This window comes from Ranitomeya variabilis, chromosome 4 (genome assembly GCF_051348905.1).
Source record: "Ranitomeya variabilis isolate aRanVar5 chromosome 4, aRanVar5.hap1, whole genome shotgun sequence".
Taxonomy (NCBI): Eukaryota; Metazoa; Chordata; class Amphibia; order Anura; family Dendrobatidae; genus Ranitomeya; species Ranitomeya variabilis.
In genome coordinates this window covers 689,444,390-689,588,568 of record NC_135235.1, presented here as the reverse complement: position 1 = coordinate 689,588,568, position 144,179 = coordinate 689,444,390, and the positions used below count along the sequence as shown (strand labels likewise).

Genomic DNA, 144,179 nt, shown 5'->3' with positions numbered 1-144,179 from the left:
GGCTTTACTACAGGGAGAGAAAGCCACTTACCGTAATTTATGGTGTGTATGTGTCTCCAGAAGCACAATCTGGGCACTTGGTGTTGGATAATAAAATGGCAAATGTGCTATTTTCACTCTCCAACGTCCACTGCATGCTAGTTTCTGGAAAGTGGCTGTGGAGTCAATATTGTCACTACTCCCTATAGATTAATTCACAGAGGGCTATAATTTCCAAAATGGAGTCACTTTATGAGGATTTCTACTGCCTGGTTTTCTGCCATTTTGTTATATTAGGGATTTTGCAAATGGTGTGTGCCATCTTCTCTGGGATCTGCTACTGTGACATCTGCTTCTGTCACCAGGAGCCACCTTATTAATTCTGCAGACGGTGTTGTTGATGTAGGAAATGTTGGAACCAGAAGCTCTGGGTGGAACAGGCCCTGTTCAGCCACTAAGATTAGGGTGACTGGAACCTCTAGTACCATCCAGTCGGGAAGCTGCCAGATACAGCCTTGTTCTCTTCTGGTTCAGGCCTCTGTGCTCAACTCACAGCTTGTTTATTTGTTTCTTGTTGTAATCCCTGATCGTTTACGGCCTACTCTTGTGTCTTCTCATTTTGTATTATCTCTGCCCTTCTGGTTATGACCCAGCTACCTGATTATTCTTCTTCCCTCTCACATCACAGAACAGCACGTAACACCATGGCTCAAGCCTAGAGGTCTCTGTGTAAGTCCAGATTATGTATAAGAGTTAAAAGGCGATGAGCAAGGCAATCTTCAGGATCTGGAAAACGAGTTGATAGTGCCAAGCCTGTTCACGGTAGACATTTTTTGGGGCTGCCAGGTGACCACGAACAGTGCCCCAATTCATTGGGACTGCAAACTATTTCAGAAAGATCTGCAGTCAAATAGCTAAATGGCGCTCCTTCTCTTCTTAACTTGCCATGTGCCCAGACAGTAGTGTACAACAGTTTATAGGGCATTGCCGGATTCAAGAGAAATTTGAAAATAATTTGTTAGTTCCATTTGTTTCCTTTTATGCTCTGTGAAGAATTCCAAAGTTATCACCATATAAAGTGACGCAGCTCAGATTTGAAAAATGGGCCCTGATTAAAAACAGAAATAAATCAGACTATTTTTGGCAATAACTACTGTAGTCAAAAACTGAATATAGACAACACATCTACTGAAATGATCAAACGCAATAGTCTTCTTTAAAAAAAAATGAGTAACTAGTGGTGAAACCTCTCTGGGGTAATTAGAGTACGAGGATTGGTGGCTCTTGGTAATCTAAACTATCGTAAGGGCCAATATTTTCTGTCAGAGTTTCAATAAGAAATATTAGACATTTAAAGAGAACTTTTTATAATAGTGCAGAGCTGAGGTGTCTTAAATTTAGATCTCGAGCATTTGGCAGAGGAAATAGAGACCTTTTTTTAAAAAAGATACCAGGGAATTGAAGACTCACATAAATGAGGCAGACCTATCCCACCACAAATTAAACTATTATACAGAATGAACGTATAAAAAAATACATTTTTTTATTCTATGTTGCATCTTTAACAACAAAATATGTTTAAGGGGAGAGCTCCAAACTAAAGCTGGAGTTACACTAATTTATAATGGACCATTGGAGCTACTGAGAGTCCTGACCAGAAGAGTAGAGAAAGTATTAGTGCTCCCCATTTCAGGAGAGATTGTGCAGTAATCTGAATTCCTTAGGATGGAAAACATAATGGAATTCATGACGTGGAATGAATCCATGAAACCAGGGCTCGAGCCAACACATCTACTGCAATATGTATATTACAGCCATCAGTCACAGACAGCTTAGAGATGTAAAACATTACACCTGTGCCATGATATATGTAGTTTATCACAATCCTCCATGAAGTTAGTCGGTTTAAAAAGAAATTGAAAATTCAGTATAAAGGGAAACTCTGCTGTTATAGTACAGAAATTCACATCTGCCCTCACTGCACATTTAATGTTGTCAATCATAAAAGCAAAGTTTGGCCAGAAAGAGAAGATAGATTCATCCAATAAGATATCAGGGTTCTAGGAAACCAACAGCATCATTACCCTCTGCTTTCTCTTAAGCTTCTTTCACATTTCCGTCGGCACTCTCCCGTCCTGCTGCGTCGCCGAGACGTAGTAACGGACGTTAACAAAATAGTGTCAAAACGTATGTGACGGGTGCACTGGGCCGTCTTTCTGACAGACCCGTTGAGATTATGTGCACCTGTTGTGTATGCATCTTCGCAGCGGTTTTCCGCTGCGAAAACGCATACACAACACAAACCAGGTTAAAAAATAATTTAAAAAAATATATATATATCAATATTCTCACCTACCGGCGTCCCACGCAGCGTTACCGAGACCGCGACTTCTCGCGAGATTTCGCAATGTATTACTAGGAATGCTAGCTGCCGGAAGCATCGGTAACGCTGCTCGGGACGCTGGTAGGTGAGAATATTGCAATTTTTTATTTTTTTTAATTATTTTTAACACTTTATCTTGTTACTATTGATGCTGCATAGGCAGAGAAAGAGAGCGAGCGAGAGAGAATTTCCATGACGGAAAATTCTTCCACGCATGCTCAGTTTGAAAAGACGGGACCCCTGACGAAGCCACCGTAGTGTTGCGACACGCGTTGGGTCACCGCTTCACCTGATTATACTAGGTTGCTTACCACTTGTAGCTGACTGATGGTATCGTATGCATTCGGCTCTATGTGAGGTCCTCTGTTATTTTCCTTAGTCAGCTATAGCTGCTAATGGTAGTTAGGATCATCATGATTCGTGTGTATTTCTAATGCTACGTTCACATTAGCGTTGTGCGGCGCAGCGTCGGGTGCAGCCGCAGCGACGCATGCGTCATGCGCCCCTATATTTAACATGGGGGCGCATGGACATGCGTTGTTTTGCGTTTTGTGACGCATGCGTCTTTTTTGGCGCAAGCGTCAGGGCGCAGAGGACGCTGCCTGTAGCATTTTTTTGCGCTAAAAAAAAGAACGCATGCGTCACAAAATGCTATGTTATGCATGCGTTGTGCATGCGTTGTTTGTGCGTTGTGCGTTGCGTCCCCGACGCAATGCCCAACAACGCAAATGTGAACGTAGCATAATAGAGGGATCCTCTACTAGTGGGAGCGGCATTGGTTATATTGCTAATAGCACTGTGTTTCCTTGTGTGATATAGTGCCACCTTGTACAGATATGATACTGTCACACAGCAACTATTCTCCCTTACTATTGCCCATACTGCACTTTAGTAGGGAGGTGCTACACTAAGAGGTTATTCCATCTGTCAAGTTCAGTTTGCACATACTAACCCTTTCCCCTATTATTGCTTAATTTGCACCTTGGGGAGGAGCGTTTTTCAGTGGTTATTTCACATTTTTGGATTCATGTAATGGTTTTGTCCTAATATAGGACAGTGAACCACAATGCTGTCCATATAGGCACCCTATTCAGGGTCAGGGGTCCTAGTAAACCTGCGCAGGTGTTAGCCATATTGTGAGCTTTGTGTATAGGAAAATATGTTTCCTTTTTTAACTGTTTTTAAAAAACAGTTTATATGTTTTGACTTGTTATTGTACTTGAATAAAGAGCTGTGTTCACTTTAGCCAAATCCATATGTGTGGTGATCCCCGTTTTCATGACCTACGCTTTTCTGACTTTACTTTACTCTTGTCTAATGTGGTAGGCCAGGGTGCAGATCCCACTCTTTTTGACTGTGGTGCCCCCTCAATGCTTATTTCTTGAAAAGACGGGACCCGTCGCTGGATTCCTGCTTTGCACGCAGTTTGAGATCCTGCATTTTCTCATAGACTTGTATTAGCGATGGATTGTGACGGATGGCCATCCGTTTCATCCGTCATGCACTGGATCCTGCGTAAAAAAAACGGTCCGTCGGGCAGAGCAAACGTTCAGAGGAACGTTTTTTCTGCAGGTCGGAAAATCGGTCAGCGACACATCCAGCGCTGCCCCTCACTGGCTACAATGGAAGCCTATGGGAGCAGGATGCGTCGCTGACCGATTTTCCAATGTTTTTTTTACGCAGGATCCAGTGCATGATGGATGAAACGGATGGCCATCCATCGCTAATACAAGTCTATGAGAAAATGCAATATCCTGTATTCTCAAAAATTGACGTATCTCAACAGGAGCTGAAAGACAGATGTGTGAAAGAGGCCTTAGGCTATGTGCACACGTAGGTCGGGTCCTCTGCGGGTTCTCCCGCAGCGGATTTGATAAATCTGCAGGGCAAAACCGCTGCGGTTATCCCTGTAGATTTATCGCGGTTTGTTTTGCGGTTTCCGCTGCGGGTTTACTCCTATACTATTGATGCTGCATATGCAGCAATATGCAGCATCAATAGTAATGGTAAAAATAATAAAAAAATGGTTTATACTCACCCTCTGACGTCCCGATCTCCTCGGTGCTGCACGCGGCGGTCTGGTTCCAAAGATGCTGTGTGAGAAGGACCTTCGTGACGTCACGGTCATGTGACCGCGACGTCATCGCAGGTCCTGCTCGCACAGCAACCCTGACCCTGCCGCGTGCAGCGCTGAGAGGCGGGAGGACTTCAGGAGCCATCAGAATGTGAGTATATCATTATTTTTTATTTTAATTCTTTTTTTTTTTTCACAAATATGGTTCCCAGAGCCTGGAGGAGAGTCTCCTCTCCTCCACCCCAGGTACCATCTGCACATGATCCGCTTACTTCCCGCATCGTGGGCACAGCCCCATGCAGGAAGTAAGCGGATCAATGCATTCCTATGTGTGCAGAATCACCGCGATTCTGCACAAAAGAAGTGACATGCTGCAGAATGTAAACCGCTGTGTTTCTGCGCGGTTTTTCCCGCAGCATGTGCACAGCGGATTGCGGTTTCCATAGGGTTTACATGTAACTGTAAACGCAATGGAAACTGCTGCGGACCCGCAGCTGCAGAAACGCTGCGGATCCGTGGTAAAACCCACAAAGTGTGAACATGGCCTAACAGACCCATCATAATATTTTTCTTAAAGTGATTTTTTTTTTTTACTTGTGAGCACATTCCACGTACGCTGTCATTTGGCTATGTAGTTTACAGATCTGGGCAGGTAAGGGTCAGCATCTTCTAAACCCAGGGGATAGGTAGATCCTCCAGGTTGTAAGTTCTATAGAAGAAGGCTTTCAATACCCAAAGTAATTTGAACAGTTTTGGGTGACTGAATATGCCATGTTCCATAGCAAAATGGTGATTTTGGTACCGATGTACTACACCACCGATAAAGCAGCCACAGTCGGTAACCGAGAAGAATCTGTGACTTATCTACATTTAGTTGTTACTACTCACCTGGGTAGCCATATGTAGGAATCTCCTCTTTACACCACTCATCACCCCTCACATATGTCTCTGTAGTATTAATATGGGTCAGATCTTCACCCTGAAACAAATATTGTAAAAGTCACCGACAGATGGAGAAGTCTCATCTATGATCAGCTCTAATCCTGCCATCTCCACTGTTCTCATTACACAAGTAAAAAACATATAATACTGGCGGATAAAATAAGACTGAACACAAGACCTTCACAGCCATCTATACATCATAGGGGAGATCTCATGACACCTTCTCTCCATCTACCTGATGATCCTGAGGAACATTGGGATCTTGTTTACAGTTCTGTGGAATAAGAGGACGGGGACATCTCTCTGGTGTTGTCCTCTCACTGGATAGATCTGGAGGAAACACATACAGGGACTGAATTCATTCTTTACATACAGATAATAGGCCGTGTGTATTTAGTCCTATCTATTACCTGGTGATGTGAGGGGCTGGGGAACCTCCATCATGACGTCCTTGTACGGATCTTTGTATCCTTCTAAATACTCCCACTCCTCCATGGCGAAATAGACAGCGACATCCTGACACCTTATAGGAACCTGACACATACAATGATACTGTCATCCCCTGATCCCTTCATCGTGTTACTCAGGGGCTGACTGGCCCAGGTGGCAAAGAGGCAAATGCCCCCCGGGCCACTCCCCCAGCAGCTGTTCAGGGCCGGCTGCCTGGTGGTGGATACAGCCACACAGCAAATTGTGCGCAGCCATGTCCGCTGTATTGTGATGCGGTCGGCAGCAGACACAGCCGCATCACAGTTAGCGCACACGTCTGCGCTGGGGCCGGAAGCTATGCTTGGCTGTCACCTTGATGGCTGCACAGCTTCTGCTCCCTTCATGTTCTCTATACTTCCAGGTTAGGTGTCAAACATGTGCGATGGCGTCATCACGTACGCACCGACATGTCCCGAAAGCTAGAAGCAGAGAGGTGCTGCAGGGGAGCGACTGGTGAGGTAAGTATGAAAAACATTTTTGCTTTCTTTATAAAATAAATTTAATAGTGGGTAACGGCAAGTGATTAAGTGGGGGGGGGTGTAAGGAGACTGCACATGATGGAATTTGGGGGTTAAAGGAGACTGCACATAATGGAGTGAGGGGTAAGTGGGGCTGTACATGATGAAGGGGGAGTGGGGCTGTACATGATGAAGGGGGAGTGGGGCTGCACATGATGAGGGGGAGTGAGACTGGACATGATGGAGTTTAGTGGATAAAGGAGACTGCACATGATGAAGTGGGGAGAGTGGGGCTGTACATGGTGGAATGGGGCCGCACGTGATGATGTGGGGGTAAGGGGGATTGCGCATGATGAAGGGAGAGTGGGGCTGCACATGATGAAGTGGGAGGGAGTAAGGGGGACTGCATATGATGAATTGGGGGTTAAGGGGGACTGCACATAATGAAGTGGGGGGTAAGGTGAACTACACATGAAGTGGGGGGTAATGGGGACTGCACATGATAAAGTGAGGGGTAAGATGGACTGCACATGAAGTGGGGGTAAGGGTGACTGCACATGATGAAGTGGGTGGGTAATGGGGACTGCACATGATAAAGTGGGGGGAAGGGGACTGCAAGACTGCACATGATGAAGTGTGCCTGAGGTGGGACTGCTCATGATTAAATGGAAGGGGGATAGGGGGCTGCAAATGATGAAGGGGCACTGCAGGTGAAGCGAGGGGGTGATAGGGGACTGCAATGAATGAAGTAAGGGGACTTCAAATTAAAGTGGGGGGACTGCAAATGATGAATTCAGTGTGAGGGACAGGGGACAGCAATTTAATTGAAGGTGGGGGTGGGGAGAGCAAATGATCATTGAAGAGGGGGTGGGGAGAGCAAATGATCATTGAAAAGGGGGTGGGGAGAGCAAATGATGATCTAGGGGGAGAACAAATAATGAATTTTAAGGGTGGGGGAGTAAATGATGTATTGAATGTGGGGTAGAGCAGTTGATAATGAATAGAGGGTGGGAGAGAAAGACATGACAATGAATTGGGGCGGGAGGGGCATGTAACTATAATGAATCGGAGTTAAGGTACCTTCACACGAAGCGACGCTGCAGCGATAGCGACAACGATGCCGATCGCTGCAGCGTCGCTGTTTGGTCGCTGGAGAGCTGTCACACAGACCGCTCTCCAGCGACCAACGATGCCGAGGTCCCCGGGTAACCAGGGTAAACATCGGGTTGCTAAGCGCAGGGCCACGCTTAGTAACCCGATGTTTACCCTGGTTACCAGCGTAAAAGTAAAAAAACAAACACTACATACTCACCTGCGCGTCCCCCAGCGTCTGCTTCCTGACACTGACTGAGCTCCGGCCCTAACAGCACAGCGGTGACGTCACCGCTGTGCTTTCACTTTCACTTTAGGGCCGGCGCTCAGTCAGTGTCAGGAAGCAGACGCTGGGGGACGCGCAGGTGAGTATGTACTGTTTGGTTTTTTTACTTTTACGCTGGTAACCAGGGTAAACATCGGGTTACTAAGCGCGGCCCTGCGCTTGGTAACCCGATGTTTACCCTGGTTACCAGTGTAAAACATCGCTGGTATCGTTGCTTTTGCTGTCAAACACAACGATACACGGCGATCGGACGACCAAATAAAGTTCTGAACTTTATTAAGCGACCAGCGACATCACAGCAGGATCCTGATCGCTGCTGCATGTCAAACTAAACGATATCGCTAGCCAGGACGCTGCAACGTCATGGATCGCTAGCGATATCGTTACAAAGTCATTTCGTGTGAAGGTACCTGTAGGGTTAGAGTGGTAGGTACATAGTGGGGGGCGTTGAGGATTAAGTGACTGGTAATGAATTGGGAGAAAGAGTACAGGTGCTAATTAATTTATATATTAAATGGGGAAAGTGGCTATTTATAGTTAGTGGGTGCACAGTGGTGGATTATAATTTATATTTGGAATGGTGGGTTAATAATAATAAATAATAATTATAATTTATTTCTATAGTGCCAACATATTCCGCAACACTTTACATTTTAGAGGGGACTTGTACAGACAATGGACATTAAGCATAACAATAAACACATAGATCAACAGATACCAAAAGGAATGAGGGCCCTTCTCGCAAGCTTACAATCTATGAGATTGCATAATAACCAATTATATATTGATTGTGGGTGCACCTCTGTATTCAGATGTGTAGTGTAGAAGAAAGGGAAAAAGTGGGGAATGTGCTCTGGAAGCCGTGCTCTAGGTAACTGTGTTATTTTGTGCAGAGACGAGTCCTGGCTGGAAAAGTGACGGCGGTCTGTGCTGGATGAAAATTTAAAGCAAAGATGAAGGAGTTCAGCTAGAGACGTCACTAGTGAGTCAGTGTATTACCTATACACTGTATGTTATATACAAAGCTCCTGTGTATAATGTCACTGGCAGTGGTGATCACTGTATTACCTGTACACCGACACCTTATACAGATCTCCTGTGTATAATGTCGTGAGTGATCACTGTATTATCTTTACACTGACAGTAAATACAGAGTTTCTGTATACAATGGCACTTAGCATTGTGATTTTTTTTAAATTAATGATCAGTATTGTAGTATACAAGTTGCAAAAGGTGTACACTCCCTGACAGGAGTTATGTCGCTTATCCATGTTATGTAAATAAAAGCTTATAACCTGACGTTAAATTCATCCATTGGTTGTATAAATTATTCTTTTGAAAGTTGAAACCCTCCAAAATGTGGTTTAGGTTTCGAAAAAAAATTGGCATCAATGCAGAAATATTTGTCAGTTAATGGACACAGAATGGTCAGATTTTAGCAAGACAAAAGTTTTGTCGCCTGGTCATATAATGCACCCAATCCTAGTTTACATCCTCACGTGTGCTCAGTAAATGATCGGTTAATTAGTGTGTGTGTATAAAAAGGTCTGGGGTGCTGGGTTTCTTCACTTGAACTGCAACTTAGGTTCTGACAACATGCCAAAAATCCACCCTGCGACCAAGGCCTGGATTATCAAGAGACCAGATGCACTGCAGAGGTGGCAGGCTGTTCTGACCCCAATGGCAGAGGGTCTCAGAAGTTATTACCAAGTCTGCAAACACAAAAAACCAGCTCATAGGGCAGTGGTAACTAGGCTGACCGTATACCTGATCCTAGCACCACAAATAGCAGCAGCCGGGGAACGTACCTACGTTGGTTCTAGACATCTCGCGCCAGCCGGAGAACTAACTAACCCTAAAAGGGAAAAGATAGACCTTTCTTGCCTCCAGAGAAAAGACCCCAAAAGTTGGATACAAGCCCCCAACAAATAATAACGGTGAGGTAAGAAGAAAAGACAAACGTAAGAATGAACTAGGTTTTTAGCAAAGAGAGGCCCACTGACTAATAGCAGAATATAGTAAGATGACTTATACGGTCAGCAAAAACCCTATCAATATTTCCACGCTGAATATTCAAGAACCCCCGAACCGTCTAACGGCCCGGGGGGAGAATATCAGCACCCTAGAGCTTCCAGCAAAATCAGGAATCACATTTAGTGCAAGCTGGACAAAAAAATAAGAGCAATGCAAATAACCAAAAAACAAGGAAGCAGGACTTAGCTTATTTTGCAAGAACCAGGACCAGCAGACAGGAGCAAACAGAACGGAACTGATTACAACGATGCCAGGCACCAGACTGAAAATCCAGGAAGCTTAAATAGCAACACCCCTGGACTAACGAGCCAGGTGGGTACCAAGCTGGGGAAAGAAACTCAAAGTGTCATGTCGCTAGTCTGGTCTGTCTTTAACACCAGACTAAAAATACTGCAAACTTTAAAACTCAAAATATCCCCCTTCACAAGATTTGGCCTTCAGAAATAAGACTCTATAGAAATAAAGGATAAAATGGGTGTCTGTGTGTTCAATGCAAAATGACAGTTGTTGCCCAAAAGGTCTGAGGCTATGTGCACACTTTGCGGATACGCAGCAGTTTCCCATGAGTTTACAGTTCAATGTAAACCTATGGGAAACGAAAAACGCTGTGCACATGCTGCGGAAAAAAACGCGCGGAAACACTGCGGAATACATTCCGCAGCATGTCACTTCTTTTCTGCGGATTTTCACCTGCTCCAATAGGAAACTGCAGATGAAAATCCGCAGAAGAAACCGCAGCAAAAACCGCGGTAAATCCGCAGTAAAAACCGCAGCGGGTTTTCACTGCGGATTTTGGAATTCCGCTGCGAAAAAATCCGCAGTGGAATCCGCAAAGTGTGCACATAGCCTCAAAGATCTAGAAGGAGATTGCCCAAAGAGTCGCTCTTAAAGAGGCAGCAACCATATATTCGCTAAGGTGGGCAACCTGATAAGTGACTCTAAGGCTATGTGCACACGTTGCAGATTTCGTGCAGAACTGCATTTTTTTTTTCTGCGCAGAAACGCTGCAGATCTGCAAGTGATTTACAGTACAATGTAAATCAATGGCAAAAAAAAATGCTGTGTTAATGGTGCGGAAAAATCTGCACGGAAAATGCTGCAGATTCAAAAAAGGACCATGTCAATTCTTTGTGCAGATCTGCTATGTTTCTGCACCTGTTCTGCCTTCCTCCACGTAGGATGCTGTGTGGATTCCAACATACGGCTAAACCTTCATCCACATCCCAGTAAACAGACTGTGTTGATGCTTAAGTCTTATTTAATAGTGTGATGATCGAATAGTGAATGATGTTGCTGTACAAAGTGGATGTTCAGTGAATAATCATAGTGGATGACTGGTGAAAAACTGTAAAGAATAACAGCATATCAGTATATGCACATACAGGGTGCAATCACATAAATAACTGGGACATTACAGCAAGAATTATACAGAGTGCATTACACAGTAATTCTAACAGCACTGCCCTATTCTATACAAAGATGCATCTATCTACATGCAGAGTAAACATACATTAACCTAACTGCAAGCTGCAGAGCATAATCTGCCTAACTATATCAGACTATAGGAGCTGCATAAGGCTCAGATACTAACACAAACATAAGATGCATTTAACCCTTTATAAATGTACCAAGATCCGTTAGGACAGGGGTAGGAAAGTAAGTGAGACAGGAGCACGTGTGCCTCCCTTCAGACCTGAGGAGAAATGGCTACTGAAGCTTGTCTTCCACAAGAAGAATGAGGGCGGGACTTACCCAGAAAACATTGCTCTTCTGAGGGAAAAGTTGGTAAACAACATGAAAAGTAGGCAACTGATGACCTCCAGTGGCCACAACTTGAATAACATGATAATTAACTTTCTGCACATTAAGATGGGCAGAACACTCCCCGCTTGGCGTCAACAGATGCCACAATTAGGTTCTTTTGGGGAAAATAATAATACAAGCTCGGTAACGGGCCTGAGGAACAGTTTGTTCTCCCCAAGCTTGCACACTCTGACCTCTACTTTCCGCACTTTCCCATCTTTGCTGGGAAGGGTCTTGACGACTAGGCCGAGTGGCCACTCGTTCCGATGCAACTGACTGTCTTTGACGAGTACAAAATCGCCAGATTGAATATTTGGGCGGTCTTTCTGCCACTTTGTCCTGGTTTGCAGAGTGGAGAGATACTGTTTCCTCCATCTATCCCAGAAGACGTTGGACACGCTTTGTACTTGCCTCCATTGTCGCCTGTAGAGGTCTTTGTCATTGAATTCTCCGAGTGGAGCTTTCGGGACACAGGTTTTCTGTGTGAGTAACATTGCAGGAGTAAGGATGGATGGATCTCCAGAATCACTGGAAAGTGCTGTCAGTGGCCTGGCATTCATGATGGCTGAGACCTCTGCCAAGAACGTGGATAAACTCTCTTGTGTAAGTCTGGTGTTAGCTTGCAAGAAGATAGAGTCTAGTATTTTGCGTGCTATCCCTATCATCCTTTCCCACGCACCTCCTATGTGCGAAGAGTGTGGTAGATTGAAAGTCCAGGTACATCCTTGCTCGCCTAGATACCTTTCCACATTAGCGATGTCCAGATTGGAAGGGATTTGGAGTTCTCTTGCCGCTCCGACGAAATTCGTACCTCGGTCAGAACGAATATGCTTCACAGGGCCTCTGATTGCGATGAAGCGTCGAAGTGCGTTTATAAAACTTGATGTGTCCATCGATTCGATTACCTCGATATGAATGGTTCTGATGGACAGACACATGAATAGAACTGCCCAACACTTTGCTTCTGTAAGTATTTTCCTAGTCCGTCGTGTAGCCACAGACCAAGGACCGAATACATCTAGTTCACCTTTGGTGAAGGGGGGTTCAGTATTGAGTCTGTCGGGTGGAAGATTGGCCATCTTCGGATTTTGGAATGTGCCCCGGAGTTTGCGACACGTACCACAGTCGAAGATGAGTTTGCTCACTCTTCTCTTGGTTCCAACTATCCATAGTCCAGCCGCCCGTAGGTTTCCTTCAGTGAACAAACGGCCTTGGTGTCTCACTAAGACATGATGATGTTGAATCAGCAGGGTTGTTACGTGATGACGTCCAGGAATTATCACCAGGTGCTTCTCTGAAACTTCTACCTCAGCTTCTTGAAGACGGCCACCGACTCTCAGCAGCCCATCCTGATTGACAATCGGATCGAGCTTCCTCAGCCCACTGACTTCAGGAATGGGTTGTCCCTTGTTGAGGTTGTCTATTTCTCTGCCATAGGTTTCTCTTTGTACGACACGAAGTATTATAACCTTGACTCTTTCCAGGTCGGGAGCAGAAAACGCAAGCCTGCAGTGATGCCAACCTTTACAAGGTCTCGGGCTATCAGGAAGTGTTGACTTGTAGGACTGGGTTACTGTTGTGAACTCTGTTAGTGGGCTCCCTCTTGTGGTCACAACTGGTACTGTGTGAGTGTTGTCTTTGGGCTCCCTCTGGTGGTTTTGTTTATCTTCCTGCGGGTTTGAGGCAGGATCAGCTGTCTCGTTATCCACCAGTGAGGTTTTCTATTTAGCTCAGCTGCAACTTCACTTGTTGCCTGCTGTCAATGTGTTCAGACCTATTCTGATTTCATCTGACTACGTTTGGTCTGTCTTTCCAAGACAAGCTAAGTTTTGCTTTTCAGTTTTGTTTTCTCATCAGTTATCAATATGTGCTCTGTGTATGATGAGTTTAATCCAGCTTGCTAACATGTGATTTCTTGCTTGCTGGTAGCTCTGGGGTTCAGACTTGCTCCCCTCACACCGCTAGCTGGTGTGAGGGGCTCGCGCATTCTCTGAGTGGATTTTTAGAGGGTTTTTTACTGACCGCATAGATCCCTTTTCTATTTTCTGCTATCTAGTATTAGTGGGCCTCCTTTGCCTTTGTTATCTGATTTGTTTGCCCGGATTAGGGGTTCTAGTTGGTTCACCAAGATAGATCTTCGTGGTGCGTATAACCTTGTGCGTATCAAGCAGGGCGATGAATGGAAAACAGCATTTAATACGCCCGAAGGCCATTTTGAGTACTTGGTGATGCCTTTTGGACTCTCTAATGCTCCTTCTGTGTTTCAATCATTCATGCATGACATCTTCCGTGAATATCTGGATAAGTTCATGATTGTGTATCTGGATGATATTTTGGTCTTTTCTGATGATTGGGAGTCCCATGTGAAGTATGTTAGGATGGTATTTCAGGTCCTGCGGGCTAATGCCTTATTTGTGAAGGGCTCAAAATGTCTTTTTGGAGTCCAGAAGGTTTCTTTTTTGGGTTTCATTTTTTCTCCTTCTGCTATTGAGATGGACCCAGATAAGGTCAAGGCTATTCATGACTGGACTCAGCCTACATCTGTTAAGAGTCTTCAGAAGTTCTTGGGTTTTGCTAATTTTTACCGTCGCTTCATCGCCAATTTTTCTGGTGTTGTTAAGCCTTTGACGGATTTGACCAAGAAGGGTTCTGATGTGACTAATTGGTCTCCTGCGGCTGTGGAGGCTTTTCAGGAGCTGAAGCGCCGGTTTTCTTCTGCTCCAGTCTTGTGTCAGCCAGATGTCTCTCTTCCTTTCCAGGTCGAGGTGGATGCTTCGGAGATTGGAGCAGGAACTGTTTTGTCGCAGAGAAGCTCTGATGGCTCTGTGATGAGGCCATGTGCTTTCTTTTCAAGAAAGTTTTCGCCTGCCGAGCGGAATTATGATGTTGGTAATCGGGAGTTGTTGGCAATGAAGTGGGCATTTGAGGAATGGAGACATTGGCTCGAGGGAGCTAAGCATCGTGTGGTGGTCTTGACTGATCACAAGAATCTGATTTATCTTGAGTCTGCCAAGCGCCTGAATCCTAGACAGGCTCGCTGGTCGTTGTTTTTCTCTCGCTTCAATTTTGTGGTCTCGTACCTGCCTGGTTCGAAGAATGTGAAGGCTGATGCTCTTTCTAGGAGTTTTGTGCCTGACTCCTCTGGAGATTCTGAGCCGGCTGGTATTCTCAGAGAGGGGGTGATTGTGTCTGCTATTTCCCCAGATTTACGACGCGTGCTGCAGAAATTTCAGGCAGACAGACCTGACCGGTGCCCACCAGGGAGACTGTTTGTCCCAGATAGATGGACCAGCAGAGTTATCTCTGAGGTTCATTCCTCAGTCTTGGCAGGTCATCCTGGAATTTTTGGTACCAGAGAGTTGGTGGCCAGGTCCTTTTGGTGGCCTTCTTTGTCGCGGGATGTGCGTTCCTTTGTGCAGTCCTGTGGGGTTTGTGTTGTGAATTGGACTTTTTGGCTCCCTCTTGTGGTCACTTGCGACATGACACTTTGAGCTTCTTTCTCCAGCTTGGTACCCACCTGGCTCGTTAGTCCAGGGGTGTTGCTATTTAAGCTTCCTGGATTTTCAGTCTGGTGCCTGGCATCGTTGTAATCAGTTCCGTTCTGTTTGCTCCTGTCTGCTGGTCCTGGTTCTTGCAAAATAAGCTAAGTCCTGCTTCCTTTTTTTTTGGTTATTTGCATTTGCTCTTATTTCTGTCCAGCTTGTACTAAATGTGATTCCTGATATAGCTGGAAGCTCTAGGGGGCTGATATTCTCCCCCCGTGCCGTTAGACGGTTCGGGGGTTCTTGAATATTCTGCGTGGAAATTTTGATAGGGTTTTTGCTGACCGTATAAGTCATCTTCCTATATTCTGCTATTAGTCAGTGGACCTCTCTTTGCTAAAAACCTAGTTCATCCTTACGTTTGTCTTTTCTTCTTACCTCACCGTTATTATTTGTTGGGGGCTTGTATCCAACTTTTGGGGTCTTTTCTCTGGAGGCAAGAAAGGTCTATCTTTTCCCTTCTAGGGTTAGTTAGTTCTCCGGCTGGCGCGAGACGTCTAGAACCAACGTAGGTACGTTCCCTGGCTGCTGCTAATTGTGGTGCTAGGATCAGGTATACGGTCAGCCTAGTTACCACTGCCCTATGAGCTGTTTTTTTGTGTTTGCAGACTTGGTATTAAGTTCTGAGACCCTCTGCCATTGGGGTCATAACAGGTTTGTGCTCGGGCTAAGCCTTGCTGTTCTCGTGCCAGTGGGTTGCTTTTGCCCTTGCCTGTTCCGAAGAGGCCTTGGACGCACATTTCCATGGATTTTATTTCGGACCTTCCTGTCTCTCAGAGAATGACTGTCATCTGGGTTGTTTGTGATCGTTTCTCTAAAATGGTCCATTTGGAGCCCTTACATAAGTTGCCTTCATCTTCTGATTTGGTTCCGCTGTTTTTTCAGAATGTGGTTCGTTTGCACGGGATTCCTGAAAACATTGTGTCTGACAGAGGATCCCAGTTTGTGTCCAGGTTTTGGCGGACCTTTTGTGCTAAGATGGGCATTGAGTTGTCTTTTTCGTCAGCCTTCCATCCTCAGACGAATGGCCAAACTGAGCGAACTAATCAGACCTTGGAGACCTATTTGAGATGTTTTGTTTCTGCTGATCAGGATGATTGGGTGACCTTTTTGCCATTGGCCGAGTTTGCCCTTAAAGAAGTTGTCCACTACTATAAAGTTTTTTTTTTTTTTTCATAAATCTTGCTATTATGTGCCACTGAAAACATCTACTGTGTTTATTTTAACAATATTACCTGTTATCATGCTGTAGCAGCACATCTTCAGTGCTGGATTCAGCTCTCATGGGGTTAATCGACTACTTCCTTATTGTGCCCTAATACTACAAGTTCCATGATGCTTTGCACTGTCCTCTAAGCCCGAACTTAGCACACCCACTCCAAAACACACCCAAACCCCTCCCTCCTCTCCCTCCTCTCTCTTCAGGCTGATGAGGAGAGGTCACATCTTGGTCACAAGCTGTAAAGCAGCACCAAGAACTGCACAACCATGGTGATCAAGCTTTTAGCTTTTTTTCTTTCTCATCTATTTCATAGTATATATAGTTTAGTATACATATGATATACTGTAAAGAGATCCTACTGCGTATATGTCTTAGATATGTAAATTACACAGTACATGTGTGGTTATATGTGTCCATCTACATACGCTTGTGTGCATGTATATATTATGTGTGTTCTTATTTTACACTATTTGTGCTCATATACAGGAGAGGCCCCAGTTTCAGAAACAATATATGGGCCATTTGCAGAAATAACAGCTCATCCTAAGTCACAATTCCACCTGCTTTCGAGGTAGAAATGGCCCCCATTGCATTTTAGCTGCACAGATTGCACCAATATGCGATCACACCTTTTATATACACACCAATATAAACTTCTATGTGTATGTATGGAATAAATTATTTATTCATATACATACACTTTAATATTTTGTTGCAGTGATATATACATACATATAGAACTTTGAAGGGTTTGTCCACTATTCTAACAACCCCCTCTCAGTCTGTATGTTTACTAGATTCCAGTGCCTGCACGTTCCAATAGTGTCGGCGCGGTGTCTCGCAGCGATTGTACCTGTGGTCAATCAGTGGCCGCATCACTCTCACCACCTTCTAAGCAAACTCTTATATCTGTAGGAAGTGAGTGTTGCTGCATTTTTTTTAAGAATCACCAAATGTAAGCCACTTCTTCCTAAGGCGAAGACAGTGAAGCAGCCACTGATTGTCCACAGGGTTCACATAATGACACTGACACAAATTCTCCGTGAGAGAAACCGTGGTGACAACATTGGGAGTATTCAAATCACATCCTTGTATTCACTCTCTGAGTGTAATATGAGTAACCAAAAATCTGCATTCACACTGAGAAATTACAGATTTGTAGACTGTAGTCTACACTGTGCATTTTATAGATTCAAAACAGTTTTAGTATCATATATTAAAGGGATTGTTCAGTACTTGTCCATTACTTTATATTTATGGTCTTTACTTTGGTTATGTCATCACTGGGATTGCGATAACCATATCTTCCACCCTCACCGATGATGCGTTTTTATAGAAAAAAAACTGAAAAAACACCCACCACCATCAGGGTGATAAAGGGATCCAAACCCTAACCCTACCCCTAACCTCACCCCTAACCGTTTAATGAACATTTTCTGACAGTCATAGTGCCACGATATTTCAGTGCCACGTATTTCAGTGCCACGTATTTCAGTGCCACGTATGTAAGTGCCACGTGCCACGTATGTAAGTGCCACGTACATAAGTGCTACGTGCCACGTGCCACGTATGTAAGTGCCACGTATGTAAGTGCCACGTATGTAAGTGCCACGTATGTAAGTGCCACGGATTTAAGTGCCACGGATTTAAGTGCCACGTGCCACGTATGTAAGTGCCACGTATGTAAGTGCCACGTATGTAAGTGCCACGTATGTGCCACGTGACACGTATTTCAGTGCCACGGATTTCAGTGCCACCTATTTCAGTGCCACGTATATAAGTGCCACGTATGTAAGTGCCACGTGCCACGTACGTAAGTGCCACGTACGTAAGTGCCACGTACGTAAGTGCCACGGATTTAAGTGCCACGGATTTAAGTGCCACGGATTTAAGTGCCACGGATTTAAGTGCCACGTGCCACGTATGTAAGTGCCACGTATGTAAGTGCCACGTATGTAAGTGCCACGTATGTAAGTGCCACGTATGTAAGTGCCACGTATGTGCCACGTGACACGTATTTCAGTGCCACGGATTTCAGTGCCACCTATTTCAGTGCCACGTATGTAAGTGCCACGTATGTAAGTGCCACGTGCCACGTATGTAAGTGCCACGGATTTAAGTGCCACGGATTTAAGTGCCACGTGCCACGTATGTAAGTGCCACGTATGTAAGTGCCACGTATGTAAGTGCCACGTATGTAAGTGCCACGTGCCACATATTTCAGTGCCACGTACGTAAGTGCCACGTGCCACGTATTTCAGTGCCACGTATTAAAGTGCCATGTATTTCAGTCCCACTCCCGTGTAGCGGTGGGATATGGGATAATAAGGGGTTAATGTCACCTTGCTATTGTAAGGTGACATTAAGCCGGGTTAATAACGGAGAGGCGTCAATAAGACGCCTATCCATTATTAATCCAATACTAAAAAAGGGTTAATGAAACACACACACATTAGGAAAAAGTAGTTTAATATTCTTCATTTAACCATACTTACCATACTCCAGCACCTGCAAAAAAGTAAAATAATAAACCGTATACTACCTGTCCGCTGTAGTCCAATTAATAACGAGTGTCCCACGACGATCTCCCCTATAGAACAGTGACATTGGGTGGTGTCACTGCTCTATAGGACCCTCAGTGACACACTGACAGAAGACAATGGCTCCTGTAGTGCATCACTGAGGTTACTAAAGTTCACTGGTCTCACTTTATGGCAAAAAGCTGCGTGGGAACTTTCTCATACAGCATGCCATAAAGTGAGACTAGGGACTATTTTCTCACAGGGGTGTAGGAATACATTGTGGGGAATACATTGTGGAAGGATACCTTCCTCCCCTCATTGTGTTCCTGGAGCCCCTGGAGAGTGGTTGCATCAGCAGAGGCTCCTGCTCTCCACGGGAGATCGTCGTGGGACACTTGTTTTAATTGGATTTCTGCGGATCAGGGAGTATATTGGTTGTTTATTATTTTAATATTTTTTACAGATGACAATGGCTTCGGGGATCAAAGTGACAAGTGATGGTGAGTATGTAATCTATGTTATATGTACTGTATGTCTGTTGTATGTACGTACTGTATGTGGCATGTTTCATGTCGCATGTCACATGTTGCATGTCGTTGCATGGTGCATGTCGACGCATGGTGCATGTCGACGCATGGTGCATGTCGACGCATGGTGCATGTCGACGCATGGTGCATGTCGCATGTCGTCGCATGGTGCATGTCTCATGTTGACGCATGGTGCATGTTGACGCATGGCGCATGTCGACGCATGGTGCATGTCGCATGTTGACGCATGTGCATGTCGTCGCATGGTGCATGTCATCGCATGGTGCATGTCGTCGCATGGTGCATGTTGTTGCATGTCGTCGCATGGTGCATGTTGTTGCATGGCGCATGTCGCCGCATGGTGCATGTCGCCGCATGGTGCATGTCGCCGCATGGTGCATGTCGTCGCATGTCGTCGCATGGCGCATGTCGTCGCATGGCGCATGTCGTCGCATGGCGCATGTCGTCGCATGGTGCATGTCGTCGCATGGTCATGTCGCATGTCGTCGCATGGTGCATGTCACATGGTGCATGTCGCCGCATGGTGCATGTCGTCGCATGGTGCATGTGTCGCATGGTGCATGTCGTATGGTGCATGTGGTCGCATGGTGCATGTGGTCGCATGGTGCATGTTGCCGCATGGTGCATGTCGTAGAATGGTGCATGTCGCATGTCGTCGCATGGTGCATGTCGTCGCATGGTGCATGTGTCGCATGGTGCATGTCGTATGGTGCATGTGGTCGCATGGTGCATGTGGTCGCATGGTGCATGTTGCCGCATGGTGCATGTCGTAGAATGGTGCATGTCGCATGTCGTCGCATGGTGCATGTCGTCGCATGGTGCATGTGTCGCATGGTGCATGTCGTATGGTGCATGTGGTCGCATGGTGCATGTGGTCGCATGGTGCATGTTGCCGCATGGTGCATGTCGTAGAATGGTGCATGTCGCATGTCGTCGCATGGTGCATGTCGTTGCATGGTGTTGTATGTATGTATGTATGTATGTACTGTGTTTTTTTTTTTTACATTCAACACATTAGCCGGATGATGGGACTACTACTGTCCCATCATTGGCTAATGTGTCACTCACTGTCAGTGTAGCAGGCAGAGCCCGATGGGACTTGTAGTCCCATCGGACGATGCCTGCACACACACGCACAGCGCCGGCACACACACACACAGCGCCGGCACACACCCACACACACACACACACACAGCGCCGGCGGGCAGAAGCACCGGCGGTCACAAGCACCTGCGCCAGCGGTCACAAGCGCCGGCGGGCACAAGCACCGGCGCCGGCGGGCACAAGCACCGGCGCCGGCGGGCACAAGCACCGGCGCCGGCGGGCACATGCACCGGCGGGCAGAAACACCGGCGCCGGCGGGCACAAGCACCGGCAGACCCCCGGCGACCGAAGCACAGCCCAGCCACACACCATGATCCCAGCACTGAGCAGTGAGCACACACAGCCCCGCCCGCCCCCAGCACAGCCCTGCAGGCAGCCCCCAGCACCGCCCACAGCCCAGTCACTCTTGCTGAGTGACTGCTGACTGTGGGGGCTGGTCACGCCTGCTGCTGACGTCACGTCAATTTTCAGAGCCTGGAAATTGACGTGACGTCGGCGGAAATGAGCGGCGGCTGCAGTCTGGGGGTCATGTGACCCGGACTCAGCAGGAGGAATAGCGCCGCTCACAGGCGAAAACGTCAACAGAAGGTAATGGCACAATTCATTAGGGGCCCCGGGGGGGTACATTGGGGGGTTAATTGAAAGTAGTGGACAACCCCTTTAACAATCGGGCTAGTTCTGCTACTTTGGTTTCGCCTTTTTTTTGTAATTCTGGTTTTCATCCTCGTTTTTCCTCGGGTCAGGTGGAGTCTTCTGACTGCCCTGGGGTGGATTCTGTGGTGGATAGGTTGCAGCGGATTTGGAACCATGTGGTTGACAACTTGAAGTTGTCACAAGAGAAGGCTCAGCGCTTTGCCAACCGCCGTCGCTGTGTGGGTCCCCGACTTTGTGTTGGGGATTTGTTGTGGTTGTCTTCTCGTTTTGTCCCGATGAAGGTTTCTTCTCCTAAGTTCAAGCCTCGGTTCATCGGTCCTTATAAGATTTTGGAAGTTATTAACCCTGTGTCATTTCGTTTGGACCTCCCAGTATCGTTTGCCATTCATAATGTGTTCCATAGGTCATTGTTGCGGAGGTATGTGGTGCCTGTGGTTCCTTCGGTTGAGCCTCCTGCCCTGGTGCTGGTTGAGGGAGAATTGGAATACGTGGTGGAGAAGATCTTGGATTCTCGTATTTCGAGATGGAGGCTTCAGTATTTGGTTAAGTGGAAGGGCTATGGTCAGGAAGATAATTCCTGGGTTGTCGCCTCTGATGTTCATGCGGCCGATCTGGTTCGTGCCTTCCATGTAGCTCATCCTGATCGCCCTGGGGGTTTTGATGAGGGTTCGGTGACCCCTTCTCAAGGGGGGGTACTGTTGTGAACTCTGTTAGTGGGCTCCCTCTTGTGGTCACAACTGGTACTGTGTGTGTTGTCTTTGGGCTCCCGCTGGTGGTTTTGTTTATCTTCCTGCGGGTTTGAGGCAGGATCAGCTGTCTCGTTATCCACCAGTGAGGTTTTCTATTTAGCTCAGCTGCAACTTCACTTGTTGCCTGCTGTCAATGTGTTCAGACCTATTCTGATTTCATCTGACTACATTTGGTCTCAGTCTTTCCAAGACAAGCTAAGTTTTGCTTTTCAGTTTTGTTTTCTCATCAGTTATCAATATGTGCTCTGTGTATGATGAGTTTAATCCAGCTTGCTAACATGTGATTTCTTGCTTGCTGGTAGCTCTGGGGTTCAGACTTGCTCCCCTCACACCGTTAGCTGGTGTGAGGGGCTCGCGCATTCTCTGAGTGGATTTTTAGAGGGATTTTTACTGACCGCATAGATCCCTTTTCTATTTTCTGCTATCTAGTATTAGTGGGCCTCCTTTGCTAAATCTGATTCATCTCTGTGTTTGTACTTTCCCCTTAACTCACCGTTATTATCTGTGGGGGCTTTTCTATATCTTGGGGATCATTTCTCTGAGGCAAGGGAGGTCTTGCTTTCTCTCTAGGAGTAGTCAGTTCCTCAGGCTGTGACGAGACGTCTAGGATTTTAGGCACGTTCCACGGCTACCTATAGTTGTGTGTGGTTAGGATCAGGTATGCGGTCAGTCCAGTTACCAGCACCCCAGAGCTGGTCTATTGTTTAGTACTTAGCAGGTCAGGTTTTCGGATCCTCCGCCACTGGGATCATAACAGGTTACATGAGGGGCAGCACGGTGGCGCAGTGGTTAGCACAGCAGCATTGCAGCGCTGGAGTCCTGGGTTGTAATCCCACCTTGGACAACATCTGAAAAGAGTTTGTATGTTCTCTCCGTGTTTGCGTGGGTTTCCTCCGGGCACTCCGGTTTCCTCCCACATTCCAAAGACATACTGATAGGGAATTTAGATTGTGAGCCCCATTGGGGACCGAAATGATAATGTGTACAAACTGTAAAGCGCTGCATAATATGTTAGCGCTATATAAAAATAAAGATTATTAAGATTAAATAGACAAGCTATAGCTCGAACAAGTGACTTCCAGGTGGAGAACCTGCTAAACCGGTGAGATTCGAGGTGACAGCTTGAAGTCTCTGTATGTAGAGCAGACACTTGAGGTCGGATCTCTTCATCTGTGTCTGGACCCACTAGTTCGAAAGTATCAGGCCTGCTGATGTGGGGCATCGAACGGTACAAAGAGGGAGGACCTGTGAACCATGTAGTGTCCTTCAGATAACTGGGTGCAACGGATCTAGTCGCGTGGTCCTTGTGGTGAGTAGGTACGTAGTGCCACTGATTAGGGCCAGTGGATCTTCTTATCCGAAGTACCCGGTTGCTGACGTAGACGTAGAATCGTCGTGTCTCGTTACAGATGTGTTATGACCCCAATGGCAGAGGGTCTCAGGAATAATGCTAAGTCTGTAAATACAGAAAACCAGCTCATAGGGCAGTGGTAACTGGGCTGACCATATAACTAATCCTAGCACCACAAATACCAGCAGCCGGGGAACGTTCCTACGTTGATCCTGGACGTCTCGCGCCAGCCGGAGAGCTAACTACCCCTAGAAGGGAAAAGAAAGACCTTTCTTGCCTCCAGAGGAAATACCCCAAAAGTTGGATAGAAGCCCCCCACAAATAATAACGGTGAGGTAAGAGGAAAAGACAAACATAAGAATGAGCTAGGTATTTAGCAAAGAGAGGCCCACTAGCTAATAGCAGAATATAGAAAGATAACTTATATGGTCAGCAAAAAATCCTATCAAAAATATCCACACTGGAAATTCAAGAACCCCCGAACCGTCTAACGGCCCGGGGGGAGAACACCAGCCCCCTAGAGCTTCCAGCAAGGTCAGGAATCACATTTAGTACAAGCTGGACAAAAATGATAGCAAACAAATAACCCAAAAAACAAAGAAGCAAGACTTAGCTTAATTTTGCACGAACCAGGACCAGCAAACAGGAGCAAACAGAATGTGTCTGATAACACCGATGCCAGGCACTGGACTAAGGTTCCAGGAGGTTTAAATAGCAACACCCCTGAAGTAACGACCCAGCTGGGTGCAAACAGAGGGAAGGAAATCCCAGAGTCATATCACTAGTAACCACAAGAGGGAGCCAAAAAAGTCTAATTCACAACAGTACCCCCCCCTTAAGGAGGGGTCACCGAACCCTCACCAAGACCACCAGGGCGATCAGGATGAGCAGCGTGAAAGGCACAAACTAAATCGGCCGCATGCACATCAGAGGCAACCACCCAGGAATTATCCTCCTGACCATAACCCTTCCACTTCACCAAATACTGAAGCCTCCGCCTGGAGAGACGAGAATCCAAGATCTTCTCCACCACGTACTCCAACTCGCCCTCAACCAACACCGGAGCAGGAGGCTCAGGAGAAGGAACCACAGGCACAACGTAGCGTCGTAACAAAGACCTATGGAACACGTTGTGAATGGCAAACGAAACCGGAAGATCCAAGCGAAAGGACACTGGATTAAGGATTTCCAATATCTTGTAAGGACCGATGAAGTGAGGCTTAAATTTAGGAGAGGAGACCTTCATAGGAACAAATCGAGAAGACAGCCACACCAAATCCCCAACACGAAGTCGGGGACCCACACCGCGGCGGCGGTTGGCAAAACGCTGAGCCTTCTCCTGTGACAATTTTAAGTTGTCCACCACATGATTCCAGATCTGCTGCAACCTATCCACCACAGAATCTACCCCAGGACAGTCAGAAGGCTCCACATGTCCCGAGGAAAAACGAGGATGGAAACCAGAGTTGCAGAAAAATGGCGAAACCAAAGTAGCGGAACTAGCCCGATTATTTAGGGCAAACTCAGCCAACGGCAAGAAGGTCACCCAATCATCCTGATCTGCCGAAACAAAACACCTCAAGTAAGCCTCCAGAGTCTGATTAGTTCGCTCAGTTTGTCCATTAGTCTGAGGATGAAAGGCAGACGAGAACGACAAATCAATGCCCATCCTAGCACAAAAGGATCGCCAGAACCTGGAAACAAACTGGGATCCTCTGTCAGACACAATATTCTCAGGAATGCCGTGTAAACGAACCACATTCTGAAGGAACACAGGAACCAGATCGGAAGAGGAAGGCAGCTTAGGCAAAGGCACCAAATGGACCATTTTTGAAAAGCGATCACATACCACCCAGATGACGGACATACCCCGAGACACCGGCAGATCAGAAATGAAATCCATGGAAATATGTGTCCAAGGCCTCTTCGGGACAGGCAAGGGCAAGAGCAACCCGCTGGCACGGGAACAGCAAGGCTTAGCTCGAGCACAAGTCCCACAGGACTGCACAAATGACCGTACATCCCGTGACAAGGAAGGCCACCAAAATGACCTAGCCACCAGATCTCTGGTGCCAAAAATTCCCGGATGACCTGCCAACACCGAGGAATGAACCTCGGAAATGACTCTGCTGGTCCACTTATCAGGAACAAACAGTCTGTCAGGTGGACAAGAGTCAGGTCTACCAGCTTGAAATCTCTGCAACACACGTCGCAAATCAGGAGAAATGGCTGACAAAATAACTCCCTCTTTAAGAATACCAACAGGTTCTGTGACTCCAGGAGAGTCAGGCACAAAGCTCCTTGAAAGAGCATCAGCTTTCACATTCTTTGAACCTGGTAAATACGAGACCACAAAGTCAAAACGGGAGAAAAACAATGAACAGCCTGTCTAGGATTCAAGCGTTTAGCAGACTCGAGATACATCAAATTTTTGTGATCAGTCAAGACCACCACACGATGCTTAGCACCCTCGAGCCAATGACGCCACTCCTCAAATGCCCACTTCATGGCCAGTAATTCCCGATTGCCAACATCATAATTCCGCTCAGCAGGCGAAAACTTCCTAGAGAAGAAAGCACATGGTCTCATTACCGAGCAACCAGGGCCTCTCTGTGACAAAACGGCCCCTGCCCCAATCTCAGAAGCATCCACCTCGACCTGAAAGGGAAGTGAGACATCAGGCTGACACAAAACAGGCGCCGAGGTAAACCGGCGCTTCAACTCCTGGAACGCCTCCACGGCTGCAGGAGCCCAGTTAGCAACATCAGAACCTTTCTTGGTCATATCCGTCAAAGGTTTAACAACGCTAGAAAAATTAGCGATAAAACGACGGTAGAAGTTAGCAAAACCCAAGAACTTCTGAAGACTCTTAACTGACGTGGGTTGAGTCCACTCATGAATAGCTCGGACCTTGACTGGGTCCATCTCCACAGCAGAAGGGGAAAAAATAAACCCCAAAAAGGGAACTTTCTGTACTCCAAAGAGACACTTTGAGCCTTTAACAAACAAGGCATTCTCACGCAAAACCTGAAACACCATCCTGACCTGCTCCACATGTGAGTCCCAATCTTCAGAGAAAACCAGAATATCGTCCAGATAAACAATCATAAATTTATCCAGATACTTCCGGAAAATATCATGCATAAAGGACTGAAATACTGAGGGAGCATTAGAAAGCCCAAAAGGCATCACCAAGTACTCAAAATGACCTTCGGGCGTATTAAATGCAGTCTTCCATTCATCACCTTGCTTAATGCGCACAAGGTTGTACGCACCACGAAGATCTATCTTGGTGAACCACTTGGCACCCTTAATCCGGGCAAACAAGTCCGACAAGAGAGGCAAAGGATACTGAAATTTTACAGTGATTTTATTCAGAAGCCGATAGTCAATACAAGGTCTCAAAGATCCGTCCTTCTTGGCCACAAAAAAGAATCCCGCACCAAGAGGGGAAGAGGATGGACGGATATGCCCCTTCTCCAGAGACTCCTTGATATATGAACGCATTGCGGCATGCTCAGGTACAGACAGATTAAATAATCTTCCCTTAGGAAATTTACTACCTGGAATCAAATCTATGGCGCAGTCACAGTCCCTATGAGGAGGCAGAGCACTGGATCTGGACTCACTGAATACATCCTGATAATCAGACAAATACTCAGGAACTTCCGAAGGAGTAGAGGAAGCAATAGACACCGGCGGGGAATCAGCATGAATTCCCTGACAGCCCCAACTTGACACAGACATTGCCTTCCAATCCAAGACTGGATTGTGGGTCTGTAACCATGGCAGACCCAAAACGACCAAATCATGCATTTTATGCAGAACAAGAAAACGAATCACCTCCCGATGTTCAGGAGTCATGCACATGGTCACCTGCGTCCAAAACTGCGGTTTATTTTCCGCCAATGGCGTAGCATCAATACCTCTAAGAGGAATAAGATTTACTAACGGTTCAAGAACAAAACCACAGCGCTTGGCAAATGACAGATCCATAAGACTCAGGGCAGCACCTGAATCCACAAACGCCATAACAGGGTAAGAAGACAAAGAGCAAATTAAAGTCACAGACAAAATAAATTTAGGTTGCAAATTACCAATGGCGACAGGACTAACAACCCTTGTTAGGCGTTTAGAGCATGCTGATATAACATGTGTAGAATCACCACAGTAAAAACACAACCCATTCTGACGTCTATGATTTTTCCGTTCATTTCTAGTCTGAATTCTATCACATTGCATTAAATCAGGTGTTTGTTCAGACAACACCACCAGAGGATTAGCAGTTTTGCGCTCCCGCAAACGCCGGTCAATTTGAATAGCAAGCGCCATAGAATCATTCAGACTTGTAGGAATGGGGAAACCCACCATCACATTCTTAATGGCTTCAGAAAGGCCATTTCTGAAATTTGCGGCCAGAGCACACTCATTCCACTGAGTAAGCACGGACCATTTCCGAAATTTTTGGCAATACACTTCAGCTTCATCCTGACCCTGAGAAATAGCCAGCAAGGCTTTTTCTGCCTGAATTTCAAGATTGGGTTCCTCGTAAAGCAATCCGAGCGCCAGAAAAAACGCATCAATATTCGCCAATGCCGGATCTCCTGGCGCTAGCGAGAAAGCCCAATCCTGAGGGTCGCCCCGCAAAAAAGAAATAACAATTTTAACTTGCTGAGCTGAATCTCCAGATGAACGGGGTCTCAGAGAAAGAAACAATTTACAATTATTCTTGAAATTCCTAAACCTAAAACGGTCTCCAGAAAACAATTCCGGAATAGGTATTTTAGGTTCAGACATAGGACTACTGGTAACAAAATCTTGTATACCCTGCACACGAGCTGCCAGCTGGTCTACACTTGTAATCAAGGTCTGGACATTCATGTCTGCAGCAAGCACAAGCCACTCAAAGGTAAAGGGGAGGAAGAGAAGGAAAGAAAAAAAAACCTCAGAATTTCCTTTCTTATTATCCCACTTCTGCAATGCTTTAAACATTCAATGTTGGCCTGGCATACTGTTATGACCCCAATGGCAGAGGGTCTCAGGAATAATGCTAAGTCTGTAAATACAGAAAACCAGCTCATAGGGCAGTGGTAACTGGGCTGACCATATAACTAATCCTAGCACCACAAATACCAGCAGCCGGGGAACGTTCCTACGTTGATCCTAGACGTCTCGCGCCAGCCGGAGAGCTAACTACCCCTAGAAGGGAAAAGAAAGACCTTTCTTGCCTCCAGAGGAAATACCCCAAAAGTTGGATAGAAGCCCCCCACAAATAATAACGGTGAGGTAAGAGGAAAAGACAAACATAAGAATGAGCTAGGTATTTAGCAAAGAGAGGCCCACTAGCTAATAGCGGAATATAGAAAGATAACTTATATGGTCAGCAAAAAATCCTATCAAAAATATCCACACTGGAAATTCAAGAACCCCCTAACCGTCTAACGGCCCGAGGGGAGAACACCAGCCCCCTAGAGCTTCCAGCAAGGTCAGGAATCACATTTAGTACAAGCTGGACAAAAATGATAGCAAACAAATAACCCAAAAAACAAAGAAGCAAGACTTAGCTTAATTTTGCACGAACCAGGACCAGCAAACAGGAGCAAACAGAATGTGTCTGATAACACCGATGCCAGGCACTGGACTAAGGTTCCAGGAGGTTTAAATAGCAACACCCCTGAAGTAACGACCCAGCTGGGTGCAAACAGAGGGAAGGAAATCCCAGAGTCATATCACTAGTAACCACAAGAGGGAGCCAATAAAGTCTAATTCACAACACAGATGTACCCCAGTACCACCTTGCTATCAGTGTAGAACTCTGCATCCTTGATCTTCAGACTCATCGCATCCGAGATCAGTTCGGCCAACTCAACTGCAAGGACAGCAGCACAGAGTTCCAGTCTGGGTATCGTGTGTTCACGAAGTGGCGCCAATTTTGTCCGGCTCATAACGAACCCGATATGGCACTGTCCGCTTACGTCTATGGTTTTGAGGTACGCTACTGCTGCAATTGCTTTGACTGATGCATCACAGAAAATACAAAGTCTTTGCGTTTTGATCTCTGTGGATGGCACAGGAGCATACGGTCGTTTCATATGAAGGTTGGTCAGGGCTTCAAGAGACTTCCTCCACTCTGCCCACAGGTCAGCCTTTTCTGCTGGAAGTGGATCATCCCAATCAGTAGTGTCTTGGGTGAAGTCCCTGAGCATCAGCTTTCCTTGGATGGTGAAGGTAAAGAAATATTCCCTCGTCTCTGGTGACTTCTGAAGCTTGTGTCTTAGGGAGATGAATCTGCTGTAGACCAATTCCCTGTTGTTGGGTAGGCATCTCCTCTGAGGTCGAAATGGTAGAGGTGCGACCCAACTATTCGACGTATCTTTGACTATTTGTTCATCCATGATGTCCAAGAACATCTTGTCTTCTATAGATATCGCTACCTTGTTGTCTTCCTTTGTCCTGTGGAAGACTGTACATCCTATGTGGTCTTGTTCACTTTCACAGGCGTGGTCTTCGTTGATAGGAACTGAGAAAGGGCAAGGTAGGGGAATGCTGCTCGGTAGTTCCTTTACCAGGAGACTATTGTGACACGGCTGGAAGAGAGATGGACGTCCATTTTCTAGTGTGCTGGTAAGCATACTGTTGACTGAGACCGGCTTGTGTGCTCCTCCTAGGCAGACATCTCCTACAAAGACCCATCCAAGGTCTTGCCTCTGGGTGTATGGAGCATTCCGGGAGCCGTTGATGTATTCTCTAGTCTTGTGGACTCGTAGTATATCTCTTCCCAGAAGTAAAGCTATTGGGGCTTCTGGTTCCAACTCAGGTATCAGGTGGGCTATACGCTTCAGGTGGGGGTGATATGTTGCCACCTCTGGTGAAGGTATCTCAGACCTGTTGTCGGGAATCTGGTTGCACTCCAGGATGGTCGGTAGTGACAGGCAGGTCTGGCCATCTATGGACTCCACTTTGTATCCGGTTGCTTTCCTCCCCGCCATCTCGACGGTACCTGAACATGTCCTAAGGGAGTAGGGAGAACCGGGGCCTACAATGTTGAAGTTGTCAAAGAAGATGGACCTGGCTAAAGACCTATTACTTTGGTCATCCAGGATTGCATATATCTTGAGCGCTTTGTCTCTGTGGCCTGCTGGATAGACTCGGACAAGGCAGATTTTTGAACAGGATCTTCCTCCTGTGAGTCCCTTACAGATCTCCGTACATTGAGCGATAACGGCAGGGGTGTCTTCGTCGGTGTTCTTCTGCTTCTCATCGTGCTCCTCTGCCTGTGACAACACTCGTGGAGGTGGTCCAGGGTGCAAGGCTGTATTGTGATCCGTGCTGCTGCATTCTGCACATTTCACGCTAGCTTCACAGTTCCTGGCGAAGTGGGAGGTTGTAGCACAACATTTGAAGCAGATGTTGTTTTCCTTGAGGAAACCTTTGCGATCCTCTAAAGTCTTCTCCCTGAAGGCTCTGCACTTTAGTAGAGGATGTGGTTTCCTGTGTAGAGGACACTGCTTACTGACATCCTGAGGTTTGCTCTCCTCCGTAGGGGGCTTAGTTGTCTTGTGAGGAGTACCTGTGGAATCAATATTAGTTTTATGGACTGCCACGGGTGTCTTACTGGGTTTGACACCAGGGGTAGTGGAACATGACAGAGCGAAATCAAAACTAGGGTCATTTCTGATCCTGGCTTGCTGGGCGACAAACTCAACAAAAACAGTAAAAGGAGGGAATGGTACATTATGAATTTGTTTATACCGTGAACCATGTATAATCCACCTTTCTTGAAGATTGTAAGGAAGTTTTTGTACTATTGGATTGACACCCCTAGCAGTGTCTAAGAAAGCCAATCCGGGCAAGTGACCTTCCTTCTGGGCGACCCGTAACTCTATCAATAAATCACTCAATTCTCTAAGCCTTTGGTAACCTTTGGGCCCTATCTTAGGGATATCATCAATTCTTTTGAATAAAACATTCTCTATTACTTCTATGGACCCATAGCATTCATCAAGTCTTTCCCACACTTTAAGTAGACCTATGTGTGGGTGTTCTATGTTAATGTCTCTTAGTCTTTTAGCATGCTCGACCGATTCAGTTCCAAGCCACTTCACCAAGAAATCTAACTCCTCACTACTAGAAAGGTCCAGTCCCTGAATGGCGTTCTGGAACGAAGCTCGCCATGACCTATAGTTTTCGGCTTTGTCAGTGAACTTTACAAGTCCTTTTGTTACCAGTTCTCGGCGGGCAAAGAACTTTGCCAAGTCTATGGTGGCTTGATCAGTGTTGTTACGAGACGGTATGTTATAGTCATGTCTAGTGTGTGGTGCATCACCATACCCGTGAGACGCTCTTGGCTTCGGACAGTCTGCATAGTACCTTTCTGGTGAAGAAGATGTCTCTTTAAGGTGAGGTGGGAGCTGTACCTTCTTCTCAGTGGAACGGTAGCTGTGGTCGACATCTCTGTGCTAGACGTCTTCTTGTTTGTAGTAGTGAAGTTCGGGGTTGGACCGATGATAATCGGCGTAGGCTGATCGATGTAGTCTGTCGAGGGTGTCGTCCATGCTGGAGTGTCGATGGACGTACTCTGCAACGCGCTGAGCTGGATCTTGCTGCTCTAGATATGTTCCAAGAACGTTGCTGCGTCTCTCATAATCAGGATCCTTCATGACTTCCAAGTACTCTGCCTTAGCTATTGCAGCTGCTGTCTCTTTGTCTGCCATAAGTCTTTCTAGAGACACTTGCAGGCGCGCACTTTCTGCCTCTTGTTCTGCCTGCAAACGTGCATTTCCTGCTTTATGCTCTGCTTGTCTCAGCTTTAGATGCATTTCTTTCTCGGCGAAGGAGGACCTCGCTTTGGCTGCTTCAGCTTCAGCACGAGCGACAGCAGCCAGCTCTGCTAATGATGACCTGCTAGAGCTTGCTCGTGACCTCGTCTTGAGTGAGGATGTGCTGTTTTGAGACATTGTGCGCTTAGCTGCGTACTGCTGAGTGTTTTGGCGGGAAACTGAGTCTATGTGCGGTAGGCTTCCACATGGCGGGACTGATGTAGCTCTTCTTGGTGGGCTGCAGTAGGTTCTGCGGCTGTATGGCTGCTGCTGTGATACCCGAATGCGGAGCAGTGTGGGTGTTAGCGGTTCCGTACAGTCTGATCAACTACAGCCTGCGACCGGCTATCAGTTTCACTAAAGGCAGCTAGTCTGTTCTTACTTTACAATCACCGCCTAAGACTGGCGGTTTTCACTGTTCTGCCTTCCTCCACGTAGGATGCTGTGTGGATTCCAACATACGGCTAAACCTTCATCCACATCCCAGTAAACAGACTGTGTTGATGCTTAAGTCTTATTTAATAGGGTGATGATCGAATAGTGAATGATGTTGATGTACAAAGTGGATGTTCAGTGAATAATCATAGTGGATGACTGGTGAAAAACTGTAAAGAATAACAGCATATCAGTATATGCACATACAGGGTGCAATCACATAAATAACTGGGACATTACAGCAAGAATTATACAGAGTGCATTACACAGTAATTCTAACAGCACTGCCCTATTCTATACAAAGATGCATCTATCTACATGCAGAGTAAACATACATTAACCTAACTGCAAGCTGCAGAGCATAATCTGCCTAACTATATCAGACTATAGGAGCTGCATAAGGCTCAGATACTAACACAAACATAAGATGCATTTAACCCTTTATAAACGTACCGAGATCCGTTAGGACAGGGGTAGGAAAGTAAGTGAGACAGGAGCACGTGTGCCTCCCTTCAGACCTGAGAAGAAATGGCTACTGAAGTTTGTCTTCCACAAGAAGAAAGAGGGTGGGACTTACCCAGAAAACATTGCTCTTCTGAGGGAAAAGTTGGTAAACAACATGAAAAGTAGGCAACTGATGACCTCCAGTGGCCACAACTTGAATAACATGATAATTAACTTTCTGCACATTAAGATGGGCAGAACAGCACCCATTCCATTATAGAAATCTGCAGGGGTAAAAAAAAGGAGAAATCTGCACAAAAATCTCCAACGTGTGCACATACGAAAAAAAGGTGCAGATTCTAATCTGCGTTTTCTGCCAAGAAATGCAGAATCTGCACAGAAAATTCCCCAGTCAAAGCTGCAACCTGTGCACATAGCCTTAAGCCTGTAAATATAGCAACGTCTGTTGAAGAAGTAACTGGGGCCTCATTTAGGAAAATTGCCTCACAGTAAAATCATTACCTATAGCAACCAGACTGCAGCTTTCAGCATTAAAGCTACTGATATAAAGTGAAATTTGAGCTCTGATTGGTAGCTGTGGACAACTACAACAGTCTGACTGTGAGGTAGTCTCACATTTCCTGCTTTATATATATCGATTCACCTATTACATCTCTGATCAGTGTGAGGTGATTACTAAGGGTCATAATACTAAGAGCTGTTTTTTAAAATGCTGACCAAAAACAACCATCTATTGGGCAAGTTAATCCAAAAGCTAAGAAACCAAAGCTGTCAAACAACTGAGGCAATTGAACAATGTTAGTCCTGGCTTGTAAGGAAATGAATGAGACAGGCTGAATCAAAGGCAGCGGAAACATCTGAACAAAAGGACGAATGTTGTCAAAATGATGTCGGCAGGCTGACCTGAGTTTGGAAGTGTTTCACTACGACCCAATTCAGAACTATAGGTCACATCTGACAGTCATAATAAGCAAAATGGACGTAATATGAGAACAATGTCAAACAAAGAAGTTTATCTTTAAACCGCCTGGTATGTGGTGGTCAATGCTATTGTCAGTTTGCCACTTTGAAGTCTGTCTCTCGAACCACATCTTTCATACATGTCAGGAACAACTTATGAGTCTAAGCATTTACTGTTAAGTATTAGTAGATACAATTCATCTTTCCAGATGACATCCTTCGGTAGGACAGCTGGACTCAAGGAAGAAGATTTATGCTGACTTTTAAAGTCCCGAGATAAATATATCACAAAATAGGTTCAAAGCTTCCTGTAGAAAATCAAGAACTAACATTTTTACAAATTTACTGTTTGGGAGATGAACAGATACAAGCTGATCGACGTTGTGAAGTTATACCTGAGACTAATAGACATTGCTTTGAATTTGCACAGATTTTTCCACCAACACAATCAGTTAGTAAATCTTTATAATACAGCCTTATAAAGAATGCCAAGTGCGGAATATCAGGGTGTAATAAGAGCAGACAAGACACCGGTTGGTGGCACAAAAGGAGATTTACTTCCCCCAGTGTTAGTGAAGTAGCTATTGTAATGGTTGGACGGGACTTTCTAAGCCGAGATATAATTATTCAGCGACGGAGAGAACATGTTCAGCGTATTACAGAAACACATAGATCATATGATGCTCTGCAATATCCTATAATACTGTGGAATGGCCAAGATGGCGATCACTATAATCTAACAGACTGATCCCAACACTGCGAGGCCGACCAATAAACCAACCAATAACATATCAGCTATGGACTTCTACACCTGCCAAATAATGATCAGACAACAATGGAGGCAACTTTCTCATCAATGTGTAGTAGATCTGTATGCCAAGGTGGAGAGTGAGCATCTTCTGTACATACAACTGAGCCAACAAACACTTACAGGGAGGCCATGCCAAAAGCGTGGTCTGATGGAGGATGGTCCACACTGGGACCTGACATTGCAGGAGACGTCCCTCACTCGCTTTCCTCCTCATCTTCTAACCTGCTCCCTATAATACCTACAACCTGTGCACCTTCCAATCCCCGGGCTCTGTGGGACAAATACACAGAATATCCTAGAGGAGATATTCATAGAGAGCACAGGAGAGGTCATCCGGACTTAGCCATAAATGTCACTGCCGACAGATCCACCACAGTCCTCCTGACTCTAGAAGAAAGGAGCCAATGTGTCAGTAGTGACCCTCTAATAGCATCAGGTCACCGGCACCAGCTCCACCAGCCTTTGTGTTATGGGAGAGATATTCTGGGAGAGAAAAGCCAGGATTTGGGGAAGATGAGGGGATTTGTCCCAGTAAATAAGTCTCTTCTGGTTGATGACCACAGATCGGGGGATTTGGCAATTATGGCTCAGATTCCAGGTGGGAATGGGAGACGGATTTCCTTGATGCCCCAGGAGGTTCCGGTAAAACATTCTTATTAATTTGCTGCTCTCAGAAATTCCCTCCATCAATAACATTGCTCCGGCCGCTGCATCGTCTGGGGTTGTGGCCGCTCTCTTAGATGGAGGCGCACGGCTCAGTCAGCACTAGGATTACCCCTGAATCTAGCGCTCTTGGAATCTCCCGTCTGTAATATCACTAAGGTCTATGAAAGATCTGGGGGGATCCAATCACTTAATGGGGGGAATTGTTATACTTTTATCAACGTTACATGTTCTTAAAGGAGCAGCACCTGCAGAGGAGCTGAATACTTGTCAGCACAGCAGAGTCCTGCATACACTGAGGCCCCTGATCATGTGACCGCTGACTCCTCCCCTCCTGTGACCTCATCACAGGTCCTGTGCTCACAGAACAGTCATACATGTGGTGTGCCCCTGCAGGTGGAGGTAAGTGCTGGAGATTCTCCATTACTGGGCGGGAGGGACACATTTACCCCTTCAGCGCTGAGACTTTTGGGGTCCCTGTGTGGTGTGAGCAGTGAGGTAACATCTGTGGACAGAATGCGGCTTCGCCGGTTCCACATTAGACCCAGTCAGACACCTGCAGGATGAGAGGACAGAAGCCCAGAGAAGTTCTCCCACAATGCGATGATTCCTCTCCTGGCTCCAGCACAATAATGTAGATACTACTGATGAGTGAGACGCTCTCCACTACTCGATCCGGCATCGGGGGCTCGGACAAGCTTGTTACTGGAGTATCGCAGGTGATGGAGCGCCGTGCTCGAGTTCCCGGACAATAAACATGCGGGGATTGCCCGCCATACATGGTAGTGTTGCAGCCATGTTGGCTACTGGTATTACTGTGACTGTCCGGCCGCATCACGTTATCGGGTTTATAGAAGACCCAGTGACGCGATGCTTGGCACACCGTCCTCAGGAAGCAGGTCAGGGAGAGTTGTTATAGGAGGGAGCGCTTAGATTATTGTCAGCCCCCTAAGGATTATAAAGTTGTATCCTTTAGTGTCTTTCATTTCTTTGATATGACATTTATTTGTGAAAAAATCAGAAATTAGGTGAAAATTTTGCAATTTTCAAAACTTTATTTTTATGCCCTTAAATCAGAGTCATGTCACACAAAGTAGTTAATACATAACATTTCCCACATGTCTACTTCACATCAGCACAATTTTTGAAACATATTTTTTTGTTAGGAAGTTGTAAGGGTTAAAAGTTGTCCAGCTGTTTATCATTTTTAAAGCAAAATTTGCAAAACCATTTTTTTAGGAATCACATCACATTTGAAGTGACTTTGACAGGCTCATATGACATAAAGTACCCAAAAGTGACACCATTCTGAAAACTGCACCCCTCAAGGTGTTCAAAACCACATTCAAGAAGTTTATTAACCCTTCAAGTGCCGTACATGAACTGAAGCAATGTGGAAGTAAAACATGAATGGTAACAGGGGAAATGGACCATAAAAGTTGTTGTGCAATTTCTCTTGAGTACCCTGATACCCCATATGTGGGGGAAAACTACTGTTTGGTCGCACGGCAGGTCTCGGAAAGGAAGGAGCACTGTTTGACTTTTTGAACTAAAAATTGCCTGGAATTGAGAGTGGACGCCATGTCGCATTAGAAGAGCCCTTGACGTGCTTATACTGTAGAAACCCCCACAAGTGACCCCATTTAGGAAACTATACCCCCAAAGGAACTTTTCTAGATGTGTAGTGAGCACTTTGAACCCTCAGGTACTTCACAGGCATTTACAAAGTAGAGCCATGAAAATATATCCTTTTCACCGAGCCAATCTTTGGGGGACACAGGACCATGGGTGTTATGCTGCTGCCACTAGAATGACACTAAGTTAACACATAAAGAATAGCTCCTCCCCTGCAGTATACACCCTCCTGATGGCTCTAAGTGAACCAGTTCAGTAACAAAGCAGTAGGAGCTTAACATATAACAAGAATGAACTATGTAAAAATCAAGTCAACACAGAAAAAACTAAAGCCAATAGGCTAACAGGGTGGGTGCTGTGTCCCCCAATGATGGCTCAGAGAAAAGGATTTTACAATGAGTACACAAAAATCCCTATTTCTCCTATGCCTCATTGGGGGACATCAGGACCATGGGACATCCTAAAGTAGTCCCTGGGTGGGAAACAATCCACTGCACTTGACCCTTGTACCCACAAGTTACAGATGCGGCACTGCCGCCTGCAAAATTTGTCTGCCAGCGGACGCATCTGCCGAGGCCTGAGAATGGACATGGTAATGTTTCGTAAACGTATGCAGGCTGACCCAAATCACAGCTCTGCAGACTTGTGCTGCCGACACCTGGTGCCGGATGGCCCAAGACGCACCCACTGACCGAGTAGAATGAGCATTAATCCCTGCTGGGACGGAGTGACCCCTCACTCGGTAGGATTCCTGGATAGCTGAACGAATCCACTTGGCTATCGTAGCTTTGGTAGCGGCTAGACCTTTCCTTGGCCCTTCCGGGAGCACAAACAGGGCATCTGACCTGCGGAAAAACGCCGTCCTTGAGACGTATCTCCTAAGAGCTCTCACCAAGTCCAATGTGTGAAGAGCCTTCTCGATGCGATGTACTGGTGCCGGGCAAAGTGAAGGCAAGACAATTTCCTCTTTGAGGTGGAAAGATGAGATAACTTTCAGTAGAAAAGACAGGGATGTTCTCAAAACCACCTTATCCTGATGAAAAATGAGGAAAGGAACTTGACAAGACAAAAGCCGCCAGTTCTGAGACTCGTTGGACGGACGTGACCGCAACCAGGAAGGCAACTTTACATGACAGAAAAGACAGGGAAACGTCCTGCAGAGGTTCAAAAGGGGCCTCCTGCAAGACTCCGAGGACCAAATTAAGGTCCCATGGTTCTAATGGCATCTTATAGGGCGGCACCACATGGGAGACTCCCTGAATGAATGTCTTCCCCTGTAATCTGTTGGCAATTCTACTTTGGAACAGGACTAACAAGACTGAAATCTGCCCTTTGGCAGAACTAAGAGCGAGACCTAAGTCCAAACCCGACTGAAGGAATTTAAGGATGGAAGAAATGGAAAATTCAAGAGGAGAACGTCCTCGGTCCTTGCACCATGCGAAGAAGGTCTTCCAAATGCGATGATATATATATGCATAGACGTAGGCTTTCTAGCACTGATCATGGTAGAAATGACTTTCTGAGAGAAGCCTGCCTGTGTTAGCACCCAGGACTCAACGGCCATGCCGTCAAACACAGGGCCTCGGAGTTCTGGTGGTAAATGGGACAACAGGTCTTTGCGATTCGGTAATCGTCAGGGGACATCGGTAACTAGTTCGGCGTACCAGGCCCTGCACGGCCAATCTGGCGCAATCAAGATTACTGGTATCCTCTCCGCTCTGATTTTCTTGATGACTCTTGGCAGTAAATGAAGCGGGGTAAATATGTACGGAAGCTGGAACCGATGCCACGAGTGAACGAGTGCATCTGCCCCGATGGCTGCCAATTGTGGGACCGAGTTATGAAGTTGGGAACCATGGAATTTAGCCGTGAGGCCATCAGATCCATGTCCGGGGTAACGACAGCAGATCTGGTGCAAGATCTCCGGATGGAGAGACCACTCTTCGGAGTCGAGACCTTGATGGCTGAGGAAGTCTGCTTCCCAATTTTCCACTCCCGGAATGTGAACTGCTGAGATCATTGAGCGGTTTTCCTCGGCCCAGCGGAGGATGTGGCCTACCTCGGTCATGGCTGCCTTGCTGCGTGTTCCCCCCTGCCAGTTGATGTATGCCACTGCCATAGCATTGTCTGAATCCTGATGAGACGACCTGCCAGGAAGGGATGGAATTGGAGAAGAGCCAACCTGATTGCCCTTATTTCCAGGATGTTGATGGGCAGGCGTGCTTCCTGAAGAGACCAGCGGCACTGAGCAGTGTGATGGTGGAACACCTCTCCCCAGCCCAGAAGACTGGCATCTGTTGTCACAACTAGCCAGTGTACTGGGAGAAAAGACTTCCCTTGATTTAGGGAGGACTTCAAAGTCCACCACCTGAGAGACTGTCTAACTCGCTGGGGAAGGAGGAAATGACGATCGAGAGAGGACGGTTTCCTGTCCCACACAGCCAGGAGAGCATGTTGTAAGGGGCGGAGGTGTAGTTGAGCGAATGGGACCGCCTCTATAGCTGCTACCATCCTGCCGAGGACTCTCATACTGAAACGTAGAGAGTGAGTATGAGGTTGGGAGAGCTTCTGAGCTTCCCGGTGTAAGACTGAGATCTTTTCCGAGGGAAGAAGTACCAACCCCTGGGACAAGTCCAGTATCATTCCTAGAAAGGAAATTCGCTGAGCCGGTACTGGGGAAGATTTTTGGAAGTTTATCTTCCAACCCAGGTGAGAAAGAGTATCTATTGTGATGGTCTCGGCCTCCTTGCAGGTGCGGAAAGAGGGGCCTTTGATGAGGATATCGTCTAGATACGGTAACACCACCACACCTCGGGTATGGAAGATGGCCATGGCGGCCGCCATGACCTTGGTGAATACCCTGGGACCAGTGGCGAGGCCGAAGGGCAGAGCAGCAAATTGAAAGTGATCTTCCTGGACTGCAAAGCGAAGAAACCTTTGGTGAAACGGTAAGATAGGAATGTGGAGGTACGCGTCCTGGATGTCTATGGACGCCAGCAACTCGCCTTTCTTCATGGAGGCGATGACAGAACTAAGCGATTCCATCCGGAACCGTCGCACCCTGACAAACTTGTTCAGCAGTGTTAGGTCCAGTATGGGCCGTACTGTACCGTCCTTCTTTGGAACAATGAACAGGTTTGAATAAAAACCTTGAAACCTTTCGCTTTGAGGAACCGGGATAATAACCCCATCTTCTTTTAGAGAGCTTATGGCCTAGAAGAACTGTGATGCCTTTGCCCTGGGAGGAGAAGACAGGAAAAAGCGATTTGGTGGAAGAGAGGAAAACTCTCTTTTATCTGGAGGACACTAGGTCGTGGACCCATTCGTCATGAATGACCGAGAGCCACGCGTCGCTGAAGGAAAGCAGGTGGCCGCCTACTTTGAGGGGGTCCTCCGGATACCACAGGGAGTCATTGTGTGGGAGACCTGCCCGGTCTGGACCCTCTGGACCCTGACTGCCTAGACCTGCCTCTCCAAGAGGGGGAAGGTTTGTAAGAGGTCTGAGGACCTCTATCCCTACGTTGTGCCCGGCCAGGTCCGGAAGATGTGGAAGTAGAGAACCAATTTGAGTTGAAGTGAAAAAATCGGGACCGAGCCTGCTGCTGCTGGTTCCAAAAGGGATAAAAGGGTCTCTGTTGTGGAAGAAATGTACTCTTCCCTCCAGTGGCGTCAGAAATTAATTGGTCGAGCTTTTCGCACAAAAAGGCGACTGCTCTGATATGGAAGAGAAGTCAATGACTTTTTGGAAGCCGAATCCGCATGCCAGTCCCTGAGCCATAAGGACCTCCAGGTGGTGATGGCGTTTGCTGCTGCTTGCGAAGCACTGTTAGCAGTGTCAAGGGACACGGTAACTACAAAATCTCCAGCTCTGGCTATCTGAGTAGCGAGGTCTTCTATCTCGGGAGGGAGGTTGGCATTGAGCACTGCTGCAGACAAGACCTCAGCCCAGTGGGTCATAGCCTTAGCCACCCACATAGTAGCAAAGGATGGGAAGAGTGCGGCTGCTGAGGCTTCAAAGGCTGAACGCGCCATATTGTCAATCTGACGATCGGTTGGGTTTTTGATAGAGGCACCCTCCGAAGAGGATAAAATATATTTAGTAGCCAGGCATGATACCATAGGATCTACCTGGGGAGATTGCGACCAATCTTTTCTTTGATCCTGTGCAAAGGGATATTTTGATTCCATGGGCTTCTGCCCTGTGAATCGTTTATCGAGACGGATCCTATGAGATTCAACGATTTCCTTAAATTCGGGATGAGTGGCGAACACTTTGTAAGCTCGCTTGGTCCTCTTAAAGGACACGGTGTGATCCGTTTTAGATAAAGGTTCCTCCTCAAGTTTCATAGCCTTATTCACTGACTCAATCAGTCGAGAATCTCCTGATCATGATGAAATTCCTGATCTAGGGACGTGTCAGAATCATCCTCTGAAACAGGTTCTCTACTAGCCCAAATGGAAGGGGGTCGAGAAATGGAGCTCTCAGAACCCGAAACCCGGTGATGGTCTGGGGATATGGCATGAGTCCTTTTCCTGGACGAGCGAGAGCTCCTTGGCAAGGTACGACACCTAGAGTATGAGGGGTTTTGAGGATCGGAAGCGTCGTCCGTAAGATTGCCCTGGTTAGAGAAGGGGTCTCGGAACGATTCTAACACTTTTGCCAGGGATGCCACAGACCGGGTAAGGGAGGTAGCCCACTCAGGGGGACTAGGCTCACTGGGTTCGGTATCAGTAACAGGTGGTTCCTGAACGGTCACCGGTTCACAAGCTGTGCACAATGCAGTATTGTGACCCCGGGGTAATGAGGCTTTACAAGAGGTACCAAACAATTAGAGAAGAAAAGATATGCATAACAATGGGATCAACCATCAAACAATCACAGCTTTATTCATACAAAAAGGCACGACAGAGCATGACAAACAATTAAAAAAACAAGGAAAAACAGCGTATGGCTGATAAGCCACATGCACCCCCCCAGACAGATGAAAACAAATACATCAAGCACCTAACAATTCAAAAAGCATTAAATAGCCAAATAATGCATGTACACACATATAGACATAAGCACTAATATGTATCCATCTGCTGCCAACTATACCCTATAGCAGTGTTCCCCAACTCCAGTCCTCAAGGCCCACCAACAGATCATGTTTTCAGGATTTCCTTTGTATTGCACAGGTGATGCAATTATCACCTGGGCAAGACTAAGGAAATCCTGAAAACATGACCTGTTGGTGGGCCTTGAGGACTGGAGTTGGGGACCCCTGCCCTATAGGCATGAAGTGTTGTGAATTCTGCTCTTGGGCTCCCTCCGGTGGTTGTTAGTGGTAGTGCAGTTGTCTCTGGGTTGTAATCCAGGGCAGGTGTTTCTGCTGATTGCTGCTATATTAGGTATTTAGGTGTGTAGGATCCAGGAGTCCCTGCCAGTTGTAAATTGTTCTTGGAGGGATTGCATCTCTGTCTGGCTCCTCATGCCCTGCTGTCAATTCAGCTAAGATAAGTGTCTGATTTGTTGTCCCTGCAGCATACTTGCAGTATGCTTTACTGTTCAGTGCAATTTATTGTGTTTTTGTCCAGCTTAGACTTTGTTTGGATTTTCCTGTCACGCTGGATTCTCTGGAGATGCAGATTTACATTCTATGTCTTTAGTTAGATGTAGAATATAGTATTTTCTGCTGTGGATATTTTTTAGGGTTTTAATACTGACCGCTTAGAATTCTGTCCTATCCTTTTCTATTTAGCTAGAAGTGCCTCTTTTGCTAAATCCTGTTTTTCTGCCTGCGTACATTCTTCCTCTTAAACTCACAGTCAATATTTGTGGGGGGCTGTCTATCCTTTGGGGTACTGCTCTGAGGCAAGATAGAATTCCCATTTCCAACTTTAGGGGTTTTTAGTCCTCCGGCTGTGTCGAGGTGTCTAGGCCGTGTTAGGTACACCCCACGGCTACTTCTAGTTGCGGTGTCAGTTTAGGGTTGCGGTCAGTACAGGTACCACCTACTCCAGAGATAGTCTCATGCGGCTCCATGGTCACCGGATCATAACAGTACAACTGGCCAACAATGAGTTAAACGCATCTCAGAAGAAGGGAAGGAAAGTGTTGAGCCATTTTTTTTCTGTAGTCTGTTTTGTCTTTCCTTCCCTCTTTTCCTCTGGGTGACTGAAGAGTTTTGTGCTAGCATGGATGTTCAGGGATTAGCTTCTCTAGCTATTTCCAATTATATTGTTCAGACTCCGATTTTAGAGCCTAGGATTCCGACTCCTGATTTGTTTTTTGGGGACAGGTCCAAATTTTTGAGTTTTAAAAATAACTGTAAACTGTTTTTTGCTCTGAAATCTCGTTCCTCTGGTGATCCCATTCAGCAGGTTAAAATTGTCATTTCCCTGCTGCGTGGCGATCCTCAGGATTGGGCATTTTCCCTGGAATCTGGGAATCCGGCATTGCTTAATGTAGACACCTTTTTTCAGGCTCTAGGGTTATTATATGATGAACCTAATGCTGTGGATCATGCGGAGAAGACCTTGTTGGCCCTGTCTCAGGGTCAAGAAGCCGCAGAATTGTATTGTCAGAAATTTAGAAAGTGGTCTGTGCTGACTAAATGGAATGAGGATGCTTTGGCGGCAATTTTCAGAAAAGGTCTTTCTGAATCTATTAAAGATGTTATGCTGGGGTTTCCCACGCCTATTGGTCTGAGTGATTCTATGTCTCTGGCCATTCAGATCGATCGGCGCTTGCGGGAGCGCAGAACTGTGCGCACTGTGGCGTTGTCCTCAGAGCAGATACTTGAGCCTATGCAGTGTGATAGGATTCTGTCTAGAGCAGAACAACGGGGATTCAGACGTCAGAATAGGTTGTGTTTCTACTGTGGCGATGCTTCTCATGTCATTTCGGTCTGCGCTAAGCGTACAAAGAGAATCGCTAGTTCAGTTACCATCAGTACTGTACAACCTAAATTTCTGCTATCTGTGACCTTGATCTGCTCATTGTCGTCATTTTCTGTCATGGCATTTGTGGATTCAGGCGCCGCTTTGAACTTAATGGACTTTGAATTTGCCAGGCGTTGTGGTTTCCCCTTGCAGTTTTTGCAGAACCCTATTCCTTTAAGGGGCATTGATGCTACACCTTTGGCTAAAAATAAACCCCAGTTTTGGACACAGGTAACCATGTGCATGGCGCCAGCCCATCAGGAAGATTGTCGTTTTCTGGTGTTGCATAATTTGCATGATGCTATTGTGCTGGGTTTTCCATGGTTATAGGTACATAATCCGGTGTTAGATTGGAAATCTATGTCTGTGACTAGTTGGGGTTGTCAGGGGGTTCATAATGACGTTCCTTTGATGTCAATCTCCTCTTCCCCCTCTTCTGAAATTCCAGAGTTTTTGTCTGATTTTCAGGGTGTATTCGATGAGCCCAAGTCCAGTTCCCTTCCTCCGCATAGGGACTGTGATTGTGCTATTGACTTGATTCCAGGCTGTAAGTTACCTAAGGGCCGACTTTTCAACCTGTCTGTGCCAGAACATACTGCCATGCGGAGTTATGTTAAGGAGTCTTTGGAGAAAGGGCATATTCGGCCATCTTCTTCACCATTGGGAGCGGGATTTTTTTTGTTGCCAAGAAGGATGGCTCCTTGAGACCCTGTATTGATTATCGCCTCTTGAATAAGATCACGGTCAAATTTCAATACCCTTTGCCTTCGCTTTCTGATTTGTTTGCTAGGATTAAGGGGGCTAGTTGGTTTACTAAGATTTACCTTCGAGGGGCATATAATCTTGTTCGTATTAAGCAGGGTGACGAATGGAAAACTGCGTTTAATACGCCCGAAGGCCATTTTGAATACCTTGTGATGCCATTCGGGCTCTCTAATGCTCCATCTGTTTTTCAGTCCTTCATGCATGATATCTTCCGGAATTATCTTGATAAATTTATGATTGTATATTTGGATGACATTTTGATTTTTTCCGATGATTGGGAGTCTCATGTGAAAGAGGTCAGGATGGTATTTCAGATCCTTCGTGATAATGCTTTATTTGTGAAGGGGTCTAAGTGTCTCTTTGGAGTGCAGAAGGTTTCTTTTTTGGGCTTCATTTTTTCTCCCTCATCTATAGAGATGGATCCAGTTAAGGTTCAGGCCATTCATGATTGGATTCAGCCCACATCCGTGAAGAGCCTACAGAAATTTTTGGGCTTTGCTAATTTTTATCGCCGTTTCATTGCTAACTTCTCCAGTTTGGTTAAACCCCTGACCGATTTGACGAAGAAAGGCGCTGATGTGACGAATTGATCCTCTGCGGCGGTCTCTGCCTTTCAGGAGCTTAAACGCCGATTTACTTCTGCCCCGGTGTTGCGTCAGCCGGATGTTTCTCTTCCATTTCAGGTTGAGGTTGACGCTTCTGAGATTGGGGCAGGGGCCGTTTTGTCTCAGAGGAATTCTGATGGTTCCTTGATGAAACTATGTGCCTTCTTTTCCGGAAAGTTTTCGCCTGCTGAGCGCAATTATGATGTCGGCAATCGGGAGTTGTTGGCTATGAAGTGGGCGTTCGAGGAATGGCGACATTGGCTTGAGGGAGCCAAGCACCGTATTGTGGTCTTGACCGATCATAAAAATCTGATTTACCTCGAGTCTGCCAAGCGGCTAAATCCTAGACAGGCTCGATGGTCCCTGTTTTTCTCCCGTTTTGATTTCGTGGTCTCGTATCTTCTGGGTTCTAAGAATATTAAGGCTGATACCCTCTCTAGGAGCTTTTTGCCTGATTCTCCTGAGGTCCTTGAATCGGTCGGCATTCTGAAGGAAGGGGTGGTCCTTTCTGCCATCTCCCCTGATTTACGACAGGTTCTTCAGGAATTTCAGGCTGACAAACCTGACCGCTGTCCAGTGGGGAAACTGTTTGTTCCTGATAGATGGACTAGTAAAGTGATTTCTGAGGTTCATTGTTCTGTGTTGGCTGGAAATCCTGGTATATTTGGTACCAGAGATTTGGTTGGTAGGTCCTTTTGGTGGCCTTCTTTGTCGCGGGATGTGCATTCTTTTGTGCATTCCTGTGGGACTTGTGCGCGGGCCAAGCCTTGTTGTTCCCGCGCTAGTGGGTTGCTTTTGCCTTTGCCGGTCCCTGAGAGGCCCTGGACGCATATTTCTATGGATTTTATTTCAGATCTTCCGGTTTCCCAGAGGATGTCAGTTATCTGGGTGGTTTGTGACCGGTTTCCTGTGCAACACAAGAGAAAAAGCAAAGGCCATAAAAACGGGGATCACCAGACAGCAGGATATTTATGCAGAAAAAATCACACAACTTTATTAAGGTATAGCATAGATAACATTAAAAACATTTAAAAACAGTCAGAAAAAACTATTGCCCAAAATAAGGCACATGCCTGGAAACAAATTTATAGGGGACAATGAAAAATACGTAAGTGTATGCACATGCACCTGATCCCAGGAATCCTATATGGACAGCATATTTAACAATGTGCAAAGTATAAAAAATTCCACCATAGAGCCTAGATTGATTTCAGTGTAAGCACATAAGCACTACTACAGAGACTGAGGATAAATCCATAATAAGATTTTTGCATAGGCAGTCACAGATCATATATCAACGCAGTTGAGAGCACTCAGCAATGTAGATATACTCAACACATTAAAAAAAAAAAAGGAACAGATATAATTACCCCAAATGTCCTGCAAAAGTGATAGACTCATATGGAACCAAAATATAGCATTCTGAGTAAGCTAATCACCCATAGGTAAGCTAAGACCAGAGCAAGCACATCCAAAATATCCCCATGAGGCAAACGGGATTAATACCCCTCAGATCACACCAGGCATGAAAGAGAACGAAAACCCGACGCGTGTCGCCACTAGAGTGGCTTCATCAGGGGTATGATTTTCGCTTCCATCATCTATGTTTATATACCTTATATAATGACGTATAATTGAATGCAGCCGTGGGTAGTCACACGAGGTCAGCGGCATGTAGTACAGTCCATTGCGCATGCTCCGGTCTCCACGGCCGGAAACCATCATTGCTAGGCAACTGAAAACAAAAGGCAAAGGCATATACTAGCTCACCTATAGACACTAATAGCCGCATACTTTCGGCGTGGATAGAGAGTACAAATATCAAGGGAACCGGCAGTTTGTTTAATATAAATGTTAACAACAAAGTATCGGCACACGATAGTCAGCCAGAGACGCCGGTCACAAGTAGGAAGTATCTACTGCACAGGCGCCTGGTATGTTGAAAAAAGACTTGGTTTCCTAGTTACCATATAAATAAATAAACCTGGCGTAGATCAACACAGCGTGCATGCCAAGTCCGGCTGTACCATATGACAACCTCATTTGCGCATGCGTAAATACACATAGATTCAATGGTATCACCAAACACTGCTACGGAATACCTGTCGCGCAGATGCCTAGCTTATTCCAAGCCAGACACACAGTAACCCTGTAGCCATAGACGCTAATAAGTATGTGTAAGTACCGACCTATGAATACCGGCACAGGGAGGTTAACCAGAGACTGCAGTCGCTGGTCGGGGACACCTGCTGCGCAGGCGCCTGGCTTATTCAAAGCCAAGGAACTAATTTCCTCATAACCATCAACATAATCACAGGCGCAGAGGAACTCCGCACACATATAGGGTCAGGCTGCACCAAGTGACAACCACATAGCTACCTAGGCATAAATTCAGATATAATGGAGGATATCCGTAGATGCCAAGTATTGCTATGAAATATAGTCTACGCAGGCGCCGATTCTCTTCAGAACCAAAGACATAGTCGCCTAATGGCCATAAACGCAGAGCAAAGGCGCAGTAACGTATTGCTTGTGTATCAATTCCAGAGAAACCACAGAACTGTGCTTGTGTAGATGCAGGAACGTACAATAGTTACCATTATAATTGGCTGCATGAGAAAGAGAACTCTAGTGCTCAGTAGTCACATAACTTAATATAGGCATCACTCACACCTGTACCGGAATAGAAGCGGCGTATGGTGACATGTTACCCACCGCTACTCACTAAAAATATATAGGCATCCCCAAAGGGGTGACCCGAGATGGATAAAACACTCCAAAACACCATTATCCAGTGCAGGATGCCCATTATATAGGCAACTGTCTGCAGCCACAAGAGAAGACCCCTACCTATCAATGATATCTATCTTAGGTGACATCAAAAAGTGAACAAGAGGAGACCGATTGTGGGAGTCCCTATTAAAAATCAACAAAGAAAGATTCGCATAGTATGCATAATATGAGGCACTTAATGAGTCACATAATCACAATGCTTATAACATTATCCCGTCCCATTTAGGGAGATGCCCCAGTAATTACTCAGTAATAGCAACCTACACCTGTTGATAAACACTTTGAAACAGATAATGTTCCCGCTGACATTGGCCATGTGTAAAATACAGAACTTTCCAAAAAAGAAACGGAATACTAAATTCACTGGGGAATACCGAACTAATGAGGAAGAAAGCTCAATGTTGCTAAGGGACATATACTCCAGAGAAACCCATGTTGCAACACCGATGACTGGTAGAAAGTCCCCTCAAAAAAAGGGGGGGGGGAGCCCCCAACACTGGCCACTGTGTGTGATCACCCAGATTTGTATCATCCTAAAAAGAGAAGACAAGTACCCGCTGTTCCAAAGGAGGGAGGACGCAAACCACCAAAGGGTGGTACAGTCCTACCAAAAGGAGTAATATGCTGTCCATATAGGTAAAAAAGTGAAAAAGGGGAAATTAGTTACAGATACACATATCCAATGTCTAATAGCACAATATACTGTCCATCAGAAAAAGTCTATAATAGACGAGCTTTGGAATAACATATACAAATTACTGGGTATCAACCACCCCTCTCCCTCTCCTTTCATCCCCTCAAGAAAACAAGTCAAATACATTTATAGAAGCCGGTAAACAGCAGGTCCTCGTTAAGTCCATTTGGGGCTACAGAGTTCAGATCGAAGATCCATTTAGACTCCCGTCTAAGTAGTTCCGACGTAATGTTGCCCCCTCTGATGTTTACGGGGACTTTGTCCAAACCCAAAATCCTGGTTCCTTTCCACAGGGAATTGTGGTCCGTGAGGTAATGTGTAGCCACTGAAGTGAGGGACTTTCCTTTTATCCTGTCCTTATTTGCCATGGTGATATTCGAAAAATGTTGCTGGATTCTCTTCCTGAGTTCTTGGGTTGTTTGACCAACATAAACCTTTGGACACGGGCACACCAGAGCATAGACTAGGTTTCTAGTCCTGCAGTTGAAATAAGTTTTGTGACCGGTTTCCTAAGATGGTTCATTTGGTGCCTTTGCCTAAATTGCCTTCCTCTTCTGATTTGTTTCCGTTGTTTTTTCAGCATGTGGTTCGTTTGCATGGTATTCCGGAGAATATTGTGTCCGACAGAGGTTCCCAGTTTGTTTCTAGGTTTTGGCGGGCCTTTTGTGCTAGGCTGGGCATTGATTTGTCTTTTTCTTCCGCATTTCATCCTCAGACAAATGGCCAGACCGAGCGAACTAATCAGACTTTGGAAACTTATTTGAGATGCTTTGTGTCTGCTGATCAGGATGATTGGGTGGCTTTCTTGCCATTGGCCGAGTTTGCCCTTAATAATCGGGCTAGTTCGGCTACCTTGGTTTCGCCCTTCTTTTGTAATTTTGGTTTTCATCCTCATTTTTCTTCAGGGCAGGTTGAGCCTTCTGATTGTCCTGGTGTGGATTCTGTGGTTGACAGGTTGCAGCAAATTTGGGCTCATGTGGTGGACAATTTGGTGTTGTCTCAGGAGGAGGCTCAGCGTTTTGCTAACCGTCGTCGGTGTGTTGGTTCCCGGCTGCGGGTTGGGGATTTGGTCTGGTTGTCTTCCCGTCATGTTCCTATGAAGGTTTCTTCCCCTAAGTTTAAGCCTCGGTTTATTGGTCCTTATATTATTTCTGAGATTATCAATCCAGTGTCTTTTCGTTTGGCCCTTCCGGCCTCTTTTGCCATCCATAATGTTTTCCATAGATCTTTATTGCGGAAATATGTGGTGCCCGTTGTTCCCTCTGTTGATCCTCCTGCCCCTGTGTTGGTTGATGGGGAGTTGGAGTATGTGGTTGAGAAAATTTTGGATTCTCGTTTTTCAAGGCGGAAGCTTCAGTACCTTGTCAAGTGGAAGGGTTATGGCCAGGAGGATAATTCTTGGGTTTTTGCCTCTGATGTCCATGCTGCTGATTTGGTCCGTGCCTTTCATCGGGCTCGTCCTGATCGGCCTGGGGGCTCTGGTGAGGGTTCGGTGACCCCTCTTCAAGGGGGGGTACTGTTGTGAATTCTGCTCTTGGGCTCCCTCCGGTGGTTGTTAGTGGTAGTGCAGTTGTCTCTGGGTTGTAATCCAGGGCAGGTGTTTCTGAGAATTGCTGCTATATTAGGTATTTAGGTGTGTAGGATCCAGGAGTCCCTGCCAGTTGTCAATTGTTCTTGGAGGGATTGCATCTCTGTCTGGCTCCTCATGCCCTGCTGTCAATTCAGCTAAGATAAGTGTCTGTTTTTTTGTCCCTGCAGCATACTTGCAGTGTGCTTTACTGTTCAGTGCAATTTATTGTGTTTTTGTCCAGCTTAGACTTTGTTTGGATTTTCCTGTCATGCTGGATTCTCTGGAGATGCAGATATACATTCTATGTCTTTAGTTAGATGTAGAATATAGTATTTTCTGCTGTGGATATTTTTTAGGGTTTTAATATTGACCGCTTAGAATTCTGTCCTATCCTTTTCTATTTAGCTAGAAGTGCCTTTTTTGCTAAATCCTGTTTTTCTGCCTGCGTACGTCCTTCCTCTTAAACTCACAGTCAATATTTGTGGGGGGCTGTCTATCCTTTGGGGTACTGCTCTGAGGCAAGATAGAATTCCCATTTCCAACTTTAGGGGTATTTAGTCCTCTGGCTGTGTCAAGGTGTCTAGGCCGTGTTAGGTACACCCCACGGCTACTTCTAGTTGCGGTGTCAGTTTAGGGTTGCGGTTAGTACAGGTACCACCTACTCCAGAGATAGTCTCATGCGGCTCCAGGGTCACCGGACCATAACAATGAAGCACATAAAATGCATAGTTTAAAGTAAATTCCGCCTTCCAGACCTATATATTCTATATGGAACAAGATATCACAGTTCAATAAAAGACTGTGAACAGAACAACCATATATAAGTCACCAGGCAATATATCACCTACGGCATTGGGAATAGGGTGGACAACCAGCTCCAAGAAAGCTGCACAAAGTGCAAAATACGGCAGCAGTAGTGCAAATGAAGGTGCTAGTGCTGGGGGGGAACCTGAGCCCCACGCGTATCGACGCTACAAGAACATCTTCATCAGGGGTAATGTGAAGTAGAAAGTCAATACTCACTTTTATATAGCCAAACAATATAATATAATAAGAATCACCTGTGAGGGAACATCGGCGTGCGGTTCCCGGGCAGCATGTACAGGCAAGCATATACTTCCGGGTCGGCAGATGTGACCCTACCGCGCTTGCGCAGTGTGTCACTATAGTACTCCCAAGGCTGTAGTAAGCATAATCTCGGCTGCAGGGTTGCCATGGGAGCATCAAACATGGCACCCCTACATGGGCATGCTCCTAGTGACCGAACGCTTACATAACGTACTGTTGCTGCTAAACTCCCGAGGCTGTAACAAGTACAGCCTCTGCTTCAGAATTGTCATGGGCACAGTAGCGTTGACATAATACGGACTTACTGCCAAAGATCAAAAAGTTAAGAAAGTATACGCCTTCGCAGTATGATAAAATTAACGCATAAACATTAGAATAACTGCAGTCTCAACCAAAAAGCTTCCAAGGCCTGGTGGAATGTGAAAAGTTTGGAGGAATATAGAAAACTGAAACTTATACCGCGTGGCTTGCGGGTGCAGATTTTCCCGGCGTGGGAGGTGGTTACAGCTCTCCGAAGTACTTGGGAGACGGGATTGTTTAAATGTTCCTCCATATTAATTGAGATGTTGCTGGAGCATAATCAGGCTCTAATTGCCCAATTGAAGGAGGAAATCAAGCTCAAGGAGCAAAAGTTGGATACTTTTGATAATCAGGGACAGGTTGTCCCCTTTAAAGAGCGGTTAAAAACTACTATTGATTTGTTTGAGAAGGAGGTGATAAAAGGGAAGACATGTAAATTTCAACGTGACAAATCCGATTTTGACAATCAGAGGGCGTATAAGTGGACACACCGTGGTAACGCTAGGAGGATGCCTGCGCCCACATTGGGGGAACAGGCACGATTTGTACATGTGGACCCTGTTTCAAGTGATGGTTTTTTATCATCCGACATGAGCGACCAGGAAGGCGCCGTAGGAGGGGCAGGCGTAAGCCACGCAAAAGGAAGGTGAAAGACATGGAGCCATCAGGACTGGTCTCCGAACCACAGGAGATACCCCAAGAGGAACAACCGGAGATAGATTCTAGAGCCTGAGACGGAGCATAATGGGGTTGTAGATTGTCAATTTGTCCTCCTATTCCCTGTCACCTGGGGAGGTGTCGGTACTCTCCAAGGGGCTTTCCTTCTCACCCACTAATCCCTTGAATAAGTTTGAACTTACTAAAGATCTATACCTTTTTTGCAGGCAGTTGACTTTTAAACTTCTTTATCACAAGCCATCAGTAATTGACACACTCCCGGATGAAGATAGGCAGATGTTCCATGATCTTTTGGAGCTTCTGGAGGAGAACGAGAGGGGACCTGGTGAGTATAAAAGATTCACAGGGCGCCTACCTACCCTCATAAGCCACACCGTCTTTCTCTCTTTTTCCAGTGGTTCAGATATTTTTTGACACTGTTAGTAAAGACATACGAAATCTCAGAATTAGCAGTAGGGGTTCGGACAACCTCTCTAGGGTAGAAAGGCGTTGCTGCCGACCCGGAAGTATATGCTTGCCTGTACACGCTGACAGGGAACTGCACGCCGATGTTCCCTCACAGGTGATCCTTATATTATATTATTTGGCTATATATAAAAGTGAGTATTGACTTTCTACTTCACATTACCCCTGATGAAGACGCTCTTGTAGCGTCGATACGCGTGGGGCTCAGGTCCCCCCCAGCATTAGCACCTTCTATTGCACTACTGCTGCCGTATTTTGCACTTTGTGCAGCTTTCTTGGAGCTGGTTGTCCGCCCTATTCCCAACGCCGTAGGTGATATATTGCCTGGTGACTTATATATGGTTGTTCTGTTCCCAGTCTTTTATTGAACTGTGATATCTTGTTCCATATAGAATATATAGGTCTGGGAGGTGGAATTTACTTTAAACTATGCATTTTATGTGCTTCATGCCTATAGGGTATAGCTGGCAGCAGATGGATACATACTGTATTAGTGCTTATGTCTATATGTGTGTACATGCACTATTTGGCTATTTAATGCTTTTTGAATTGTTAGGTGCTTGATGTATTTGTTTTCATCTGTCTGGGGGGTGCATGTGGCTTATCAGCCATACGCTGTTTTTCCTTGGTTTTTTAAATTGTTTTTAAATGTTTGTCATGCTCTGTCGTGCCTTTTTTATGAATAAAGCTGTAATTTTTTGATGGTTGATCCCATTGTTATGCATATCTTTTCTTCTCTAATTGTTTGATTGCTTTTTTATCTGCATTTGGTTGATCCCTGATTTACTTGTATTTGTGGTGCCCGCTATTTTTATTGTGTGAGTTTTCCCAGACTTTTTGTGAGGCCTTGATTGAGACATAGTAGCCTTGAGGAGAGCGCTTACTAGCAGGGGAAGGGTTAAGCTATGTGTCTGCAGCTTACCCAGGTCCTGTGTCTTGAGTCTCCACTGGAGGTCCGCAATGAATCGTCCTGAAGGCCATAGATCGGTATCCAGAGATTAGGAGAGCTGGAGCAGCGCTACAGGATCAGCGCTGTGGTGTACCAAGATGGCTGCCGAGATCTGTGAGAGTGCTTCTCAGGGAACGAGAAGCGCTAGAAAAGATGGATGGCGGTAATTGCCGGTGGGCGTGGCCAAGAACTCCATCCTGTATGAAGGGGAAAAGCTGGGGACTAAATTTGAAAACCTTGCGATTGTGGCCTGCGGCGTCGCGACCGCTATTAGTGCCATAATAATAATAAAAATAATAATAATAACCTTTTTATATAGTGCTAACATATTCCGCAGCGCTTTACAGTTTTGAACACATTATCATCACTGTCCGCAATGGGGCTCACAATCTAAATTCCCTATCAGTATGTCTTTGGAATATGGGAGGAAACCGAAGTACCCGGAGGAAACCCACGCAAACACGGGGTGAACATACAAACTCCTTGCAGATGTTGTCCAAGGTGGGATTAGAACCCAGGACAACAGCGCTGCAAGGCTGCAGTGCTATCCACTGAGCCACCGTGCTGCCCCAGTGCCATCCTGAGCCGCGCTCCTCATAAAAAAATGCTCTGCGGAATACCCACGGACCCGGGCTTCATGCCCTGCTAGTGCGGACCTTCCATACCCCGGGGACCAGGACCCCCCAGGACCTTGGTCCCCGCAGTGTACTCACGGTAGATGTGGTGGGCCGGTGCTCAATCCACCGTCGCCATAGTCAGGGAGGGGGTGGAGAGCTTCTGCCATCAGTGGTCATCTGCTATATCAGTGGTGATACAAAGGGGGGCTGCACGGACGCCATATGTAATATGTCCGGCTATGCACCTGGCTCCAGGAGAGGTAGATGGAGGGCTACTCCATGTGGTCGCCTGCTATGGAGGGGGAGATCGGAACGCGAAGGAACCGTCGCCTGTAAGGTGAGCTCAGGGCTGGCATCCAACGTTGCAGGAAAGGATACGGGAGGAACGCTCCACATACTTGCCTGTTGATGGTCCGGGGGAGATAGGAACATAGAAAGGGTCTGTCGCCCCCATTCGCTCCATTAAGGGAAAAAATAGAATAAAAATAGAAACGGTGGGGTCTGAAACAGACCCAAGTGCCTCCTACAGACACTAAGCAAGAACTGGTTCACTTAGAGCCAGCAGGAGGAGTAGCTATTCTTTATGTGTTAACTTAGTGTCCTCCTAGTGGCAGCAGCATAACACCCATGGACCTATGTCCCCCAATGAGGTGTAGGAGAAATTATTTTTTAGCCCGGATTTTTTTTATTTTTAAAGGGTAGCAGGAGAAAATAGACCACGATCAATGTTGTCCAGTTTCTCCTGAGTATGCCGATACTCCATATGTGGAGTAAAATCACTATACGCTTTGAATCAATCCTTAATTCAAAGACCAGGATTCTCAGGGCAGGTTTCACAATGGTAAATTGTGTCCTTTTGGATTTCCCTCTTTGAGCACACTCTGCACTGTTTTTCTGATCTTCCGGCTGGGCTTTGGGATTCTCCTGCTGCGCGGGATAGATCCCAAGTAGCATGTCTCTGATGTAGCATCTTCTTATTGGCAGTCAGATGTTCGCTGCTCTGGTGATGTGGCAGCTACGGATTGACCCGCGGGTGATGTCTTGACCGACTAAGCATGAGTGTTTGGGGTGAAGCCTAGTGTATAAAAGGCTCTCAGTGGCACAAGCGGGCACGCTAGTGTCATTTATGTTTTGGTGAGAGTGGGTGGTTTTTCTACCACTCTGACTGCATGTTAGTGTGAGTCTGTCTATGCTCAAGGACTGTACATGATGGCAGGCAGGTAGCACATTTAGGCGGTTTCGTACCCTTGGCTCTACGCCTGAGTCTCTAGTTTACTACTTGCTTAGGGTGCCGGTCAGGCACAACGTCAGGAATGGGGTAACTAGCCGCTTGGCTTTGCATCTGTTTCTTTCATGTGTGTGGTTAGCACAGTTCAGTTACAGAGCAACTTCAACCCACGTGCTACCATTCCTGTGATGTTAACAGGGTATAGTACTTGGAATTCCTAGTGCAGTACCTCTCTGTGATGTAACTGAGGTTGGTACTCAGTGTTCCGATCACTCTGTGTGGCGTTAACTCGGTGTGTTAAGGTAATACTCACTCTTTTGTTCCATCATTGTTCACTCTACCAGCAGGATCATCTCCCCACGGTGGACCCCGGGTTGCAATTGCACTTTATTTTATATTTTATTTAGTGCAATCCGCTAACCCTAACACTTCCTTTCTTCGCTGTTTGGAGAACCGGTCCTGGAAAATGTTGTCCTGGGACAATATGGCACAATCCGTTTCAGAAGTACCAGAACCCTTACCTTCCTGAGTGCAAAACATTAGAAACTTGATGACTACCTCCTGAAACTGAAGGAAGGTCCCTGTTTCGCCTGCATATCAGAATAGCACAAAAGCATTGTACAGTGATATCAATACAATGTGCATAGCCTATTTTTTGTACCATGCTTTAGCTTTTCGCATGGCACTGTATGGTTTGAGGACCTGATCTGAGAGATCTACACCCTATGTACCGATTGTAATCCAAGATCCAATCTGGTTTGGGGACTTGTGTTGTGGTACCACGAGCAGTGACAAGGGAGCTGTTGTCACGGTGTACTGTGGTGAAGATAAGAACATCCCTTTTGTCCTTATACTTGGCCACCAGCATGTTGTCGCTGCATTAGGCTCGACTTTCACCCTTTCTCAGCATTTGCCCAATTAATGGCTTAGGCAGGCCTCTCTGATTTTTTCACATGGTGCCACAGGCAACTGTACTTCTGACAGAAAGGGTCTTGAAGAGGGGGATACTGGTGTGAAAGTTATCAATGTAGAGGTGATAACCCTTATCCAGCAGTGGGTGCAGCAATTCCCACACAATTTTCCCACTCACCCCCAGGATGGGGGTCGCATTCAGCGGGGGTTAATCTGGGTATCATTTCCCTTGTAGACACTAAATCTGTGGTTGTACCCTGAGGTACTCTCGCACAGTTTGTATCACACATTAACAGTTCCCATCACCAGATCACACATATAGCCAGCAGCTTTTGTTTTGGCCAAAAGATTTTTTAATCCGCCACCATAACAGGGTAGACACTTTTGGCCGGGCTCTACTCTTCTGTAACCTATTAAATATTTGTTTAAATGTGCAATACAATTTAGGTATATTTTTAATAATTTTTCAATTTTTAAAATGACCAATAATATCACATACAAGGAACAAATACCACAACACCATGACCAGACACCATATTATTACCACATAGTGACCAAATAGCACATACAAGGGACAAATACCACCACACCATGACCAGACCACATATTACCACCAGTGACCGAATAATATCACATAGAAGGAACAAATACCACCGCACCATGACCAGACCACATATTACCACCAGTGACCAAATAATATCACATACAAGGAACAAATACCACCACGCCATGTCCAGACCACATATTACCACCACAAAGTGACCGAATAATACAATACTGATCAGTAATAAAAAAACACAATACCATCACCATAAGTGCCATTATACACAGGAGATATGTACTTAGTATGCAGTATCTGTTTACAGGTAATACAGTGATCACTGGTGATATACACAGGAGCTCTGTATATAATGTATAGGTAATACAGTGATCACTGGTGACATTATACACAGAAGCTCTGTATATAGTATACAGTGTGTAGTGTCAGTGTATAGGTAACACACTGACTCACCATTGATGTCTCTAGGTGAAGTCCTTCATCTTTCAACTTTCATCCAGCACAGACAGCCGTCACTTCTTACAGCCAGGACTTGTCTCTGCAGGAAATAATAGTTATCTCGAGCTCCACTTGCAGAACACATTACTTAATTTTTCCTAACTTCTACATTACACCACATGAAGAAAAAAAGGCGACATAGTATCACTCTACTGCTGTTCCCATTCCATTTGAGCGCTGATTCCATCCATTTCAACAATTTTCCTGCCCACCCAGTCCTCCTTTTAGGGTCTTCTGGTAAAATGCTTTTTCATTGACTTCCATTATAGTCGGTACTTGACTCTGAGCGCCCGACCTGCTTGATTTAAATAACGAGCACTCAAGCGTTTTAGTCCTCGCTCATCACTAGTTGATACAATTGATAACACTTCAGGGAATTTGCAGGAATATGTGTTGAATACTCACTGGATCTTCTGCTTTCTGGACTGGTTCCCTCTGTAAGTCCTATTAAACAATCCAGGAGAAGATCTTGTCAGAAACGTGATGTGACACTCATGAGCTGGCGACATAAGCAGCGTTTCATGGAGACATCATGGAAAGGGAGTTAAAGTGTGAAAAGTCACCTTTTGCGATGTTTAAGGGTTGGGTGCCTTTTTTAAACATATGTCATATCCCTTAGGTGTTCCTTATATAGTGATTGTCACATGACAACAAGATCCCGAATATCAGAACCAGTACACATACATGACATAAAGATAATAAATTACACAAGAAACAACAAGGAAAAGGGAAAGAAACAAACAACCAACGTCCATAGAGTGACAGGATTATTACTTATTAATACTAAAAATATATTGCACAGGGAAAATTGCAATCATTTCCCACAAGAAGAATCCTGGAAACACAGAATTAGAAATGATAATTTCTCCACAATTTCTGTTTTTCGAAATCACTGCGCCGGCCGCCACGCTGCTAGCACTGTTGCACTTTTTGAATATTGACTGAATCAAAAGAAAATTAAAAAGTGTCTGCTAAAATGGGTGAGTGCTGACTTTCATCATTCCGTTTTCTTGATTATAAGTAGTCTCACGTCTATGCACCACCCTGAAGATTTATTATAGTGGAGGTTGTAACATTGGTTCTAGGTGTCCATATACTGGGTAAAAACTTTCTATTTGGTGCCTCAACACTTCACTATAATTATTTTTGTAATATTTTCACACTTTTTTTGGTGTTTTTCATATGAGTTGCCCTACCAGGGCTTGAGGTACTCAGTACCGGGTCCGGTCTTAAAGGGGATGTCACGGTGGCTGCGACCCGGTCCGTGGCCCTGGGAATCAATTAAAGGGGTTTGGTATGATGTAGTCTATTCGTGACACCACCTGTGGTTTTCGGTCAGTAGTGGGTCTGACACTGCGTTAAAGGGGTCCTCTGGGGGATGTTACTGCAGCACTGATGGTACACTTCCCACAGGTGAAGCGGGTCCCCAGGGGTAGTAAGGTGTGTGACAAGATGGTGAATGCCGACAAATAAGTGGAGGACACAAGTTGTAAGACTTTACCTGGTTTACTGTAGTTGGCAGGCCACAGGCCAGGGTACCAGGCACGGATGATGGTGGTCCGGCTGGCCCAGAAGCAATGGAGGGTTCCCTTTTCCAGTAGAGGTCCATGAGCCTTTCCAACTAGCGCCTGCTGTATATGAAGTTCCTGCTGCCTGAAGCTTTCTGCAGAGTCCTCTATACCCCCTGTCCTGAGACAGGTGCCTGCATGACGGGCAGCTTGAGCCTTTTTACAGGGAATCTATCATGCCCAGGGCTCCTCAGGTGCTGCTGCGTCTCAGGTGTGGTGTGGGCAATGTCTGTATGATCTTATGCCCTCCGGTTCTGCCAAGTGTCGTACAGTTCCACTAAGGCCTCGGGCTCCCAGTACCCGGCTTCTGCGCTATGATTCTGAGGGTGTCCTATCACTGTTCCCCTCTGATCGCTGTTCCTCTCCCTTCCGGCTACTCCACATACAACCCTTCCAGGTTATCTGTCCTTTCAGAGGCTGCAGCTCCGTCGTGGCTGCCAGGCCTCTCACGTCTGCTCCAGACGTCCTTCCACTTCAGTCTCTCTGTCCAACTAGCCTCCTTTGTCTCCTAGGACCAACTGCCTAGCTCCTCCTCCAGGTCAGGATACATATAGCTTAGGGAAGCTCCCCTGAATCTGGGTCTTGAGCTCCCCCTCCTGACCTGGATTCAGAATGCGTTGCATGTGTGTGCCTTATCTGTTGAAGAGAACTCCATTGCCTCTGAGCATGACATTACCTTCCCCGAACATCACTGTAGCAACCGGTCACCTGGAGTGCTACACATGTACTATATGGAAGCCTACATGGAGACATTGGCATCAAATAACTGCTGTCTTGTTGTTCTTACAAACAAGCTTTTATAAAAGCCTCAAACTTCTGTGTGTGAATCAGACATGAGATCTAACTTGACAGAACATTACAGTGCGGGTAAGACAGGAAACATTCATATAGACGGCCGGTGGTGATGGAGTCAGTGACGGACTCTAGCCAAATGTAGTTCTAGAGCCGTAGTAGAAGATGAAGATGTCATCCTCATCATTAAGTAGTTATTTCTCCTGTCACGTGTAATGAATATCTCCTGCAGTATTGCTAATGCCGATTCCAGTAAATGTGACGAGAATTAGCGTTATGGAAGATGAGTCTATGAGAAACGTATTCAGCTGCCGACTCCGAGGAAAAAAATGCTTGTTGTCTGTGACCTAAAATATATAGGTTTTATTACTAGATGTCAGGAAAAAAACAGAATGTTGTAAAATAATACAAATTTTATTGCTGCTTGGGTTCCCGCCATTCTCTGTATTTCCTGGTCAATCCTAGCGAATTTGTAATTCCTAAAGCTAATCAGCTGCCGAAGCAATGAGTAACATAGGCAGTGATTGGGAGCATGGAATAGATATTTTGGTCAGCAATTCAGCTTATGTTCCAGTCCAAACAAGACTAAAGAATACATGTTCTTCCTCCTGATACAGTATGTTTCCCTTATTATCTCCACTAATTGTATTCTTACACAGGATTTTTATTATGTTACATTGGCTCATCTTCTTCTCATTCATATCTCTACAATCTTCGATTCTCTCAGTGAAGATCTTCTATATAAGAGAATTTTCCTGATTTGCCAAAGATGGATATGGACAGAGACAAGATGGCGGAGAGGATATTACGCCTTACCCTAGAGATCCTCTTCCTGCTTACTGGAGAGGTGAGAGATTCTGGTGACGTCACATTACATCATTCTTATCTATGGGAATAACAGATGGACAGAACTGGAGAGGTGAGGACTCTGGAAATGTCTGTAGTGAGATTTATTAATGTGTCTCTCCATAACCAGGATTACACAGTAGTGAAGAAGACCTCTAGTGAGCGCTGTCAGGACCCTGTGTCTGAGGGATGGGGAAGACCCCTGAGCATAATCATGGTGCCTCCACCTCACCCCCTGAGACATGAGGACATCAATGACCAGAAGATCCTAGAACTCACCTACAAGATGATTGAGCTGTTGACTGGAGAGGTGACACTGCTGGGAATGCTGGGACATTATACAGTAACGCTATGAAGGGATCCGGGGGATGATGGGATGATGGTATCATTGTATGTGTCAGGTTCCTATAAGATGTCAGGATGTCGCTGTCTATTTCTCCAAGGAGGAGTGGGAGTTTTTAGAAGGACACAAAGATCTGTACAATGATGACATGATGGAGGTTCCCCAGCCCCTCACATCACCAGGTAATAGACGAGACTAAATGCACACGGCCTATAATTATCTGTATGTAAATAATTAATTCTGTCCCTGTATGTGTTTCCTCCAGTTCTATCCAGTAAGAGAACAATACCAGAGATATGTCCTCCTCCTCCTCTTCTGCCACAGGACTGTAAAGAAGAAGATCCCAATGTTCCTCAGGATCATCAGGTAGTTGGAGAGAAGGTGTCATGAGATCTCCCCTATGATCTGTAGATGGCTGTGAAGGTCTTGTGCTCAGTCTTGTTTTATCCACCAGTATTACAGTGCCAATATCAGCAAGTTTTTGAAATAATAGAAGCATTAAAACGTAACTTTTACTATGTTACTCGATAAAAAGTGGTGTAAACAAACAGTGTCACAAATGTGCTAGTGCTGACATACACAGACAACACAAAACGAACGAACCATATAAAAATCACTGCTTTAAATCATCCCTGGGGACCTATTCATGGCCACCATTGGAAACAGAGATAAACTGCCCAACTACGGTTGAGTCCACCGTGCCGCAGCCGAGGAAATCTCCCCTACCAATGTAATCAGATGGACAATGGTGGTAACACTCTCCCCCGAGATGGGGACCATCCGCTCTGATACGCTGGGTATGACTGGGGACGCCTCTCACGGAGCTCCTTTGTGGGGGATGTAAAATGCAATACTAATAGCAGTGTTCATATGCGATATACCATATATGCAAATCAACATATGACCTTAGATACCTTGGGTCCTAGATGGACTGAACGTTTCCCAAACCTTGGCTAAACAGACAATAACACCGTTTTCCACTACCGGAAACCACTCAGGGTGTATGTCCGCAACGGCCGCCTAGTGGGATCTCATATTGTGTCCACCTATTCAAAATATACTCATCTGCTGCTACTGGTAGTCATCATACTCCTCGTGCAGCGTTGAGTCTTTCAGGACTCCCTGGCGGTTTTCACACACATCCGTCTCGGGGTCTCTTGCTTCGAATATGCCTCCCGACGCGTTTCTTCCTGAGTAGATTCATCAGGGGATTATGCCATGGTGATGAGCAATCGCGGCTGTGGCACGGTGGACTATTGGTACTTTTTGATCATTGGTTTTTTTGATCCATACAATTTATTTAAGCCAGGCTAGTACAGTATTACAGTGCCTTGCGAATGTATTCGGCCCCCTGGAACTTTTCAACCTTTTCCCCCATATCATGGTTCAAACATAAAAATACCAAATGTAAATTTTTTTGTGAAGAATCAATAACAAGTGGAACACAATAGTGAAGTTGAACGAAATGTATTAGTTATTTTAAATTTTTGTGGAAATTCTAAAGCTGAAAAGTGGGACGTGCAAAATTATTCAGCCCCTTTAACTTAATACTTTGTTATGCCACCTTTTGCTGCGATTACAGCTGCAAGTCGCTTGGGGTATGTCTCTATCAGTTTTGTACAGCGAGAGACTGAAATTCTTGCCTATTCTTCCTTGGCAACAGCTCAAGCTCAGTGAGGTTTGATGGACATCGTTTGTGAACAGCAGTTTTCAGCTCTTTCCACAGATTCTCAATTGGATTGAGGTCTGGACTTTGACTTGGCTATTCAAACATCTGTATATGTTTATTTGTGAACCATTCCATTGTAGATTTTGTTTTATGTTTGGGATCATTGTCTTGTTGGAAGAAAATCTCCATCCCAGTCTCAGGTCTTTTGCAGACTCCAACAGGTTTTCTTCAAGAATCGCCCTGTATTTGGCTCCATCCATCTTCCCATCAATTTTAACCATCTTCCCTGTCCCTGCTGAAGAAAAGCAGGCCCAAACCATAATGCTGCCACCACCATGTTTGACAGTGAGGATGGTGTGTTAAGGTTGATGAGCTGTGTTGCCTTTACGCCAAACATATTGTTTGGCATTGTTGCTAGTGTTGAGCGATACCGTCCGATACTTGAAAGTATCGGTATCGGAAAGTATCGGCCGATACCGGCAAAGTATTGGATCTAATCCGATACCGATACCCGATACCAATACAAGCAGGGTGGATAAAAATCAATGTTTTTTTAAAAAAATCAAAAAAATCGGATTTTTTTTATTTAAATCGGATTTTTTTGATTTAAATCGGATTTTTTTCAATAAACTGCTTTTTGAGGAAAATATTTTACCATCCAAAGGTTCTTCCATCATGAGATAAAGCTGAGTTGTTTAACTCAGTAGAATAAAGGCTGTATATGTGTAACATTCACAATGCCATGCTCTTCCAGAGGTTTCTGTAGGATGCTGACTATCCAACAAGTTTGGGCATGTCAACTGAATGGAAAAAGAAACTAAACCAAAAGTGAAACCAAGCTAGAAGTGTGGAATTAAAGGGGCAGTATGAACAAAATGTGGAGGCTATTAATAGTTTATACAATTAAGACATGCTGCTTTTAAACACCTACCTATTGCCATATAGTAAAACAAAAAAGATTTTTACTTACTTTGGGGTCCCCCCCTCACCCTGGCGTTAGATCGTTGCCCCTAGTTTCGTCCGTGTAACTATGGGCGCACATGCGCACTGCTCTCACTTCTCATTTTAATCGTGATTTATATTAAAAAAAACCTTTTGATTTAAATCAGTGATTTAAATCATGATTAAAATCATGATTTAAATCGATCCGATTTAAATAGAAAAAAATCTTTTGATTTAAATCGTGATTTAAATCATGATTTAAATCGGCGTGATTTAAATCAATCCACCCTGAATACAAGTCAATGGGACTCAAGTATCGGACGGTATCCCTGATGGTTCCCAGGGTCTGAAGGAGAGGAAACTCTCCTTCAGGCCCTGGGATCCATATTAATGTGTAAAATAAAGAATTAAAATAAAAAATATTGATATACTCACCTCTCCGACGCAGCCTGGACTTTACCGCCGTAACCGGGAGCCTTCTTTGCTTAAAATGCGCGCGTTTACTGCCTTCCGTGACGTCACGGCTTGTGATTGGTCGCGTGCCGCCCATGTGACCGCGACGCAACCAATCACAAGCCGTGACGTCACGGGAGGCAGTAAACACGTGCATTTTAAAATTACGTCACGGCTTCTGATTGGTCGCGTGCCGCCCATGTGACCGCGACGCGACCAATCACAAGCCGTGACGTCATGGGAGACAGTAAACGCGTGCATTTTAAAATTACGTCACGGCTTCTGATTGGTCGCGTGCCGCCCATGTGACCGCGACGCGACCAATCACAAGCCGTGACGTAATTTTCAGGTCCTGAATGCCTAGATTAGGCATTCAGCACCTGAACATTACGTCACGGCTTGTGATTGGTCGTGTCGCGGTCACATGGGCGGCACGCGACCAATAAGAAGCCGTGACGTAATTTTAAAATGCGCGCGTTTACTGCCTTCCTTGACGTCACGGCTTGTGATTGGTCGCGTCACCCATGTGACCGCGACGCGACCAATCACAAGCCGTGACGTAATTTTCAAATCCTGAATGCCTAGAATTAGGCATTCAGGACCTGAAAATTACGTCACGGCTTGTTGTGATTGGTCGCGTCGTGGTCACATGGGCGGCACGCGACCAATCAGAAGCCGTGACGTCACGGAAGGCAGTAAACGCGCGCATTTTAAGCAAAGAACGCTGCCGGTTCCCTCGGTGAGGTGCAGGCTGCGTCGGAGAGGTGAGTATATCCCTATTTTTTATTTTAATTCTTTCTTTTACACATTGATAGTAATCCCGATACCGATTCCCGATATCACAAAAGTATCGGATCTCGGTATCGGAATTCCGATACCCGCAAGTATCGGCCGATACCCGATACTTGCGGTATCGGAATGCTCAACACTAATTATTGCCAAAAAGTTCGATTTTGGTTTCATCTGACCGGAGCACCTTCTTCCACATGTTTGGTGTGTCTCCTAGGTGGCTTGTTGCAAACTTTAAATGACACTTTTTATGGATATCTTTGTGAAATGTCTTTCTTCTTGCCACTCTTCCATAAAGGCCAGATTTGTGCAGTGTACGACTGATTGTTGGACAGACTGTCCCACCTCAGCTGTAGATCTCTGCAGTTCATCCAGAGTGATCATGGGCCTCTTGGCTTCATCTCTGATCAGTCTTCTCCTTGTTTGAGATGAAAGTTTAGAGGGTCTTGGTAGATTTGCAGTGGTATGATACTCCTTCCATTTCAATATGATCGCTTGCACAGTGCTCCTTTGGATGTCTAAACTTTTGGAAATCATTTTGTATCCAAATCCAGCTTTAAAATTCTCCACAACAGTGTATCACGGACCTGCCTGTTGTGTTCCTTTGGTCTCCATTATGTTCTCTGTGCTTCAAACAGAACCCTGAGACTATCACAGAGCAGGTGCATTTATACGGAGACTTGATTACACACAGATGGATTATATTTATCATCATTAGGCATCTAGGACAACATTGGACCATTCAGAGATCCACATTGAACTTCTGGAGTGAGTTTGCTGCACTGAAAGTAAAGGGGCCGAATAATATTGCACGCCCCATTTTTCAGTTTTTGAATTTCCACAAAAATTTAAAATAACCAATAAATTTTGTTCAACTTCACAATTGTGTTCCACTTATTGTTCATTCTTCACCAAAAATGTACATTTGGTATCTTTATGTTCGAAGCATGATATGTGGGAAAAGGTTGAAAAGTTCCAGGGGTCTGAATACTTTCGTAAGCCACTGTATATGTTTTATACTTGTGTAATGTGAACGGTGGAGATGGCCGGATTAGAGCTGATCATAGATGTGACTTCTCCATCTGTCTGTGACTTTTACACAATCTGTTTCAGGGTGAAGATCTGACCCATATTAATACTACAGAGACATATGTGAGGGGTGATGAGTGGTGTAAGAAGGAAGTTCCTACACATGACCACCCAGGTAAGTAGTAACCACTAAATGCAGAGAAGTAACAGATTCTTCCTAGTCCCTGGCTGTGGCTGCTTTATCTATTGTCTATTCTGGTCGTGTCACAATCATGTGATCACCATTTTGCATCTAGACCACAACAATATCCTTCACCCCAAGCTGCACAAATGACTTTGGGCATTGAAAGCCCTTTTCTATAGAACTTACAACCTGGAAGATACACCTACCCTCTAGGATTAGGTGATGCTGACCATTACCTGCGTAGATCTGTTAACTACAAAGCCAAATGACAGCGTACATAGAATGTGCTGACAAGTTAGAAAATCACTTGAAGAAAAACATTGTGATGGATCTCTAAGAGAAAGTGGAGGGTAATGATGCTGTTGGCTTCCTAGAACTCTGATATCTTATTTGATGAATCTACCTTCTCTCCCTTCTGTGCTGCTGAATGTGCTCATATGGTCCCTACAAGACCAGGTCCAGTCTTTCTGGACAAACTTCACTTTTATGATTGACAACTTTGAATGTGCAGTGAGGGTCAAGTGTGAGTTTCTTTACAATAACCACAGAGTTTCCCTTTATCCTGACTTTTCATTTCCATTTAAAACTGACTAACTTCAAACAGGATTGTGAAAAACTACATAAAAAACATTACACCTGTGCCATGATATATCTCTAAGCTGTGCGTGGCTGTTGGCTGTAATATACATTATTCACGCCTGCAGGAGATGTGTTGGCATGGCTCGAGCCCTGGTTTCATGGAATCACTCTGCGTCATAAATTACATTATGTTTTCTATCCTAAGGAATTCAGATCACTGCACAATCTCTCCTGAAATGGGGGGTGCTAATACTTTCTCTACTCTTCTGGTCAGTAACTCCAGTAGTCCACTATAAATGTGTGCAACTCCGGTTTAGAGTTGGCGTTCTCCCCTCAAACATATGTTGTTGTTAAATGTTAAATTTAAAAAATTCTTTTTTTACAGGTTCATTCTGTCTGATAGTTTGGATTGCTCTGCCTCTCTTCTATGAGTCTGGTAGTCTTTAAAACAAGTCTCAATTTCTTCTGCCAAATGCCCAAGATTTCCTCTTGAAATTCCTCTGACAGAAAATATTGGCCCTTACGATAGTTTAAATTAAGAGTCACATACTCAAATTACCCCAAGAGGTTTTACCACTAGTTACTCATTTTTTATTGATGAAGACTGTTGCGTTTGATCATGTCAGTAGATGTGTTGTTGTGTATACTCGCAGTTTTTGACTACAGTAGTAAGGGTCCAAAATAATCTGATTTGACCATTTCCGGCACTCAGTTTTTTGTTCTTAATCAGGGTCCATTTTTTCAATCTGACGTGTGTCAATTTATTTGGTGATAACTTTCAAATTCTTCATAAAGGATAACGTTTTTTGGTGCGTCGTCTGCAGCATTTCCGACCACGCATGCGATGCCGGAACTCCGCCCCCGCCTCCCCGCACATCACAATGGGGCAGCGCATGCGTTGGAAAACTGCATCCGCTGCCCCCGTTGTGTGGCGCTTTCACAGCTAGCGTCGGTGCGCCGCAACATAACACAGCGACGTGCAGTGCACGACGCTAGTGTGAAAGTAGCCTAAGGCCTCTTTCACACTAGCGTCATGCACTGCACGTCGCTATGCGTCGTTTTGCAGAAAAAACGCATCCTGCAAAATTGCTTGCAGGATGTGTTTTTTCTCCATAGACTTTTAGTAGTGACGCAGTGCGACGCATTGCCACACGTCGCAACCGTCGTGCGACGGTTGCGTCGGACCGTCGCCACCAAAAATTTTCTTGATGAATAATTTAAGATTATTACATAACTTGCTATTTTTATGGATAGTGTGAGAAGAAATGTTCAAAAATATAAAATTTAAGGATATTTTATTCAAAACTAAATATTGGTTTTATTTTTGGCAGATGTCTGTACCAGGAAATCAGAGGTACAGCTGAAATCTTCAATTTTTAAATCAGATGATCTTGAGATCCCACAGGATACTACTGAAGTGGACTCCATTACTCCAGATATACCATCATCCCTTCACAACAAAGATCTGTCATCTGATCCTTTGAAACGGGTCTTGTCTTTTGATTCATTACCGACTACTAAGGAAAATCAAAGTAATAAAAGAAGCATTAAAAAATGCATTGCTTCTAAAGCAAAGAAGCCATTTTCACGTTCAGAATATGGAAATAGTTTTCCCCTCGAAAAGTCTTTTCTTAAACATCGAAAAATTCACACAGCGAAGAACAGGTTTTCTTGTTCCAAGTGTGGGAAATATTTTAACCAGAAAGCGTCTCTTGATAGCCACCAAAGATCTCACACAGAGGAGAAGTCTTTTTTATGTTCAGAATGTTTGAAATGTTTTCGAGATAAATCAGCTCTTTTTACACATCAAAGAACTCACACAGGGGAGAAACCTTTTTCATGTTCAGAATGTGGGAAATGTTTTAACAGTAAAGCGCATCTTCATAGCCACCAGAGAACTCACACAGAGGAGAAGCCTTTTTCATGTTCAGAATGTGGGAAATGTTTTAACAGGAAAGCCCATCTTGATAGCCACTGGAGAACTCACACAGGGGAGAAGCCTTTTTCATGTTCAGAATGTGGGAAATGTTTTAACCAGAAATCAGAATGTGTTATACACATGAGAATTCACACAGGGGAGAAGCCTTATTCATGTTCAGAATGTGGGAAATGTTTTAAACGGAAATCAAATGTTGTTATACACCAGAGGACTCACACAGGGGAGAAGCCTTATTCATGTTCAGAATGTGGGAAATGTTTTAAACGGAAATTAAATGTTGTTATACACCAGAGGACTCACACAGGGGAGAAGCCTTTTTGCTGTTCAGAATGTGGGAAATGTTTTAACCATAAACGGGGTCTTGTTATTCACCAAATAACTCACACAGAGGAGAAGCCTTTTTCATGTTCAGAATGTGGGAAAAGTTTTAACCAGAAATCAGATTTTGATAAGCACCAGAAAACTCACACAGGGGAGAAGCCTTTTTGCTGTTCAGAATGTGGGAAATGTTTTACCCAGAAATGGCATCTTATTATGCACCAGAGAACTCACACAGGAGAGAAGCCTTTTTCATGTTTAGAATGTGAGAAATGTTTTAACCGAAAAGCAGACCTTGATAGGCACAAGAGAACCCACACAGTGTAGAAGTGTTTTTATTGTTCAGAATGTGAGAAATGTTTTGTGAAGAAATAATCTACACATTAGTCGAAGAATTCACAAAGGGGAAAAGGCTTTTTTATGTTCTTAATGTCGGAAATGTTTTACACGGAAATCAACTTTTAATAAACTTCCAAAAGGTCACACACAGGCAATGCCTTTTTCATGTTCTGAATGTTGGAAATATTTTAACCAAAAATTGTATTTTCTTAAAAGGACTCTGTCACCAGCTCCAGCCGTTATAAACTAAAAGAGCCACCTTGTTCAGCAGTAATGCTGCATTCTAACAACGTGGCTCTTTTAGTTTGTGGTGCAGTGATAGCCAAAATAAAGCATTTTATAATTTTGCCAAAATACCTCTCTTTAGCCCTGGAGGCAGGTCTTAACCCCTCTGCTGCAACCGCCACACTTCAGTCACTCAAATGTTCTTCGGTACTGACTAAGGCAGGCGCAGTGAGCCCTGGCCGCCTGACCTCACATGCAGTCTTGCAGACTGCGCCTTCTCTTCTTAACTTGCCATGTGCCCAGACAGTAGTGTACAACCGTTTATAGGGCATTGTCGGATTCAAGAGAAATTAAAAAATAATTTGTTAGTTCCATTTGTTTCCTATTATCCTTTGTGAAGAATTCCAAAGTTATCACTAGGGTTGAGCAACTTTTACTTTTTTAGGATCGAGTCGAGGATCGACCGAAACCCAATGCAAGTCAATGGGGAACCTCCTCCTCCTCCCTATTTTTGGCAATAACTACTGTAGTCAAAAACTGAATATAGACAACACATCTACGGAAATGATCAAACGCAACAGTCTTCTTTAAAAAAAAATAATTAGTAACTAGTGGTGAAACCTCTCTGGGGTAATTAGAGTACGGGGCTTGGTGGCTCTTGGCAATCTAAACTATCGTAAGGGCCAATATTTTCTGTCGGATGAGTTTCAATAAGAAATTTTAGACATTTAAAGAGAACTTTTTATAATAGTGCAGAGCTGAGGTGTCTTAAATTTAGATCTTAAGCATTTGGCAGAGGAAATAGAGACCTTTTTTTAAAGATACCAGGGAATTGTAGACTCACATAAGTGAGGCAGACCGATCCCACCACAAATTAAACTATTATACAGAATGAACTTATAAAAAAATTTTTTTTTTTATTCTATGTTGCATCTTATCAACAACATATGTTTAAGGGGAGAGCTCCAAACTAAAGCTGGAGTTGCACTAATTTATAATGGACCATTGGAGCTACTGTGAGTTCTGACCAGAAGAGTAGAGAAAGTATTAGTGCTCCTCATTTCAGGAGAGATTGTGCAGTACTCTGAATTCCTTAGGATGGAAAACATAATGGAATTCATGACGTGGAGGGAATCCATGAAACCAGGGCTCGAGCCATGCCAACACATCTACTGCAAGCATGAATAAATGTACATTAGCCACGCACAGCTTAGAGATGTAAAACATTACACCTGTGCCATGATATATGTAGTTTATCACAATCTTCCATGAAGTTAGTCGGTTTAAAAATAAATTGAAAATTCAGTAGAAAGGGAAACTCAGCTGTTATAGTACAGAAATTCACACTTGCCCTCGCTGCACATTTAATGTTGTCAATCATAAAAGCAAAGTTTGGCCAGAAAGACTGGACCTGGTCTTGAGCACATTCAGCAGCAGAGAAGGGGAGAAGGTAGATTTATCCAATAAGATATCAGGGTTCGAGGGAGCCAACAGCATCATTACCCTCTGCTTTCTCTTAAGCTTCTTTCACATTTCCGTCGGGACTCTCCAGTCCTGCTGCGTCGCCGAGACGTAGCGACGGACGTTAACAAAATAGTGTCAAAACGTATGTGACAGGTGCACTGGACCCATGTTTCTGATGGACCCGTCGAGGCTATGTGCACCTGTTGTGTTTGCGTCTTTGCAGCGGTTTTCTGCTGCGAAAATGCATACACAACACAAACCAGGTTAAAAATAATAATTTAAAAAAAAAAATCAATATTCTCACCTACCGGCGTCCCACGCAGCGTTACCGATGCTCCTGGCAGTTAGCGTTCCTAGTAATACATTGCAAAATCTCGCGAGAAGTCGCGGTCTCGCAAGATTTCGCAATGTATTACTAGGAATACTAGTGCCGAGAACATCGGTAACACTGCGCGGGACTCCGGTAGGTGAGAATATTGCGATTTTTTTATCTTTTTAATTATTTTTAACATTATATCTTGTTACTATAGATGCTGCATAGGCAGCATCAATAGTAAAAAGAGAAATCGAGCGAGAGAGAGTTTCCCTGACGGGAAATTCTTCCACGCATGCTCAGTTTGAAAAGAAGGGACCCGTCGCTGGATTCCTGCTTTGCACAGTCAGAGACGCATCCTGCGCCCATAGGCTTCCATTGTAGTCAGTGACGGGCAGCGCAGGATGCGTCACTGACCGATTTTCCCACATGCAGAAAAAACGTTCCTCTGAACGTTTTCTTTGCCCGACGGACCTTTTTTTTACGCAGGATCCAGCGCATGACGGATGAAACGGATGGCCATCCATCACAATCCGTCGCTAATACAAGTCTATGAGAAAATGCAGGATCCTGCAAATCCTGTATTCTCAAAAATCGACGTATCTCGACGGGAGCTGATAGACAGAAGTGTGAAAGAGGCCTTACAGACCCATCATAATATTTTTCTTAAAGTGATTTTTTTTTTACTTGTGAGCACATTCCACGTACGCTGTAATTTGGCTATGTAGTTTACAGATCTGGGCAGGTAAGGGTCAGCATCTTCTAAACCCATAGAGTAGGTGGATCCTCCAGGTTGCAAGTTCTATAGAAGAAGGCTTTCAATACCTAAAGTAATTTGAACAGTTTTGGGTGATTGAATATGTCATGTTCCAAAGCAAAATGGTGATTGTGGTACGGACGTACTACAACACCGATAACGCAGCCACAGTCGGTAGCCGAGAAGAATCTGTGACTTCTCTGCATTTAGTGGTTACTACTCACCTGGGTAGTCATATGTAAGAAACTCCTCTTTACACCACTCATCACCCCTCACATATATCTCTGTAGTATTAATATGGGTCAGATCTTCACCCTGAAACAAATGTTGTAAAAGTCACAGACAGATGGAGAGGTCACATCTATATTCAGCTCTAATCCTGTCATCTCCACCGTTCTCATTACACAAATATAAAACATATAATACTGGTGGATAAAACAAGACTGAGCACAAGACCTTCACAGCCATCTACACATCATAGGGGAGATCTCATGACACCTTCTCTCCATCTACCTGATGATCCTGAGGAACATTGGGATCTTGTTTACAGTTCTGTGGAATAAGAGGACGGGGATATCTCTCTGGCGTTGTCCTCTTTCTGGATAGATCTGAAGGAAACACATACAGGGACTGAATTCATTCTTTACATACAGATAATTATAGGCCGTGTGTATTTAGTCCTGTCTATTACCTGGTGATGTCAGGGGTTGAGGAACCTCCATCATGACGTCCTTGTACAGATCTTTGTGTCCTTCTAAATACTCCCACTCCTCCATGGAGAAATAGACGGCGACATCCTGACACCTTATAGGAACCTGACACATACAATGATACCGTCATCCCCTTGATCCCATCATAGCGTTACTGTATAATGTCCCAGCATTCCCAGCAGTGTCACCTCTCCAATCAGCAGCTCAATCATCTTGTAGGTGAGTTCTAGGATCTTCTGATCATTGATGTCCTCACGTATCAGGGGGTGATGTGGAGGCCCCGTGATTGGGCTAAGGAGTCTTCCCCATCCCTCAGACACAGGGTCCTGACAGCGCTCACTAGAGGTCTTCTTCACCACTGTGTAATCCTGGTTATGGAGAGACACATTAATAAATCTCACTACAGACATTTCCAGAGTCCTCACCTCTCCAGTTCTGTCCATCTGTTATTCCCATAGATAAGAATGATGTAATGTGACGTCATCAGGATCTCTCACCTCTCCAGTAAGCCGGAAGAGGATCTCTAGGGTGAAGTGTAATATCCTCTCCGCCATCTTGTCTCTGTCCATATCAATCATTGATGGGTAAATTAGGAAAATTTTCTTATATAGATCTTCACTGAGCGGATCCAATAATGTAGAGACCTGAACGAGAAGATGAGCCGATGTAACATCATAAAATCCTGTGTAATAATACAATTTCTGGAGATAATAAGGGAAACATATGAGGAGATTTATTATTCTACAGTATTTAGTTTTCTTTTTTATAATCCATATATATAAAGCAGAAAATCTGTGTGCGGTAGCCCGTGGGACACAAAACTATATTTTTCACCTGGTTTTAGGAAAATTTTGCACGGCCCGAATTTAACACCAGACTAAAATTACTGCAAACATTAAAACTCAAAATATCCCCCCTTCACAAGATTTGGCCCTCAGAATTAAGAATCTATAGAAATAAAGGATAAAATGTGTGTTTGTGTGTTGAATGCAAAACGACAGTTGTTGCCCAAAAGGTCCTAAAGATCTAGAAGGAGAGGGCCCAAAGAGTTGTTCTTAAAGGGGCAGCAACCATATATTCGCTAAGGTGGGTAACCTGATAAGTCACTCTAAGGCTATGTGCACACGTTGCAGATTTCGAGCAGAAGTACAGCTTTTTCTTCCGCGCGGAAACGTTGCAGATCTACAAGTGATTTACAGTATAATGTAAATCAATGGCAAAAAAAATACTGTGCTAATGGTGCGGAAAAATCTACACGGAAAACACAGCAGATTAAAAAAAGGACCAAGTCAATTCTTTGTGCAGATCTGCTGCATTTTTGCACCCATTCCATTATAGAGATCTGCACAAAAATCTCCAATGTGTGCACATACCAAAAAAAGGTGCAGATTCTGACCTGCGTTTTCTGCCAAGAAATGCAGGATCTGCACAGAAAATTCCACAGTCAAATCTGCAACCTGTGCACATAGCCTAAAGGTACCTTCACATTAAGCGACGCTGCAGCGATAGCGACAACGATGCCGATCGCTGCAGCGTCGCTGTTTGGTCGCTGGAGAGCTGTCACACAGACTGCTCTCCAGCGACCAACGATGCTGAGGTCCCCGGGTAACCAGGGTAAACATCGGGTTGCTAAGCGCAGGGCCGCGTTTAGTAACCCGATGTTTACCCTGGTTACCAGCGTAAAAGTAAAAAAAACAAACACTACATACTCACCTGCGCGTCCCCCGGCGTCCGCTTCCTGCACTGACTGAGCGCCGGCCCTAACAGCACAGCGGTGACGTCACCACTGTGCTTTCACTTTCACTTTACGGCGATCAGTCAGAGCAGGAAGCGGACGGCGGGGGACGCGCAGGTGAGTATGTACTGTTTGTTTTTTTTACTTTTACGCTGGTAACCAGGGTAAACATCGGGTTACTAAGCGGCCCTGCGCTTAGTAACCCGATATTTACCCTGGTTACCAGCGTAAAACATCGCTGGTATCGTTGCTTTTGGTGTCAAACCTGACGATAAACACCGGTCTGACGACCAAATAAAGTTCTGAACTTTCTTCAACGACCAGCGATATCACAGCAGGATCCTGATCGCTGCTGCCTGTCAAACTAAACGATATCGCTAGCCAGGACGCTGCAACGTCATGGATCGCTAGCGATATCGTTTAGTGTGAAGGTACCTATAAGCCTGTAATTATAGCAATGGATGTTGTAGAAGTAACTGGGGCCTCATTTAGGAAAATTGCCTCACAGTAAGATCATTACCTATAGCAACCAGACTGCAGCTTTCAGCATTGAAGCTACTGATATAAAGTGGAAACTGAGCTCTGATTGGTTACTATGGACAACTAGAACAGTCTGACTGTGAGGTAGTCTCACATTTCCTGCTTTATATATATAGATTCACCTACTACATCTCTGATCAGTGTGAGGTGATTACTAAGGGTCATAATACTAAGAGCTGTTTTTTTAAAATGCCGACCAAAAAACGACTATCTATTGGGCAAACTAATCCAAAAGCTAAGAAACCAAAACTGTCAAACAACTGAGACAAGTGAATAATGTTAGTCCTGGCTTGAAAGGAAATGAAATAAACAGGCTGAATCAAAGGCATCTGAACAAAAGGACGAATGTTGTCAAAATGACGTAGGCAGGATGACCTGAGTTTGGAAGCGTTTCACTACGACCCAATTCAGGACTATAGGTCACATCTGACAGTCATAATAAGCAGAATGGACGTAATATGAGAACATTGTCAAGCAAAAATGTTTATCTTTATACCGCCTGCTATGTGGTGGGCAATGGTAATGTCAGTTTGCCACTTTTAAGTCTATCTCATGAACCACTTCTTTCATACATATCAGGAACAACTCATGAGTCTAAGCATTTACTGTTAAGTATTAGTAGATACAATTCATCTTTCCAGATAACATCCTTTGGTAGGACAGCTGGACTCAAGGAAGCAGGATTTATGCCGACTTTTAAAGTCCTGAGGCAAATATATCAGAAAAAAGGTTTGATGCTTCCTGTAGAAAATCAAGACCCAACATTTTTGCAAATTTACTGTTCGGGAGATGAACAGATACAAGTTGATCGACATTGTGAAGCTATACCTGAGACAGAAAGACATTGCTTTGAATTTGCACAGATTTTTCTATCAACACAAGGCAACTTTCTCATCAATGTATACTAGATCTGTATGCCAAGGTGGAAAGCGAGCGTCTTCATTCAACTGAACCAACAAACACAGGGAGGCCATGCCAAAAGCGTGGTCTGATCGAAGATGGTCCACACTGGGACAGGACATTGCAGAAGGAGTCCCTCACTCGCTTTCCACCTCATCTTCTAACCTGCTCCCTATAATAACTACAACCTGTGAACCTTCCAATCCCCGGGCTCTGTGGGACAAATACACAGAATATCCTAGAGGAGATATTCATAGAGAGCACAGGAGAGTAATCCCGTAGTACATGCCTGCACAAGGCAATCTTGCCTTGCGCAGGCGTGTACTATGGAGGACAGAGAATGAACTTCAATCCAATATTGCAGCCAGCATGCAGCCAGCGGGTAAGGAAAGGGTGAATAAAACACCCAAAAACCCCGCCCCTATGACTGAAAATTGTTCCCTCCAAATTCAGGTGACAGAGTCCCTTTAAAGGAGCAGCACCAGCAGAGGAGCTGAATACTTGTCAGCACAGCAGTGTCCTGCATACACTGAGGCCCGTGATCACGTGAGCAGCCATAATGTGGTGTGCGGCCCTGTGGGTGAAGGTAGGTGCTGGAGATTCCCTATTAGCGTGGGGATTTTGGGGACATTAATCCCTTCAGCACTGAGGAGACTCCTTTGGGGTCCCTGTGTGGTGTGAGCAGTGAGGTAACCGCTGTGGACAGAATGCGGCTTCGCTGGTTCCACATTAGACCCACTCAGACACCTGCAGGATGAGAGGACAGAAGCCCAGAGAAGTTCTCCCTCAATGCAATGATTCCTCTCCTAGCTCCAGCACAATAATGTAGATACTAGTGATAAGTGAGCCGCTCTCCACTACTCGATCCGGCATCAGGAGCTCGGACAAGCTTGTTACTGGGGTATCGCAGGTGATGGAGTGCCGTGCTCGAGTTCCTAGCCAATAAACATGCGGGGATTGCCCGCCATACATGGTAGTGTTGCAGCCATGTTGGCTACTGGTATTACTGTGACTGTCCGGCCTCATCACGTTAGCGGGTTTATAGAAGACCCAGTGACACGATGCTCGGCACACTGTCCTCAGGAAGCAGGTCAGGGAGAGTTGTTATAGGAGGGAGCGCTTAGATTATTGTCAGCCCCCTAAGGATTATAAAGTTGTATTCTTTAGTGTCTTTCATTTCTTTGATATGACATTTATTTGTGAAAAAATCAGAAATTAGGTGAAAATTTTGCAATTTTCAAAACTTTATTTTTATGCCCTTAAATCAGAGTCATGTCACACAAAGTAGTTAATACATAACATTTCCCACATGTCTACTTCACATCAGCACAATTTTTGAAACATATTTTTTTGTTAGGAAGTTGTAAGGGTTAAAAGTTGTCCAGCTGTTTCTCATTTTTAAAGCAAAATTTGCAAAACCATTTTTTTAGGAACCACAGCACATTTGAAGTGACTTTGACAGGCTCATATGACATAAAGTACCCAAACGTGACACCATTCTGAAAACTGCACCCCTCAAGGTGTTCAAAACCACATTCAAGAAGTTCATTAACCCTTCAAATGCCGTACAGGAACTGAAGCAATGTGGAAGTAAAACATGAATGGTAACAGGGGAAATGGACCACAAAAGTTGTTGTGCAATTTCTCTTGAGTACCCTGATACCCCATATGTGGGGGAAAACTACTGTTTGGTCGCACGGCAGGTCTCAGAAAGGAAGGAGCACTGTTTGACTTTTTGAACTAAAAATTGCCTGGAATTGAGAGTGGACGCCATGTCGCATTAGAAGAGCCCCTGATGTGCCTATACTGTAGAAACCCCCAAAAGTGACCCCATTTTGGAAACTATACCCCCAAAGGAACTTTTCTAGATGTGTAGTGAGCACTTTGAATCCTCAGGTACATCACAGGTATTTATAACGTAGAGCCATGAAAATAAAAAAAATCTACTTTTTTCTGCAAAAATAGGTATTTTTGTGTACTCACCGTAAAATCCTTTTCTCCGAGCCAATCATTGGGGGACACAGGACCATGGGTGTTATGCTGCTGCCACTGGAATGACACTAAGTTAACACATAAAGAATAGCTCCTCCCCTGCAGTATACAGCCTCCTGCTGGCTCTAAGTGAACCAGTTCGGTATAAAGCAGTAGGAGCTTAACATATAACAAGAATGAACTATGTAAAAATCAAGTCAACACAGAAAAAACTAAAGCCAATAAGCTAACAGGGTGGGTGCTGTGTCCCCCAATGATGGCTCGGAGAAAAGGATTTTACAATGAGTACACAAAAATCCCTATTTCTCCTATGCCTCATTGGGGGACATCAGGACCATGGGACGTCCTAAAGTAGTCCCTGGGTGGGAAACAATCCACTGCAATTGACCCTTGTATCCACAAGTTACAGATGCGGCACTGCCGCCTGCAAAATTCGTCTGCCAGCGGACGCATCTGCCGAGGCCTGAGAATGGACATGGTAATGTTTTGTAAACGTATGCAGGCTGGACCAAATCACAGCTCTGCAGGCTTAATCCCTGCTGGGACGGAGTGACCTCTGACTCAGTAGAATTCCTGGATAGCTGAACGAATCCACTTGGCTATCGTAGCTTTGGTAGCGGCTAAACCTTTCCCTGGCCCTTCCAGGAGCACAAACAGGGCATCTGACCTGCGGAAAGACACCGTCCTCGAGACGTATCTCCTAAGAGCTCTCACCAAGTCCAATGTGTGAAGAGCCTTCTCGATGCGATTTACTGGTGGCGGGCAAAGTGAAGGCAAGACAATTTCCTCTTTGAGGTGGAAAGATGAGACAACTTTCAGTAGAAAAGACGGGGATGTTCTCAAAACCACCTTATCCTGATGAAAAATGAGGAAAGGAACTTGACAAGACAAAGCCACCAGCTTTGAGACTCGTTGGGTGGACATGACCGCAACCAGCAAGGCAACTTTCCATGACAGAAAAGACAGGAAAACATACTGCAGAGGTTCAAAAGGGGCCTCCTGCAAGACTCCAAGGACCAAATTAAGGTCCCATGGTTCCAACGGCATCTTATAGGGCGGCACCACATGGGAGACTCCTTGAATGAACGTCTTCACCTGTAATCTGTTGGCAATTCTACGTTGGAACAGGACAAGGCTGAAATCTGCCCTTTGACAGAACTAAGGGCGAGACCTAAGTCCAAACCCGAATTTGAGGATGGAAGGAGTGGAAAATTCAAGAGGAGAACGTCCTCGGTCCTTGCACCATGCGAAGAAGGTCTTCCAAATGCGATGATATATATATGCATAGACGTAGGCTTTCTAGCACTGATCATGGTAGAAATGACTTTCTGAGAGAAGCCTGCCTGTGTTAGCACCCAGGACTCAACGGCCATGCCGTCAAACACAGGGCCTCGGAGTTCTGGTGGTAAATGGGGCCCTGTGACAACAGGTATGCGCGATTCGGTAATTGTCAGGGGACATCAGTGACTAGTTCAACTAGTTCAGCGTACCAGGCCCTGCACGGCCAATCTGGCGCAATCAAGATTACTGGTATCCTCTCCGCTCTGATTTTCTTGATGACTCTCGGCAGTAAATGAAGCGGGGTAAATATGTACGGAAGCTGGAACCGATGCCACGAGTGAACGAGTGCATCTGCCCCGATGGCTGCCGGATCGTGGGACCGACATATGAAGTTGGGAACCATGGAATTTAGCCGTGAGGCCATCAGATCCATGTCCGGGGTTCCCCAATGACATCAGATCTGGTGGAAGATCTCCGGATGGAGAGACCACTCTTTGCAGTCGAGACCTTGAGGCTGAGGAAGTCTGCTTCCCAATTTTCCACTCCCGGAATGTGCACCGCTGAGATCATTGAGCGGTTTTCCTCAGCCCAGCGGAGGATGTGGCCTACATCGGTCATTGCTGCCTTGCTGCATGTTCCCCCTACCGGTTGATGTATGCCACTGCCATAGCATTGTCGGACTAAATCCTGATGGGACGACCTGCCAGAAAGGGATGGAATTGGAGAAGAGCCAACCTGATTGCCCGTATTTCCAGGATGTTGATGGGCAGGCGTGCTTCCTGAAGAGACCAGCGGCACTGACCAGTGTGATGGTGGAACACCGCTCCCCAGCCCAGAAGACTGGCATCTGTTGTCACAACTAGCCAGTGTACTGGGAGAAAAGACTTCCCTTGATTCATGGAGGACTACAAAGTCCACCACCTGAGAGACTATCTGACTCGCTGGAGAAGGAGGAAACGACGATCGAGAGAGGATGGTTTCCTGTCCCACACAGCCAGGAGAGCATGTTGTAAGGGGCAGAGGTGTAGTTGAGTGAATGGGACCACCTCCACAGCTGCTACCATCTTGCCGAGGACTCTCATACTGAAACGTAGAGAGTGAGTATGAGGTTGGGAGAGCTTCCGAGCTTCCCGGTGTAAGACAGATCTTTTCTGGAGGAATAAGTACCAACCCCTGGGACGAGTCCAGTATCATTCCTAGAAAGGAAATTCGCTGAGCCAGTACTGGGGAAGATTTTTGGAAGTTTATCTTCCAACCCAGGTGAGAAAGAGTATCTATTGTGATGGTCACGGCCTCATTGCAGGTGCAGAAAGAGGGGCCTTTGATGAGGATATCGTCTATATACGGTTACACCACCACACCTCGGGTATGGAAGATGGACACGGCGGCCGCATGTCCTTGGTGAATACCCTAGGACCAGTGGCGAGGCTGAAGAGCAGAGTGTTAAGATCCGGTGGCCTTGGAGCAGCATGAGACGTACTCTGGAGAAGGTGGCACCTGTACTGACTGCAAACCCTGAACTTAACACCGCAACTAGAAGTAGCCGTGGGATGTACCTATCGATCCTAGACACATAGACACAGCCGGAGGACTAAATTCCCCTATAGATAGAAAAGGGAAAACTATCTTGCCTCAGAGAAAATCCCCAAAGGATAGACAGCCCCCCACGAATATTGACTGTGAGAGGAGAGGAAAAAACATACGCAGACTGAAAACAGGATTTAGCAAAGGAGGCCACTCTAGCTAAACAGAAAGGATAGGATAGAATACTATGCGGTCAGTATTAAAATACTAGAAAATATCCACCACAGAAAATACAAAAACTCCACATCTAACTAAAGATATGAAGGGTATATCTGTATCTCTAGAGATTCCAGCTTGGCTGAATAAATCCTTACACAGACTAAGCTGGACAAAAAAAGACATGAAATGCACTGAAATGTAAGGCCCACAGCATGTGGACTGCAAAAACAAAAGCCAGAACTTATCTTTGCTGATTTGGGCAGCAGAGCAGGAGAAACCAGGCATAGATGTGAATCCTCCAAGAACAATGGACAACTGGCAAGGATTAAAGGATCCTGCAAACCTAAATACCCAGCAAGCCAGCAATAAGCAGGGAGACCTGAGCAGAACCACAATCCAGGGACACTGCATTACCAGCAGCAACCACCGGAGGGAACCCAAGAGCAGAATTCACAACAGTACCCCCCCTTGAGGAGGGGTCACCGAACCCTCACCAGAGCCACCGGGACGATCAGGACGAGCCAGATGAAAGGCCCGGACCAAATCAGCAGTATGGACATCAGAAGCAAAAACCCAAGAATTATCCTCCTGGCCATAACCCTTCCATTTGACCAGGTACTGAAGCTTCCGCCTAGAAAAGCGAGAATCCAAAATCTTCTCGACTACATATTCCAACTCCCCATCAACCAACACAGGGGCTGGAGGATCAACTGAAGGAACAACGGGTACCACATATTTCCGCAACAAGGATCTATGGAAGACATTATGGATAGCAAAAGAGGCCGGAAGGGCCAATCGAAAAGACACCGGATTGGACCAATAAACCGAGGCTTAAAGTTAGGGGAAAAAACCTTCATAGGAACATGACGGGAAGACAACCAGACCAGATCCCCAACCCGAAGCCGGGAACCAACACACCGACGACGGTTAGCAAAACATTGTGCCTCCTCCTGAGACAACACCAAATTGTCCACCACATGAGCCCAAATCTGCTGCAACCTGTCAACCACAGAATCCACACCAGGACAGTCAGAAGGCTCAACCTGCCCCGAAGAAAAACGAGGATGAAAACCAAAATTACAAAAGAAGGGCTAAACCAAAGTAGCCGAACTAGCCCGATTATTAAGGGCAAACTCGGCCAACGGCAAAAAAGCCACCCAATCATCCTGATCAGCAGACAAAAAACATCTCAAATAAGTCTCCAAGGTCTGATTAGTTCGCTCGGTCTGGCCATTTGTCTGAGGATGGAATGCGGAAGAGAAAGACAAATCAATGCCCAGCCTAGCACAAAAGGCTCGCCAAAACCTAGAAACAAACTGGGAACCTCTGTCGGACACAATATTCTCCAGAATACCATGCAAACGAACCACATGCTGGAAAAACAACGGAACCAAATCAGAAGAGGAAGGCAATTTAGGCAAAGGCACCAAATGAACCATCTTAGAGAACCGGTCACACCCAGATAACCGACATCCTCTGGGAAACAGGAAGATCAGAAATGAAATATATAGAAATATGCGTCCAGGGCCTCTCAGGGACCGGCAATGGCAAAAGCAAACCACTAGCACGGGAACAACAAGGCTTGGCCCGCGCACAAGTCCCAAAGGACTGCACAAAAGAACGCACATCACGCGACAACGAAGGCCACCAAAAGGATCTACCAACCAGGTCTCTGGTACCAAAAATACCAGAGCAATGAACCTCCGAAATCACTCTACTAGTCCATCTATCCGGAACAAAGTTTCCCCACTGGACAACGGTCAGGTTTATCAGCCTGAAATTCCTGAAGAACCCGTCGTAAATCAGGGGAAATAGCAGAAAGGACCACCCCTTCTTTCAAAATGCCGACCGGTTCAAGGACCTCAGGAGAATCAGGCAAAAAACTCCTGGAGAGGGTATCAGCCTTAACATTCTGAGAACCCGGAAGATACGAAACCACGAAATCGAAACGGGAAAAAAACAAAGACCATCGAGCCTGCCTAGGGTTCAGCCATCTGGCAGACTCGAGGTAAATCAGATTCTTATGATCGGTCAAGACCACAATACGATGCTTAGCTCCCTCAAGCCAATGTCGCCACTCCTCAAACGCCCACTGCATAGCCAACAGCTCTCGATTGCCAACATCATAATTACGTTCAGCAGGCGAAAACTTATGGGAAAAGAAGGCACACGGTTTCAACAAGGAACCAACAGAATCCCTCTGGGACAAAACGGCCCCTGCCCCAATCTCAGAATCGTCAACCTCAACCTGAAACGGAAGAGAAACATCTGGTTGACGCAACACCGGGGCAGAAGTAAATCGGCGCTTAAACTCCTGAAAGGCAAAGACGTGTTGGGATCCTAATGGCAGAGGATCTCAGGGTCTTCAGCAAAGTCTGCAAACATAAAAACTAGCTCTTAGGGAGGTGGTAACTGAGCTGACCACATACCTGATCCTAGCCCACAACTAATAGCAGCCGGGGAACGTACCTACGTTGGTTCTAGACGTCTCGCGCCAGACGGAGATCTAACTAACCCTTTCAGAGAAAATACAGACCTCACTTGCCTCCAGAGAAAGGTACCCCAAAGTAGATACAGGCCCCCAACAAATAATGACGGTGAGGTAAGAGGAAAGGACAAACGTAAGTATGAACTAGATTCAGCAAAGAGAGGCCCACTAAATAATAGCAGAAATATAGAAAGCGGACTTATGTGGTCAGCGAAAAACCCTACAAAAATATCCACGCTGAATATCCAAGAACCCCCGTACCGACTAACGGTATGGGGGGAGAATATCAGCCCCCTTAGAGCTTCCAGCAAAATCAGGAATCACATTATGAACAAGCTGGACAAAAAACAGAGTAATACAAATAAACAAAAAAACAAGAAAGCAGGACTTAGCTTATGTTGCAAAAATCAGGACCAGTAGACAAGAGCAACCAGACAAGGACTGATTACATGGATGCCAGGCAATGGACTAAGACTCCAGGAAGTTTAAATAGAAACACCCAGAGTCTTAACGAACCAGGTGACTACCAACCTGGGGAAAGAGTATCCAAGAGCCATACAACTAGTGACCACAAGAGGGAGCCAAAAAGTATAGTTCATAACAGTACCCCCCCTTTAAGGAGGGGTCACCGAACCCTCACTACGACCACCAGGGCGATCAGGATGGGCAGCGTGAAAGGCACGAACCAAATCGGCCGCATGAACATCAGAGGCGACCACCCAGGAATTATCCTCCTGACCATAGCCCTTCCATTTGACCAGATACTGAAGCCTCCGTCTAGAGAGACGAGAATCTAAGATCTTCTCCACCACATACTCCAACTCGCCCTCAACCAAGACCGGAGCAGGAGGGTCAACAGCAGGAACCACAGGCACAATGTACCGCCGCAACAAAGACCTATGGAACACATTGTGAATGGCAAACGACACAGGAAGATCCAAACGAAAAGACACCGGATTAAGGACCTCCAAAATTCTATAAGGACCAATAAAGCGAGGCTTAAACTTAGGAGAGGAAACCTTCAGAGGGACAAACAGAGAAGACAACCAAACCAAATCCCCAACACGAAGTCGGGGACCCACACCGCGGCGGCGGTTGGCAAAACGCTGAGCCTTCTCCTGTGACAACTTCAAGTTGTCCACCACATGATTCCAAGTCCGCTGCAACCTATCAACCATGGAATCCACCCCAGGACAGTCAGAAGGCTCAACATGACCCGAGGAGAAACGAGGATGAAAACCAGAGTTGCAGAAAAATGGCGAAACCAAAGTAGCGGAACTAGCCCGATTATTGAGGGCAAACTCAGCCAATGGCAAGAAGGTCACCCAATCATCCTGATCCGCAGAAACAAAACATCTCAAATAAGCCTCCAGCATCTGATTAGTTCGCTCCGTTTGGCCATTAGTCTGAGGATGAAAGGCAGACGAGAATAACAGATCAATGCCCATCTTAGCACAAAAAGATCGCCAGAATCTGGACACAAACTGGGATCCTCTGTCAGACACGATATTCTCAGGAATGCCGTGTAAACGAACCACATTCTGAAAAAACAAAGGAACCAGATCGGAAGAGAAAGGCAACTTAGGCAAGGGCACCAAATGGACCATCTTGGAAAAACGATCACACACCACCCAGATGACAGACATTCCCTGAGACACCGGAAGATCTGAAATGAAATCCATGGAAATGTGTGTCCAAGGCCTCTTCGGGACGGGCAAGGGCAAAAGCAACCCGCTTGCACGAGAACAGCAAGGCTTAGCCCGAGCACAAGTCCCACAGGACTGCACTAAAGAATGCACATCCCGTGACAAGGAAGGCCACCAAAAGGACCTAGCCACCAAATCTCTGGTACCAAAAATCCCAGGATGCCCTGCCAACACCGAGGAATGAACCTCGGAAATAACTCTGCTGGTCCATTTATCAGGAACAAACAGTCTATCAGGTGGACAAGAGTCAGGTCTACCAGCCTGAAATCTCTGCAACACACGTCGCAAATCAGGAGAAATGGCTGACAAAATCACTCCCTCTTTAAGAATACCAGCCGGCTCTGAGACTCCAGGAGAGTCAGGCACAAAGCTCCTAGAGAGAGCATCAGCCTTCACATTTTTCGAACCAGGCAGGTATGAGACCACAAAGTCAAAACGGGAGAAAAACAATGACCAACGAGCCTGTCTAGGATTCAGGCGTTTAGCAGACTCGAGGTACATCAGATTTTTGTGATCAGTCAAGACCACCACACGATGCTTAGCTCCCTCGAGCCAATGACGCCACTCCTCAAATGCCCACTTCATGGCCAACAACTCCCGATTACCAACATCATAGTTCCGCTCAGCCGGCGAAAACTTCCTGGAAAAGAAAGCACATGGTTTCATCACAGAGCAACCAGAGCCTCTCTGCGACAAAACAGCTCCTGCACCGATCTCAGAAGCATCCACTTCAACCTGAAAGGGAAGTGAGACATCAGGCTGGCACAAAACAGGCGCCGAGGTAAACCGGCGCTTCAGCTCCCGAAAGGCCTCAATGGCCGCAGGAGCCCAATTAGCGACATCAGAACCTTTCTTGGTCATATCCGTCAAAGGTTTAACAACGCTAGAAAAGTTAGCAATAAAACGACGGTAGAAATTAGCAAAACCCAAAAACTTCTGAAGACTCTTAACAGACGTGGTTTGAGTCCAATCATGAATAGCTCGGACCTTGACTGGGTCCATCTCCACAGCAGAAGGGGAAAAAATAAAACCCAAAAAAGAAACCTTCTGCACTCCAAAGAGACACTTTGAGCCCTTCACAAACAAAGCATTATCACGCAAAACCTGAAACACCATCCTGACCTGCTTTACATGAGAATCCCAATCATCAGAAAAAACTAAAATGTCATCCAGATAAACAATCATAAATTTATCTAGATACTTCCGGAAGATGTCATGCATAAAGGATTGAAACACTGAAGGAGCATTAGAGAGCCCAAAAGGCATCACCAAGTACTCAAAATGACCTTTTGAGGCGTATTAAATGCAGTTTTCCATTCATCTCCCTGCCTAATGCGCACAAGGTTGTACGCACCACGAAGATCTATCTTGGTGAACCAACAGGCACCCTTAATCCGAGCAAACAAGTCCGACAATAGTGGCAGAGGGTATTGAAATTTAACCGTGATTTTATTCAGAAGCCGATAGTCTATACAAGGTCTCAAAGATCCGTCTTTCTTGGCCACAAAAAAGAATCCCGCACCAAGAGGGGAAGAGGATGGACGAATATGTCCTTTCTCCAAATACTCCTTTATATAAGAACGCATTGCGGCATGCTCAGGTACCGACAGATTAAATAATCATCCCTTAGGAAACTTACTACCAGGAATCAAATCTATAGCGCAGTCACAGTCCCTATGAGGAGGAAGAACACTGGACCTGGACTCACTGAACACATCCTGATAGTCAAGCAAATACTCAGGAACTTCTGAAGGAGTGGAGGAAGCAATAGACACCGACGGGGAATCGCAATGAATTCCCTGACAACCCCAACTTGACACAGACATAGCCCTCCAATCCAGAACAGGATTATGAGCCTGTAACCATGGCAGACCCAAAACGACCAAATCATGCATTTTATGCAGAACAAGAAAACGAATCACCTCCCGATGTTCAGGAGTCATGCACATGGTCACTTGTGTCCAATACTGCGGTTTATTCTCCGCCAATGGCGTAGCATCAATTCCTCTAAGAGGAATAGGATTTTCCAAAGGCTCCAGGACAAAACCACAGCGCCTGGCAAACGACAGGTCCATAAGACTCAGGGCAGCGCCTGAATCCACAAACGCCATAACAGGGTAGGAAGACAATGAGCAATTTAAAGTCACAGACAAAATAAATTTAGGCTGCAAGTTACCAACGGCGACAGGACTAACAAACTTTGTTAGGCGTTTAGAGCATGCTGATATAACATGTGTAGAATCACCACAGTAAAAACACAACCCATTCTGACGTCTATGATTTTGCCGTTCAGTTCTAGTCCGAATTCTATCACATTGCATTAAATCAGGCGTCTGTTCAGACAACACCGCCAAAGGATTAGCGGATTTGCGCTCCCGCAAACGCCGATCAATCTGAATGGCCAGCGTCATAGAATCATTCAGACTTGTAGGAATGGGAAAGCCCACCATCACATTCTTAATGGTTTCAGAAAGGCCATTTCTGAAATTTGCGGCCAGAGCACACTCATTCCACTGAGTAAGCACGGACCATTTCCGAAATTTTTGGCAATACACTTCGGCTTCATCCTGGCCCTGAGAAATAGCCAGCAAAGCCTTCTCTGCCTGAATTTCAAGATTCGGCTCCTCATAAAGCAATCCGAGCGCCAGAAAAAACGCATCAATATTCGCCAATGCCGGATCTCCTGGCGCTAATGAGAAAGCCCAATCCTGAGGGTCGCCCCGCAAGAAGGAGATAACAATTTTAACTTGCTGAGCTGAGTCTCCAGACGAACGAGGTCTCAAAGATAGAAACAATTTACAATTATTCCTAAAATTCCTAAATTTAAATCGATCTCCAGAGAACAGCTCAGGAATAGGAATCTTAGGTTCTGACATAGGACTGCTAGTAACAAAATCCTGAATGCCCTGCACACGAGCAGCAAGCTGATCCACACTAGTAATCAGAGTTTGCAGATTCATGTCTGCAGCAGAGTTTCAAGCCATTTAGAGATAAAGGGGAAGGAGGAAAAAAAAAAAAAACTCAGAACTTCTTTTCTCTTAATCCCACTACTGCAATGCATTAACTATTCACTGGCCTGGCATACTGTTGTGATCCTAATGGCAGAGGATCTCAGGGTCTTCAGCAAAGTCTGCAAACATAAAAACTAGCTCTTAGGGAGGTGGTAACTGAGCTGACCACATACCTGATCCTAGCCCACAACTAATAGCAGCCGGGGAACGTACCTACGTTGGTTCTAGACGTCTCGCGCCAGACGGAGATCTAACTAACCCTTTCAGAGAAAATACAGACCTCACTTGCCTCCAGAGAAAGGGGTACCCCAAAGTAGATACAGGCCCCCAACAAATAATAACGGTGAGGTAAGAGGAAAGGACAAACGTAAGTATGAACTAGATTCAGCAAAGAGAGGCCCACTAAATAATAGCAGAAATATAGAAAGCGAACTTATGTGGTCAGCGAAAAACCCTACAAAAATATCCACGCTGAATATCCAAGAACCCCCGTACCGACTAACGGTATGGGGGAGAATATCAGCCCCCTTAGAGCTTCCAGCAAAATCAGGAATCACATTATGAACAAGCTGGACAAAAAACAGAGTAATACAAATAAACAAAAAACAAGAAAGCAGGACTTAGCTTATGTTGCAAAAATCAGGACCAGTAGACAAGAGCAACCAGACAAGGACTGATTACATGGATGCCAGGCAATGGACTAAGACTCCAGGAAGTTTAAATAGAAACACCCAGAGTCTTAACGAACCAGGTGACTACCAACCTGGGGAAAGAGTATCCAAGAGCCATACAGCTAGTGACCACAAGAGGGAGCCAAAAAGTATAGTTCATAACAAAGACGGCCGCAGAGGACCAATTCGTCACATCAGCGCCTTTCTTCGTCAAATCGGTCAAGGATTTAACAACACTGGAGAAGTTAGCAATGAAACGGCGATAAAAATTGGCAAAGCCCAAAAATTTCTGAAGGCTCTTCACGGATGTGGGTTGAATCCAATCATGAATGGCCTGAACCTTAACTGGATCCATCTCTATAGATGAAGGAGAAAAAATGAAGCCTAAAAAAGAAATCTTCTGAACTCCAAAGAGACACTTAGACCCCTTCACAAACAAAGCATTATCACAAAGGATTTGAAACACCATCCTGACCTGTTTCACATGAGACTCCCAATCATCGGGAAAAAATCAAAATGTCATCCAAATATACAATCATGAATTTATCAAGATAGGTCCGGAAGATATCATGCATGAAGGACTGAAACACAGATGGAGCATTAGAGAGCCCGAATGGCATCACAAGGTATTCAAAATGACCTTCGGGCGTATTAAACGCAGTTTTCCATTCATCACCCTGCTTAATACGAACAAGATTATACACCCCCTGAAGGTCAATCTTCGTAAACCAACTAGCCCCCTTAATCCTAGCAAACAAATCGGAAAGCAGAGGCAAGGGGTATTGAAACTTGACTGTGATCTTATTCAAGAGGCGATAATCAATACAGGGTCTCAGGGAACCATCCTTCTTAGCAACAAAAAAAATCCCGCTCCCAACGGTGAAGAAGATGCCTGAATATGCCCTTTCTCCAAAGACTCCTTAACATAACTCCGCATGGAGGTATGTTCAGGCACAGATAGATTGAAAAGTCGACCTTTAGGAAACTTACAGCCTGGAATCAAGTCAATCGTACAATCGCAGTCCCTATGCGGTGGAAGGGCACTGGACTTGGGCTCGTCAAATACATCCTGAAAATCAGACAGAAACTCAGGAATTTCAGAAGAGGAAGAAGAGGAGATTGACATCAAAGGGACGTCATTATGAACCCCCTGACAACCCCAACTAATCACAGACATAGACTTCCAATCCAAGACTGGATTATGTACCTGCAACCACGGAAAACCCAGCACGATAGCATCATGCAAATTATGCAACACCAGAAATTGACACTCTTCCTGATGGGCTGGCGCCATGCGCATGGTCACCTGTGTCCAAAACTGAGGCTTATTTTTAGTCAAGGGTGTAGCATCAATGCCCCTTAAAGGAATAGGGTTCTGCAAAGACTGCAAAGAAAAACCGTAACGCCTGGCAAAGTCAAAGTCCATTAAGTTCAGAGCGGCGCCTGAATCCGCAAACGCCATGACAGAAACTGATGATAATGAGCAGATCAAGGACACAGATAAAAGAAATTTAGGTTGTACAGTACTGATGGTAAATGATCTAGCGACCCTCTTTGTACGTTTAGGACAAAGAGAAATGACATGAGAAGCATCACCACAATAAAAACACAACCCATTTTGACGTCTGAATCCTTGCTGTTCCGTTCTAGACAGAATCCTATCACACTGCATAGGCTCAGGCATCCGCTCTGAGGACAATGCCACAACGCGCACAGATCTGCGCTCCCACAAGCGCCGATCAATCTGAATGGCCAGAGACATAGAATCACTCAGATTGACAGGCGTGGGGAAACCCACCATAACATCTTTAACGGATGCAGAAAGTCCCTTTCTGAAAATTGCCGCCAAAGCATAATCATTCCATTTAGTCAACACAGACCATTTTCTGAATTTCTGGCAGTACAATTCTGCAGCTTCCTGACCCTGAGACAGGGCCAACAAGGTCTTCTCTGCTTGGTCCACAGAATTTGGTTCATCATACAATAATCTTAGAGCCTGAAAAAAGACGTCAAGATTAAGCAAGGCCGGATTCCCCGATTCCAGGGAAAATGCCCAATCCTGAGGATCGCCACGCAGCAGGGAGATGACAATTTTAACCTGCTGAATGGAATCACCAGAGGATCGAGGTTTTAGAGCAAAAAACAGTTTACAGTTGTTTTTAAAACTCAAAAATTTGAACCTGTCACCAAAAAACAAATCAGGAGTAGGAATCTTAGGTCCTAAAACCGGAGTCTGAACAATATAATCTGAAATACCCTGTACCCTAGCAGCAAGCTGATCCACACGAGAAGCTAATCTCTGAACATCCATGCTAGCAAAAAACTCCTCAGCCACACAGAGGTAAAGAGGGAAGGAAAGACAAAGCAGACTACAGAAAAAAAATGGCTCAAAAGCTTCCTTCCCTTCTTTTGAGATGCATTTAACTCATAGGTGGCCAGTTGTACTGTTATGATCCGGTGGCCTTGGAGCAGCATGAGACGTACTCTGGAGAAGGTGGCACCTGTACTGACCGCAAACCCTGAACTTAACACCGCAACTAGAAGTAGCTGTGGGATGTACCTATCGATCCTAGACACCTCGACACAGCCGGAGGATTAAATTCCCCTATAGATAGAAAAGGGAAAACTATCTTGCCTCAGAGAAAATCACCAAAGGATAGACAGCCCCCCACGAATATTGACTGTGAGAGGAGAGGAAAAAACATACGCAGACTGAAAACAGGATTTAGCAAAGGAGGCCACTCTAGCTAAACAGAAAGGATAGGATAGAATACTATGCGGTCAGTATTAAAATACTAGAAAATATCCACCACAGAAAATACAAAAACTCCACATCTAACTAAAGATATGAAGGGTATATCTGTATCTCCAGAGATTCCAGCTTGGCTGAATAAATCCTTACACAGACTAAGCTGGACAAAAAAAGACATGAAATGCACTGAACTGTAAGGCCCACAGCATGTGGACTGCAAAAACAAAAGCCAGAACTTATCATTGCTGATTTAGGCAGCAGAGCAGGAGAAACCAGGCATAGATGTGAATCCTCCAAGAACAATGGACAACTGGCAAGGATTAAAGGATCCTGCAAACCTAAATACCCAGCAAGCCAGCAATAAGCAGGAACACCTGAGCAGAACCACAATCCAGGGACACTGCATTACCAGCAGCAACCACCGGAGGGAACCCAAGAGCAGAATTCACAACAGCAGAGCAGCAAATTGAAAGTAATCTTCTTGGACTGCAAAGCAAAGAAACCTTTGATGAAAAGGTAATATAGGAATGTGAAGGTACGCGTCCTGGATGTCTATGGACGCCAGGAACTCGCCTTTCTCCATGGAGGCGATGACAGAACGAAGCGATTTCATCCAGGACCGTCGCACCCTGACAAACTTGTTCAGCAGTGTTAGGTCCAGTATAGGCCGTACTGTACCGTCCTTCTTTGGAACAATGAACAGGTTTGAATAAAAACCTTGAAACCTTTCGCTTTGAGGAACTAGGATAATAACTTCTTCTTTTAGAGAGCTTATGGCCTGGAAGAACTGTGATGCCTTTGCCCTGGGAGGAGAAGACAGGAAAAAGCGATTTGGTGGAAGAGAGGAAAACTGTTATGACCCCAATGGCAGAGGGTCTCAGGAATAATGCTAAGTCTGTAAATACAGAAAACCAGCTCATAGGGCAGTGGTAACTGGGCTGACCATATAACTAATCCTAGCACCACAAATACCAGCAGCCGGGGAACGTTCCTACGTTGATCCTAGACGTCTCGCGCCAGCCGGAGAGCTAACTACCCCTAGAAGGGAAAAGAAAGACATTTCTTGCCTCCAGAGGAAATACCCCAAAAGTTGGATAGAAGCCCCCCACAAATAATAACGGTGAGGTAAGAGGAAAAGACAAACACAAGAATGAGCTAGGTATTTAGCAAAGAGAGGCCCACTAGCTAATAGCAGAATATAGAAAGATAACTTATATGGTCAGCAAAAAATCCTATCAAAAATATCCACACTGGAAATTCAAGAACCCCCGAACCGTCTAACGGCCCGGGGGGAGAACACCAGCCCCCTAGAGCTTCCAGCAAGGTCAGGAATCACATTTAGTACAAGCTGGACAAAAATGATAGCAAACAAATAACCCAAAAAACAAAGAAGCAAGACTTAGCTTAATTTTGCACGAACCAAGACCAGCAAACAGGAGCAAACAGAATGTGTCTGATAACACCGATGCCAGGCACTGGACTAAGGTTCCAGGAGGTTTATATAGCAACACCCCTGAAGTAACGACCCAGCTGGGTGCAAACTGAGGGAAGGAAATCCCAGAGTCATATCAATAGTAACCACAAGAGGGAGCCAAAAAAGTCTAATTCACAACAGTACCCCCCCCTTAAGGAGGGGTCACCGAACCCTCACCAAGACCACCAGGGCGATCAGAATGAGCAGCATGAAAGGCACGAACTAAATCGGCCGCATGCACATCAGAGGCAACCACCCAGGAATTATCCTCCTGACCATAACCCTTCCACTTGACCAAATACTGAAGCCTCCGCCTGGAGAGACGAGAATCCAAGATCTTCTCCACCACGTACTCCAACTCGCCCTCAACCAACACCAGAGCAGGAGGCTCAGCAGAAGGAACCACAGGCACAACGTAGCGTCGTAACAAAGACCTATGGAACACGTTGTGAATGGCAAACGAAACCGGAAGATCCAAGTGAAAGGACACTGGATTAAGGATTTCCAATATCTTGTAAGGACCGATGAAGCGAGGCTTAAATTTAGGAGAGGAGACCTTCATAGGAACAAATCGAGAAGACAGCCACACCAAATCCCCAACACGAAGTCGGGGACCCACACCGCGGCGGCGGTTGGCAAAACGCTGAGCCTTCTCCTGTGACAATTTAAAGTTGTCCACCACATGATTCCAGATCTGCTGCAACCTATCCACCACAGAATCCACCCCAGGACAGTCAGAAGGCTCCACATGTCCCGAGGAAAAACGAGGATGGAAACCAGAGTTGCAGAAAAATGGTGAAACCAAAGTAGCGGAACTAGCCCGATTATTTAGGGCAAACTCAGCCAATGGCAAGAAGGTCACCCAATCATCCTGATCTGCCGAAACAAAACACCTCAAGTAAGCCTCCAGAGTCTGATTAGTTCGCTCAGTTTGTCCATTAGTCTGAGGATGAAAGGCAGACGAGAATGACAAATCAATGCCCATCCTAGCACAAAAGGATCGCCAGAACCTGGAAACAAACTGGGATCCTCTGTCAGACACAATATTCTCAGGAATGCCGTGTAAACGAACCACATTCTGAAGGAACACAGGAACCAGATCGGAAGAGGAAGGCAGCTTAGGCAAAGGCACCAAATGGACCATTTTTGAAAAGCGATCACATACCACCCAGATGACAGACATACCCCGAGACACCGGGAGATCAGAAATGAAATCCATGGAAATATGTGTCCAAGGCCTCTTCGGGACAGGCAAGGGCAAGAGCAACCCGCTGGCATGGGAACAGCAAGGCTTAGCTCGAGCACAAGTCCCACAGGACTGCACAAATGACCGTACATCCCGTGACAAGGAAGGCCACCATAATGACCTAGCCACCAGATCTCTGGTGCCAAAAATTCCCGGATGACCTGCCAACACCGAGGAATGAACCTTGGAAATGACTCTGCTGGTCCACTTATCAGGAACAAACAGTCTGTCAGGTGGACAAGAGTCAGGTCTACCAGCTTGAAATCTCTGCAACACACGTCGCAAATCAGGAGAAATGGCTGACAAAATAACTCCTTCTTTAAGAATACCAACAGGTTCTGTGACTCCAGGAGAGTCAGGCACAAAGCTCCTTGAAAGAGCATCAGCTTTCACATTCTTTGAACCTGGTAAATACGAGACCACAAAGTCAGAACGGGAGAAAAACAATGACCAGCGGGCCTGTCTAGGATTCAAGCGTTTAGCAGACTCGAGATACATCAAATTTTTGTGATCAGTCAAGACCACCACACGATGCTTAGCACCCTCGAGCCAATGACGCCACTCCTCAAATGCCCACTTCATGGCCAGTAATTCCCGATTGCCAACATCATAATTCCGCTCAGCAGGCGAAAACTTCCTAGAGAAGAAAGCACATGGTCTCATTACCGAGCAACCAGGGCCTCTCTGTGACAAAACGGCCCCTGCCCCAATCTCAGAAGCATCCACCTCGACCTGAAAGGGAAGTGAGACATCAGGCTGGCACAAAACAGGCGCCGAAGTAAACCGGCGCTTCAACTCCTGGAACGCCTCCACGGCTGCAGGAGCCCAGTTAGCAACATCAGAACCTTTCTTGGTCATATCCGTCAAAGGTTTAACAACGCTAGAAAAATTAGCGATAAAACGATGGTAGAAGTTAGCAAAACCCAAGAAATTCTGAAGACTCTTAACTGACGTGGGTTGAGTCCACTCATGAATAGCTCGGACCTTGACTGGGTCCATCTCCACAGCAGAAGGGGAAAAAATAAACCCCAAAAAGGGAACTTTCTGTACTCCAAAGAGACACTTTGAGCCTTTAACAAACAAGGCATTCTCACGCAAAACCTGAAACACCATCCTGACCTGCTCCACATGTGAGTCCCAATCTTCAGAGAAAACCAGAATATCGTCCAGATAAACAATCATAAATTTATCCAGATACTTCCGGAAAATATCATGCATAAAGGACTGAAATACTGAGGGAGCATTAGAAAGCCCAAAAGGCATCACCAAGTACTCAAAATGACCTTCGGGCGTATTAAATGCAGTCTTCCATTCATCACCTTGCTTAATGCGCACAAGGTTGTACGCACCACGGAGATCTATCTTGGTGAACCACTTGGCACCCTTAATCCGGGCAAACAAGTCCGACAAGAGAGGCAAAGGATACTGAAATTTTACAGTGATTTTATTCAGAAGCCGATAGTCAATACAAGGTCTCAAAGATCCGTCCTTCTTGGCCACAAAAAAGAATCCCGCACCAAGAGGGGAAGAGGATGGACGGATATGCCCCTTCTCCAGAGACTCCTTGATATATGAACGCATTGCGGCATGCTCAGGTACTGACAGATTAAATAATCTTCCCTTAGGAAATTTACTACCTGGAATCAAATCTATGGCGCAGTCACAGTCCCTATGAGGAGGCAGAGCACTGGATCTGGACTCACTGAATACATCCTGATAATCAGACAAATACTCAGGAACTTCCGAAGGAGTAGAGGAAGCAATAGACACCGGCGGGGAATCAGCATGAATTCCCTGACAGCCCCAACTTGACACAGACATTGCCTTCCAATCCAAGACTGGATTGTGGGTCTGTAACCATGGCAGACCCAAAACGACCAAATCATGCATTTTATGCAGAACAAGAAAACGAATCACCTCCCGATGTTCAGGAGTCATGCACATGGTCACCTGTGTCCAAAACTGCGGTTTATTTTCCGCCAATGGCGTAGCATCAATACCTCTAAGAGGAATAGGATTTACTAACGGTTCAAGAACAAAACCACAGCGCTTGGCAAATGACAGATCCATAAGACTCAGGGCAGCACCTGAATCCACAAACGCCATAACAGGGTAAGAAGACAAAGAGCAAATTAAAGTCACAGACAAAATAAATTTAGGTTGCAAATTACCAATGGCGACAGGACTAACAACCCTTGTTAGGCGTTTAGAGCATGCTGATATAACATGTGTAGAATCACCACAGTAAAAACACAACCCATTCTGACGTCTATGATTTTTCCGTTCATTTCTAGTCTGAATTCTATCACATTGCATTAAATCAGGTGTTTGTTCAGACAACACCACCAGAGGATTAGCGGTTTTGCGCTCCCGCAAACGCCGGTCAATTTGAATAGCAAGCGCCATAGAATCATTCAGACTTGTAGGAATGGGGAAACCCACCATCACATTCTTAATGGCTTCAGAAAGGCCATTTCTGAAATTTGCGGCCAGAGCACACTCATTCCACTGAGTAAGCACGGACCATTTCCGAAATTTTTGGCAATACACTTCAGCTTCATCCTGACCCTGAGAAATAGCCAGCAAGGCTTTTTCTGCCTGAATTTCAAGATTGGGTTCCTCGTAAAGCAATCCGAGCACCAGAAAAAACGCATCAATATTCGCCAATGCCGCATCTCCTGGCGCTAGCGAGAAAGCCCAATCCTGAGGGTCGCCCCGCAAAAAAGAAATAACAATTTTAACTGAGCTGAATCTCCAGATGAACGGGGTCTCAGAGAAAGAAACAATTTACAATTATTCTTGAAATTCCTAAACCTAAATCGGTCTCCAGAAAACAATTCCGGAATAGGTATTTTAGGTTCAGACATAGGACTACTGGTAACAAAATCTTGTATACCCTGCACACGAGCTGCCAGCTGGTCTACACTTGTAATCAAGGTCTGGACATTCATGTCTGCCGCAAGCACAAGCCGCTCAAAGGTAAAGGGGAGGAAGAGAAGGAAAGAAAAAAAAAAAAACTCAGAATTTCCTTTCTTATTATCCCACTTCTGCAATGCTTTAAACATTCAATGTTGGCCTGGCATACTGTTATTAACCCAATGGCAGAGGGTCTCAGGAATAATGCTAAGTCTGTAAATACAGAAAACCAGCTCATAGGGCAGTGGTAACTGGGCTGACCATATAACTAATCCTAGCACCACAAATACCAGCAGCCGGGGAACGTTCCTACGTTGATCCTAGACGTCTCGCGCCAGCCGGAGAGCTAACTACCCCTAGAAGGGAAAAGAAAGACCTTTCTTGCCTCCAGAGGAAATACCCCAAAAGTTGGATAGAAGCCCCCCACAAATAATAACGGTGAGGTAAGAGGAAAAGACAAACACAAGACACACACACACGAGGAAGCAGCATTTGCGAAACGCACGTCGGGGCTCCTCTTTCCGCGTACGGCCGCAGGGTGGGACTCTTTGTGTGTGCATACACCATCTCTATTTAGTAAGTATAATATGGCTTGATTCATGTATATCTGCGGGATTTCTCCTGACATATATGCACACTTGTGCTAAGTATAAAATGTATCTTGCATAGTGCACTTTAGCTATTTATATTTGGAGTCATATGTACACTCATTATCCCCCTGCTCTTGCTTATTATTAATGAGCGATTAATATAGTTGATTGTGTGTTTCTACCAGCGGTTATGACTATTATAATTCACCCTTAGTACTTCGCTACATATATTGTTGTGGTACAATCATATACCTACTCTTTTGCTCCTTAGCGATTTATCGTACGCGGCACTAGTGTTGCCTTTATATTTGCATTATTCTTCATTTCTTATATTTACTTGTCTTTTTTGTACGGTTTTAAACGATTCTTAATAAACTGTTATCTTTTAGCTGCGGTGTCCATCTTCTTTTTGGTTTTCATGATATTTTTTGATGGCAGAGCATTTACTGTGAGTGCCCTCTCTATAGGTTTATTGAGCTAGGTATTTAGCAAAGAGAGGCCCACTAGCTAATAGCAGAATATAGAAAGATAACTTATATGGTCAGCAAAAAATCCTATCAAAAATATCCACACTGGAAATTCAAGAACCCCCGAACCGTCTAACGGCCCGGGGGGAGAACACCAGCCCCCTAGAGCTTCCAGCAAGGTCAGGAATCACATTTAGTACAAGCTGGACAAAAATGATAGCAAACAAATAACCCAAAAAACAAAGAAGCAAGACTTAGCTTAATTTTGCACGAACCAAGACCAGCAAACAGGAGCAAACAGAATGTGTCTGATAACACCGATGCCAGGCACTGGACTAAGGTTCCAGGAGGTTTATATAGCAACACCCCTGAAGTAACGACCCAGCTGGGTGCAAACTGAGGGAAGGAAATCCCAGAGTCATATCAATAGTAACCACAAGAGGGAGCCAAAAAAGTCTAATTCACAACAGAAAACTCTCTTTTATGCGGAGGACACTAGGTTGCGGACCCATTCGTCATGAATGACCGAGAGCCACGTGTCGCTGAAGGAAAGCAGGCGGCCGCCTACTTTGAGAGTGTCCTCCGGATACCACAGGGAGTCATTGTGTGGGAGACCTGCCCGGTCTGGACCCTGACTGCCTAGGCCTGCCTCTCCAAGAGGGGGAAGGTTTGTAAGAGGTCTGAGGACCTCTATCCCTACGTTGTGCCCGGCCAGGTCCGGAAGATGTGGAAGTAGAGAACCAATTTGAGTTGAAGTTAAAAAATCGGGACCGAGCCTGCTGCTGCTGGTTCCGAAAGGGACGAAAGGGTCTCTGTTGTGGAAGATATGTACTCTTCCCTCCAGTGGCGTCGGAAATTAATTGGTTGAGCTTTTTGCCAAAAAGGCGACCGCTCTGATATGGAAGAGAAGTCAATGACTTTTTGGAAGCCGAATCCGCATGCCAGTCCCTGAGCCATAAGGACCTCTGGATGGTGATGGCATTTGCTGCTGCTTGCGAAGCACAGTTAGCAGTGTCCAGGGACACGGTAACTACAAAATCTCCAGCTCTGGCTATCTGAATAGCGAGGTCTTCTATTTCAGGGGGGAGGTCGGCGTCCAGCACTGCTGCAGACAAGTCCTCAGCCCAGTGGGTCATAGCCTTAGCCACCCACATAGTAGCAAAGGATGGGAAGAGTGCGGCTGCTGAGGCTTCAAAGGCTGAACGCGCCATATTGTCAATCTGACGATCGGTTGGGTTTTTGATAGAGGCGCCCTCCAAAGAGGATAAAATATATTTAGCAGCCAGGCGTGATACCAGAGGATCTACCTGGGGACATTGCGACCAATCTTTTGTTTGATCCTGGGCAAAGGGATATTTTGATTCCATGGGCTTCTGCCCTGTGAATCGTTTATCGAGATGGATCCTATGAGATTCAACGATTTCCTTAAATTCGGGATGAGTGGTGAACACTCTGTGAGCTCGCTTGGTCCTATTAAAGGACACCGTGTGATCCGTTTTAGATAAAAGTTCCTCCTCAAGTTTCAAAGCCTTATTCACTGACTCAATCAGAAAGTCGAGAGTCTCCTGATCGTGATGAAATTCTTGATCTAGGGACGTGTCAGAATCGTCCTCTGAAACAGGTTCTCTACTAGCCCCAATGGAAGGGAAGTGAGAAATGGAGCTCTCAGAACCCAAAACCCGCTGATGGTCTGGGGATATGGCATGAGTCCTTTTCCTGGACGAGCGAGAGCTCCTTGGCAAGGTACGACCCCTAGAGTATGAGGGTTTTTGAGGATCGGAAGCGTCGTCCGTAAAAGTGCCCTGGTTAGAGGAGGGGTCTCGGAACGATTCTAACACTTTTGCCAGGGATGCCACAGACCGGGTAAGGGAGGTAGCCCACTCAGGAGGACTAGGCTCACTGGGTTCAGTATCAGTAACAGGTGGTTCCTGAACGGTCACCGGTTCACAAGCTGTGCACAATGCTGTGACCCCGGGGTAATGAGGCTTTACAAGAGGTACATGCAGCGAAAAATATAGTGTGGGTTTTCTCAGACTTTTTGTGAGGCCTTGATTGAGACATAGTAGCCTTGAGGAGAGCGCTTACTAGCAGGGGAAGGGTTAAGCTATGTATCTGCAGCTTACCCAGGTCCTGTGTCTTGAGTCTCCACTGGAGGTCCGCAATGAATGGTCCTGAAGGCCATAGATCGGTATCCAGAGATTAGGAGAGCTGGAGCAGCGCTGCAGGATCAGCGCTGTGGTGTACCAAGATGGCTGCCGAGATCTGTGAGAGTGCTTCTCAGGGAACGAGAAGCGCTAGAAAATATGGATGGCGGTAATTGCCGGTGGGCGTGGCCAAGAAGTCCGGCCTGTATGCAGGGGAAAAGCTGGGGACTAAATTTGAAAACCTTGCGGTTGCGGCCTGCGGCATCGCGACCGCTATTAGTGCCATAATAATAATAATAATCTTTTTATATAGCGCTAACAAATTCTGCAGCGCTTTACAGTTTTGAACACATTATCATCACTGTCCCCAATGGGGCTCACAATCTAAATTCCATATCAGTATGTCTTTGGAATATGGGAGGAAACCAAAGTACCCAGAGGAAACCCACGCAAACACAGGGTGAACATACAAACTCCTTGCAGATGTTGTCCAAGGTGGGATTAGAACCCAGGCCTGCAGCGCTGCAAGGCTGCAGTGCTATCCATTGGGCCAACGTGCTGCCCCATTGCCATCCTGTGCCTCCTACAGACACTAAGCAAGAACTGGTTCACTTAGAGCCAGCAGGAGGAGTAGCTATTCTTTATGTGTTAAATTAGTGTCCTCCTAGTGGCAGCAGCATAACACCCATGGACCTGTGTCCCCCAATGAGGCGTAGAAAAAATGATCTTTTAGCCCAGATTTTTTTATTTTCACAAGGATAGCAGGAGAAAATAGACCACGACTAGTGTTGAGCGATACCGTCCGATACTTGAAAGTATCGGTATCGGATAGTATCGGCCGATACCCGAAAAGTATCGGATATCGCCGATACCGATACCAATACAAGTCAATACGACACCAAGTATCGGAAGGTATCCTGTATGGTTCCCAGGGTCTGAAGGAGAGGAAACTCTCCTTCAGGCCCTGGGATCCATATTAGTATGTAAAATAAAGAATCAAAATAAAAAATATTGATATACTCACCTCTCCAACGCAGCCTGGACCTTACCGATGTAACCGGCAGCTTCCGTTCCTAAGAATGAGCGCTTGAAAGACCTTAGATGACGTCGCGGCTTGTGATTGGTCGCGTGAGCGGTCACGTGACCGCCACGCGACCAATCACAAGCCGCGATGTCATCTAAGGTCCTTCAAGCGCTTGAAAGACTTTAGATGACGTTGCGGTTTGTGATTGGTCGCGTGGCGGTCACGTGACCGCTCACGCGACCAATCACAAGCCGCGACGTCATCTAAGGTCTTTCAAGTTCTCATTCTTAGGAACGGAAGCTGCCGGTTACATCGGTAAGGTCCAGGCTGCGTTGGAGAGGTGAGTATATCAATATTTTTTATTTTTATTCTTTATTTTACACATTAATATCGATCCCGATACCGATTCCCGATATCACAAAAGTATTGGATCTCGGTATCGGAATTCCGATACCGCAAATATCGGCCGATACCCGATACTTGCGGTATTGGAATGCTCAACACTAACCACGACCAATGTTGTCCAGTTTCTCCTGAGTATGCCGATACTCCATATGTGGAGTAAAATCACCATACGCTTTGAATCAATCCTTAGTTCAAAGACCAGAATTCTCAGGGCAGGTTTCACAATGGTAAATTGTGTCCTTTTGGATTCCCCTCTTTGAGCATACTCTGCAATGTTTTTCTGATCTTCCGGCTGGGCTGTGGGATTCTCCTGCTGTGCGGGATAGATCCCAAGTATTATCTGGTATTATGTTATCCCATTCAGGTCCGGCTGCTCCTAGTGCTGCTCAGCACAGGCGTCAGTCCCAGTGTCTTGCTCAGGCTCGTGGTATACGTTTGGTTACTGGTGGCTCTTCAGCCAAGTCTGTTGTAATCAGTGATATGCAGGTGCAACCTTGCACTCTGGAGTCCAAGTCCAGAGATGACCTTACTGAGCATGTCTCTGATGTAGCATCTTCTTATTGGCAGTCGGATGTTAGCTGCTCTGGTGATGTGGCAGCTCCGGATTGACCCGCGGGTGATGTCTTGACCGACTAGACATGAGTGTTTGGGGTGGAGCCTAGTGTATAAAAGGCTCTCAGTGGCGCAAGCGGGCACGCTAGTGTCATTTATGTTTTGGTGAGAGTGGGTGGTTATTCTACCACTCTGACTGATTGTTTGTGTGAGTCTGTCTATGCTCAAGGACTGTACATGTTGATAGGCAGGTAGCACATTTAGGCGGTTTCGTACCCTTGGTTCTACGCCTGAGTCTCTAGTTTACTACTTGCTTAGGGTGCCAGTCAGGCACAACGTCAGGACTGGGGTAACTAGCCGCTTGGCTTTGCATCTGTTTCTTTCATGTGTGTGGTTAGCACAGTTCAGTTACAGAGCAAGCTCAACCCACGTGCTACCATCCCTGTGACGTTAACAGGGTATAGTACTTGGCATTCCTAGTGCAGTACATCTCTGTGATGTAACTGAGGTTGGTACTCAGTGTTCCGATCACTCTGTGTGGCGTTAACTCGGTGTGTTTAAGGTAATGCTCACTATTTTGTTCCATCATTGTTCACTCTACCAGCAGGATCATCTCTGCACGGTGGACCCCGAGTTGCAATTGCACTTTATTTGATATTTTGTTTAGTGCAATTCGCCAACCCTAACACTTCCTTTCTTCGCTGTTTGGAGGAGAATCAGTCCTGGAAAATGTTGTCCTGGGACAATATGGCACAATCAGTTTCAGAAGTACCGGAACCCTCACCTTCCTTAGTGCCAAACATTAGAAACTTGATGACTACCTCCTGAAATTGAAGGAAGGTCCCTGTTTCGCCTGCAGATCAGAATAGCACAAAAGCATTGCACAGTGCCATCAATACAATGTGCATAGCCTATTTTTTGTACCATGCTTTAGCTTTTCGCATGGCACTGTATGGTTTGAGGACCTGGTCTGAGAGATCTACACCCTATGTACCGATTGTAATCCAAGATCCAATCTGGTTTGGGGACTTGTGTTGTGGTTACTGTTGAGCGATACTGTCCGATACTTGAAAGTATCGGTATCGGATAGTATCGGCCGATACCCGAAAAGTATCGGATATCGCCGATACCGATACCCGATACCAATACAAGTCAATGGGACACCAAGTATCGGAAGGTATCCTGATGGTTCCCAGGGTCTGAAGGAGAGGAAACTCCCCTTCAGGCCCTGGGATCCATATTAATGTGTAAAATAAAGAATTAAAATTAAAAATATTGATATACTCACCCTCTGACGCGCCCTGGTAGTAACCGGCATCTTCCGTTCCTAAAAATGAGCGCTTAAAAGACCTTTAGATGACGTCGCGGCTTGTGATTGGTCGCTGAGCAGTCACGTGACCGCCACGCGACCAATCACAAGCCGTGACGTCATCTAAGGTCTTTCAAGCGCTTGAAAGACCTTTAGATGACGTCGCGGCTTGTGATTGGTCGCGTGGCGGTCACGTGACCGCTCAGCGACCAATCACAAGCCGCGACGTCATCTAAGGTCTTTCAAGCACTCATTCTTAGGAGCAGAAGCTGCCGGTTACATCAGGTAAGGTCCAGGCTGCGTCGGAGAGGTGAGTATATCAATATTTTTTATTTTAATTCTTTATTTTACACATTAATATGGTTCCGATACCGATTCCCGATATCACAAAAGCATCGGATCTCGGTATCGGAATTCCGATACCGCAAGTATTGGCCGATACCTGATACTTGCGGAATCGGAATGCTCAACACTAGTTGTGGTACCACGAACAGTGACAAGGGAGCTGTTGTCACGTTGTGCTGTGGTGAAGATAAGAACATCCCCTTTGTCCTTATACTTGACCACCAGCATGTTGTCACTGCATTGGGCTCGACTTTCACCCTTTCTCAGCATTTGCCCAATTAATGGCTTAGGCAGTCCTCTCTGATTTTTTCACATGGTGCCACAGGCAACTGTACTTCTGACAGAAAGGGTCTTGAAGAGGGGGATACTGGTGTGAATGTTATCAATGTAGAGGTGATAACCCTTATCCAGCAGTGGGTGCAGCAATTCCCACACAATTTTCCCACTCACCCCCAGGATGGGGGGGCATTCAGCGGGGGTTAATCTGCGTGTCATTTCCCTTGTAGACACTAAATCTGTGGTTGTACCCTGAGGTACTCTCGCACAGTTTGTATAGTTTAATTCCTTACCTGGACCTCTTTCTTGGCAGGTATTGTTGAAATTTTAGCCTCCCTTTGAAATGAACCAGAGATTCATAGTGATGTCCCTTTGGAGGTGGTATGCCTCAGCAATTTTTCTGCTAAAGTGTTCAACCACTGGTAGAATTTTATATAAACAATCAAAGTTCAGCTCGTCTCGGGGAGGTCACTGCTCATTATCACTATAATGCAATCATTTTTGGATCTCTTCAAATCGTGTTCTTGTCATGGCCATACGGAATTCAGGTGTACTGTAGAGAATATCAGTACTCCAGTATTGCTGAAGCTCTGGTTTTCTGACTACAGGGCTGCCACTCGAAATTTTGGGGCCCCATACTGGCAATTTTTTTGGGGGCCCCCTTAAGACTCCGCCCAGGCTCCACCCCAGCCCCCAGCCCCACCTCCACGCTCCACCCCTCAAACTGTCCACAGTCCCACCACTTTCTCTTGGAAAAACTCCATTTCTCACTTATCACACACTAACAATTCCCATCACCAGATCACACATATAGCCGGCAGCTTTTGTTTTGACCAAAAGATTTTTTAATCCGCCACCATAACAGGGTAGACACTTTTGGCCGGGCCCTACTCTGCTGTAACCTATTAAATATTTATTTAAATATGCAATACAATTTAGGCATATTTTTATTAATTTTTCAATTTTTAAAATGACCAATAATATCACATAGAAGGAACAAATACCACAACACCATGACCAGACACCATATTATTACCACATAGTGACCAAATAGCACATACAAGGGACTAATACCACCGCACCATGTCCAGACCACATATTACCACCAGTGACCAAATAATATCACATACAAGGAACAAATACCACCGCACCATGTCCAGACCACATATTACCACCACAAAGTGACTGAATATTACAATACTGATCAGTAATAAAAAAAACACAATACCATCACCATAAGTGCCATTATACACAGGAGATCTGTACTTAATATGCAGTGTCTGTGTACAGGTAATACAGTGATCACTGGTGATATTATACACAGGAGCTCTGTATATAATGTATAGGTAATACAGTGATCACTGGTGACATTATACACAGGAGCTCTGTATATAGTATACAGTGTATAGTGTCAGTGTATAGGTAACACACTGACTCACCAGTGATGTCTCTAGGTGAAGTCCTTCATCTTTCAACTTTCATCCAGCACAGATCGCCATCACTTCTTACAGCCAGGACTTGTGTCTGCAGGAAATAACAGTTATCTCGAGCTCCACTTGCAGAATGCATTACTTAATTTTTCCCAACTTCTACATTACACCACGTGAAGAAAAAAAGGTGACATAGTATCACTCTACACAGTAACAGGACCGCCCCCCATTTAAAACAGTATACCGTACTCAAAAAATAAAATAAATACGTCACTGCAGTAATAATATCCCTTAATTAGCCCCTATGGTCATAATATCCCCCCATCCTGGCCCCCGTGTGTCTCATTCCTGGCTCCAGCCATATGTTCTCGCATCCTGCCCTCATGAGTATTCATTCTGCCCCATATCATCTCCCCATCCTGCCCCATCTGTCTCCATCGTATCCATCCAACCCCATTATCCTGCACGATCTGTCTCCAATTCTGCCCCCCAGTGTCTCCAATCATGCCCGTATCTCTATTCTGCCCCCAGTGTCTCCAGCATTTCTGCCCCCAGTGTCTCCAGCATTTCTGCCCCCAGTGTCTCCAGTATTTCTGCCCCCAGTGTCTCCAGCATTTCTGCCCCCAGTGTCTCCAGCATTTCTGCCCCCAGTGTCTCCAGAATTTCGGCCCCTAGTGTCTCCAGCATTCTGCCCCGTGTGTCCAGCATCTCTGCTCCCAATATCCAGCATCTCTGCTCCCAATGTCCAGCATCTCTGCTCCCAATGTCCATAATCTCTGCTCTCAATGTCCAGCATCTCTGCCCCAGCGTGTGCACTATCTCTGCCCCAGCGTGTCTAGCATCTCTGCCCCAGCGTCGTGTCCAGCATCTCTGCCCCAGCATGTCCAGCATCTCTGCCCCAGCGTGTCCAGCATCTCTGCCCCAGCGTGTCCAGCATCTCTGCCCCAGCGTGTCCAGCATCTCTGCCCCAGCGTGTCCACTATCTCTGCCCCAGCATGTCCACTATTTCTGCCCCAGCGTGTCCAGCATCTCTGCTACAGCGTGTCCAGCATCTCTGCCCCAGCGTGTTCAGCATCTCTGCCCCAGCATGTCCAGCATCTCTGCCCCAGCGTGTCCAGCATCTCTGCCCCAGCGTGTCCAGCATCTCTGCCCTTGGGCCCTCTGGATCGCCGCTCTCAAAAAAACAAAAACACGAGTTCTTACCTGGCAGCACTCCTGCGGCGGGCGAAGCTCACTCCCTCCACGCAGGGGAAGTGCGCATGGCCGGCGGCTGACAATGACTTCAGACGCCGGCGGAGTGCGCGCTGCGGCTAAAGTCAGCTGCCAGCCTCCGATTGGTTGATGTCTGTTAACTATTGACGTGCGGGCGCGGGCCCGCACGTCAATAGCATGCCGCAGTGCCTGTAGGGGGGCCCAGTGAGCAGATGAGACGGGGCCCGATGTGGGCCCCCTCTGCCCACTGAGCCCCATACGCCAGTCAGGGCAGTAATGCCCTGATGGCGGCCCTGTCTGACTATGCCCATATGCAGCACAATTCCCCAAAAATGTCGTCATCTCTGCTGCAGTTACAGGGGTCCATCTGGCGTATGATGACGTAGGATTTTGGGTGTAAAATAGATGGGCATAAAAGTTTGTCTGGGCGACCATGAATTTATTATCTCCTCCCTGAATAAGAATTTGAAGAAGTCAATGTCAGTGAGGCCAGTGGTGTCAAACTGGATTCTTGAGCTGCCGATGAAATCCGGAATGACGGGCTTATAATTTTCAGTGGGTGTAATCTATATGGGATCGCTTGTTGGAGGGGTTGTCTGGGAAATAGGGCGCCTTTCTGGGGGGTCCTTCCTAACTAAATGAGGAGGAGGAGGACTAAAGGAATGTGGGATCCTCCTCACTGGCTGAATCCGTGTTGTAGGCAAGGAAAGCATATGTATCCTCTGGTGAATACCGTCTTGACGAATGGGCCATTTTTATTTTATCTTCCAAAACCCTGGGAATGTGTGTGTAAGTGGTGCTTTATACGTGTAATGTGTGGGGCTTGTGTATGATACCATTTATTATAAAAGTAAAGAGAAAATTTAGAAGAAAAAATGTAGAAGAAAAAATAGATGTAAAAAAAAAAAGTTTGTATACATTTTTTTTAGAGACGTTCACTACACTAATGTCCTCCCTATAAACTTACCCGATACTAACTATTCTTTTTTGTGCTAAAGAAAATAGTCACTAGCAATACAACATAAACTCCCATAATGCAGTACCTAAAAATTTACTTGACGCAAATAATTATTTGTTTGCAAAAAGAAAATGAACGTCACCAACAATGTGACGTACGCTCCACTAATGCGCTAAAAATTACCTGGCGATAACCATTTTTTTTTTATGCAAAAGAAAGACGCTACCTCCGTATCTATACAGGTACTCTGTACATTTTTTTTTCTCTAAAACAAAATTGGACGTCAACAAATACTGTGACTTCTGCTACACTAACACGCTACCTATGAAACTATTCTGTGCAATTTGTTTTTCTCTAAAACTACACTGTACTAACTACTATTATTTTTTTTCTACGAAAAAAAATCAGAAATCGATTACACTGCAACATGTGCTACACTAACTAAAAAGTTCCTTTAATGACACAATGCCGATGCTGGGGGGGGTTACTGACCCCCGGGAAACGTGCAGAGATGGCCTGCTATCCCATCTTAGCACAATGCAGCGCGGTGACCGGAAACAGCGGCGCTGAATATATACTTCACTTTGAGCAGCAGTATATATATATATATATATAGCACATGTCGGGAAGGGGATCACTTTTTAAATCTATTAAATAACTAATAAAAAAAAACTGACATGGGGACCGGCTATTTTTGATAACCTGCCAAGGTAAAGCGGATAGCTGGGGCTGATAAGGCCGATGGATATTGTTCCCTCCCCAGCCAAAAAATACCAGCCGGTAGCAGCCCCAAAATTGGCACATCACATTAGATGCACCAATTCTGGCATTTTGCCTGGCTCTTTCTGGGTGCATGGGCAATCGGTGATATTTTTGAGGATTGATGTCAGCTGTGTAGTGTAGTTATCAAAAATGGAAAGGGACCCCACTTAATTTTTTAAAATTATTTATTTGTTTATTACCCATCAGAGACCCTGGAGTCTGATATGCGTCCAGGCATCTTCACCATGCTGTTCCCATTCCATTTGAGTGCTGATTCCATCAATTTCAGCAATTTTCCTGCCCACCCAGTCCTCCTTTTAGGGTCTTCTGGTAAAATGCTTCTCATTGACTTCCATTATAGTTGGTACTCGACTTTGAGCGCCCGACCTGCTTGATTTAAAGGGACTCTGTCATCTGAATTTGGAGGGAATAATTTTTAGCCATAGGGGCGGGGTTTTCGGGTGTTTGATTCACCCTTTCCTTACCCGCTGGCTGCATGCTGGCTGCAATATTGGATTGAAGTTCATTCTCTGTCCTCCGTAGTACACGCCTGTGCAAGGCAAGATTCCCTTGTGCAGGCATGTACTACGGAGGACAGAGAATGAACTTCAATGCAATATTGCAGCCAGCGGGTAAGGAAAGGGTGAATCAAACACCTGAAAACCCCGCCCCTATTGCTGAAAATTGTTCCCTCCAAATTCAGGTGATAGAGTCCCTTTAAATAACGAGCACTCAAGCATTTTAGTCCTCGCTCATCACTAGTGGATACAATTGATAACACTTCAGGGAATTTGCAGGAATATGTGTTGAATACTCACTGGATCTTCTGCTTTCTGGACTGGTTCCTCCTGTAAGTCCTATTAAACAATCCAGGAGAAGATCTTGTCAGAAACGTGATGTGACACTCATGAGCTGGCGACATAAGCAGCGTTTCATGGAGACATTATGGAAAGGGAGTTAAAGTGTGAAAAGTCACCTTTTGCGATGTTTCAGGGTTGGGTGCCTTTTTTAAGCATATGTCATATCCCTTAGGTGTTCCTTATATAGTGATTGTCACATGACAAAAAGATTCCGAATATCAGAACCAGTACACATACGTGACATAAAGATAATAAATGACACAAGAAACAACAAGGAAAAGGGAAAGAAACAAACAACCAACGTCCATAGAGTGACAGAATTATTACTTATTAATACTAGAAATATATTGCAGAGGGAAACTTGCAACCATTTCCCACAAGAGGAATCCTGGAAGCACAGAATTAGAAATTATAATTTCTCCACAATTTCTGTTTTTTCAAAATCACCGCGCCGGCCGCCACGCTGCTAGCACTGTTGCACTTTTTGTTTATTGCCTGAATCAAATGAAAATTAAAAAGTGTCTGCTAAAATGGGTGAGCGCTGACTTTCATCATTCCGTTTTCTTGATTATAAGTAGTCTCACGTCTATGCACCACTCTGCAGATTTATTATAGTGGAGGTTGTAACATTGGTTCTAGGTGTCCATATACTGGGTAAAAACTTTCTGTTTGGTGCCTCAACACTTCACTATAATTATTTTTGTAATATTTTCACATCTTTTTTTTTGGTGTTTTTCATGTGAGTCGCCCTACCAGGGCCTGGGGTACTCTGTACCGGGTTCGGTCTTAAAGGGGATGTCACAGTGGCTGCGACCTGGTCCGTGGCCCTGGGACTCAATTAAAGGGGTTTGGAATGATGTAGTCTATTCGTGATGCCACCTGTGGTTTTTAATTAATAGTGGGACCGACGCTGCATTAAAGGGGTCCTCTGGGGGATGTTACTGCAGCACTGATGGTACACTTCCCACAGGTGAAGTGGGGTCCCCAGGGGTTCTAAAGTGTGTGGCAAGATGGTAAATGCCGACGAATAAGTGGAGGACACAAGTTGTAAGTCTTTACCTGGTTTACTGTAGTTGGCAGGCCACAGTCCAGGGTACCAGGCACGGGTGATGGTGGTCTGGCCAGCCCAGAGGCAATGGAGGGTTTCGTTTTCCAGTAGAGGTCCGTGAGCCTTTCCAACTAGCGACTGCTGTATATGAAGTCCCTGCTGCCTGAAGCTTTCTGCAGAGTCCTCTATTCCCCCTATCCTGAGATAGGTACCTGCATGATGGGCAGCTTGAGCCTTTTTACAGGGTCTCTATCATGCCCCGGGCTCCTCAGGTAATGTCCGTATGATCTTATGCCCTCCGGTTCTGCCAAGTGTTGTACAGTACCACTCAGGCCCCCTGTACCCGGCTTATGCGCTATTGCTCTGAGGGTGTCCTATCAATGTTCCCCTCTGATCCCTGTTCTTCTCCCTTCCGGCTACTCCACATACAACCCTTTCAGGTTATCTGTCCTTTCAGAGTCTGCAGCTCCCTCGTGGCTGCCAGGCCTCTCAGGTCTGCTCCAGACGTCCTTCCACTTCAGTCTCTGTCCAACTAGCCTCCAACTGCCTAGCTCCTCCTCCAGGTCAGGATACATATAGCTTAGGGAAGCTCCCCTGAATCTGGGTCTTGAGCTCCCCCTCCTGGCCTGGGTTCAGAATGTGTTGCATGTGTGTGCCTTACCTGGTGAAGAGAACTCCATTGCCTCTGAGCATGACATTACCTTCCCCGAACATCACTGTAGCAACCGGTCACCTGGGGTGCTACACATTTACTATATGGAAGCCTACATGGAGACATTGGCATCAAATAACTCCTGTCTTGTTGTTCTTACAAACAAGCTTTTATAAAAGCCTCAAACTTCTGTGTGTGAATCAGAGATGAGATCTAACTTGACAGAACATTAAAGTGCGGGGAAGACAGGAAACATTCATATAGACGGCCTGTGGTGATGGAGTCAGTGACGGACTCTAGCCAAATGTAGTTCTAGAGCCGTAGTAGAAGATGAAGATGTCATCCTCATCATGAAGTAGTTATTTTTCCTGTCACATGTAATGAATATCTCCAGTATTGCTAATGCCGATTCCAGTAAATGTGCCGAGAATTAGCGTAATGGAAGATGAGTTTATGAGAAACGTATTCAGCTGCCGACTCCGAGGAAAAAAATGCTTGTTGTCTGTGACCTAAAATATATAGGTTTTATTACTAGATGTCAGGAAAAAAACAGAATGTTGTAAAATAATACAAATTTTATTGCTGCTTGGGTTCCCGTCAGTCTCTGTATTTCCTGGTCAATCCTAAGGAATTTGTAATTCCTAAAGCTAATCAGCTGCCGAAGCAATGAGTAACATAGGCAGTGATTGGGAGCATGGAATAGATGTTTTGGTCAGCAATTCAGCTTATGTTCCAGTCCAAACAAGACTAAAGAATACACGTTCTTCCTCCTGATACAGTATGTTTCCCTTATTATCTCCACTAATTGTATTATTACACAGGATTTTTATGATGTTACATCGGCTCATCTTCTCATTCAGGTCTCTACAATCTTCGATTCCCTCAGGGAAGAGCTTCTGAGAATTTTCCTGATTTACCAAAGATGGATATGGACAGAGACAAGATGGCGGAGAGGATATTACGCCTTACCCTGGAGATCCTCTTCCGGCTTACTGGAGAGGTGAGAGATTCTGGTGACATCACATTACATCATTCTTATCTATGGGAATAACAGATGGACAGAACTGGAGAGGTGAGGACTCTGGAAATGTCTGAAGTGAGATTTATTATTGTGTCTCTCCATAACCAGGATTACACAATAGTGAAGAAGACCTCTAGTGAGTACTGTCAGGACCCTGTGTCTGAGGGATGGGGAAGACCCCTGAGCATAATCATGGTGCCTCCACCTCACCCCCTGAGACATGAGGACATCATTGACCAGAAGATCCTAGAACTCACCTACAAGATGATTGAGCTGTTGACTGGAGAGGTGACACTGCTGGGAATGCTGGGACATTATACAGTAACACTATGAAGGGATCCGGGGGATGATGGGATGATGGTATCATTGTATGTGTCAGGTTCCTATAAGATGTCAGGATGTCGCTGTCTATTTCTCCAAGGAGGAGTGGGAGTTTTTAGAAGGACACAAAGATCTGTACAATGATGACATGATGGAGGTTCCCCAGCCCCTCACATCACCAGGTAATAGACGAGACTAAATGCACACGGCCTATAATTATCTGTATGTAAAGAATTAATTCTGTCCCTGTATGTGTTTCCTCCAGTTCTATCCAGTAAGAGGACAACGCCAGAGATATGTCCTCCTCTTCTTCCACAGGACTGTAAAGTAGAAGATCCCAATGTTCCTCAGGATCATCAGGTAGATGGAGAGAAGGTGTCATGAGATCTCCCCTATGATCTGTAGATGGCTGTGAAGGTCTTGTGCTCAGTCTTGTTTTATCCACCAGTATTACAGTGCCTTGCGAATGTATTCGGCCCCCTGGAACTTTTCAACCTTTTCCTTCAAACATAAAAATACCAAATGTAAATTTTTTTGTGAAGAATCAGTAACAAGTGGAACACAGTTGTGAAGTTAAACGAAATTTATTCATTATTTTAAATTTTTGTGGAAATTCTAAAACTGAAAAGTGGGGCGTGCAAAATTATTCAGCCCCTTTAACTTAATACTTTGTTGTGCCACCATTTGCTGTGATTACAGCTGCAAGTCGCTTGGGGTATGTCTCTATCAGTTTTCTATAGCGAGAGACTGAAATTCTTGCCTATTCTTCCTTGGCAAACAGCTCGAGCTCAGTGAGGTTTGATGGACATCGTTTGTGAACAGCAGTTTTCAGCTCTTTCCACAGATTCTCAATTGGATTGAGGTCTGGACTTTGACTTGGCCATTCGAACACCTGGATATGTTTATTTGTGAACCATTCCATTGTATATTTTGTTTTATGTTTGGGATCATTGTCTTGTTGGAAGACAAATCTCTGTCCTAGTCTCAGGTCTTTTGCAGACTCCAACAGGTTTTCTTCAAGAATCGCCCTGTATTTGGCTCCATCCATCTTCCCATCAATTTTAACCATCTTCCCTGTCCCTGCTGAAGAAAAGCAGGCCCAAACCATAATGCTGCCACCACCATGTTTGACAGTGAGGATGATGTGTTAAGGTTGATGAGCTGTGTTGCCTTTACGCCACACATATCGTTTGGCATTGTTGCCAAAAAGTTCGATTTTGGTTTCATCTGACCGGAGCACCTTCTTCCACATGTTTGGTGTGTCTCCTAGGTGGCTTGTTGCAAACTCTAAATGACACTTTTTATGGATATCTTTGTGAAATGTCTTTATTCTTGCCACTCTTCCATAAAGGCCAGATTTGTGCAGTGTACTACTGATTGTTGGACAGACTGTCCCACCTCAGCTGTAGATCTCTGCAGTTCATCCGAGTGATCATGGGCCTCTTGGCTTCATCTCTCATCAGTCTTCTCCTTGTTTGAGATAAAAGTTTAGAGGGACGGCCGGGTCTTGGTAGATTTGCAGTGTTATGATACTCCTTCCATTTCAATATGATCGCTTGCACAGTGCTCCTTTAGATGTCTAAAGTTTTGGAAATCATTTTGTATCCAAATCCAGCTTTAAAATTCTCCACAACAGTGTATCACGGACCTGCCTGTTGTGTTCCTTGGTCTCCATTATGTTCTCTGTGCTTCAAACAGAACTCTGAGACTATCACAGAGCAGGTGCATTTATACGGAGACTTGATTACACACAGGTGGATTATATTTATCATCATTAGGCATCTAGGACAACATTGGATCATTCAGAGATCCACATTGAACTTCTGGAGTGAGTTTGCTGCACTGAAAGTAAAGGGGCCGAATAATATTGCACGCCCCAGTTTTCAGTTTTTGAATTTCCACAAAAATTTAAAATAACCAATACATTTTGTTCAACTTCACAATTGTGTTCCACTTATTGTTGATTCTTCACCAAAAATGTACATTTGGTATCTTTATGTTTGAAGCATGCTATGTGGGAAAAGGTTGAAAAGTTCCAGGGGGGCCGAATACTTTCGTAAGGCACTGTATATGTTTTATACTTGTGTAATGTGAACGGTGGAGATGGCAGGATTAGAGCTGATCATAGATGTGACTTCTCCATCTGTCTGTGACTTTTGCAATATCTGTTTCAGGGTGAAGATCTGACCCATATTAATACTACAGAGACATATGTGAGGGGTGATGAGTGGTGTAAGAAGGAAATTCCTATATATGACCACCCAGGTGAGTAGTAACCACTAAATGCAGAGAAGTCACAGATTCTTCCTAGTCACCGGCTGTGGCTGTTTTATCGATTATCTATTCCGGTCGTGTCACAATCATGTGATCACCATTTTGCCTCTAGACCACAACAATATCCTTCACCCCAAGCTGCACAAATGACTTTGGGCATTGAAAGCCCTTTTCTATAGAACTTACAACCTGGAGGATCAACCTACCCTCTAGGATTAGGTGATGCTGACCATTACCTGCGTAGATCTGTTAACTACAAAGCCAAATGACAGCGTACATAGAATGTGCTGACAAGTTAGAAAATCACTTGAAGAAAAACATTGTGATGGATCTCTAAGAGAAAGTGGAGGGTAATGATGCTGTTGGCTTCCTAGAACCCTGATATCTTATTGGATGAATCTACCTTCTCCCCCTTCTGTGCTGCTGAATGTGCTCATATGGTCCCTACAAGACCAGGCCCAGAGTTTCTGGACAAACTTCACTTTTATGATTGACAATTTTGAATGTGCAGTGAGGCCAAGTGTGAGTTTCTGTACAATAACAACAGAGTTTCCTTTTATTCTGACTGTCCATTTCCATTTAAAACTGACTAACTTCAAACAGGATTGTGACAAACTACATAAAAAACATTACAACTGTGCCATGATATATTTCTAAGCTGTGCGTGACTAATGGCTGTAATATACATTTATTCACGCCTGCAGGAGATGTGTTGGCATGGCTCGAGCCCTGGTTTCATGGAATCACTCTGCGTCATAAATTACATTATGTTTTCTATCATAAGGAATTCAGATTACTGCATAATCTCTCCTGAAATGGGGGCGCTAATACTTTCTCTACTCTTCTGGTCAGTAACTCCAGTAGTCCACTATAAATGGGTGCAACTCTGGTTTAGAGTTGGCGTTCTCCCCTCAAACATAATAGGAAACAAGTGGACCTTACAAATTATTTTCAAAATTCTCTTGAATCTTCTGGTTCCGATGTCTACTCCATTACAGTGTTGCCTGCAGAATGAATAAGGCGGCTTCTGGTGACAGATCCAAGAAGAGATGTGACACTGTGCAGAAGACCTAATGTGACAAAAGGGCAGAAAACCCTTTTGGAGCATTAGAAATCCCCATAAAGTGACTCTATTTTGGAAGTTGTAACTCCAAATGAATTAATCTTTAGAAGTAGGGTATATTTTGATTTAACAGATATTTTCCCGATATTATCACACAGTGGATGTTGGAGAGTGAAAATTGCATATTTTCAGATTTATTACCTGACACATAATGCCCAGATTGTGCTCCAGGAGATAGCACACACCGTAAATTAAGTGGGTTCTTCTCACTATAACATATAGAAAACACATATTTACCAGGAACATAACTGGTAAAACACAGAGGCTACGACAACTGTAAAACATATATATTTTTATTAATATCAATATGTTAAAAAGCATAAATAGACAACACAAGGGAATTTCATAAAAAGATAACTGTTGGCAGCACACTGCAAGAATTAAGAGACACTAGGGTATAATATATTGGTTTTCATAAATACATGCAAACAGATAGCTAAACCTCAACCCCTTCCTAAGCCTTCTTTAGTAGAATGCATAATGCAGAAAATCAAAATAAGGACAGACAGAATAAGGGGAGGAATAAAATACTGCAAAAATATTTAGGTAAAAGAACCTACTTCATATACTTTTTAGGTAAACACTATTGTGTGCGGAAGAATATAAAATAAAGTGCATAGTGCTGTGCAAATGCCTCCGATGCACCTATCAGGTTTGCTATAATCAAGTAATACCCCAGCGTAATGAATTCTATTACTTACAATGCGTGACCACCAGAGATCACTATAACACATGCATGCTAAATGTGGTTTGGAACATTGAAAGACTCAGAAGCAAGGGAGTCGGGGGGGATTTGACTTTGGGAGAGCGGATATTGCTGGATTGGTTTATGGAAGCCATGTTGCTTTTCAAAAGCCTTTTAGCCACTACTATTGTGGAAACCTCTGTTTTTCCACTGACAGTGAAGGACCTAAGTGGTGACTTATATTTTGTGAGATGAGTAGGAATTTTTATTTATAATATTTTTGCCTACATATAATAATCTATGATGGTCCAGCAATCTTCAGGGGGTGGGGAATAGGTGGAGCTAGTGAATGGGCTACACGTGCATACTTACACATAAAATGACTTTGATTAAGGAACGTGATAGGCCGCTATGAACAAATATGTTTTGAGGGAGCGCCTAAAACTATGCAAAGTGTGAATGGTCCTAATTTCTTGGGGTAGAGCATTCCAGACGATTTGGCACAACGCGGGAGAAGTTTTGGAGTCAGGAATGGGCAGCCAGTGTAACGACTGGCAAAGAGCGGACGCGTCCGAGTAACAATTAGCCAGGTGGATGACCCTGGCTGCTGCATTAAGGATGGACTGGAGAGGGAAAAGTCGAATAAGGGGGGGTCAATTAATAGAGTGCTACAGTAGTCTAGGCGGGGTTGATCAGGGCAACAGTGAGGGTTTTTGTTGTTTCCATGGCGAGAAAAGGGCAGATTCTAGAGATAGTCTTTAGAGATTGCATATGTGAGGTGAAAGAGAGTTTGGTGTCAAACATAACACCCAGACAGCGCGCCTGCTGCTGGGACGTTATTATGGTGCCGCCCACAGAGAGGGAAATGTCAGATTTTGGGAGGTTAGAAGTAGGGAGTAGAAGTTCGGTTTTGGAAAGGTTGAGTTTCAGATAGAGAGTGGACATGATGTTGGAGACTGCGGACAGTCACTGGCGTTCTGTAGTACAGAGGGGTAAGGTCAGGGGATGGCATGAATAGTTGTGTGTCATCAGCATAAAGATGGTACTGAAAGCCAAATCCGCTGATGGTCTGTCCAATTGGGGAAATGTAGAGGGAGAAGAGAAGAGAGCCAAGGACTGAGCCCTGAGGTACCCCAACACTGAGAGGAAGAGGAGATGAAGTGGAGCCAGCAAACAGAACACTGAAGGAGCAGTCAGAAAGATAGGAAGAGAACCAGAAGAGAGCAGTGTCCTTAATGTCTAGTGACTGGAGCCTAGAGAGTAAGAGAGGGTGATCAACAGTGTCAAAAGCTGCGGAAAGGTTTAGAAGAATGAGCAGAGAGTTGCCACCATTAAATTTTGCTGTCAGAAGGTCGTTGGTCACTTTGATGAGTGCAGTTTCTGTCGAATGTAGGGGCGGAAACCGGACTGTGAAGCGTCTAGGAGGGAATGAGTGGAGAAGTAACGCGTAAGGCTGGAGCAGATCAGGTGCTCCTAGAGTTTAGAGATGAAGGGGAGATTGGTCTGTAGTTGTTTGTGCAGGATGGGTCGAGGGCGGGTTTCTTTAATAATGGAGTAATAGAGTGTTTGAAGGAGGAGGGGAAAATGCCAGAGAATAGGGAGAGATTAAAGATTGTAGTTAGGTGAGTTGTGACGACTGGAGAGAGAGACTGGAGGTGATGTGAGGAATGGGGTTAGTAGTGCATGTAGTCGGACGAGAAGAAGAGAGAAGCTTGGAGACTTCTTCTTCTGTGATGGGATCAAATGTGGAGAGTGAGCCAGGGGTAATGCAGAGAGGGATGGGAGTCACTGCACTTGGTGGCTGGGAGGGGATTTCTTGATGGATATTATCTATTTTGTCTATATAGTGGGAGGCCAGGTTGTCAGCACAAATGTCTGTGATAGGGGCTTGTGCTTTTGGCCTGAGGAGTGAGTGAAAGGTGTCAAAAAGTTTCTTGGGGTTTTTGGATAGTGAGGAGATCAGGGTGGTGTAATAGGTCTGTTTGGTGAGGTGAAGGGCAGAATTATAGGTTCTTAACAAAAATTGGAAGTGGATGAAGTCTTCTGGTGTGCGAGTTTTCCTCCATAAGCGTTCTGCACACCTAGAGCTTCGAGGGGGAAATTGGGTTTGCGATGGGAGCCAGGGCTTTTTTACTCTGTGTTTAGAGGTTCTGAGGGTGAGGGGAGCTACTTGGTGAAGGGTACCATATTTTCCGGCATATAAGACGACTTTTTAACCCCTGAAAATCTTCTTAAAAGTCGGGGGTCGTCTTATACGCCGGGAATCGCCTTGTACGCCGGGTGTATATGGTGGGTGGGGGGGGGAGTGGTCCTGATGACGACGAGGGGGCGTCTCACAGGAAAGTGAGTATCCCCCATTACCTTATCGTAGCGCTGCAGCGTGGGGTCTCTGTGCTGGGAGCGGCGGCTGCTGTGCTGTGGGGCGGCGGCTCCTCTTCTGCAGTGTGGGGCCTCTGGTGCTGTGGGGCGGCGGCGGCGTATCTTCATGCAGTCGGGGCTCCTCCGGCATCTCCTTAAAGCCTGGAGGCCCCGCCGGCAACTCCATCGGTGCCTCCGGGAAAATGGCCGCTGCTCAGATTCAGATCTCGTGTCCCGAGATTTCGGGACGAGATCTGAATCTGAGCATGCGCAGCCCCCAGCGGCCATTTTCCCGGAGGCCACCGCATCGCACCTATTGAGCTGCCTCCGGGAAAATGGCCGCTGCTCAGATTCAGATCTCGTCTCCCGAGATCTCGGGACGAGATCTGAATCTGAGCAGCGGCTATTTTCCCGGCTTTAAGCAGATGTCGGAGGAGCCCCGACTGCATAAAGATACGCCGCCGCCGCCACCCCACAGCACAGAGGCCCCACACTGCAGAAGAGGAGCCGCCACACCACAGCACAGCAGCCGCCGCTCCCAGCACAGAGACCCCACGCTGCAGCGCTACGATAAGGTAATGAGGGATACTCACTTTCCTGTGAGACGCCCCCTCGTCGTCATCAGGATCACTACCCCCCCCCCCCCAAAAGGCACATATTCACCGGCTCTATAAGACGACATACGGTGTATAAGAAGACCCCCGACTTTTAAGAAGATTTTATATTTTAACTGGTAAAGTTGGGGGGTCGTCTTATAAGCCCAGTCGTCTTATACGCCGGAAAATACGGTACTTCTCAGAGTGTCCTTGTAGTGATGTACAGCCAGATCAGGATAGGACATATCATTGTTTGGTGGCTTTTTATTTAGTATATTTGGGAGGCAGAAAGATCACCACGATCCACTGGTTCATCCTATGAAGTTTTCTATTAGACTGAGAACTACCATTGTCTTGGTGAATAATTTAAGATTATTACATAACTTGCTATTTTTACTGATAGTGTGAGTAGAAATGTTCAAAAATATAAAATTTAAGGATATTTTATTCAAAACTAAATAATAGTTTTATTTTTGGCAGATGTCTGTACCAGGAAATCAGAGGTACAGCTGAAATCTTCAATTTTTAAATCAGATGATCTTGAGATCCCACAAGATGCTACTGAAGTGGATTCCATTACTCCAGATATACCATCATCCCTTCACAACAAAGATCTGTCATCTGATCCTTTGAAACAGGTCTTGTCTTCTGATTCATTACCGACTACTAAGGAAAATCAAAGTAATAAAAGAAGCATTAAAAAATGCATTGCTTCTAAAGCAAAGAAGCCATTTTCATGTTCAGAACATGGAAATAGTTTTCCCCTCGAAAAGTCTTTTCTTAAACATCAAAAAATTCACACAGCGAAGAACAGCTTTTCTTGTTCCAAGTGTGGGAAATATTTTAACCAGAAAGTGCATCTTGATAGCCACCAAAGAACTCACACAGGGGAGAAGCCTTTTTCATGTTCAGAATGTGGGAAATGTTTTAACCAGAAATGGATCCTTGTTAGACATCAAAAAACTCACACAGGGGAGAAGCCTTTTTTATGTTCAGAATGTGGGAAATGTTTTAACAGGAAAGCGCATCTTGATAGCCATTGGAGAACTCACACAGGGGAGAAGCCTTTTTCATGTTCAGAATGTGGCAAATGTTTTAAGCAGAAACCAGAATGTGTTATACACATGAGAACTCACACAGGGGAGAAGCCTTTTTCATGTTCAGAATGTGGCAAATGTTTTAAGCAGAAATCAGAATGTGTTATACACCAGAGGACTCACACAGGGGAGAAGCCCTTTTGCTGTTCAGAATGTGGAAAATGTTTTAACCATAAACGGGGTCTTGTTATTCACCAAATAACTCACACAGGGGAGAAGCCTTTTTTATGTTCAGAATGTGGGAAATGCTTTACCCAGAAATGGCATCTTATTATGCACCAGAGAACGCACACGGGAGAGAAGCCTTTTTCATGTTCAGAATGTGAGAAACGTTTTAACCGAAAAGCAGACCTTGATAGGCACGAGAGAACCCACACAGTGTAGAAGTGTTTTATTGTTCAGAATGTGAGAAATGTTTTGTGAAGAAATAATCTACACATTAGTCAAAGAATTCACAAAGGGGAAAATGCTTTTTTTTGTTCTTAATGTCGGAAATGTTTTATACGGAAATCAACTTTTAATAAACTTCCAAAAGGTCACACACAGGCAAAGCCTTTTTCATGTTCTGAATGTTGGAAACGTTTTAACGAAAAATTGTATTTTCAAAAAGGGATAATCCACTACTAGAACAGCCCTTTGTCATTCCTCATATTTGGCCTCGTTAAAATAAAAACACTTGTTCTTGTGTTCCATTACGGCTCTGTTCCAGCGGTGTCGGGACTCACATTCCATGTCACAGCTTACTGACAAGTTACAGAGATTAGAGGATGATGTCATACAAGGTGTGGGCCATCATAATGCTCTTAAACATACACTGGCTCTTCACAGCCAGCAAGTAGACATTGTGCTTTATAGGGTCGATGACCAAGAAAATCACAATAATATCAGATAAGGGGAATACCTGAAAACATCAATACACAAGCGATTATGCCAACACTGTGGACATTATTCAATAATATCTTTGTTGATCCTATTGATAAGAAGCTGGAAATTGACAGGGCGCTCTGTACACTATGCAAACATGACCCATGTTGATTCAAATGGAAAATGCATACAATTGCTCACAGATCTATCCTGAAAGACACTTGCTAAAGGAAGGGTGCTGAAACCACTACTTGATGCCCTCTAGGAAAATGGCCTGATGTACTTCTGGTGGTGCCCATTCCAGCTGTATACTTTCAAAGATCCAAGCGACATGAGACCATCCTGTGATGCCCTGGACATTCCCAGAATCTATATTTCTGACTGGCCACCTACTCCACCTTTGCCACAGAGAGTTCCAGCACATTGCAGAAAAAGCTCAATAGATCAAGAACTGGATGACGATGCACCTAGACTGGAAAAGAATCATATGAACTTCATAAATGAATCTAGTCTTCCTTGATGAGAGAGACAGTTTGCAGATTATTACTTATTTCTTGAAGCATATAATTAGATATAGCTAAATAGAGTGTTATGTTCCTCTCTCCCACTATATAGAATGTCTCAGTTCATATTTTAGAATGGCATATAAGTTGAGTTCACATTATATTACTGTAATATTCGGCTGTATTACTTTACTCGCTTTATATTCCATGGTTTCCCTTAATAGGATCCTTAGAACTAAAAGTTTGACTTACACCTGTAAAGACAACCCCCAGTTATGGACTTGCATTGGGATCTGCTTGTTTCGCAGTTTCCTTGTGTTCGATATATTCATAATCTATACCGATTAGACGCTGAGAGGTAGACTTTACATCTGTACTTCCATCTTGCTCTTAATCTTTCTATTTTTTTTTCTTTTCCCCTGTTTTTCCATATAATATGGCATAACTGAAAATGTTCTCATTGAATGTCAGAGGACTTAATGATCCAGAGAAAAGAGCTAAAGTGTTTTATCAGATACATAAACTACACGCATTTCATGCGCAGCTGAACCGCAGATCTTGTTTACCTCTGCGGTTTTGCGGCGGATGTGCCCGACTCAATGCATGTCAATGGGTGCAGAAACGCTGCAGATCTGCACAAAGAATTGACATGCTGCTTTTCCGCATGTTTTTTTTCCGCAGCATGTGCACAGCGGATTGGGTTTTCCATAGGTTTACATGGTACTGTAAATAACATGGGAAACTGCTGCAGATCCGCGGTAAAATCTGCAACGTGCGAACATGGCCTAAGAGACAAAATGAAAGCATTTAGGCTATGTGCACACGTTGCGGATACGCCGCTTTTTTTTCCACGTAGAAACGCTGCAGATCCGCAAGTGATTTACAGTACAATGTAAATCAATGGAAAAAAAATTGCTGTGCTAATGGTGCAGAAAATTCCGCACAGAAAATGCTGCGGATCAAAAGAAGGAGCATGACATTTGTTTGTGCGGATCTGAAGCGTTTTTGTAGCCATTCCATTATAGAAATCCGCAGGGGTAAAAGCGCATGAAATCTGCACAAAATCCGCATAAAAAAATCATCAAGTCCGCACCTGCGTTTTCTGCCAAGAGATGCAGAATCCGCACACAAAATTCCAGAGGCAAATCCGCAACGTGTGCTCATACCCTTAGGGAATTAAAGAATGCAGGTAGTGATGAGTAGGGTTGAGCGAAACAGATCAGCCAATTTCAAAAGTCGCCGACTTTTGGGAAAGTCGGGTTTCGTGAAACCCGACCCGATCTCACTGTGGGATCGGGTCGGCCGTCGGCGATCTTCGCTCCAAAGTCAGGTTTCGTTATATATATATATATATATATATATATATATATATATATATATATATATTTACTTCAGCGCGATATATGTGAAAAGCCGGTAATTCAATTGCCGGCTTTTCATTTCTCCTGCCTAAACCCGACATGATATGAGACATGGTTTACATACAATAAACCATGTAATATCCCCCTTTTTTTTTTGCATATTCCACACTACTGTTAGTAGTGTGTATGTGCAAAATTTCGGCGCTGTAGCTATTAAATTTAAGGGTTAAATTGCTGAAAAAATTGGCGTGGGCTCCAGCGCAATTTTTTCCGCCAGAGTGGTAAAGCCAGTGACTGAGGGCAGATATTAATAGCCTAGAGAGGGTCCATGGTTATTGGCCCCCCCCTGGCTACAAACATCTGCCCACAGCCACCCCAGAAAAGGCACATCTGGAAGATGCGCCTATTCTGGCACTTGGCCACTCTCTTCCCACTCCCGTGTAGCGGTGGGATATGGGGTAATGAAGGGTTAATGCCACCTTGCTATTGTAAGGTGACATTAAGCCAGATTAATAATGGAGAGGCGTCAATTATGACACCTATCCATTATTAATCCAATTGTATGAAAGGGTTAAAAAAAACACACACATTATTAAAAAGTATTTTAATTAAATAAACACACCGGTTGTTTCAATATTTTATTGCTCTCTCAATCCACCTGAAGACCCTCGCTTTGCAAAATAATAAACCAACAATATACATACCTTCAGATGATCGGTCACGTCCCACGAGGTAAATCCATCTGAAGGGGTTAAAATATTTTACAGGCAGGAGCTCTGCTATAATGCAGCTGTGCTCGTGCCTGTAAACCCCGGGGAATGAAGGAAATGTAGGTCAATGACCTATAGTTACCTTCAGTCGCGGTGATTCGCCCTCTGCTGGATGTCCTCATGAACTGCAGCCTGGGAACTTTTTCCCATGCTCGACGTCATATGAGGACATCCAGCAGAGGGCGCATCACCGCGACTGAAGGCCCACACCAATTTTTTCCGCAATTTAACCCTTAAATTTAATAGCTACAGCGCCGAAATTTTGCACATACACACTACTAACATTAGTAGTGTGGAATATGCAAAAAAAAAGGGATATGACATGGTTTACTGTATGTAAACCATGTCTCATATCATGTCGGGTTTAGGCAGGAGAAATGAAAAGCCGGCAATTGAATTACCGGCTTTTCACATATATCGCGCTGAAGTAAATATAAAAATATATAGATTTTCCATTACCTTGTATTGGGTTTCCTGTTTCGGCCGATCCCCGACCCCGACTTTTCAAGAAGATCGGCCGATTTCACTCGACTTGACTTTTGAGAAAGTCGGGTTTCGTGAAACCCGACTCGACCTCAAAAAAGGAAAAGTCGCTCAACCCTAGTGATGAGGCTTCCTAAAACTCAGTGTAGACAAAATCAAACTCATCATCTTTCCCCATCTCGCGCATCCCCCTACCTGATCTGTCTATTATGGTAAACGGCATCACTCTCTCTCCCGCACCTGAAATCCACTGCCTCCAGGTAATTCTCGACTCTGCCCTGTCCTTCAAACCTCCCGTCCAAACTCTTGCCACCTCCTGTCGCCTCAAACTCAAAAATATTGCCAGAATCTGTCCCTTCCTCAGCCCACAATTTACCAAAACTCTTGTTCATGCCCTCATCATCTCCCGCCTCGATTACTGCAACACCCATCTCTGTGTCTGTCCAGTCTCCAGTCTGTCCTCAACTCTGCTGCCCGGCTAAACCACCTCTCTCCTCGCTACTCCCCTGCTTCTCCCCCCTGCAACTCCCTCCACTGGCTCCCAATTCCCCAACGAATCCAGTTCAAACTACTAACACTGATCTACAAAGCCATCCACAACCTGTCCCCTCCCTATATCTCTGAAATAATCTCCCAATTTCTTCCCTCACAATCTCTGATTCTCCCAAGACCTCCTACTCTCCTCCACACTTATTTGTTCCTCACACAACTGCCTCCAAGATTTCTCACAAATATCCCCCATCCTCTGGAATTCCACGCCTCAACACGTTCGATTATCCACCACCCACAGATAATTCAGACAGAACCTGAAAACCCATCTCTTCAGGAAAGCCTACAGCCTGCAATAACCATTCTGCTGCCTCACCACCACCAGTACTGCCACCTCACCACCACCAGAGCTGCAGCACCCCTGACCTTCTGTCTCTTCCCCATTATCCCATAGAATGAAAATGGAGCACCCCCAGAGTAAGGGTACTCGGTACCGGGTCCTTCGGTTCGGGGGATGTCACGGTGACCCGGCCTGTGGCCCTTTGAGGGGTGTCCAATGAAAAGAAGAGTTTGTATAATGTTCGTGACGCCACCTGTGGTATTCGGTCAGGGTGACCAACGCTGCTTAGGGGTCCGCTGGGGTGATGTTATGGCAGCAAGATGGTATACCTTCCCACAGGTGAAGTGTATCCCCAGGGCTTCCCAGAAGTATAGATGGTGATGGTGGAGGGTGCAAGGCGCAGGAAATAACGAGGACACAAGGTTGCAGTCTCTTTACCTTTTTCTGGAAGCTTCAGCATCCACAGTCCAGGGTACAGACCACAGGGTAGGCAGAGTCCGGCCGGTCCGAAGGCAAATTCAGAGTCCCCTTATCCAGGTGGAAATCAGTAGCCTTCCTACTAGCGCCTGTGTGTTGTAGTACCTCCCTGCTGAGCAACTCGGTAAGGTCCTCACAACTCTCGTGGATGTTCTAGATGTTATTTCTTCCTCTCTGTCTCCCAGATGGTATGGATAGGACAAACCCGTATGACTGATGGCCTGAGGCTTGTTTATAGGGACCCTAGAGATGCCCCGACCCCCACAATTTGCTACTGTGTCTTCTTAGGTATTTATGTCGGGCAGCCAACTTGGAATTGACTGTCCTGCCGGTCTCTGAAGTAATGCATAGAGACAATTACTCCCTCGGTGTTCCAGCCACCGGCTACGCACCTCAGAAGGAGGCAGCCTTTACAGGGCAGAACTCCTCCAGGTGTTTTCTCCTTGTGCTGTGACTTCATTTCTCACTCTCTACAACACCGTTCTCTTCGTGTCCTTTCTTAGGATGCTGCCGCACGTGGGGCAGGCGCAGCTCCATAGCTTTCTGTCTCGCTAGGCCTCTGTCAGGATCACACCCCTGACAGGGACCCTCTGTCTGCAGCTCAGATGTTCCTCCTTTTCCCCCTGTCTGCCTGATAGGTACTCACTGGGTCAAACCCAGGCAGCGTCTGACTAACTCATCCTACAAAAGGCTACGGAGTATGAATAACCCAAACAATCATAATACTGTAAATAGGTAACAAATTTTATTAAATATAGTCATAGACAGAACATAACAGACAAGGTACACGTTTTAGTACATGTACGGCGGACCAGCCACACTGCAAATAGCACCTAGGGCTCAGAAAAGGCAAGACCTAATCTCTATTGGGCACATGTTACTCTAACAATAACTCATACCTGTGAATATAAAGTGCATAGTGCTCCACATGAGTATCAAGTGCCCAATACCATCATGCCTGTTAGCTCATAAATACATAATAAGGGTATATAACGGTTCTGCCAATCTTACCCAAATCAGGTTGGTGCCAGTGTGTGTCCGGCAGCCCCGACGCGCGTTTTGCGTAAGCTTCCTCAGGGAAGCTAACAGGCATGATGGTATTGGGCACTTGATACTCATGTGGAGCACTATGCACTTTATATTCACAGGTATGAGTTATTGTTAGAGTAACATGTGCCCAATAGAGATTAGTTCTTGCCTTTTCTGAGCCCTAGGTGCTATTTGCAGTGTGGCTGGTCCGCCGTACATGTACTAAAACGTGTACCTTGTCTGTTATGTTCTGTCTATGACTATATTTAATAAAATTTGTTACCTTTTTACAGTATTATGATTGTTTGGGTGATTCATACTCCGTAGCCTTTTGTAGGATGTGTTCAGTAGTGGAGTTGTCCCTGTTATTCTCATGTCCATTATAGGGTGTTCCCCTTTTAGGAATTTTAGATCTGACATGCATCAGTGGTATGTGTATTTAGCGTCTGACTAACTTCCTATCCAAACCACCAGTTTTACACTTCTGTGAGGAGTGCCCTACTAGATAGGAGCGTAGCTCCCTCTGGTGGTTTGGAGTGTGAAGTGTGGTGTTTGGTTTGTGATACCTGGAAAGATGAACTCCTTTATTACCTTCAGACGTAATGTCACTCCCCCTGGTGGAAGAATAATATTACTGCAGCAACCAGGACTCTGAGGCACTGCATAAGTCCGCAATGACAGGGTCCTCTCCCCTCTGTACCAGTCTGTCACTGTAAATTTGTTTACTGTAAATGATATCTATAACTTTGTACGCAACCCCTTTCTCATGTACAGCACCATGGAATTAATGGTGCTATATAAATTAATAATGAGGCATTAAATAAATACAGAAATTAAAATTAATGCTGTAAAAAGCTAATCAAGGCAGCAAAGATTGAGACATAGAGACTCATTGCCAGAGAGAGTAAAAATAATCCCAAAATATTCTTTAACTACATAAATAGTAAGAAACTAAAAAATGATAGTGTTGGCCCCCTTAAAAATGCTCTAGGTGAAATGGTGGATGAGGATGAGGAAAAAGCCAATATGCTAAATGACTTTTTTCATCAGTATTTACACAAGAAAACTCCATGGCAGAAAATATGATCAGTTATAAAAAAAAATCCACATTAAATGTCACCTGCTTAACCCAGCAGGAAGTACGGCGGCGTCTAAAAATCACTAAAATTGACAAATCTCTGGGCCCGGATGGGATACACCCCCGAGTACTGCAGGAATTAAGTACAGTCATTGATAAACCATTATTTGTAATATTTAAAGACTCCATGATAACAAGGTCTGTACCACAGGAGTGGCGTATAGCAAATGTGGTGCCAATATTCAAAAAAGGGGACAAGAACTGAACTCGGAAATTATAGGCCAGTAAGCTTAACCTCTACTGTGGGTAAAATCCTGGAGGGCATTCTAAGGGATGCTATGCTGGAGTATCTGAAGAGGAATAACCACATGACCCAGTATCAGCACGGGTTTACTAGGGACCGTTCATGTCAGACTAATTTGATCAGCTTCTATGAAGAGGTAAGTTCCGGACTGGACCAAGGGAACCCAGTGGACGTAGTGTATATGGACTTTTCAAAAGCTTTTGATACGGTGCCACACAAAAGGTTGTTACATAAAATGAGAATAATGGGGATAGGGGAAAATATGTGCAAGTGGGTTGAGAGCTGGCTCAGGGATAGGAAACAAAGGGTGGTTATTAATGGAGCACACTCGGACTGGGTCGCGGTTAGCAGTGGGGTACCACAGGGGTCAGTATTGGGCCCTCTTCTTTTTAACATATTTATTAATGACTTTGTAGGGGGCGTCCAGAGTAGAATTTCAATATATGCAGATGACACTAAACTCTGCAGGGTAATCAATACAGAGGAGGACAATTTTATATTACAGGATGATTTATGTAAACTAGAAGCTTGGGCTGATAAATGGCAAATGAGCTTTAATGGGGATAAATGTAAGGTCATGCACTTGGGTAGAAGTAATAAGATGAATAACTATGTGCTTAATTCTAAAACACTGGGCAAAACAGTCAATGAAAGACCTGGGTGTATGGGTGGATGACAAATTCATATTCAGTGGCCAGTGTCAGGCAGCTGCTACAAAGGCAAATAAAATAATGGGATGTATTAAAAGAGGCATAGATGCTCATGAGGAGAACATAATTTTACCTCTATACAAGTCACTAGTTCGACCACACTTAGAATACTGTGCACAGTTCTGGTCTCCGGTGTATAAGAAAGACATAGCTGAACTAGAGCGGGTGCAGAGAAGAGCGACCAAGGTTATTAGAGGACTGGGGGGTCTGCAATACCAAGATAGGTTATTACACTTGGGGCTATTTAGTTTGGAAAAACGAAGGCTAAGGGGTGATCTTATTTTAATGTATAAATATATGAGGGGACAGTACAAAGACCTTTCTGATGATCTTTTTAATCATAGACCTGAGACAGGGACAAGGGGGCATCCTCTAAGTCTGGAGGAAAGAAGGTTTAAGCATAATAACAGACGCGGATTCTTTACTGTAAGAGCAGTGAGACTATGGAACTCTCTGCCGTATGATGTTGTAATGAGTGATTCATTACTTAAATTTAAGAGGGGACTGGATACCTTTCTTGTAAAGTATAATGTTACAGGGTATACAGGTCCTTCTCAAAAAATTAGCATATAGTGTTAAATTTCATTATTTACCAAATGTAATGATTACAATTAAACTTTCATATATTATAGATTCATTACCTACCAACTGAAATTTGTCAGGTCTTTTATTGTTTTAATACTGATGATTTTGGCATACAACTCCTGATAACCCAAAAAACCTGTCTCAATAAATTAGCATATCAAGAAAAGGTTCTCTAAACGACCTATTACCCTAATCTTCTGAATCAACTAATTAACTCTAAACACATGCAAAAGATACCTGAGGCTTTTAAAAACTCCCTGCCTGGTTCATTACTCAAAACCCCCATCATGGGTAAGATTAGCGACCTGACAGATGTCAAGAAGGCCATCATTGACACCCTCAAGCAAGAGGGTAAGACCCAGAAAGAAATTTCTCAACAAATAGGCTGTTCCCAGAGTGCTGTATCAAGGCACCTCAATGGTAAGTCTGTTGGAAGGCAAAAATGTGGCAGAAAACGCTGTACAACGCGAAGAGGTGACCGGAACCTGAGGAAGATTGTGGAGAAGGACCAATTCCAGACCTTGGGGAACCTGAGGAAGCAGTGGACTGAGTCTGGTGTGGAAACATCCAGAGCCACCGTGCACAGGCGTGTGCAGGAAATGGGCTACAGGTGAAGCCACTTTTGAACCATAAACAGCGGCAGAAGCGCCTGACCTGGGCTACAGAGAAGCAGCACTGGACTGTTGCTAAGTGGTCCCAAGTACTTTTTTCTGATGAAAGCAAATTTTGCATGTCATTCGGAAATCAAGGTGCCAGAGTCTGGAGGAAGACTGGGGAGAAGGAAATGCCAAAATGCCTGAAGTCCAGTGTCAAGTACCCACAGTCAGTGATGGTGTGGGGTGCCATGTCAGCTGCTGGTGTTGGTCCACTGTGTTTCATCAAGGGCAGGGTCAATGCAGCTAGCTATCAGGAGATTTTGGAGCACTTCATGCTTCCATCGGCTGAAATGCTTTATGGAGATGAAGATTTCATTTTTCAGCACGACCTGGCACCTGCTCACAGTGCCAAAACCACTGGTAAATGGTTTACTGACCATGGTATTACTGTGCTCAATTGGCCTGCCAACTCTCCTGACCTGAACCCCATAGAGAATCTGTGGGATATTGTGAAGAGAAAGTTGAGAGACGCAAGACCCAACACTCTGGATGAGCTTAAGGCCGCTATTGAAGCATCCTGGGCCTCCATAACATCTCAGCAGTGTCACAGGCTGATTGCCTCCATGCCACGCCGCATTGAAGCAGTCATTTCTGCCAAAGGATTCCCGACCAAGTATTGAGTGCATAACTGAACATTATTATTTGATGGTTTATTTGTTTGTTATTAAAAAACACTTTTATTTGATTGGACGGGTGAAATATGCTAATTTTTTGAGAAGGACCTGTATATACTAGATTCCTTGATAGGGCATTGATCCCGGGAACTAGTCTGATTGTTGAGTCAGGAAGGAATTTTTTTCCCCAATGTGGAGCTTAGGCTAGTTTCACACTAGCGTTTACCTGATCTGCGGCAGGCTTCGGACTTCCTCCGTGAAGCCCCGCCCTCGGCCGCACCTCCGCCGCTAGCTCCGCCTACTTCTGCATGCGGCCCGCATGCGACTTCCGTACCTATCTTGAACATTAGGTACGCAGGTCGTGTGGCTGTATGCGGAGGCTGCCGCATGCGTCGTTTTGACGATGCGGCGACCAGCGTAGGACGCAGCCTGTAGCATTTTTTTTTTTCTGCATCGTTAAAACGACGCATGCGGCAGCATCCGCATACAGCGTGCCGCAGATCAGGGAAACGCTAGTGTGAAACTAGCCTAACTCTTTGCCACATGGGATTTTTTTGCCTTCCTCTGGATCGACATGTTAGGTTAGGCTATGGGTTGAACTAGATGGCCTTAAAGTCTTCCTTCAACCCTACTATGTTACCCACACCCGGAGAGCCGCACTCTACATAGAGAATAATGGAGCCTCCAGCACCGACCTCCACCCGCAGAGCCGCACTCCACATAGAGAATAATGGAGCCTCCAGCACCGACCTCCACCCGCAGAGCCGCACTCCACATAGAGAATAATGGAGCCTCCAGCACCGACCTTCACCCCCAGAGCCGCACTCCACATAGAGAATAATGGAGCCTCCAGCACCGACCTCAACCCGCAGAGCCACACTCCACATGGAGAATGGAGCCTCCAGCACCGACCTCCACCCGCAGAGCCGCACTCCACAGAGAATAATGGAGCCTCCAGCACCGACCTCCACCCGCAGAGCCGCACTCCACATAGAGAATAATGGGGCCTCCAGCACCGACCTCCACCCACAGAGCGGCACTCCACATAGAGAATAATGGGGCCTCCAGCACCGACCTCCACCCGCAGAGCCGCACTCCACATAGAGAATAATGGAGCCTCCAGCACCGACCTCCACCCGCAGAGCCGCACTCCACAGAGAATAATGGAGCCTCCAGCACCGACCTCCACCCGCAGAGCCGCACTCCACATAGAGAATAATGGAGCCTCCAGCACCGACCTCCACCCGCAGAGCCGCACTCCACATAGAGAATAATGGAGCCTCCAGCACCTACCTCCACCCGCAGAGCCGCACTCCACACAGAGAATGGAGTCTCCAGCATCGACCTCCACCTACAGAACCGCACTCCACATAGAGAATAATGGAGCCTCCAGCACTGACCTCCACCCACAGAGCCGCACTCCACATAGAGAATAATGGAGCCTCCAGCACTGACCTCCACCCACAGAGCCGTGCTCCTCATAGAAAATAATGGAGCCTTAAGCACCGACCTTCACCTGCAGAGCCGCACAGTTCTTCACCCACTAGTTCTTGACTACGATGACTCTTTAAATAACACTTCTGTTGTCTTACACATTAATTTATTTTTTACCCTTGTGGCAGCTATACTTACTGGATCAATGAATTTCTATCCCATGGTCTTATGGCATATACAAAAAAACTATTGTTCTAGCAGCTGACCCTGTTATTTTTCTACTTTGCGCATATGATAATAATAATAATTTTATTTATATAGCGCCAACATATTCCACAGCGCTGTAATAATTATATGGGTACTACGGAATCTAATAGCATGTGATAAAGCCAGTCCGAGAACAAAGTTGCAGAAAAGAATGTCTTTACTTGAAACAGAAATGTAAACAGAATTGACACAGATATTTCTGCAATTGCAACGAGGTCTTCAGCTCTATATAGTAAATAACAAACTGAGCATAATGCAGATATTCCTGCAGTAGTAACAAGGTCCTCAGCACAATAAAGTAAATCACAGCAGACTTAGAAGCAAACAGCTATTTAAACAAGGCAGTCCAATAAGGTTATAGTGCGAATGCACACAGTACTTGAATTGAGGAAGTCCAGCAAAACTTGATCACACATGTGCCAGTACTTGTTAGTAGGAGTCCAATAATACACAGATGATGCGTTGTGTGAATGCAGTCCTGAGAAAGAGAGGACAAGCGGAAAAGAGGGAGAGCGCCATCTAAGCGTAGCAGATGAGTAAATATTTCTGGATGAGACAAGCACAACTTGAATCTTGCTCACCTGGTGTGGTTGTGCAAAGAGGCACAACACTGGGAAAAGTTTTGCAAACAAAGAAGACACTTCCACTGGTGCGCAGCTCGTCACAGAAGTTCCAGAGGCGAGAGGTAGCTGAATGCAGAAAGGCAATCCACCGAGTAGTGAGCAGAAGAAGCAGGGAGTTCACCAGCAAACCGGCAGAAGCTCAGGAGCCAGCAGAACAAAATACTCAGGCACCTTAGAACGCCTGACCCGGACTTAAATAATCAAGACAGACAGGAAGTTCCATGACAGGGCGAGATCCAAAACTCCATCTTGGATCAGGGCGAACAGGCACTAGGAAAGTTTAGAATCCTTACATTACTCCCACCTCAGAAGCGGCCTCAGGACGATCCAGGACCAGGCTTGTCAGGATATTTCTGATGGAACAGAGTAATTTTTTGAGGAGCACAGATATTGCCCACCGGCTCCCAAGAGTTCTCCTCAGACGGATATCCTTGTCATTTGATGAGGTACTGCAGTTGATTCCTGCGGATCCTGGAGTCTAGAATCTTCTATACCACAAACTGTTCTTGTCCATCCACTAACACAGGCTGAGGAGGAGGTGTAATCCGACCCTGAAATGTATTTGGAGACACCGGTTTTAACAGGGAGACATGAAACACAGGGTGTACCTTCAAGGTTCTTGGCAACTTCAGACGACAGGCAACGGAACTCACGATCCCAGAGATCTTGAACGGGCCGATGAACTTTTGTCCGAGTTTCTGTGATGGAATAATAATAATAATAATAATCTTTATTTATATAGCGCCAACATATTCCGCAGCGCTTTACAGTTTAACAGTTTCAAACACAACAGTCATAGGTAACAATGTTAACAATACAGCAATAAAGCAAAATAAGACGACCCTGCTCGTGAGAGCTTACAATCTACAAATGTTCAATCTCAAGTTTTTAGTAGATAACCACACAGAGTCCCCTACCTTGAACATAGGTGCAGGCTTCCGAAACCTGTCGGCAGATCTCTTACATCTCTCTTGTGCAGTAGACAGCGATTCCTTCAGGGTTTCCAGATTCTGTCTCATTGCTGCCAACTTTTCATGAACTGCAGGCACCGGTGCGTTGATTGGAGATCTGGGAAGAATACTGGGATGATAACCTAGGTTGGCAAAGAAAGGTGTTACCTTAGTAGACGAACTCTGAGAGTTGTTATAACAGAATTCTGCGAGCGGGAGCAACTCCAACCAGTCATCCTGAGAATGGTTGATATAACATCGAAGATACTGTTCTAGAGTCTGATTCGTCCGTTCTGTCTGCCCATTAGTCTGTGGATGGTATGCAGAGGACAGACAAACATTAACACCAAGCGAATCACGGAATCCTTTCCAGAACTTGGAAGTAAACTGCACTCCCCGATCTGAGATGACTTCGTCCGGAACTCCATGCAGCCGAAACACATTCTGGATGACCAGATCTGCAGTCTCCTTGGCTGAGGGAAGACCAGTGCAGGGAATGAAGTGGGCAGCCTCAGTAAGGCGATCTACCACCACCAGAATAGAATTTTTTCCCCCAGAGGTGGGCAATTCAACTATAAAGTCCATTGAAATAGACCCCCAAGGACAAGAGGGGACAGGTAGTGGTTGAAGCAGTCCAGTGGGTGATACACGGGGAGTCTTGAAACGTGCACATACCTCACAAGAGAGAACATAGCTCTTCACATCCTTCAGACAGGTAGGCCACCAAAAAAAAGGCTCAGAAACTCCTGTGTCTTCTGTACCCCCCGATGACCCGCCAACTTGGAATCATGGACAAACTTGAGGACCTGCAGCTTTACGGCCTCTGGAACGTATAAACGTTGATCCCGGACCCACATACCGTTTCTGAGAACCAAGTTCACATCAGCAGTCGGGTTGGCGAGAAATGGATCTGCGTCGTAGGCCTCCTTAATGGTCTTCCATAAGTCCTTATTCTGAATGACTCCGATAAAGTTGGCATCAGACAGGACGGTCTTAGACTGGTTCCCAGGTACGGAATCCGTGGCATGGATTCGGGACAAAGCATCCGCTTTCCCATTACGTGAACCTGGGCGGTACGAAATGACAAAATTAAATTGATTCAAAAAGAGACTCCAACGAGCCTGCCGTGGAGAAAGACATCTCGCAGATCTAAGGAACTCCAGATTGCGATGATCCGTGAGCACAATAACTTGTTGTGATGCCCCCTGCAGATGAGGTCTCCATTCCTTAAATGCAGCAATAATGGCAAGAAGATCCTTATCTCCCACATCGTAGTTTTCTGCAGCGGAGAGTCTGCGAGAAAAAAAAAGCACATGGATGTAATAAGCTTTTCTCTCCTGTTCTTTGTGAGAGGATGGCCCCCAGAGCACAGTCCGAAGCATCCACTTCTACGATGAAAGGAAGTGCTGGTTTGGGTGAATTAGTACAGGTGCAGACGTAATCCGGGATTTAAGACAATCAAAAGCTTCCTGAGCCTGTGCGGACCACAAGAAAGTCTTTTCCTTCTTAGTTAGTTGTGTAATGGGTCGCACAATTTCAGAAAAATTATGAATGAATCGTCTATAGAAGTTTGCGAATCTGATGAAACGCTGTACCTCCTTGACATTTTTAGGTGCAGGCCAATCAAGAATAGCCTGGATCTTACTTGCCTCCATGTTAAGCCCCTGTGGAGAGATGACATACCCCAGGAACTGAATCTCTGTGCGATGGAATTCGCATTTCTCAGGCTTAATGTAGAGGTGATTCTCTTTTAGACACCTCAGGACGGTCTTCACATGCTCCTGATGTTCCTGCAAAGAGTCAGAGAAAATCAAAATGTCGTCCAGGTAGATCACAACAAAATGGTCCAACAGATCTCTGAATATGTCATTTGCTAGATGTTGGAAAGTAGCCGGAGCATTGCAGAGACCGAAAGGCATCACAAGATATTCAAAATGACCATACCGACACCTAAATGCTGTCTTCCATTCATCTCCAGGACACATCCTTATTAAATTATATGCTCCTCGAAGATCCAACTTGGAGAAGATCTTGGCCTGTCGTACCCTTTCCAGCAGTTCAGGAATTAACGAACGGGTAGCGATTCCGGACAGTCACTTTATTGAGCTCTCGATAGTCAATACATGGTCTAAGAGTTCCATCTTTCTTTTTAACAAAAAAAATGGGTGCTCCTGCTGGTGATGAGGAGGGGCGAATGAAACCCTTAGCCAAATTCTCATCGATGTACTCTTTCAATGCTTGCAACTCTGGGGCTGCTAGTGGATAGACATTCTTGAAGGGAATAGCTGCTCCGGGAAGCAGCTCAATGGGACAGTCATACGATCTGTGAGGAGGAAGCTGGTCTGCCATTTTTTTCTCACAAATGTCTGAAAATTCACTATAAACAGGTGGTAAAGACGATACCTCAGTAACCTGTACTGTAGCCCGTGGACTTGTCTGGCCTGTTACCGGTGTCTCCTTTGATGGAAAGGTGATCTCCTTAGGCCATGTGCACACGTTCAGGATTTTTAGCGTTTTTTTCGCGTTTTTTCGCTATAAAAACGTGATAAAAACGCGAAAAAAACGCTAACATATGCCTCCTATTATTTACAAGGTATTCCGCATTTTTTGTGCAAATGTTGCGATTTTTTCCGCGAAAAAATCGCATAGCGGAAAAAAAAGCAACATGTTCATTAAAAATGCGGAATTGCGGGGATTCCGCACACCTAGGGGTCCATTGATCTGCTTACTTCCCGCACGGGGCTGTGCACACCATGCGGGAAGTAAGCAGATTATGTGCGGTTGGTACCCAGGGTGGAGGAGAGGAGACTCTCCTCCACGCACTGGGCACCATATAAGTGGTCAAAAAATAAGAAATAAAATAAAAAACAGTCCTATACTCACCCTCGATGTCCAGCGCAGTGTTCCCGCCTCTGTGCTGCACGCTGGCTGGTTCCTGTAGCTGGTGTGCGGAGAAGGACCTTGCCGAATGACGTCACTGTCCTGTGATTGGTCGAGACCGCTCACGTGACCGTGACGTCATGGAAGGCCCTGCGCGCACACATCAGCTATAGGAATGGACGCCGGTGAGGAGATCTGATGTCTGCGGGTGAGTATAAGCATTTTTTTTATTTTTTTTATTATTTTTAAACGTTCTATCTTTTACTATAGATGCTGCAAAAGCAGCATCTATAGTAACAAGTTGGTCACACTTGTCAAACAGTATGTTTGACAAGTGTGACCAACTTGTCAGTCAGTTTTCCAAGCGATGCTACAGATCGCTTGGAAAACTTTAGCATTCTGCAAGCTAATTACGCTTGCAGAATGTTAAAAAAACGGAAAAAAAACGCAAAAAAAAAAATGCGGATTTCTTGCAGAAAATTTCCGGTTTTCTTCAGGAAATTTCTGCAAGAAATCCTGAACGTGTGCACATACCCTTAGTCTCCCAGTTGATAGTAGGATTGTGTAACTGCAACCATGGAATTCCTAAAATTAAAGGGAAATGTGGAGAAGAGATCAACATAAATGACAGCTTTTCCTGGTGATCAGGCTCTATGAAAACTTGCAGAAGTCCGGTCTCCTGATCTACAGGTCCAGAAACTAGAGGTGAGCCATCCACCGTTTCCATAGTTACCGGAGCAGCTTTTTGCTGAATCTGTATGCCATATTCCCTGGCAAAAGCTATGTCCATAAAATTTTCTCCAGCCCCTGAATCCACCATGGCTGCACAAGGAATCCATTGTCCCGCCGACCGGATCTTAATGGGAAGGGAGCAATGTGTGTCCTTACCCTTCGGAGTCTCAGGAGAAGCAGTCATAGATAAAGAGGAGAAGATGGCACTCACGGAAAAACTAGACTCAGACGTAACGGATTCAGCATCCTGATTTTCAAATTCCCCTACTGTGGCTAGTACCTTGCGAGGTCGCTTGGGACAGTTGATGAGGAAGTGATCTGACTGCCCAGAGTAAAAACACAAACTCTCCCGGAAAAAATGCTCTCTGCGCTCGTTACTCTCACGACGCTGTAGCGCATCCACCTGCATGGGAACTGGTTCAGCCTCCCAAGAGGACTTGCCAGTAGATTCTTTAGGAGGAAGGAAAGAGTTAGTGACACGATTAGATGATACAAATTTCTCCTGTCTGAGTTCTGTAACACGTATGTCAATACGTACACAATGCTGAATAAAAGTGTCTAACTCTTCCGGTGCATCTGCATGAGCTAGTTCATCTTTCAACACATTAGACAGTCCTCTCCTAAAAATAGGTAATTGAGCATAACTGTCCCAAATCGTATCCACCGCCAGCCGTCTAAACTCAGTAGCGTATTCGATGACAGAACGCTTACCCTGACGTAAAGCTAACAAAGCAGTCTCAGCAGTAGTGCGTCGATTAGGATCATCGAACATCATGGGCATAGCAGCAAGAAAACCATCAAGGTTATTCAAGCGAGGGTCACGAGTCTCCATAAGCGCATTTATCCATGCGAGAGCTCGGGAAGTGAGCAACATGATAATACATAAAACCTTAGATTGGTCAGTAAGGAAATAGGCGGCATGCACATCAAAATACAAAAGGCATTGATTTACAAACCCACGAAACTTGTAACGGTCCCCACTGAACCTGGTGGTAACTTGGGAGGAGTTGTTGGCTGTGGCTGTACTGTGGGTGGAGGTGCCCGTGCAGTCATCAGACCAGCCACCTGATTACTTAAATCCTGAAGAGCCTGCCCAAAATGAGCCTCCCAGTTAGCAACCTTGTTTTGCAGTGCCTCAAAATCCCCCTGTAAAGAGTGGATCATAGAAAACAACTGATCCATCTTTTTCTTGGTCGACATTATCCCTGCAGATTCCTTTGATTCCTGAGTATCCTGTAATAATTATATGGACACTACGGAATCTAATAGCATGGGATAAAGCCAGTCCGAGAACAAAGTTGCAGAAAAGAATGTCTTTACTTGAAACAGAAATGTAAACAGAATTGACACAGATATTTCTGCAATTGCAACGAGGTCTTCAGCTCTATATAGTAAATAACAAACTGAGCATAATACCGATATTCCTGCAGTAGTAACAAGGTCCTCAGCACAATAAAGTAAATCACAGCAGACTTAGAAGCAAACAGCTATTTAAACAAGGCAGTCCAATAAGGTTATAGTGCGGATGCACACAGTACTTGAAATGAGGAAGTCCAGCAAAACTTGATCACACATGTGCCAGTACTTGTTAGTAGGAGTTCAATAATTCACAGATGATGCGTTGTGTGAATGCAGTCCTGAGAAAGAGAGGACAAGGGGAAAAGAGGGAGAGCGCCATCTAAGCGTAGCAGATGAGTAAATATTTCTGGATGAGATAAGCACAACTTGAATTTTGCTCACCTGGTGTGGTTGTGCAAAGAGGCACAACACCGGGAAACGTTTTGCAAACAAAGAAGATACTTCCACTGGTGCGCAGCTCGTCACAGAAGTTCCAGAGGGAGAGGTAGCTGAATGCAGAAAGGCAATCCACCGAGTAGTGAGCAGAAGAAGCAGGGAGTTCACCAGCAAACCGGCAGAAGCTCAGGAGCCAGTAGAACAAAATACTCAGGCACCTTAGAACACCTGACCGGACTTAAATAATCAAGACAGACAGGAAGTTCCATGACAGGGCGAGATCCAAAACTCCATCTTGGATCAGGGCGAACAGGCACTAGGAAAGTCCAGAATCCTTACAAGCGCTTTACAATTATAGAGGGGACTTGTACAGACAATAGACATTACAGTATAAAAAAATCAGTTCAAAACAGATACCAGGAGGAATGAGGGCCCTGCTCGCAAGCTTACAAACTATGAGGAAATAGGGGAGACACGAGAGGTGGATGGTAACAATTGCTTTAGTTATTTGGACCAGCCGTAGTGTAAGGCTCATGTGTTCATGTAAAGCTGCATGAACCAGTTAACAGCCTAAGTATGTAACAGTACAGACACAGAGGGCTATTAACTGCATGAAGTGTATGAGAACATGATGTGAGGAACCTGGTTATGGTTTAAGTTTTTTGAATGGGCCACACAGGGATAGTTAGGTTAATGCGTTGAGGCGGTAGGTCAGTTTGAACAAATGCGTTTTTAGGGCACGCTTAAAACTGTGCGTATTGGGGATTAATCATATTAACCTAGGTAGTGCATTCCAAAGAACTGGCGAAGGATGTGAAAAGTCTTGGAGACGGGAGTGGGAGGTTCTGATTATTGAGGATGCTAACCTGAGGTCATGAGCAGAACAGAGAGCACGGGTAGGGTGGTAGACTGAGACCATAGAGGAGATGTAGGGTGGTGCTGAGCCATGGAGTGCTTTGTGGATGAGGGTAATAAGTTTGTACTGGATTCTGGAGTGGATGGGTAACCAGTGTAATGACTGGCACAAGGTAGAGGCATCGGTGTAACGGTTGGTGAGGAATATGATCCTGGCTGCAGCATTCAGGACAGATTGGAGCGGGGAGAGTTTGGTAAGAGGGAGGCCGATTAACAGAGAGTTACAATAGTCCAGACGAGAATGAATAAGTGAGACAGTAAGAGTTTTTGCAGAGTGGAAAGTAAGAAAAGGACGAATTCTAGAAATGTTTTTGAGATGAAGATAAGAAGAGCGAGCCAGTGATTGGATGTGGGGGGTGAATGAAAGCTCGGAATCAAGTATGACCCCAAGGCAGCGGGCATGTTGCTTGGGACTTGGGAGTAATGGTGGAACCACACACGGAGATGGCAAAGGTAGGATAGTAGAGGGAGAGAGTTCAGGTTTTGACAGGTTCAGTTTCAGATAGAGGGAGGACATGATGTTAGAGACAGCGATAAGACAATCACTGGTGTTTTCTAAAATGGCAGGCGTGATATCAGGAGAAGAAGTGTATAATTGGGTGTCATCAGCATAGAGATGGTACTGGAAACCAAATCTAGTGATTGTTTGTCCAGTAGGGGCAGTATACAACGAGAAGAGCAGGGGGCCTAGGACTAATCCTTGAGGAACCCCAACAGTAAGGGGAAGGTGAGAGGAGGAGGAACCAGCAAAAGATACAGTGAAAGAGCGGTCAGAGAGATAGGAGGAGAACCAGGAGAGAACGGTGTCCTTGTACATTTACCTATAGTGATCCTCTTACATGATGCACTCTAATATTTTTTTCCCTTTCTAACCATATTACAATTATTTATTTACTCATTTATTGGGCTAGATAGGCATAATATTCTGGGTTTATTCTGTATCATGTATTTATTTGGATCATATATGTATTTTTGTTATGGTGATTTATCACTATTAATTTGTGCGTTTAGTTACCCTGCACCCCCTGTACTATTTTCCACCTTTTGGGGTTTCCCCTTATATTTCCCCCTTCTCATGTTATGATTTATTATTATAAATATAAAATATTTTCTATTACCCTAGTTGTGTATCATATTTGTAGGTCTAATGCATTTCTAGCTGGTTCACAACATTTTGCTTGATTGTTTATGCATATGCTAACATACACAGCTCTGCCACATATTCATATTTACATACACCCAACTGTGCCAAATATGCACATTTGCATACACATACACTACATATACATTATCCCATTTTGCTGTTCCTTCCAGGTCATGTGATTGATAACATGATCTGATAGGTCCTTGAGCTAGTCAGGTGGAAGGTTCTTCAGCTGATCACTAAGAGCATACAGACTCAGGTCCCAGTACTTTCCTCTTCCTTCTGCTTTGCACTAGTTAGATAAATGTGGGGCTGGAGGAGAGAGATCAGTTCTCTCAGTGATCATTGTTCTCCTCTGTCACAGGAAGCTGCCTTCAGCGTATAAACACACTCACTTATTAGGAAGATTTTTTCTTGCTAAAAGTGTGTCTTATACTACAAAAAATTCAGTAAGTCGTAAAGTAATTTCACTTTCTCATCAAATTATATGACCGTCTGTTATGTGTTTTTGTACAATTTGTCAATAACATATATCGTATTTTTCGGACCATAAGACGCACTTTTTGGCAGCGCGAGTGGGATCCACTGTGATTCCACTCACAGGAGGCAGAAAAATGTCCCTGCTGCCTGGCTGCAGTGCTGGGGAAACCACTGATGCTGATGATTAATGTGCAGTGAATATTCATTAGCCGCTTCCCTGCCCACCTGTCAGCTGAGCAGTGAGCGGGGAGCAGCCATTGAATAGGCCTTCATTTAAGCAGCGACACACATGGTTTCCTCAGCGCTGGATTTCTTCAGCGGCTGGGGAGGTCTATGTCCAGTGGAGGAGGAGGCAGCAGCAGGGGCAGGGGGAGACTAGATCTCCGCATACCAGCCTGGCTGTGCTGGATGCTGAGGCATAAGGACCTGTGTGTTGTCAGGAAGTGGGCGCGCTGGAGCATCACATGGCAGCACAGAGCCCTTCCTCTTCTGATGTCATCACAGGTCCTTTAGACACCGCACTAGAATCTGCAAGCTTCCTGTTATGACCTGTGCTGTGGAGAGGCAACAAGAGGGAGGGCTCTGTGTGTGGGGTCATGGGATGCTCCAGCTTTTCACCTCACCACAGCATGGCTGGCTGGCTGCCACAATTAAAAGGTTACTCACTACAACACACAAAGCACTCTGCCACTCCTGTGGTGAACTCTAACTCCCAGCATGCCATAGCATCTGCAGGACATGCTGGGAGTTATAGTTCTCCAATGGGATCTCAAAGCAGCACTCCAGTATTAGTTTTCAGTGCAGGAAAATATAAGCCCTGTGCCCCCATTCTTATACTCACCCTCCAGTGTCTTCATATAGTACTTTACAGACACCACACTGGTTCCGCAGCACCATCTTCTACCCGTAGCTTCCAACATAACATACTATTATATATAATAACACCACATATAATAGTATGTTATTTATGTTACTAAATATTTTACCACTTTTTTTGCTTCAAATATTTTTTTCCCTATTTTCCACCTCTAAAACCTGGGTGCATCTTATAGTCCGAAAAATACTGTATAGTTTCTACCTGACAGCAACATACAATTTTCCAGTGATTCATTTTTCATACTCTAGGTATAATAATGGCTTCGCTGTGTGGGATTTTTGATGTTAGGAAGGGGTGTTCACTACTTGTACAACCACTTCTCATTCCTCATGTTTGATCCTGTTGAAAAAAAACAATTATTCAAACCTTCCATACCAGCAGCGTTCCAGCGGTGTTGCCACTTGCACTCCTAGGGCTCATGTGAGGTTGTTATGTCATGTGAGCCCTGCGCCGAATCAGTGATGGTGTCAGAGTCCCCACCTTTGGGCAAAATGAACATTATTATGAAATTGGAGAGCAGCCAAACCCCTGGCTTCCTGTTGATGTTCAACACGTCTGAAGGTGGGAACAGTGAGGCTGGTGCTGATTGGGCGCAGTGCTCATGTGATGTAACAACCTCATGAACCTCGGGAACGGGAGTACAGAAACTGATTCAACGGCATTGGCAAGGAAGGTGAGCATGAGTGTTTTTATTTTTACCAGGCTAAACATGAGGAATGACAAGAGGCTGTCCTAGTAGTGGACAAACCGTTTAAGAAGATACAATGTTCAGTTAAAACATTTTCCAAATTCTGAACATGAAAAAGACTTTTTCCCTGTGCGACGTCTCTGATGTTTATTAACAATTAATTTCTGGATAAAACATTTCACACATTAAGCACATGAAAAAGGCTTCTTCCCTGTGTGGGTACGCTGGTGTCTATTAAGATTCGATTTCCGGTTAAAACCTTTACCACATTCTGAACAGGAAAAAGGCTTCTCCCCTGTGTGGGTTCTGTGGTGCATAACCAAA

At 45.2% G+C, this 144,179-nt stretch overlaps 2 protein-coding genes across 6 annotated transcripts in view; one reads left to right on the top strand and one right to left on the bottom strand.

Annotated features, from left to right (window-relative positions):
• Positions 1–6,276, bottom strand: part of LOC143768214 (gastrula zinc finger protein XlCGF66.1-like) — an 8,505-nt gene extending 2,229 nt beyond the window's left edge. Inside the window, exons 1-4 of the mRNA XM_077256908.1 lie at positions 6,271–6,276; positions 5,789–5,912; positions 5,614–5,708; positions 5,325–5,415 (exon numbers count right to left, since the gene is read on the bottom strand). Of these exons, the coding sequence (XP_077113023.1) occupies positions 5,325–5,415; positions 5,614–5,708; positions 5,789–5,912; positions 6,271–6,276 (316 nt within the window). The remainder of the gene's footprint in view (positions 1–5,324; positions 5,416–5,613; positions 5,709–5,788; positions 5,913–6,270) is intronic.
• A 29,397-nt stretch (positions 6,277–35,673) lies between these two features.
• LOC143767679 (uncharacterized) lies at positions 35,674–122,411 on the top strand. 5 transcript variants are annotated; one of them, XM_077256158.1, is made up of 7 exons: positions 35,674–35,787; positions 60,665–60,852; positions 60,982–61,161; positions 61,253–61,376; positions 61,460–61,560; positions 66,161–66,251; positions 68,171–69,581. In XM_077256158.1, exons 2-7 carry the CDS (start codon positions 60,775–60,777, stop codon positions 69,421–69,423), a joined length of 1,827 nt encoding a protein of 608 aa, XP_077112273.1. In that variant the 5' UTR covers positions 35,674–35,787; positions 60,665–60,774; the 3' UTR covers positions 69,424–69,581. The 5 variants fall into 5 exon arrangements, with proteins under 5 accessions (XP_077112273.1, XP_077112276.1, XP_077112277.1 ...); XM_077256161.1 differs by lacking the exons at positions 60,665–60,852; positions 60,982–61,161; positions 61,253–61,376; ... (1 more) ...; positions 66,161–66,251; positions 68,171–69,581 and adding exons at positions 112,254–112,393; positions 112,523–112,702; positions 112,794–112,917; ... (1 more) ...; positions 114,910–115,000; positions 120,252–122,411 and having other exon boundaries at positions 35,748–35,787; XM_077256162.1 differs by lacking the exons at positions 60,982–61,161; positions 61,253–61,376; positions 61,460–61,560; positions 66,161–66,251; positions 68,171–69,581 and adding exons at positions 112,523–112,702; positions 112,794–112,917; positions 113,001–113,095; positions 114,910–115,000; positions 120,252–122,124 and having other exon boundaries at positions 35,750–35,787.
• Positions 122,412–144,179: the final 21,768 nt, after the last annotated feature.

Excerpts from the sequence above, each read along its gene's own strand:
- LOC143767679 (XM_077256158.1), top strand. The coding sequence starts at position 60,775 with ATGGATATGGACAGAGACAAGATGGCGGAGAGGATATTACGCCTTACC. Across the intron at positions 61,377-61,459 it reads CCAGCCCCTCACATCACCAG|TTCTATCCAGTAAGAGAACA; the intron begins GTAATAGACGAG and ends TGTTTCCTCCAG. Across the intron at positions 61,561-66,160 it reads ATGTTCCTCAGGATCATCAG|GGTGAAGATCTGACCCATAT; the intron begins GTAGTTGGAGAG and ends AATCTGTTTCAG.